This window comes from Pan paniscus, chromosome 20 (assembly GCF_029289425.2).
Source record: "Pan paniscus chromosome 20, NHGRI_mPanPan1-v2.0_pri, whole genome shotgun sequence".
Taxonomy (NCBI): Eukaryota; Metazoa; Chordata; class Mammalia; order Primates; family Hominidae; genus Pan; species Pan paniscus.
In genome coordinates this window covers 34,860,247-35,004,082 of record NC_073269.2, presented here as the reverse complement: position 1 = coordinate 35,004,082, position 143,836 = coordinate 34,860,247, and the positions used below count along the sequence as shown (strand labels likewise).

General features: G+C 46.4%; 3 long non-coding RNA genes and 1 other non-coding gene across 8 annotated transcripts; all 4 read right to left on the bottom strand.

The window, feature by feature from the left end:
* Positions 1-2,539: 2,539 nt before the first annotated feature.
* LOC100975433 (uncharacterized) lies at positions 2,540-16,707 on the bottom strand. 3 transcript variants are annotated; one of them, XR_004667898.3, is made up of 6 exons: positions 16,462-16,571; positions 15,375-15,513; positions 14,863-14,941; positions 7,427-7,642; positions 4,847-5,861; positions 2,540-4,063 (listed from the first exon to the last, which is right to left on the bottom strand). It is a non-coding gene; the product is annotated as an uncharacterized LOC100975433 (long non-coding RNA). The 3 variants fall into 3 exon arrangements; XR_004667899.2 differs by lacking the exons at positions 2,540-4,063; positions 16,462-16,571 and adding an exon at positions 16,660-16,707 and having other exon boundaries at positions 4,084-5,861; XR_008622091.1 differs by lacking the exon at positions 2,540-4,063 and having other exon boundaries at positions 4,084-5,861.
* A 32,348-nt stretch (positions 16,708-49,055) lies between these two features.
* On the bottom strand, positions 49,056-52,062 carry LOC130541020 (uncharacterized). The gene is made up of 4 exons (XR_008955066.2): positions 50,686-52,062; positions 49,889-50,056; positions 49,461-49,527; positions 49,056-49,324 (listed from the first exon to the last, which is right to left on the bottom strand). It is a non-coding gene; the product is annotated as an uncharacterized LOC130541020 (long non-coding RNA).
* A 16,046-nt stretch (positions 52,063-68,108) lies between these two features.
* On the bottom strand, positions 68,109-136,597 carry LOC117976974 (uncharacterized). 3 transcript variants are annotated; one of them, XR_004667834.3, is made up of 5 exons: positions 136,191-136,597; positions 103,133-103,326; positions 82,832-82,960; positions 73,439-73,603; positions 68,109-71,977 (listed from the first exon to the last, which is right to left on the bottom strand). It is a non-coding gene; the product is annotated as an uncharacterized LOC117976974 (long non-coding RNA). The 3 variants fall into 3 exon arrangements; XR_008955041.2 differs by having other exon boundaries at positions 68,109-68,760; XR_008622032.2 differs by having other exon boundaries at positions 103,133-103,268.
* On the bottom strand, positions 88,737-88,839 carry LOC112437918 (small nucleolar RNA U13). The gene has a single exon (XR_003026426.1). It is a non-coding gene; the product is annotated as a small nucleolar RNA U13 (small nucleolar RNA).
* Positions 136,598-143,836: the final 7,239 nt, after the last annotated feature.

Here is a 143,836-nt window from a genome sequence, read left to right as displayed (position 1 = left end):
GGGACAAGAGCTTCAAAATGCCCTTTGCAGCCAGGCACGATGGCTCACGCCTATAATCACAGCACTTTGGGAGGCGGAGACAGGTGGATCACCTGAGGTTAGGAGTTTGGGACCAGATTGGCCAAGATGATGAAACCTTGTCTCTACTAAAAATACAAAAATTAGCCAGACGTGATGGCGCATGCCTGTAATCCTAGCTACTCAGGAGACTGAGGCAGGAGAATCGCTTGAACCCAGGAGGCAGAGTTTGCAGTGTCACCCCAATGACAAGAGAATGTCTTCCCTTGGCAAACTTCAGCAGCCCCCAGTAGGCGGCAGGACTAAATGTGACCACAACAGGCCCCAGGGATGAGACCGGCATGGACATTGGTCTCTCCTGCCTTTGACTGGGCTTGACACCTCTTCCCTTTTCTTCCCCCAGATGGAGGCACTGCAAAGGGAGCTGAGCCGCCTGGGATGAGAGGATGGCCTGGCTCTGGCCAGGAGCTCCCTAAGGCAAACACGTATGTCCCTGGGCCCTGGGTGTCCTCCTCAGAAAAGAAGAAGCCACCTCTAGGGATGGCAGTCCAAAGTGGCTCTCACCAAAATTATTTGAGTAGTGTGGTCTCTGGGCTGGCGATATCAGCATGACTGGGAATTTGTTAGAAAAGCAACTTCTCTGGAAATAGAGCCCAGAAATCTGTGGTTGCCAAGTTCTGCAGCTTACGGCATTCTTGCAGCATGATAAAGTGTGAGATACACTAATCTCTAAAATGAGATAAAGATTAAAACTTGCATCAAGGTAGCAAGCAGCCTCCCTCAGGCCACAGCGGCTGGGGGCCATTCCTTGCCCCTCCTGTATTAACCTGCCCCTCAGCTTCAGCCAATGAGCATCCACCCCCTCCATGTCCCCCTACCTCAAACAATTTCATGTTTTCCCACCTCTTCCCTTAGCCTGGCTCTCCTAGGGCCCGGAGCCTAATCCCCTCCATGGAGAAGGAGGATGGTCAGTGAGTACAGAAAGAATCCATTGGATTCAGCACTGGGGGTGAATGTGTGTCCAGGGAGCCCTGCAGGAAGCATCACGTGTCAGTGGGGCTGGTTCGCTTCCGTGACCTGGGAATGCGCCTGACAGATCTCCAACGTCAGGGATCTGGACCAAGCTTCTGTGCTCTGAGCAGCGTTTACACCAAAGCTTCCCAGGAGCTGCTCCCAGCCCGTGTCTGAGCTGGGCAGGGCTCCCAAGACAGGCAAGCCCTGGCAGACTGGGAGAAGGCACCACTCTGCTGGCTGATTTTGGCTGGAGGTTTCCCTGACGGCCTTGGTGGACGTTCCCTAGACTGTACCATGGTCTAGGTGGCTCCCACCCAAGCTTCCCTCCCACTTCCCTTCATTTAGGGTCAGGTTTGCACCTCCTTTTGATGATTCTCCAGGCTTTTCCCACTTTCCCTCCATTTTCTTCCAACCCTGTTTCCCTTAGGAAAATCCTTACATGCAGAATCCTATGTTGCCATCGTCTTCTCCAGGCACATGGAGTAACGCAACCTCAGATTAGAAAATGTCAGAAGAAAATTGGTGGGGGTGGGGGGAGAGAGAGAGAGAGAAGGAGAAAGAGAGAGAGGGAAAGAAAGGGAGAGAGAGAAGGAGAGACAGAGAGGAAAAGAGAGGGAGAGAGAGAAAGAGGAGGAGAAAGGGAGAAAGAGGGACAGAAAGAGAGAAGGAGAGGCGAGAGAGAAAGAGGGAAAGAGATGGGGAGAGAGAGAAAGAGGAGGAGAGAGAGAAGGAGAGAGAAGAAGAGCAGGGGAGAGGGAGAGGGGGAGAGGAGAGACAGAGGGAGAGAAAGGGAAAGAGGGAGAGAGAGAGAGAAAGGGAGAGAGGGGAGAGAGAGAAAGGAGGAGAGAGAGGGAGAGAGAGAGAAAGGAAGAGAGAGGGAAAGAGAGAGAGAAGGAGAGAGAAAGAGGAAGAGAAAGAGAGAAAGTGGGAGAGAAAAAGAGGAGAGAGAGAGGAAGAGAGAGAGAGAAAGTGGGAGAGAAAAACAGGAGGAGAGAGAGAGGAAGAGGAGAGAGAGAGGAGAGAGAAGGACAGGGAGGAGGAGAGGAGAAAGAGAGGGTGAGAGAAGGAAAGAGAGGGAAGGAGAGAGAGGGAGAGAGGGGGAAGAGAGAGGGGGAGAGAGGGAGAGAGGGGGAAGAGAGAAAAGGAGAGAGAGGGAGAGAGGGAAAGAGAGGGAGAGAGGGGGAAGAGAGAGGGAAGGAGGGGGGGAGAGAGAGGGGAAGAGGGGGGGAAGAAAGAAAAGGAGACAGAGAGGGAGAGAGAGAGGGAAAGAGAAGGAGAGAGGGGGAAGAGAGAAAAGGAGAGAGAGAGGGAGAGAAAGAGGGAGAGACAGAAGAGAGGAGGAAAGAGAGGGAGGGAGAGAGAGAGGGAGATAGAAAGTGAAAGAGAGAGGGAGAAAGACAGTAAGAGAGAGGAAGAGAGAAGGGGAGGGAGAGAGGGAGAGAAAGAGGGAGAGACAGAGAGAGAGGAGGAGAGAGAGAGGGAGATAAAGAGGAGGAGGCAGAAAAAGAGAGGAGGAGAGAGAGGGAGAGAGGGAGAGGGGAGAGACAGAGAGGGAGAGAAAGGGAGAAGGAGGGGAGAGAAAGAAAGAGAGAGAAGAGAGAGGGAGAGGAGGAGAGAAAGAAGAAGAGAGAGAAGGAGAGAGAGAGGGAGAGAGGGGGAGAGAGAAGGAGAGAGAGTGGAAGAGAGGGAGAGAGAGGGAGGGGGGAAGAGAGAAAAGGAGAGAGGGAGAGAAAGAGGGAGAGACAGAGAGAGAGGAGGAGAGAGACAGAGATAAAGAGGAGGAGGCAGAAAAAGAGAGGAGGAGAGAGAGAGGGAGAGAGGGAGAGGGGAGAGACAGAGAGGGAGAGAGAGAGAGAAGAGAGAGAGAGGGAGAGGAGGAGAGAGAGAAGAAGAGAGAGAGGGAGAGAGAGAGAAGGAAAGAGAGGGAGAGGGTGAGAGAGAGGGAGAGAGAGAGAAAGCTAGAGAGCAAGCCCGCAGGAGAGAACCCAGTGGGCACAGCATTCAGACAAGCTGAGCTCAGTATGCAGATTCAGCCTGGAGATACAGACCTGGGGGCATCAGTATATTTTAAACCTCAGGGAGGATTTGATCACCAGGGAGAATACCATAAGGTGGAAGCAAAGAGGCTGGGGTAGAAGTGGAACACTGGCCATCACCAGGTTTTATGGAGCAGCCACAACAAAGAACCTCAGAGGCCCAGGAGGGAGTTGCAGAGAAAGGGAGGAGCAGCACACAGCAGGGCCGGGGCTCTGGGGAGAGCGGGACTCCAGCGCGGTGCAGGGCTCCGGCCCAGCTACACTGGCAGCATCTTGGTGAGCTGAGCAGGGCGGCTCCTGCTGCGAGAGCGATGCTAGCGGATGCTGAGACAGAGGCTAGGGTGCAAAGAGGCTGCCCTGAGCAAGGAGGGAGATCTTCCAGAAGTTTGACTGAGGTGCCCCTGGAGTTGAGGGAATAAGCTTTCGAGGTAGGGGGCACCGAAGCCCACATAGGAGGCCTGCAAAGGAGTCAGGATGGGACAGGATTGGAGACTGTGAGGAGCCAGCCTGAGTGAGGAGGAGAACAGGTACCTCCTTAGGACAAAACCCAAGCAGAAGAGCTTTACAGGTGACATTGTTTGCAGGCGTCGTTGAGGGCCAGAGGCAGAAGTTGAAGAAGTTCCTGTCTGGGGCTTCTCCTTTATCCCATGCCCTCTGTGGATTGGGATGGAGAGGATCTGGAGTAGGAGGTGGAGTCACTTTGGAGAGGGGAAAGCTCACCAGGTGAGCAAGTGGCCAAGGAGAGCGAGGGAGAGCACAGGAGGACAGTGAGGTTCCTGGGCAGCTCCAGGACTGAGTGTGAGATCGCCCTGACATCTACCAGTGGGTCTGGCTGATGCAGGGCTAGAGTCTGGCTGGGCAGGCATGGCAGGAAGATGAGGATCTTCACAAGGGAGGGTTGACAAAGTAGGCCATGGCCTCTGGATGGTACGGGAAGGCTGTCAGTCCAGCGGGGGAGGGTGGGTGGCCCAGGGGGTGAGGCTGGAGACTGCAGTCTGTGAACGAAAGACGTGCATGTTCATCCTCTGGGGTGTCTTAAGTGTCGGCCTGTTGGGGTGGTCATATACACGGTGGGCCTGGGTGACACGCGGGCAGAGCAATCACACTTGGAAAGCCTGTCATAAGGCTGCCTGGTGAGTCCCGCAGTGCTTGGGAGCCCTTTTCTCAGTACTGGCATCGGCTGTGAGTTTCTGATGGAAAGAGCCCGGCTTCCTGGAGAGTGGCACCAGAGCTTTTATGGACTGTTGCTTCAGGTGGAACGTGGAGTAATTATTTTCTTATGACTGTTTGTAGATATAATTGTGTCCTCGCTACTCAGGAATTTATGTTCAGAAAATAATTACTATTGGATTAACTGCAATGGCAATCCTTTAATTCCACTCTCAACACTGTTTGTATTTAAGCCGAGCTTCCTCCTTGCCAATCTGATGTGTCTGTTACAATAAGCGTTTTAACTCAATTATCGTCTCAGACACAAATTATCTGTAATATGATGTAATTACTTTTTTTTATTAGGCTAAACTGGGGATCCTGAGCTGTGAATGCCTAGCGTAGCTTTGAGAAGTGATTAAAACAAACTCACAGGCCCTTCTACAATAAGAGTGTGTTTTTCAAAAGTCCAGTTTGAAACCCAGATCGTCCACTCAGGGCCTAAAAACGTATCCCTTGTGCCAAATTCACCTCCTGCAGGAAGACTTCCTTGCCCTTAAGTCACCCGGCTGTGTGTGGTTTGCTCTACCGCCTCCGGGCCCTTGGATGTGGGATTTGTTTCTCTGTACCTGACGCCGCTTGACTTCGTAGCTCCCTCCAGCCAATCCCATGTGGACCTCACTGGTAGACTGGACTGTGAGGCTTCCACCCGTACAGGAATTCATGCTGGCAGAGCCCCTCCAGAGAAAGGCACTGTTAGGATTGAATTGTGATCGGGTAAAGTTGTAGGGGTGGAAATACTCCACCTCTGTCCTCTTAGGGTCCCGGCTGGGCCTGAGAATTAAATGGACATAACATAGACTAACAGGAGAAAAGTGTAATGCAGGATTTATGTAGCATGGGAGCCCTCCTGCAGAAATGAAGACCTGCAGAAGCAGTGAGTCAGTTACTCAGAGATTGGACGGGACAAAGAGCAGAGCTGTGAAGAAGCAACTGAAGTCTGCAGGGAAGCTCAGAGAATGGAGTGATGCTAATGAGGTACTCACAGTATGCTCTCAGTTTGGACTTTTCACTCCCAAAGATAAGGATGTTGCCTTCCCTTCTAGGGTGGAGAGGGCATCTTTCGCATTGGAATTTCATCTCAAGGTACAGCATGGAGGTCACTGTGATCTTTTTGCACCTGCTGTTTCTCAAGAGTCTTTAGCTGAAATTGTCAATATGCCAGAAGAGCCTGTTTTAATCCTTTCAAAGTCCTAATCCTCAGGACCTCAGAATGTGAACACATTTGGAAATAGGATCTTTACTGAGGTTAAGGGTTAAGTTGCAGAGATTAAGCTAAAACAAGGTCAGGAGGGAGGGCCCTAATCCAACATGACTGACGTCCTTATGAGAAAGGGGAATTTGGACACAACTGTGGACACAAGGAAGACAAGGAAAGACAGAGAGAGGAGGCGGTGACCTGTAAGCTGGGGAGAAAGGCCTCAGAGAGACCTAGCCCTGCCAAGACCTTGATCTCAGACTTCCGCCATCGAGAACTGTGAGAAAATCCATTCCTGGCTGGGCGCGGTGGCTTATGCCTGTAATCCCAGCACTTTGGGAGGCCGAGGTGGAAGGATTGCTTGCACCCAGGAGTTCGAGACCAGCCTGCACAAAAAAGCAAGATATCATTTTTACAAATAATTGGAAAAAAAAAAAAAGCCAGGTGTGCTGGCGCATCCCTGTAATCCTAATTACTTGGGAGGCTGAGGCAGAAGGACTGGTTGAGCCCAGGAGTTTGAGGCTGTCATGAGCTGGGATAACACCACTGCTCTCCCACCTGGGCAAAAGAGTGAGCCCCTTACTCAAATAAATAAATAAATAATTCCTGTTACACAGACATAGGAAACAAATGCAGGCACTTAACTCTAATGGTTAAAAACACAGCACTGGAATCAGAGTGCCTGAGTGTTAATCCCGGTGCAATTACTTATTAGCACCGGGCAATTTAATCATATGCCTTAGTTTTCTCATCCTGAGAGTAGGACTAATAATCACATCCACCTTGGAGGGTTGATGTTTGTATGAAGAGCTTAACATCGTGGCTGGAATATAGTAAACATTAGACATGCATTAATTTTTACTCTGCATCAGATGTTGTGCTGCGTACCTTACTGAGTAAATCATCACCATGGTCCTATGAAGTCAGGGCTTTTATTTTTCTATGAGGAAACTGAGTTAGAGAGAAGTTAAAGAAGAGGTGGAGTGCGGACCTTGACCCCAAGTCTATGCTTACAAACAGTGGATTGCCTCATGCCAGCCTAGGGGGGCACAAGGTATGATTATGGGGTGACTGTTGTCTTTTTAAATAAAAATATCCCCCTTTTTGTAGTTTGACATTTTAATTTCATTTCAGTTCACATACACATGAATTCAATCTCACACAAAATTTAAACATAGATAAAGAATTCCAATACAGATCAAGACAAATGTCCGCCTTCAGGAAGAGGCTGGCAAAAACACATACAATTTGCTCTCAATCAAGTGTACAGTGTTCAATGAGTAGAGAGTTTCAGTTTTCCAAGATGAAAAAGTTCCAGAGACCCGCCTGGCGTTCACCACTGATGTGTTTAAAAGCTTCCTACTGTCTCGATAAGAAAGCTCCTAAGACTGTTGTTCTGTGACAGTGGATTTCCTGGGCTGAGATCCAGGGCGGGGCAAATGCAGCAGTTCCCACCTTCTCTTAAAGGCTGCAATGCCCTGATGGAGAGTTCTGGTTGCCCCATGGCCTTTTGCCTGCCGCTGGCCCACAGCTCTGTCCGCCTCTGTGTAATAGGCAGGGCTGGGTGTGGACATCTGGGTCTGAAGCCGAGCCCTGGCACTGCACACATGTGGCCTGGGCAGAGCCCACTCTGTGCTGTGTTGCCCACTAATGGTTTTTTGATTTTAGCCTGAACACCAGTTTTTACACCATGCATCCTTTTGTCTTTTTTATTTGTTTCAAGAAAATAAAATATCTCACAAGCAGACCGCCACCCACTGTGGCAGGGATGCTGCTCTCTGTTCCCACACGCTCCGCTTGGAGGGGGGCACACAGTAGACCCCCCAGAAGGATGTGCCAGTGAGTTTATTCCTCCTGCACTATCCAATATGGCCAGGTGTGGTGGTTCAAAGTTAAATGCAAATTATTTAAAATTAATGGCCAGGAGCCAGACCCAGGCCGCCTCACTCACCTTGTGACCACTGAATCTCTGCTGGTTCTGCCATTGAAGGGAGACGCTTCAGGGCACCAGGAGTGTTCTGGGTTTGATGGAATGGTTTGAGACGTTGGTGGTGGCAGTGGTTCCAAGGATGCTGGCATCTGTCAAGACCATTGTGCTGTACGCTTCTAGGTGATTATATGGAGATCATACTTTAGAAAGCTGATTTAAAAAGTGAAATGTCCCTCCCTGCCAAAAAATAAAGAAAATCTTTTATTTGCAGTCCCAAACTGACCTGGAGCAAACTATTGTCAGAAGAATGAAACCAACCGATTCCTAAGTAGGTGGCACCACTCACAGCACTTAGGAAGCCCCAGAAAGGGAAAGGCAGGATTTCCTAGTCCCTGAGGAGTTAAAGAGAGGGAAGCAGAGCGCCAGCCTTGGGCATCCAGACCACGGGCCAGCGCCTCCCACTCCAGACACCTGCCAAGTCCTTCCCTACCACACACAGTGCTGAGCTCAGCGGGAGCCTCGCAGGGACTGAGATGGGGCTCGTGGATAGGTGTGTATCGAGGGATGTGTGAGCGTCTATGTGTGTGTGCTAGGTGTATATGTAAGTTAGATGGGTGTGTATGTGCAGGTATATGTGTATATATGTGTGCCAGTAGTGTGCATGAGAATTAGGCAGGTGTATGTGTGAATGTGCACATGTAGATGTGTGTTAGGTGTGTGTGTGTTAGGTGGGTGTATGTGTGTATGTGTATATATGTGTGTGAGGTGTGTGTGTGTGAGTCAGGTGGGTGTATGTGTATTAGGTGCGTGTGTGTGTGAGTTAGGTGGGTGTATGTGTATTAGGTGCGTGTGTGTGTGAGTTAGGTGGGTGTATGTGTATATATGTGTGTTAGGAGTGTGTGTGTAAGTTAGGTGGGTGTATGTGTGTATGTATATACATGTGTGTTAGGAGTGTGTGTGAGTCAGGTGGGTGTATGTGTGAATGTGTGTATATGTGTGTTAGGTACGTGTGTGTTAGGTGGGTGTATGCGTTTATGTGTATATAAGTGTGTTAGGTGTGTGTGAGAGTCAGGTGGGTGTACGTGTGTATGTGTATATATGTGTGTTGGGTGTGTGTGTGTTAGGTGGGTCTGTGTATATATGTGTGTATGTGTGTTAGGGGTGTGTGTGTTAGGTGGGTGTATGTGTGCATGTGTATATATGTGTGTTAGGTGTGTATGTGAGAGTCAGGTGTGTGTTAGGGGGGTGTGTGTGTGTTAGATGGGTGTGTATGTGTATATATGTGTGTATGTGTATATATGTGTGCTGGGGTGTGTGTGTTAGGTGGGTGTATGTGTGCATGTGTATATATGTGTGTTAGGAGTGTGTGTGTTAGGCAGGTATATGTATGTGTATATATTTGTGTTAGGTGTGTGTGTGTTAGGTGGGTATATGTCTGTATGTGTATATATGTGTGTCAGGAGTGTGTGTGTGAGTTAGGTGGGCGTGTGTATGTGTATATATTTGTGTTAGGTGTGTGTTAGGTGGGTATATGTGTGAATGTGCATGTGTCTATGTGTGCTAGGTGCATATGTGAGTTAGGCGGGTGTATGTGTGCAGGTACATGTGTACATATGTGTGTTAGAGGTGTGTGTGTAAGGAGAGGGTAACGGAGAATAATGTTACTTGGGAATCCGAGGCACATTCCACAGGGAAGCCCCACTGGCCTTCAAGTTATGTAAATCCATCAACCAGAAAATCACTGATATTTTCGGGAAGACACATCACTAATTACCATAATGCCCACATTTGTGAGGCATTTAGCACCTGTGCTAAGTGCTGGGTAAACTGCAAAGGTATTAATCCACACGGCAGCCCTGCCAGGCAGATGTCATTATCTCGTTTTGAGACTTGGAACGTGGGTTTCTCAAAGAGAGTCCTTCAGCTGGAGCCTGCACGTCGAGGCAGTGGTAGGGCCGGATGTTCAATGCTGGGCTCCTGACCCTCAGCTGCTTCTCAGCCCCAGCCCAGAAGCTTAGATTCTGACTTTGTTCAGTGACTGCAGGGACCGAGGGCTCCTTCCTTCCAAAGCCCTTCCTCCTCGCCTGTCAGAATCCTCCATGGCCCTCAACATTTGGCGTGCGGAAAAATCAGCTGGGACCTTCTTAAACAGCAATTCCCACCCCATCCTAAGCCACTCTGACTTGCAGGGATGGGCTCAGGGCCAGGAATCAGCATTTTAGCATGAGGCTTTCCCGACACTCCAGTGCTGGTCTTCGGAGAACATCACCCTGGGGATTCCACCGCACCTGGTGCCAGCCTGGCTTTTATCCAAAGGTGCCAGCATGCACGGGGATGCCCCTGGCTGCTGTTTACAGAATAGACTCAGCCACAATGGAAGAAGCAGAAAGACCTCTCCGGAGGCCACTGCAGCCATCCAGTTGAGACAGGACAGAGATACATTGAAGCAATGGAAGTGGTTGGATTGGACAGAAATTTTGCCAGTGATGCTGACATGTTGTGAATGACGTAGGAAGAGAAAGAGACTGAAGTCACTGCTGACTTCAGGTTTCTCCTGGCCATTAGGTGGAGACGGTGATACTGATGGGGTACCATGCACCTGGTTAGAGTGGTTTAGGGGAGGGGAGAACACAGTGGTTGGTTTGTGGTGTGTTTCAAGAGAGTGTGTGAGGAAGACAAGGGGAGCCTGACTTTAGGGGAGAAGGGGGCTTCACTGGGAAGGGGTGAAACATATTTGAGAAGTTGGGTGACAAATTTGTAGAGGAGACTGAGCCAAGAAGAAATAGCAAACAGCCCAAGGAGGGAAGGGATCAGAGGAGATGATGTAAAAGGTAGGTGCAGATTTAAAGTATTGCTGGGTGGTGAAAAGAGCAGAGGTCAGGAGTCTTGGGTGGAGTCCTGCCCCTCCTGCACCAGGCCCCTTGGCTGCTCCAAGCTCAGGGTTTCTCCAACTGTAAAAGCGAGGTAACACCTGTGCTGTGGCTCCAGCAGGGCTGTGGTGAGAATCAACATCATATAGCATTCAAAACACCCTGGAGGGTGTGTTGCTATGAGCAGAACTTTCCCAGCACCCTTTGGGGTTTCTGCTATTGACCCCAGGGGTTACCCTGGGTGCAGGGCCCCGAACTCTTTTGGCAGAATGAACTCTTTTAGCCCCTGGGAGGCAATGACAGCCCTGTGGGAAGTGAGTGTGCTTCAAGATGATGTGCTGCTTTCAAAATCCAGCTCAAAGCCAGGTGCCAGGGCTCACACCTGTAATCTCAGCACTCTGGGAGGCCAAGGTGGGAGAATCGCTTAAGCCTAGGAGTTGGAGATCAGCCTGGGCAACATAGAGAGACCTTGCCTATAGAAAAATTAAAACAAATTGGGCATGTTGGTGAGTGCCCGTATTCTCAGCTTTTCAGGAGGCTGAGGCAGGAGGATGGCTTGAGCTCAGGAGATTGAGGCTGTAGTGAGCCACGATCGAACCACTGCACTCCAGCCTGGGCAACAAAGTGAGACCCTGTTTCTATAATTTTTTTTTTTAATTAGCTGAGTACAGTGGTGCACACCTGTGATCCCAGCTGCAAGGGAGACTGAGGTGGGAGGATCGCTTGAACCCAGGAGGTAGAGGCTGCAGTGAGCCATGATCACACCACTGCACTCCAGCCTGGGCGACAGAGTGAGACCTTGTTCATAAGAAAACAAATAAAAATAAAAATAAAATGTCCAGCTCTGCGTCTGGGTGACCTTGGGCCACTTCTCGCCTCTTCGGAGCCTCCCAGTCATCTTCTGTAGACTGAGAAAATCCATACCATCCTGGTCCTCATGACACATCTCTTGGGTGCAGGAAATAGAAATCTACTTGGGCTCACTCCAGTAAACAAAGATTTATTTAAAAGAATGGACGTGCCTCACAGAGCCCATTAGAGTGGAAGCGCCCTGGACAGGGAGTACTGCACACCGGGCCCTGGAACAAGGCCACAAGGCCTGGCCCCCAGCAGCACCCAGTACAATAGAACATCCATGGAATCAGTGCAGCTACGGGAAGGTGGGTTCTCAGGAAGGCTGGGAGCTGAGGGCTGGAATCTGTCTGGAGCTTTGGTGATCAACAGCTCCATCCCGCACCCCGCTCTATTCCTTATCCTCTCTGTACATTTGCTGGTTCATTTTCCTCTCTCTGTAGGTAGGAAACCTGGAGCTCCCATCTGCAAGCACCAGCCCAGGCTTGCGTGGCCAGGGCCCGCCTCTCAATGGCCTCTATGTATTTCTGAGCCCAGTTCCCCATCCCCCAAAAAGAGAATGTAAGTGGCCCAGGCTGAATGAGCGCCCACTTGGTTACAACTAGAGGAGAGCTCCCTGGCATTGACAGCGGCTCCTCAGGCTGGAAGAGGGGCATCCTCTCTAGAAAATGAGCTGGGGGAAGGTGCTACATCCCTGTTATGTAAATTTGACCAACGGGCCATTTTACAAAGTCACCTAGAGCTGTGTGTGGCACATAGTAGGTGCTCAGGGAATAGAAGCTATTGTTCTGTGTGGCCAGGAGTCTCAGGACCTCAGCAGGTGGGATCTTCAGCTCATTTGTCATCTCTGCATACCTGACTGGTGACTGTGTGTGTGTGTGTGTCTGTGTGTGTGTGTGTGTGTGTGTGTGTGTGTGTGTGTCTGGTGTGTGGGGGGCGGGAAGGGAGGAAAGCTGTCACTCCCAGGGTCTTGAGACCACAAATTCAGCAAAGTCCCCTCAGCTGGCAGCCTAATAAAACATGTGTTAGTTCCCATATTTTGGAGTCCAGTTCCAGCCCAGATCTGATTTAAGAAGCTTTTGAGTAGGTACTGTGGCTCATGCCCATAATCTCAGCACTTTGAGTGGCCAGGGCGGGAGGAGGATTGCTTGAGGCCAGAAGTTCCAGACCAGCCTGGGCAACATGACAAGGCCCCATCTCAACAAAAAATAAAATAAAATAATTAGCTGGGTATGGTGGCACAAACCTATAGTTCTAGCTGCTGTGGAGGCTGAGGTGGAAGGATTACTTGAGCCTAAGAGTTAGAGGCTACTGTGAGCTATGATCATGCTCAAGTGAGCTTTCACTTTCTCTGTGGAGACAAGTTAAAAAAAAAAAAGCAGCAGCTTTCACAGTTACAAGCAGAACCAGGGACATGATATAGCACTTCACTGCAGCCACATCTCATGGACTTCCCTCCCTTCTTAATACTACAAATTCCAAATACTTTACTCATGGAAAGAACATCCTTGATTAAGTTGGCTGATCATCATATAACGTATTCTGGGTCTCTATGTAATTTATTCACATGATCATTCAACATTCTACAGTTAAATCCTTCCCCCAGCACCACTAATGAGAGTCTTTCATTGCAGATGAGTGAGGACCGGGCTGTCCTGAGCTGACATTCTTGCTACCGCCTGGAGCATATGTTATACATGAGAATTAATAAGTATGAAGTTCAGAACATATCTAGGTATTGCATCATATGGTGTTTTTCATTTTTTGTTTGTTTGTTTGTTTGTTTGTTTTTGATAGAGTTTCACTCTTGTTGCCCAGGCTGGAGTGTAATGGCCCAATCTCGGCTCGCCACAACCTCTGCCTCCTGGGTTCAAGCGATTCGCCTGCCTCAGCCTCCCAAGTAGCTGGGATTACAGGCATGCAGCACCATGCCCTGCTAATTTTTGTATTTTTAGTAAAGACAGGGTTTCTCCATGTTGGTCTGGCTAGTCTCGAACTCCCGACCTCAGGTGATCCACCCTCCTTGGCCTCCCAAAGTGCTGGGATTACAGGCGTGAGCCATCACGCCTGGCAGCATCATATGTATTTTATGAGAATTCTACCTTGAGTGTTGAGAAAGAGACTGAGAGAGAGAGAATTCTCGTTCAAGCCATCAGAGTCATGGAGGCGTTTCTATCAATAGCTCTCTGTAAACTGAAAATAAAATCCTAAGCCCCTACCAGCTGAGTACCTCTTCTTGGCCTAGGGGACCCCAGAAAAATCTTAGAAAATGAGTGTCTGACCATGACAGGAAGGGAGGCCAGACACGCCTCGTTACACTCCCTCCCTTTTGGAGTTTAGACAAAACCACTGCTTGGCATTCATGCTAAAATAGAGATCAGAAGACTGACAGAGCAGACCCTTTGCAACAATAAGATACCAATTATAAACAGGACCTAAGGCCGTGCCAGACAAGGGGTAAGTCATGCACCCCTACAGGTCACTCTGACCTAGTAGTTTGGTTAACAAACTTCCTTAACTTAAAACATTCTTCTCTGCTAACTCCAAATTTTTAGACAAAGCTCTACTCCTTTAATCAGTTGCAAATTAAAGAATCTCTAGGTCCACTGATGATCTATAAGTCCCTGCTTCAAGATATTCCACCTTTTGGGGCTGATCCAAAATACACCTTCCATGTATTAATTCATGTCTTCACTCGCAACTCCTGCCTGCCTGAAATGTACAAAACTAAGCCGTAATCCAACTGTCCCGGACGCACTCTCTCAGGGCCTCTTAAGACTGCATTTCCGGGGCCATGGTCACTCATACTGGCTCAGAAGAAACCTCTGAAAAATACCTTACGGAGTTTGATTTTTCCATCAACAGCTCCATCAGTTAGCCGGGAGATGAGGAAGTTGCCTTGCTGATCTCTCTTCCAGTCCTGAGTCCCATGCATCTTCCATGGCTTGGGAATCTCTAGATTTGGGGGTCCTGAGGCTGCGGGGACGGACCAGCGGGCCTGGCTGATGGGGTGGTGGCAGGTGGGGCTCCTCCGCACCATGCTCAAATCTGTGGCATCTGTGACCCTGCTAAACATTTCCCTTTTCTGCTTCTTGAATTTTTAAATTTTTTATTCATTTTATATTTTAGAGACAGAATTTCACTCTGTTGCCCAGGCTGTAGTGCAGTAGTGTCATCGTGACTCACTTCAATCTCTGAACTCCTGGGCTCAAGCGATCCTCCTGCCTCAGCCTCCCGAGTAGCTAGGCCCACAGTCACTAGAGATGGGGTCTTGCTATGTTGCTCAGGCTGGTCTTGAACTGCTGGGCTCAAGTGATTCTCCCATCTTGGCTTCCCAAAATGCTGGGATTACAGATGTAAGCACTGCACCCGGCCACATTTTCTGACTTTCGCAGGCAAGAGCGGGAGAGCTGGGTGCAAACCTCAGCATTACAGACATCTGCAAGAACTTTCCAGCAGGCTGCTGGCTTCCTACGGCTAAGTCCCTTTTCCCTGGGGTAGTGGTGGTCTCTGATCCGCAGAATGTCAGCTGTTCAAGTGGGAAAGCCTGGGCCCAGAACTGAGAAAAGGCCTTTTCCAAGTCCCAGGCTGAGCCGCTAAGTGAGATGGAACAAAACCTTCACCTCTGGCTTCTTCTCAGCCAAGCCCACATTCATTTTCCCTGTTTGACATTTTTGACTGGAGGTTCCAACTAAAAATAGTGACCCAGTTACACACAAGGACTAGGAAACTCACCCTCCGGCCCTGGTGGCTGCATCATCTCGGCTTCACTCTGCGGGGCATCCTCCACAGACCCATCCCTCTCCAGCTGCCTCTGCAGTGTCAGGGTGATTGAACACAAAAGGAGACAGTGCTGAGACATGCCAGGCTTTACCACAGCATTCAAAAGGATTCAGCATTCAACCTCCAGCCTGGCCATTCAATGCCAGATTATCAGCAGCTCTGAAGAAGGCGCTCAAGAGGCTTCATCAGGAGTGCACAGCATGGCCTGAGCTGGTCATGAGAGTGAAGGTCCCACCATGTGGGCTGGGTGATGGGGGAGCACAGAGAAAGGGGGTGGGGGTGGGGTCACGTCGAACCAGGCTGGGCAGCAGCCTGTTTAGTAAAAGTCAGTGGGCACACAGAGCTAATGCCTGAGCTTTTCATTCAAGACCACAAGGTCCCATCAGGGGTTCGGGCACCCAATATGTTAGGAATTCTCCTTAAAGGTGGCCCCAGCCCTCCCAGCCTGTCTTCCCCGAGCATACCTGAGCAACATCTTCATTGCATTTTAGTCCTGAGATGGGGAAGGGACCCCCTCTTAGGGGCCTAATGAGCCTTCCCAAGCATGAAAATAAAGAAAACTCCTGCGTTCCTCGAAGGGAAATTCCAGGCACCTAGGTAGGCCTGAGAAGTAAGTAAGCAAGAAAGCAATCGTCACCTAAAGCCAAGGAAATAAGTCCAGAGATTTTTGGTTTCTCTACAGAAATGAAAGATAACATCTCAACATATGTCCCTGAGTTCTTTCACACACCCAGACCCCACTGCAGACCCCGGTGGGATTCGCTGACAGGTAGACCTTGGATAAGGGGGAATTGCAGACAGAACTCTGACCACACTGTTCTTTGTTTTAAGTTTATTCCTGAGAGGCTTGGTGGGAGTCACCCTGTCCCCTAGCCAGTTAACATGTTTTTCTGCTGACCCCCAATTTTTAAACAAAGCTTCTCTTCCTTAACTAATTGCAAATCAGAAAATCTTTGAATCCTCCTATGACCTGTAAGCTCCTCCCCTTTAAAGATGCCCCCACCCTTTTAGGCCAAAATCAGTGTGTACCCTCCATATATTGATTTCTGATTTTGCCTGTGGCTTCTGCTCTTCTGAAGTTTACCCCTATATTTATTTATTTATTTATTTATTTATTTATTTTCAGTCTTGCTCTGTCTCTCAGGCTGCAGGGCAGTGGCGTGACCTCGGCTCACTGCAACCTTTGCCTCCCGGATTCAAGCAATTCTCCCACTTCAGCCTCCCAAGTAGCTGGGACTACAGGCGTGTGCCACCACACCTGGCTAATTTTTGTATTTTTAATAGAGACAAGGTTTCACCATGTTGGCCAGGCTGGCTTGAACTCCCAACCTCCAGTGATCTGCCTGCCTCAGCCTCCCAAATTGCTGGGATTACAGACGTGAGCCACTGCACCCAGCCTACCCCTACCTTTAAACACCTTCACCCTCAAGCCATGCGGGAGGTCAGGAGCTGAGCAGTAGCTTCCAGATCCTCCTTGCTTGGTGCCCTGCAAATAAACGCTTTCCTTTTTATTGCTGTGAAACCTCGGTGTGGCTGTCGGGTTTTACTCACCTAGCGCTTGGACCCCAGTTCGGTTCTGTAACAGTGCCTCTCAGCGTTCAGGGCTTCCTGAGGATAAGGGCTGCAGAGCTGCTCTCTCCCTCCCCAGGGCTAGCTCAGGGTCTCGTGTCTGAACCACATGCTTTGTTCTGTCTGTCACAGTTGTTTTCCTATATTAGAGGAGAGGCTGTTTCCCACCTTCCTACTTACATTTGTGGGTGTCCTCCCGAGACCATCCCACACTTTGCTTAAGGCATGGGGCTGGGCAGGAGAAAGGCAAACCGTGAACTTCTAAGAGATCCATCTGCCCCCACAATTTGGAGCTTGGGGGATTCTCTGACTCCATTCCTTTGGGTGAGGGGAACACGTGTTTAGTCAACACTGTCCTTGTTTAGCCAACATTTGCTTTCAGAAAAGTACATTTCCCATGGAGACTTTTATTCCTAAGCTTGGTTGTCCCGAAAAATCTTCTCTCCTTTTTCACCCGTTAAGCAGAAACAAAAATGCATTTCTGCAGGGAATAAATCATTTGCCTGGAGGCCGAAACTCTGGAGGAAATCTGTCCAAATGTTCATTTGCATATTCGAGCTTTTAGCATTCTCCTCGTGTCTCCGAACTGGAAACTTGGGAGAAGTACCGACTCAGTGTTCCAGCACAGCGTTTTATGAAACCCAAACCAAGCTGATCAATGAATCAGTCACCCAGAACTGTTTCCTCCCGGGAATGAGCTCTGGGAGCTAACCTTGAACCAGGAAGACAAGATGAGGAAGGAGGGAAGGAATCACTGGATTAGAGCCGCCTCTGTCACCCGGTGGCTGATAAATTTTTTATTTCTCTGAGGCTTGTCTTTCTTATCTGTAAAATGGGCACACTTTGTTTTCTTCCATCCGAGTATTAATCAAGCCAGAGCCTGTTTAGCTTCTGAGATCAGATGATACCAGGCACGTCCATGGTATTATGGCCATAGACACCTTGTTTTCTTAATTGAAAACAGTTTTTTTGTCAGGGGCGGGGGAGTCACATTTTAACCTTTCTGAAGCTGCTGCCGCTTTTTCAGTGGACCAGTCATCCTCTTAACAGGCTCCTTCTGCAAGCCGCTTGTGTGGAAATAGCAGGGCCTTCCTTTGGCAGAGGAGGGCAGGGAGGGGGAGCTGGTGGCTGCCTCCAGCTCTCTCTCACAGTGACGATGCCACACTTCCCCAAGACTGCTGCCCTAGAGTCCCAGGAGTTGGTCGCATTCTCTCCCTTGATCATGGGTCCTGGCGTGGATGCATCTCCAGACACCCGGACATTTCCAGGGCTGGGTGATGTCCTCCATGCTGGCGTTAGATTCCAAGATAAGATTCCAAGGTAGATTCCTCCCACATCTACTCCTAACTCCCTGCTCTCCAGGTGCATTATGGGATGTTTGTAAAGAGCAGTTCTGGAGGCCCTGGACTCTGGTTCCATTCCAGGACCCGTCACCCATGTCTTTGAAGTGGAATTCCCCCACCCCTCTACCCGCCTCCCTCACCCCTCTCCCCACCTCCCCCACCCCTCTCCCCGCCTCCCCGACCATGCACCAAAGATGGCTGGGGCACCACAAGGATGTATTTAGGAGTGAAATGACACGATGTTGGGAATTTGCCTTAAAAATGTATGTGTATGGGGCAGCTGAGAGAAGAATGACAGAAACGCGTAATTGTTAAAAATGAGGATTCATTATATTATTTTCTCTACTTTGGGGAGTGTTTGAAAATTTCCGTAATTGAAAGTAAAAAATAAAATGAAAACTTATGAACAGAGAATTGAATGGAGGATGTGTGTACCCCACTGGCATTGATAAACAGCTCTTGCTTAGAGCAGGGTGGTCCAGGATATCATTTCTCCAGGCTTCCGAATCCAATTTACTCATTAACCTAATTGTGGACTCATTGCAGGGTGCAGAAAACCAGGGGAAGAGCTGGGCCCGGGGAAGCATTTTGCAGGAGACAACTTAGCCTTCTGTGTGTCACCCTCTCAGCTCGGGGTTCCCCTGCCCCTTGGGGTGTCCCAGGACAGAGACATAGAAGGCAGCTTATGGGGGGAGGTCACCTCCTCCATGCCCACCTTCTGCTCTTTCAGAGCTCCAGCCCCTGAAGAGGGCGAGGATGTGATGATGAGGATGCTGATGGCTCCCCTAGTCTGAGCACCTACTGTGTGCAAGCCCCCAGGCATTTCAACTACACAGCAGCCCTGTGAGGTGGCCCCTGTCACCGAGGCTTACAGGGTAGAGTTTGAGGCCTAGAGGGACTGAGAAGTGGTACTTGGCAGTATTGAAACCCAGTTCTCTCCGGTGGCTGTAGGCTGAGCTAGAGTGAGAATGGTCTTGGCAGCCACAGCTCTGAGCCTGCCTCAGGAGGGAGGGAAAGATCACGAGGACTCTCCAGTCCCTGGGGTTCCCCTGGCACCATGGCTCTGCCCCCGAGAGAGCACAAAGTACCTTACAAGCCTCCCTGAGGCTATAGGTGAAGGCTGCTAGTGAAGGCCCCAGCTGTGGCTCCCTCAACCAACTAGTCCCAGGGATACCTGCATCTTCCATGTGTACCTCCCTGGGGGCTGGTGTTCAGAAAACCGTCTGAGAAGAGACTCAGGTGGTTTGAACGTGCGCCAAGAACACCCTGGCTGTGTGGGCCATGTCTGACTGCCTCGAGCGAGACTGATAAGCTCTGACATTACAGGGAATTACATCTGACCTGACACCCATTAGGAGATAGTCATAAAAATCTCAACACCGTCAACAGTCCTCGCTGTGTCCTGATCACCTGCCAAGGCTGACGGCTGTTATTATTCAGCAGTTACAGGGCGCTTTATATTTGCAAAACCCAGACAGGAAAGGTTATTGTGCCTTCTCCTCTGTCTTATTAGGCAGTCAGGACCTGCCCTGGGAGAGAGGTCAGCCAGGCCTTCAGTGGCAGGGTGGTGGCTTAGAAAGATGCCTAGGGATGGAGCCTGTCACACCCAAGTTTAAGTTCTGATTCTGACAGTTAGTGGCTGTGAGACCTTGGCGACTCACTTTACCTCTCCAGTTCATAAATGGGAAATGACTCTCCATACTCCAATAATTTTGTTGTGAAGACAAAATGACCTCATTTATGAGCAGTAATGTGCCGAAGCCTGCGTATTAACTTCATGTTAGATGTGGGAAAGCTCAGATATGATTTAGATGTTTGTCCCTCCAAATCTCATGTTGAAATGTGATCCTCAGTGTTGGTGATGGAGCTTGGTGGGAGGTGTCTGGGTCACGGGGGCAGGTCCCTCATGGATGACGGGGTGTGCTCCCAGTGGTAATGAGTTCATGGGAGTGCTGGTTGTTGAAAGGAGCCTGGCACCTCCTCCTCCTCGCTCTCTTGCTCCCTCCTCACCACGTGACACTCCTGATCCTCCTTTGCCTTCTGCTATGAGTAAAGCTTCCTGAGGCCTCCCCAGAAGCCAAGCAGATGCTGGCACCATGTTTATACAGCCTGCAGAACCATGGGCCAAACAAACCTCTTTTCTTTGCACGTTACCCAGTTTCAGGTGTTCCTTCATAGCAACACAACACAAAATGGACTAATACATGCTCTTTATCAAAATGAACTGATAAACACACGTGTCTTGCCCTTGGGAATACACAGTGCAGCAGGAGAAATAAGACATAAACATGTGACAGTTTTTATTAATTGCAAGGAATTTATATTTCAAGGTAGAATAAACCATCGACCCAATAGTAATGGGCCTCATGAGCTGAGGCTTAAATTATGTGGAAGCAAATGGTATAATTAGGTAGCCACATAATTTATCATTCAAACCAAGAAACGATTAAGAGTGAAAGGGGGTGTTATGAGTAATCAGGGCAACATATGCGAGTGGGGACTGACCCAGGCACGCTGGGATGTAGGGCATCCTAAGGACGGCACATGCTGCCTCATCTAAGGTGTAGATGTGTGAATGTTTAACCCGTCCCTTGGAGCATCCCCAGGCAGGCACGTGCCTTTTCTTGCAAGATCTAGGCCTCCGGGACCATCGCTGTCCATGGAGAAGCCTGCACATGTGTTAGAATTTTAGTCTGTTTCCTGGGAATTGCTCTTGCACTCACCAGCTCCCCATCTTCCTGAAGAGAAAGTCCAAATTTCTGAACATGCCCCGCAAGGCTTTCGATGGTCAGGCCACAACCCTCCCTGACTCAATGCTCCCTCCCTCCTCTCCTGCTAGGGTGCTCCCTCTCCACCCATTTAACTTGCTCTTCCTCCTGCCTGGATGCTTGTCCTTCGGCTTTCACACAGTGTCTTAGCTCTGTGATTTGCATCTTAGCTTCGTGTCCATCCTTGCAAAGGGCTCCCATGGCCATCAATTCCCAGCCATCCTCAACAGACTCCCCAGCCTCTGGCTTACTTGTGTCATTGTGAGGAGAGAGGCCATTTCTCTTACTGTCTCCTGTCTCCAAAGAAAAGGAGGAAGTAAAAACTGAAAAATAACAGACTGATCGGTGCCACTGGCCAGGCCTGTAGGTTAAACATTAACCCCCACCCTAGAGCTTGTGCTATCTATAGATCACAGACAATGGTGTGGAGAAATACTTGCCTTGCTCACCACCCCCACCTAGTCACGTACCACCTGCTTGCTCAATCTATCACGACCCTGTCACGTGGACGCCTTAGAGTTGTAAGCCCTTAAAAGGGCCAGGAACTCTTTCTTAAGGGAGCTCGGTTCTTGAGAGCAAGTCTACCGATGCTCCTGGCTGAATAAAGCCGCTTCCTTCTTTAACCCGGTGTCTGAGGGGTGTTGTCTGTGGCTCGTCCTGCTACAGTTGTCTCCAAAACATTCAGCACAAATGATATTCTTTTTTGTTTTACAGAGAGTCTTGGTCTCCCATTCTCCACTAGCCTGCACCCAGAACAGAAGCATGCCATCCAGGTCTTGCTTCCTGAATCATCCCCTTTCCTAAAACAGGCCTGGCTCCTCACACAAACCCGACGGGTGAGTGGTCCAGTGGCCTCCAGGGGAGCCTTTAGACAGAAGCACGGGGATTGCTTTCTGGAGAATGATCATCACTCACCTTGGTAAGCCAAGGATAGAGACCAAGAGATAAAGGAGAGGAACTGTGAGGCAGAGCTGAGAGTGGTGGAAGGGGCTTCAGGAAAAGGGGAGGATCAGGAACCAGGCACTCTTGTCCCAACTTTACCACTATCTCCTCAGTGACCTTGGGGAAAATGCCTTCCCTCTTTGGGTCACAGTCTCACTGTCTGTTAGTCTAGAACTATTCTGCCAAGGGCTAGATTGTAAATGTTCTGGGCTTTGTGGCCACACATTCTGTATGACAAGTGTTCAGCTCTGTTGTTGCAGCTGAAAGCAGCTATAGGTAGCATAGGAACAAATGGACATGGCTGCATTCCAACCACAGTTTACACACACAGAGAGACTGCAGGTCACATTCAGCCTACAGGACTCATCTGCCAAACCCCAATCTAGAACAACAATTTCCAAACTGCCTTCTCCCAAAAGAGGGTCAAATAAATGTGGGAAATATTGAGTTCAAGGTATCTCCTCATTTCAGAACTTCTGAGAACACTTACTATGTGAGTGAATACTGTGACTTTCCAGAAAGGGATATTACATATTATATTATATAGTGACTGTGGCTTTTGTGTGTTCTGATTAGAATGGGGGCTTCTTGGACTACAGAAGTTTTGTTTTAGGGTAGAGTATTAGAGTTCTGTAGAAAAACAGAACGAACAGCATGTATCTATCTCTCTATCTATCTATTATCTATCCATATCCATCTATATATATATATATATATATATATATATATATACCTAGTGAGAGAGAGAGAGAGAGAGAGGAAGTTTTTGTTTTGTTTTGTTTTGTTTGAGATGGAGTCTCGCTCTATCACCAGGCTAGAGTGCAGTGGTACAATCTTGACTCACTGCAACCTCTGCCTCCTGGGTTCAAGTGATTCTCCTGCATCAGCCTCCCAAGTAGCTGGAACTACAGACGTGCACCACCATGCTCAGCTAATTTTTTTTGTGTGTGTGTATTTTTAGTATAGACGGGGTTTCACCATGTTGGCCGAGCTGCTCTGGAACTCCTAACCTCAAGTGATCTGCCTGCCTCGGCCTCCCAAAGTGCTGGGATTACAAGCATGAACCACCATGCCTGGCCGTGAGAGAGATATTTAACATGGGGGACTGGTTCACATGACTGTGGAGACTAGGAAGCCCTCACAGTCTGCCACCTACAAGCTGGAGGCCCAGAAAAGCTAGGGTGTAGTTCTGATATGGTTTGGCTCTGTGTCCCACCCAAATCTCATGTTGAATTGTAATTCTCCATGTTGGAGGAGGGACCTGGCGAGAGGTGATTGGATCATGGGAACATATTCCCCCCTTGCCTTGCTGTTCTTGTGATGGGGAGTGAGTTCTCATGAGATCTGGTTGTCTGAAGGTGTGTAGCATCCTTTGTGCTCTCTCTTGCTCTGCCATGGTAAGATGAGCTTGCTTCCCCTTTGCCTTCCACCATGATGTAAGTTTCCTGTGGCCTCCAAGCCATGTTTCCTGTACAGTCCGTGGAACAGTGAGTCAGTTAAACCTCTTTTCTTTATAAATTACCCAGTCTCGGGTAGTTCTTTACAGCAGTGTGAGAACAAACTAATACAAGTTCTAATCAAAGGCCCGAGACTCAGGAGCTCCAGTGTCCAAGAGCAGGAGCAGGTGGATATCCCATCTTAAGAAGAGAAAGCAAATCCCCCCTCTTCAGTTTTTTTTAATCCCCTTCTGGTGCTGAATGGGTTGGGTAATACTTGCTTACGTGGGTGAAGACAGTCTTTACTCAGTTGCTTGATTTAAATGCCAACCTTTTCTGGGAACACCCTTATAGACACAGCCAGAAATAATGTTTTCCTAGCTAACTGGGAATCCTGTAGCCGAGTCAAGTTGACATAAGATTAACCATCACAGGCAGGGTGCTGTAACAGACACTGCCGGGCTTCCCACATGGCTCCATGCTGACTCTCCCCAGGCGAGCTCATGGTGCCTTACTGCAAGTGCCAGCTTCTCTGCGCAAGGACTTTCTCTCCCCCCATACAGATACAGGCCACCAGTGCTAGAGAGCCACTGCCCCTGAGGACTGCCCTCCACCAGCAATGAAAGTTACTTGGATGGTAGATACCCAAGCTTCAAACTAATCCAGGAACAGAAATCCAAATACCACATGTTCTAATTTATAAGTGATAGCTAAATGATGAGAACACATGGGCACATAGAGCAGAATGACACACACTGGGGCCTAATGAAGGATGGAGGGTGGGAAGAGGGAGAGGATCGGGGTACTAGGGTAATACCTGGGTGATGAAATACACCATACAACAAACCCCCATGACACAAGTTTACATATGTAACAAACCTATATGACAAACATGTACCTGAGGGGCACATGTACCCCTCAACCTTAAATAACAGTTAAAAAACTTCTTGTTCCTTGGGGATGGGTAGAGGCAACTGTCATGTACAGTGTGAGCCTGTGGTTCTCCAAGTGTGGTCTTGGGCCCAGCAGTAGCCATGTCACCTGGGACCACTGAATCGGGGACTCTGGGGTGGGGCACAGACTCTAACAACCCTTCAGGGGATTCCTTCATGTGCCAATGTATGAGGATCACTGCCCTACACTGCCCTTCAGAGGTCCCCAGGGGACTGAGCCCCAGTTGCTCACCAACATTCCTGGTGTGGGCTCTCTTCTCTTCTCTATTTCACTTTCCCTCTTCCTTTCTGTGCTTTCTGGAATTGCCTCCCAAATCAGCCACGTGGCATGCAAACCCTTGTTTCAGGTTTGCTTCTAGGGGAACCCAGCCTAAGATAGAACCTCATAATGTCTAATGGAAGAGGCACTGTATAAATCCTGATCTAGAAGCCATCAGAGGCCCCTCCAGCAATATATTATATAGTGACTGTGGCTTTTGCGTGACCTGATTAGTCTGCTTTATCAAATAACCAGCGTGCCTTGGTTAAGTGCCTATTGTTTGCTCAACGTTATACCAGTTACAAAAATACATTTAAGTAGCGTCGTTGTCTGGGATAAATACCCGGGGTTCATCGTCTCACGCCAAGGAGATTAAGGACACAGACACACATGAAGAGTGAGTTTAGGAGCAGAGGCTTAACAGGCAAAAGAAAGAGAAAGGGGAACAGCTCTCTTCCTGGTGCGAGAGAAGGGCTTCTGAAAGGAAAATCTGGTGGCTTTACAGGGTCTGTCTGAGCACCCTGTGGGGTGTGTGGCACCTAACAGATGAACGTTGTTTTAAAATGTGAGTTTTATTATTATTATTTAGATAAGGTGAGGTCAATGGATCAGAAGAGGATTGCCATTAAAATGGTAATTCGTTACTCCTGTAATTCCCTGACCAGTTCTTCCTGCCTGCCGCACAGATCAATCAACTCACTGAGACCACAGCATCGCAGTAAAGAAAACGTTTACCTGATACAAGGCCAGCCAAGCAGAAGATGGAGTTATCATTCAAATCAGTCTCCCCAAGGCTCGTGGGGGTTAGGGTTTTTCAAGGATAGTTTGGTGGGCAGGGGCCAGGAAGGGGGACTGTTGATTGGTTAAGAATGAAATCACAGGAGTATGGAAAATGGTCCTCATGTGCTGCATTTGCCTCTGGGTGGGGCCACAGGATCTGTTGAGTCGTGAGCCACAGGTCCAGGTCCGGGTGGAGTCATCTGATCTCAGAAATGCAAAAGCCTTGTTATATGTAAAAATGTTTATTTAAAAACAAATGATTGTTCTCCGGTGCCACAAAGAAATAGCACTTGAACACAAATTTCATTATCTCAGCAAGGCCAGTTTTACTTTCTGCAGAAAGGGTACACTCACCAGCAGTTTTGCCATGAGAATACACTGAACAAAGCAGACAGGGTCATTTATAACCTAACTTGTCCACCTTACTGCTGTGTCTGGTTTCCATTGGCTGGAATGGGACCTCACATTTTGTATTTGTCCCAATTGGCTAGCAACTTAGAACTTTTTAAAAGAGGCAAAGGCAGAGGAGAACAAAGGAAGGAGGAAGTAACTTGTGGAATGCTGAGAAAGGTAAAAATACCTCCAAATAAGGAAGAGGAACAGGCTATGACCTAATGCTTGCTTGGAGCAGTATAAGCATGCCAGGGCAAATATTTAGGCTAAATTGTGGGAGCTAAGAGCACAAAGTATATTGATTTCTTTATTATGGCTGGCAGATATTTAAGAATGTTAGCACAGGTCTTGTATAAATTTCGCTTCTACGAGAAGTTACTACTTGTTCTTCGTCAGATGGGGAGGAGAGTCTCTTTGAAGAGGAACCTCTACTTCACTTTTTACAGTCTGAAAAGACATCTCCAAAGGCCAGGCACAGGTTCTACAATAGTGATGTTACCTGCAGGAGTAATTGGGGAAGTTACAAATCTTGTGACTTCTGGAGCAATGGCTGGTTATCATTTAGCAATGCCTATATCTTAGCAGAATTCAGGTCCCTCTCATCATCCTAATCGTGTGGATTTTCATTAGTTTTACAAAGGTGTTTTAGTTTGGGGAAGAGCTATTATCATTCTTGCTTTAAACTAGAAAGTATAATTCCTCCCAAAATTAACTTGGCCTATGCCCAGGAATGACCAAGGATAGTTTGGAGGGTAGAAGCAAGATGGAGCCTCTTACTGTCAGATTTTGTAAAGGCGGTTTCACTCGCAGTTCCCAAAGTGGGAGGCATGCCATGCAGGGCCTCCTGGGGAGGCACCAAAGTCGGTCAGGAGGCAGGGAGAGCAAGGGAGAAACAGAGACCAGAGCCTTTACTGTGGTTCCCATGGAAAAGGCAAGGCAGGGTGGGATAAGCAGACTTGGGGCTCAGGATAGGCTCGTTCTAGTACTTTCAGAGGCCCCTGGGCTACAGGCGCCTGGCCCTGGGATGATCAGGGAAAGGGAATAGTGGCCCAAAGTATATGAGCCCATGCAAGCCTGATAAAGGGGGCCTGGGGGGATGTGGGTTCTGCATTTGGTGGTTTTCATATGAAAGGGATGCTTATTTACTATCTCCAGCCATTGGCTAGCCCTAGGAGGGGTAGGCTGTCTAGGATCTGACAAGTTCCAAGAAAAAAATTAAAAGGTGTAATTAATACACAAGTGTTAGTCGGTAAGGCTGTAAAGTTCCAGAGCAAGGTGCCCTGGCAGGCAAGTTCCATGTGGATCAGAGCTCCTAGGACATCCAGGTGGAGCCTTCCCCTGGGTTTGAAGGGCACCTGAGTACAGAAGACAAGTAATATTATATCAAGATAAAAATAACTTCATTATCTTCTCTAAAATGTAATCCAAGCTTATTAGAGAGAAATTCAAGAATTCAGGCCAGGGAAAGGAAGTTATAAGATAACATTATGATTTTGGCCACCCAGAAATGATTGCTGGGGAAAGTGCTTTATAGCCAACCTCTAGATGTTCAGTTATTTCAGTTGCAAGTGACAGGGAACCCAATCTAAACTGGCCTAAAAACTCAAATGGATGGAAACGAAAATTCTAAATATGGACTGGCTTCAGGTACAGTTCGATCCAGAGATTCAAAATGTCCTCAGGATTCCAGCTCTATTTCTCAGAGACTCTCTCCTTTGGGTGTTAATTGTCTCTTCAGACCAGTTCACCTTATGGCTGCAATAGTTATTTTAGCAATCTCAATAGCCCATGGCAGCCTGGCTCATGGGAAGATGAGCTACGTCCCACCATTCCCAGGAAGAAAGTCCCAGGTGTCCTCCTGTCAGATAAGCCTGGGTCACAGGCTCGACCATGAGCCAATCTCTGTGGCCTGGGAACTGTGATTCATGAAGGAATGGGCAACTGGGGACCTCTGTAGTTGAAGGTAGGTTAAGTGACAGGGAAAGCACAGTGCCCAGAACTCTCTTCGAATTCCAGAACCACATTCTCCACTCCCTGAGTCCTATTTCCTGAACAAAGAGGGACTGGATGCTGTAAGCAACAAGTGTGCTTTATCCATTATTTCACCAGTGCCTTTTCGTGATTTTTCCTATTGCAAATTTCCTTAGAGTTAAATCTCCACACCCAAGCTTGCCTAGGAAGTATTCTATTTACCCTCCCTTTCAGTCCAAGTGTGGGATCATAAGTGTAGGGTGACAGGTCCCCCACCAGGTTATCTAAGGTTGCATGTCCGCTGCTTGAACCCTGAAGACCGGGTTATGAATCAAGGCCATAGAGCCCAGCCGAGAAGCAGGTGTCCCTGAGAACCCAAACATCCCAGAGTGTATCTGGGAACAAACCAAGAGAAACAGTCTCTTTGCACACAGAGCCAGAAAACTAGCTCAAAAGCAGCTTAGAGATGGGAGGCAGGGCAAATCTCCAGAGCTGTCCTGCCACCACCCAGGGGGGCCATGCATGGAATCCTAATAAACTCATATATTGGATGTGTCCCAGTCATTCTTTGGTCTCAGCTCCTTCCCAGTTTGGGGGGATGTTCTTCTACACGGTCCAGGTTTTTCCTTTAACAATAAGCAAGTGTCTCAAGGATCACTTGGGAGAGGAAACTTTAAATGCCAGGTACAGATTCCACAGCCGGGAGAGTTCTTCCTACTTCCTGATGCTGGGGAGCTGCCGCTGGCTGCAGGGTTCCAGGAGGAGCGTGGCTCTCCAGGCTGAGAGATGCTCGCCTATTAACTGCCTCCCTCGGCAGGCTCCCAAGCTTGGCCCTTCCCTCTGGCCTCGCAGTCGGTGTGCACAGGGTCCTGCCTGGAAGATGCCAGCTGCTGCTGTCACCCCGCCCTGGGCCTGCAGTTAAGAGGAACTGGGCAGGAAGGAGAGATCATATTTCCTTCCCTAACCATCGGGCCAGTGAAGCAGCACAGGCGGAAGGCAGGCTGGCTTGTCACGATGACAGATTCTCCCGCTGGCTGGTGGGGGCCCTGGCTCAGGGTGAAGCTGGCCGGGTGTTAGAGTGCTCTGGTGCTATTGACACTGTCTGGCCCCACTGGCTCTCAGTCTCCCCGGCACTGGCTCCTCCTGTAGGTCATATCCTAAAACACCACCCAGGATGCCTGGTTCATCTGTGGAGTCTGGCCATAGTACAGAGGGTCAGTGGTCATAGGGGCTGGCTGAGTAGCCTTTTTTTTTTTTTTGATATGAAGTCTCGCCTTGTTACCCAGGCTGAAGTGCAATGGCGTGATCTGGGCTTACTGCAACCTCTGCCTCCTGGGTTCAAGCCATTCTCATGCCTCAGCCTCCTGAGTAGCTGGGATTACAGGCATGTGCCACCAGGCCTGGCTAATTTTTTTTTTTTTTTTTTTCTTAGTAGAGATGGGGTTTCACCATGTTGGCCAGGCTAGTCTCAAACTCCTGACCTCAGATGATCCTTCCGCCTCGGCCTCCCAAAGTGCTGGGATTACAGACGTGAGCCACTGCCCCTGGCCTGAGTAGGCTTTTGACTTTCGATCTTGAGGGCACAGAGGAGCAGGGCTCCAAGACAATCCCACCTGCTCTCAGCAGCCTCTGTCCTAAATATAGTGAAAATGCCTGTTTTTGAAAAACTCTCAAACTATGTTTTTCCTCTGCCCTCAAACCACTGCAGCAGCAATCATCAACACAGAAGTGAGCAAACTTGTGGGGCGTTTTCCCCACCAGCAAGTGAGTGATGAATTCTGCAGCAGGCACCAGCAGGGTGTCCAAAATCCATTCTGACACCGTCTACCTGGAGAGAGTGTCATATTCCACAGGGTGATGGCTCTGTCCCCAAGACTGCCCCACCCCCAGACACCAGTCACAAGTCCAGGCCTCCAGAACCTCTGACCAACCGAAGCTCACAGAACTCAGGGAAACACATGTGCCAGTTTGTTATATAGGATGTTACAAAGGATAAGAGATGCACAGGGGAGATAGACCTGAGGGAGAGGCATGGAGCTTTCGTGCCCTCCCTGGAGGCCACCCTCCAGGAGCCTGCCTATGTTCAGCCGTCCTAAAGCTCCCGAACCCAGTCCTCTCGGGTTTTTAGGAGAAGCCCCAAGACGTGTGCATTCCTTCCCCCAGGGAGTAGGGTGGGACCCTCTCTGGGGAGGGTCTTATGACCCCAAATCAGAGAGGCAGGAGAAGATTCGAGTCCTGCTTTGGGGCAGGTGAAGGGAGGGCAGGAAGAGCTTGGAGAAATACTGTTTCCTGAGGCCTGTTCCTGAGGCCTGACACACCCAACATGACCACAAAAGACTGTTGCAAGGACTACAGAGGTTGTCAGCCAGGAACCATTGTCAAACACCAATATAAATACGTCTGTCACAACCGTACACTACCTGATCTCATCGGAGTAGCAAGGACAGCACATGGCCCTCATAGTCCCCGCACGGTCCAGGCTGAAACACTCGGAGTGCTTCCTCACTGGACATCAGCAGGCATGGCAGTGCTGAGTGCGTCGGTCAGGGTGAGTGCCTGGAGGGAAGCGGTCGGGCCCCGGGGAAGCGTGGAACCAGAGGAGAGGGGCAAAGCTTGAGGGTGATTCCACAGTCCACCTCCAAGCCCAGGCTTATGCAGGAATCAAGGACAGTGAAAAGGGAACCCCGGGGGCCACCATGGAACCCTGCCTGACACACGGCTGGCGGTCTCCACTCAGAACACGAGGCCCTGGTCCAAAGTGCAGGACGAGGGGATCACCTGGGAGACCAGGAGCACTGGATCCCTCCAGACCACTGGATTCTCATCTCGTGACTGAACTGTGGGATGCTCCTTCTCTGGGACGACAGAGGAAATAACCAGCTTGAGTTTCGGGGCCACAGCTCTGAGGCACCTACACACTGAGGCCTGCGCACAGATTCACTCCTGACCTCACACTTGCCAAGGGAATGGCAGGCACAAGTGTCCATGTTTATGTGATTTTTCCCTCTTGCTCCTTTAAATATTTTGACAGTTAGGGTTTGTTTTGAATATTGTGATAAAGTTACCAAAGAGGTGCAAAAAGAGTGCAGAGAATTCCTTCATGCCCTTCACCTAGTTCCCCAATATGTTAACATTTTACATAACCACAGACCGTTTATCGAAACTAAGACATTAGCCTTGGGACAGTGCTAGTAACCACAGCACAGAACTCATTCGGATTTCACCGGGTTTTCCTCTAACAATCTTGTTTTGTTTGCCCTTCCTTCCCTCCCCCGCTCCCTGCCTTCCTCCCTCCTTCCCTCCTTCCCTCCCTCCCTCCCCGACTCCCTCCCTTCCTCTCTCCTTCCCTCCCTCCCCCACTCCCTCCCTCCCTCCCTCCCCCACTCCCTCCCTTCCTCTCTCCTTCCCTCCTTCCCTCCCTTCCTTCCTTCTTTCTCTCTTTCTTTCTTTCTTTTTCCTCTTTTGTTTCTTTCCCTCTGTCTTTTCCTTCCCTCCCTTCCTCCCTCCCCTTCCTTCCTTCCTTCTTTCCTTCTCTCTTTATCTCTCTTTCTTTCCTTCTTTCTTTCTCTCTTTTCCTTCCCTCTCTCCCTCTTTCCCCTTCCTTCCTTCCTTCCCTCCTCTCTCTCCTTTTCTTTCTTCTATCACCTACTTCTTACATAAAAATAAAAATATGTTTCTGTTTCAGCATCTGACCCAGGCTCCCACATGTTATTTAGCCACCTGCCCCCTCAGTCTCTCCGCCCCACAATCTGTGACAGTTTCTTATTCTTCTCTTGTCTTTCTTAATCTTCAAAATTTTAAAGAACAGCCTGGACGAGATAGCAAGACTCCACCTGTACAAAAAATAAAAATAAATAAAAGTTAGTCAGGCATGGTGGCATGTGCCTATAGTCCCAGCTACCAAGGAGGCTGAGGTGGGAAGATTGCTTGAGCCCAAGAGTTCGAGGCTATAGTGAGCTATGATTGCACCACTGCACTCCAGCCTGGACAACAAAGCAAGACCTTGTATTAAAAATATTTTTTTTGAAGAAGACTGTTAAGATGGCTGGGCATGTTGGCTCACATCTGTAATCCCAGCACTTTGTAAGGGAGGAGGATCACTTGGAGCCAGGAGTTTGAGACCAGCCTGGACAACAAAGCAAGACCCCATCTCTAAAAAAATAAAAACAGCTGGGTGTGGTGTTGCACGCCTGTGGTCCCAGGTAGTTGGCAGACTGAGGTGGCAGGGTTGCTTGAGCCTGGGAGGTCATTGAGGCTGCAGTGAGCCATGATCGCATCCCTGCACATCAGGCTACTGCACTCCAGCCTGCGCAACAGATCTAGATCTTGTCTTTAAAAAAAAGAGGAAGAAGAAGAAGAAGGAGGAGGAGGAGGAGGAAGAAAGAAGAACTGGTAAGTTATTTTGTAGAACGCCCCTTTATTTGGGTGTGTCTGCTGGTTTACTCCTGATTTGGTTGACATTATGCTTTATTGGGAAGGATCCCACAGCAGCGACTTGCCCTTCTTAGTGCCTCATCCTGGGGACACATGATGTCACTTCAATGTGTCTTACTATTAGTGAGTCCTTGATCACTTGGCTAAGGTGGTATCTACCAAAATGGTCTACTGCAAACTTACTATTTTTATCTTGAAATTACCAAGTATTGGAAAGCAGATATTTGAGATTATGTAAATATCCTGTTTTTGCTTAAACTTTCCCCCACTCATTTTCATATCCATCAGTAGATCTTGGCTGTAACAATTATTACTGTGGTGTGCTATTGATGAATTTCTACTTCCCTTATTTCTTCTACATTTATTATTCGGAATTCTTCTGTAAGGAAGAATTGCTGCTTCTCCCTCATTTATTTATTTATTCAGTTACGCATTTAATCAGGATGGACCTATGGATATTTACATTATGTCTTGGGCTATAATTCAATACCATAGTTATTTATTTTGCTCAAGTTGTCCTAACTTTGGCCATTCGGAGCTCCTTCAGTTTGCTTCCTGTAGCCTTTTGAGATACACATACACATACATATATGTTTTTGTTGTTGCTGTTGTTGTTTTTAGAGACAGTCTCACTTTGCTGCTCAGGCTGTAGTGCAGTGGCACAATCATAGCTTACCGCAGTCTCAAACTCTTGGGCTCCAGTTATCCTCCTGCCCCAGCTTCCCAAATAGCTGGCTATTTTTTATTTTATTTTTTGTACAGACAGAGTCTGGCTATGTTGCCCAGGCTGTCTGATCTCCTGGCTATTTAATACTTTCTTACTGTCTAGTGGCCACAAGATACTCCAGGCTCTTCCTCTATTTTCTCTGCCCCATCCCTGAACCAGCTGGCTCTCCATGGTTACTCCCTTCTGTTCATTTTCCCCATGATGCACGGTCTCTGTATTGCCACATCTCAGAGGCAGAGACCATTTCTGTTGGAGGAGATGCTGGGAGAGCATAGACCCTTCATCATGCTGGGGAGAGGTCTTGGGAAGGCCAGAGGCATGACTGTCGAGGCGCTGCTGAGACTGAAGCATTAAGGGACCACAAATTCCAAAGCCCCGAGAAGGGATTTCAGAGAGTCGACCCTGCGTCCACAGTTCCGGATCCGTTTCTCTTCCTGGAAGACCCACCCAGGAATCCATGATATAACTCCCAGGTGCGGCGAGGCCATGGAATAGCCCAGCTCTTGAGCTTGCACCTCTCCCCACCTATGCCCACCCACAGACAAGAAGGGGAAGTAAAACCCCAGCCTGCCATCAGCAGAGGTGGGTCGTGCCTGCCACGGCTGGAACTCCTGTGGGTCTGTAGTTCTTTCAGTCTTAGCCTGGATTCCTCCCAGAACCCAAGAACTTGGGACAAGGGCCTGTGTGTAGAAGGTTGATTTTTGGAAGTGACTTTAGAGAATTTGGGATAGAGAACTGGGAAGACAGGAAGACAGAAGGAAGGAAAGTGAACCTGGGGGCATATCTATCCAATGGCTCCGTCCCCATCGGTCCAGGGCTGTCACGGAAGTTGCGCGATCCCTGGCGTCTCTGGATTGGCACATGAAGCAGAGAAGCTCTTGGGCAGAGAGCACTGGCCAGTGTGAATGAGGCAGCGAGTTGGCAGGACACACGGCATGCAACCAGCTGCAGAGAAGGAGAATGAGGCCCAGAGAGCTGACAAAAACGTTGTCCAAAGTGGCAGAGCTTGAGATCACTCCTAGGTCTCTGGGGTGCCGTGGTACAAAACAGGTTTCCAGAAGTGCTCCTCATGTATCCACTCTGCTTCCTAAATGCCTGTGAACTCCAGATGGCCTCTCCTCGCCCTGGGCTTGCAGAGCGCCATTTGCACCAGCAAAGTGGGTTTGGATTCCCTCTTCACAGCAGGCTCTGCAAGTGAGTGGCCCTTGTGCTCAGTATGGCGTGGCCTTCCCGCCAGCCGTCTACCTCAGACTCCTTCAAAAGCAGATGAAACGGGGGTTGCTGCTTCCAGCAACCTCAGATCTGCGTAGCTACATCAAAGGGAACTGCTGTCCCCTGCCTCTTCAATGTGAGATGCACCCGACAGCGGGTTTGTCCTGCCCTGTACTCTCCTCGGACTTCAGAGCACTAGGCGCTGGATGCTGACAGTGGCCAGATCCCACTGTCCAAGCATGCCTGGCTTTCTTTGGAAAATGTCTGACTTCCAGCCTTGCTCCTGCTGCTGAGGTGTGGAGGCTGCATGGGGACTCAGACCAGGGGTGTGGCTCTTGCCACGGCCACCTCGGGCTTTGGTCCATGTTGCTGCCAGTGGACTAGGGGTGTGGCTAGGGTAATCTATGGAATACTTGAGCATCATCCACTATTGCTGTCTCTTCCCTTTGCCTTTCTAGGTTCCTCTTCCTCTTCTCCTTTTTCTTTTTAGAATTTCCACTTTTATTTTAGACTTGGAATCTGCGTGTGCAGGTTTGTGACCTGGGTATATTGAGTGACAATGAGGTTTGGGCTCAAATGACCCCATCACCCAGGCAATGAACATGGTACTCAATGGGCTGTTTTTCAACCCACACACCTCTCCCACCCTCCCGCTTCTAGTGGTTCCCCCGGCTACTGTTGCCATCTTTATGTGCATGTGGAACCAAGGTTTGGCTTCCACTTATAAGTGAAAACAGGTTTTCTGTTTCTGCATTAATTCACTTAGGTTAATGGTCTCCAGCTACATCCATGTTGCTGCAAGGAACCTGATTTGGTCATTTTTTACAGCTGCATAGTATTCCACAGTGTATATGTGCCACATTTTCTTTCTCCAGTCCACTGTTGACAGACACCTGGGTTGATTCCATGCCTTTGCTATTGTGAATAGTGTTGTGATCAACATATGGGTGCAGATGTCCCTTTGGTGGAACAATTGATTTTCCTTTGGGTAGATACACAGTCATGGGATAGGTGGGCTGAATGGTAGTTCTGTTTTAAGTTCTTTGTGGGCTCTTCTTCTTCTTCAAAAGTAGAGTTAACCTGAGAATCACTCATGCCTTGTTGTGACTGTGTTGGTCAGACCTTATCCTTTGCATGGAAAGAAATTGCAGACAGCTCGGGGTGGAGGCAGATACCCATCCACACTCTCCCCCTGGGAGTCCTGGGCCTAGCTCTGTGGGGGGTCTTCACTCAGCTCCTCACCGTGGTTCCCCTGCCTCAGTGTGGGCATGGGCAGTCTTTCCCCTGCAGGGTGGGCATGCCAGCTGAGCTGTCCTGAGAGCTGTCCTCTGCTCAGATTCTGGTCTGCGTCTGTGTCCTCCCAGGGGCCTGCAATGTGGGGGCCACTTGACCTGGTGGCAGAGGTCCTGACCGTCAGGAGCTGCTGTGTGACCTTGGGCAAACCCATTCTTCCCTTTCAGCTCTATTTTCTGCTCTGACCAATGTGTGGTGGGCTGGGGTGAGGTGGCCCTCATCAGGTGGCCCTCAGAGGGCCTCTGTGGGCCTAGGTAGTGCTGAGACCACACCATGGGGCCCCAGGAAATGATCTTAAGTTCCATATACTCCCAGCAGGGAGGCAGAGTGGCTTTGGGAATAAGCTGTCTTCCCACCCGGCCTGTTCTGCTCCAATAACCGCTGCGGCAATTGTCTCTAGAAAGAGGACTTCATGCATATTCATGAATCCTATCATTCTCTACATATTACCGGGGGCGGCCTGTTTTTCTGTCAAACAGCGTTTCATCAAAACAGCAAGCTCAGCTGTTCAGGTACTTTCTGAAGCTTTGGCTGGCTGGCTTGGTGTTTTGGGATAATGACGTTTAGGTGTCTGCACAGAACACCTTCCAAATGGCGGGGTTTCTGTGTTGATGTGTGGGCGGAGGCTGCAGTGCATCTGGAAACGGGAAACATTACCCGCCCAACCACGAAGACAAATACCCAAAGCCTATTATACACTACCTTTCAGCTGCAGCCCTCCCACTCTGGCCCTAGCTCTCTGACCAGTTTTGGAAACATCCCTAATCCATAGAGGCCCTTCCTGTCCCGGCAGGTGCTTTACCTCCATCTCCTTCCACACACCTGTGGGCTTGTGCAGGACCAGAGGCTGGCTCTACCCGCTGAAGCTCTTTGACTCCCCTGTCCTCTCCAAAGCCTCGGTTCTCACCTGACAAAGGGGCTGGGATGTTCCATACACCCTGTAGGACTGTTGGGGTCACATGGATCCATGCTTGTGAAAGGCCTGAGTGTGCAGAGTTGGGAGCTACACTTCGGAGAAGCCCCTCTTCCTGTCCATTTCTCTCTGATAACCAGGTGAGGACCCTGCATGGCTTGATCCATTCTCTTTACTTCCTTTTAAGCCATACTGAGGAGGTTTACTTTAAACAATTTGTTGTTGGTGGTTGTTGTTGGAGACAGGGTCTCACTCTGTTGCCTGGGCTGGAATGCAGTGGTGCGATCACAACCCACCACAGCCTCCACCTCCTGGGTTCAAGTGGTCTTCCTGCCTCACCACCCCCCACCCCCCGAATAGCTGTGACTACAGGTATGCACCACCATGCGCAGCTGTAGTTTGCCTTTGAAATCTTTCAGTCTTTCTGCCTCTCTCTTTCTCTACCTCCCCTTCTCTGTCCATTTTTCCTTTCTCTCCTCTTTCTTCTCTTTTTCTGCCTCCATCATCCTTCCTTTCCACATTGCTCTAGAATAAGCTGGTCCAACAGTAGATGACACAGGAGAAGCCAGGGCCTCTGGCTGTCCAGCTGGTCATCTCAGCGTGCAGCCCCGATTCTTGAGACACATCCAGGGCCTGACCCTCCCCTGTGTCCTCAGCCTTTAGTGAATGGGTCTGAAGTTTCTGTCTGTCCTCATCGCTCAAGAGCACAATTTCTTCTGCTCATTTTTCCTTAATGCCCCCCAAATAATATCATTCAGATAATAAACGGCTCCAGCTTTTAGGATACAGTGTCCAGAGGGCCAGGGTGCAGGGGTCTTGTCCCCATCTCCAAATCCATCCTCCTCCCATCTCCTCCGTCGTCCCTTTCTCTACCCCTCTCTCTCCCCCTTTCCCTTCTTCTTGCCCCTCCTTCTCTCCTCCTCACCTGCCTTCCTCCTTCTCCTCCCTCTCCTTTCCTTCCTTCACCTCCTCCTCCCCTTCCTCCCTTCCTCCTTCTCCTTTCCTTCCTTCACCTCCTCCTCACCTGCCTTCCTCCTTCTCCTCCCTCTCCTTTCCTTCCTTCTCTCCTCCTCACCTGCCTTCCTCCTTCTCCTCCCTCTCCTTTCCTTCCTTCACCTCCTCCTCACCTGCCTTCCTCCTTCTCCTCCCTCTCCTTTCCTTCCTTCTCTCCTCCTCACCTGCCTTCCTCCTTCTCCTCCCTCTCCTTTCCTTCCTTCACCTCCTCCTCACCTGCCTTCCTCCTTCTCCTCCCTCTCCTTTCCTTCCTTCACCTCCTCCTCACCTGCCTTCCTCCTTCTCCTCCCTCTCCTTTCCTTCCTTCACCTCCTCCTCACCTGCCTTCCTCCTTCTCCTCCCTCTCCTTTCCTTCCTTCACCTCCTCCTCACCTGCCTTCCTCCTTCTCCTCCCTCTCCTTTCCTTCCTTCACCTCCTCCTCACCTGCCTTCCTCCTTCTCCTCCCTCTCCTTTCCTTCCTTCACCTCCTCCTCACCTGCCTTCCTCCTTCTCCTCCCTCTCCTTTCCTTCCTTCACCTCCTCCTCCCCTTCCTCCCTTCCTCCCCATCTTCTTCCTCCTCCTCCTCTTCCTCTCCTTCCCCCTGAAGGTGCTTAACTGGCACAAAAGGCCTCTGTGTTTCCAGGCCTGGGCTCATGATGTTTTTAATTCCAAAGGAATCAGCAGAGGCCACAGTCGTCTGTGGCCTCTCTGTGCACAGTACATGAGGCAGCATTTGCTCACAGGCTGGCTGTGAGGAGCCTGTGGTCAAAAAAACCTGCACGGGGGCGGAGCGCAGAGGCTGTGTTTGCTGTTTCTGCCACACTCGCGTCCTGGAGTATCCTCTCTTATGGGCTACGTGGACTCACCATTGAGGCGTTCACTTGTTCATTTGTCAAGGACCAGCGAAGTGTGTGCCTCTCCTGTCCCCGTGATGGCTCCTGAGAATGGCGCGGGCTCCTCCAGTGAGGCCTGCTGCCTCACTCCCGTCTATCTTTTGGTCAAGAGTGGCCACCTTCTGGACCAGCCCTAGAACTGGCTCACCCGCCTCCTTCACCTTCCTCCCTCCTGGACGTTAGCCAGGCAGGAGTCATTTTTCTCTCTCACTTCAGAGTATGAAGTTTTTTTTCTATAAAAGTGGCTGGAAAGGGGGGACGTTATGCTATGAAATAAGCCAGGCACAGGAGGCAAATCCTGCATGGCTTCACTCATATGTGGAATCTGAGAAAGTTGACTGCATAGAAATAGAGGGCAAAACAGTGGTGACCAGAGGTGGGGCAGGTGAGGGGCGGGGTGAGGGGAGACACTGATGAGACAGTGCAAAGTTTACTGCAAGAGGAAGTTTTACTGATGTATTTTGATGTGTGGAGACCACAGTTAATAAGAATGTATTATATACTTCAAAATTACTAAAAATAGATCTTTTTACACTTTCAACACAAAAATATGATAACTTGGTGATGGATATGTTAATTAGCTTGATTGAATTTTTCTACAATGTATACATAGATCAAAACATCACATTATACCCACTAAATACACACAATGATTGTCAAAAATAAATGAATAAAAAAACAAATAGAAAAAATGTCCATCAATGTCAGTTTCTTTTAATAAAATTTGCAAAATTCAAAAGTATAAATAATAAAATAAAAAGTCTCCTGTTATTCTATTATACAAATCCAAACATTATTAATGTTTTAGTGTATTTCCTTATATTTAAATACCTAGCTAGATAAATAATTTTACAAAATTGGGATCACCAAAATATATGATTCTGCATCTTACTTTTTATCACATTACCTTGTTTAACAATGAAAATTTTCCTTTTAAAACTTTTTTTTGAAAACACGATTTTAATGGGTTTATGGAGATTCCACTATATTTCTAAAAAATATGGCACTATTTTTGAACATGCAGGCAGTTTTCAGTTTTCACCACTGTTAATCTCATTCAGCGAGTATTTGCTGTCTCTTCCGTGTCAGGCGCTGGAGACAGCAGTGAGGATGATGGGGTTTGATGAAATCCCATCCCCAGGGGAGTCCAGACAGAAAACGGAAAGGAAATGCATCAAACATCATTTCAGGCTGTGATCAGCGTTATGAGGAAAAGTGAGATGGATTTAGGGACTAGAGGGTGATGGAAATAGGAGCAAAAGGAAGAAGTCATTTTCACCCAGGGGCCAGGAACGTCCTTCCAGAGCAGGCGAAATCTGGTTAAATCTAGGTGTGGATTGTTGCAGGCAAGTGCAGATGCCTGAGGCAAGAATGAACTTGGCCACTGGAGGACAGTGGTGGGGCAGTGTGGTTGGTTTAGAGAGAGCCAGAGAGAGCAGAGACAGCAAGAGTCTAGGAAAGTGAGCAGTGACCACACAATCAAGGTCTTGAGGGCCAAAGTAAATAATTCAGAGTTTATTCTAAGTGTGAAGGAAGCTTGAGAGTCACAGGTTTTTAAGGAGCTTACTCTGACTGCAGATGGAGAATCTCATGACTGGGGAGGGCCGGCTGGATTGGAAGCAGGGAGGCCAGGTAGGAGCTTAGAGCACTGTTTCAGGTGCATGTCATGGATGTGAACAGTCACAGAAGAGTTGGTGAGGGGTGGCTGCATTCAGAATTGATGTTGAAGGGAGCATGATGTGGATTCACTGGTGGGTTGGAGGTAAAGTGGCAGAGCAAGAGATAACTCAGTTATAACCTGTAGGTCTTTGGTCTAAGCAATTGTGTAAACAGTGGTGCCATTTACTGAAATAGATAAGAAAGGAGAGGAAGGCTTGGGAGGGGACCAGCAGTTTAATTTGGAACCTGTTGCGTTGGGGTGCTTATTAAATATTCAAGTAGTGATGTCTACTAGACTGCTGGATAGACAAGTCTAGAACTCAGAGAAGTTGGGTCTACTAGACTGCTGGATAGACAAGTCTAGAACTCAGAGAAGTTGGGTCTACTAGACTGCTGGATAGACAAGTCTAAAACTCAGAGAAGTTGGGTCTACTAGACTGCTGGATAGACAAGTCTAGAACTCAGAGAAGTTGGGTCTACTAGACTGCTGGATAGACAAGTCTAAAACTCAGAGAAGTTGGGTCTACTAGACTGCTGGATAGACAAGTCTAGAACTCAGAGAAGTTGGGACTGGATATGGATATCTAGAAGTCATCAAGGTGCAGATGACTTTTTCAAACTATGGGACAGTAATAGATCCCTCAGGAAGAGTGTGGCCAAAAGTAGTCCCAGGTACTACGTCCTGGGTCCCAAGTGTTTAGAGATCGGATAGAGGAGGAGTCCATGGGAGGATAGGAAGGCCCCTGAGTTAGGGGAACTCACAGCTGTGCTAGGGAAGAACATGCATTTTCTGTTTATCTTTGACCATTTCTTTAGAATAGATTCCCAGCAGTGGAATTACCAGGTCAAAGGGCGTCTGAACCCATTTAAAGCTCTTGCAAAATGTTGTCACATCCTTTTCCAAAAATGTCTCATCAATTTATATTTCCATTATCAGTACACGGTGTTGCCCATGGCAGAGAACCCTTACATCATTGCCAATTTAATAGGCTAAAACATGACATCCTGATTTTAACTTGTAATTCTTTGCCTTTCTAGTGAGCTTGAGCCTTTGTTTTCCACGCTTATTGCTCATTTATGTTGCTTGTATAATTGTCTCCATGTACTTGTCTATTGTGGTTATATAGTGTTTTTGTAATTGTGAGAGGATTTTTTTAATTTGTTAATAACTAATCCTTTCTTGTATTTCTTACAAATGGTTTTTGGTTTGCCATTTCCCTTGGAATTTTACTACAGTGTTTTCTGATACGAGGTTTTCCATTTAAACTTAATTACATGTATCTGTCTTGTTCCTAATAATTTCTTCCTTTGCCATTATTGTTAAGAAAAGCCTCCCTGCCACTGTATTTTGGGAAGGGCTGGCGAGTCAATTTTTCATGCTACTTTTGCCAAATTTGGTTAATAGAATTTCTTCATAAAGTAAATCGATTTGCCTTTCATTTTCTTCTATATTCTGCTATAAATTTTATAGTATGCATTTTATATATTCCATGAAGTCCAGACAACATGCACTAATAAAGTCTCATCACCTCCAAATATTTTCCAAGGCAGTGTGCTAACAACACTTTCCCGTCTCTTCCATGGCTATGGCTCCGTTCTAGGGTGCTACTTCCTCTTGAGCTATTTTTCCTAATGTATTATTTTCACTAAGTGTTACATTTTTACATGTTGATGGAATTTATTAGCATATAACTGTGCATTATATTATCTCATAATTATAATTACTTTTATCAGCATATGTTACGTCTCTTTCCTTAGTTCCAATTTTCTTTATTTCTATTTTTTCTTAATTAGATTTGTTAAAGTTTTTTATTTTATTGGGTTCTTCAAAGGGTCAACTCTCCAACTTACTAAATCATGTTAATGTTTTTCTTTCCAAATGTGTGAGTTTCTGATTTAATCTCTGTCATTTCTCATGATTTCCACAGGCTGGTCTCACCGAACTTTCTCCACTTCTCCAACTGCCCTTTCTGTTCCTCTCAGACATGACAGGCAGCTTGCTACACTTCTTCCTCCCTGTTTTCCGGGGACAGGATTCCACTGCTTCCTGACACTTGACACTGCAGAGAAGTCTGAGGTCAGAAAGATTTCTATTTCTTTTAAAATTCTTATTTTTAAAAAATAAGAAAATCTCATTTTCTTCTTATTTCTTTTCCTGTGTAGATGTCTATGGGCATTTTCATTTTCTCTGAGATTCCAAAACATCGACTAGGTCTAGAATGACACCCGTAGCGGTGGTCACCGTCCCCTCTGCGGTCCTCCTGGTGGGCACTGAGCTGACTGCAGCCTCTTTTCTCACAGGGAAGATGAGTCCAAGGTTCCCAGCAGCTCTCTGGGAGAACTGGCCCTAGAAGGGGCGCGTATTTGCCCTCCCTGGTGGAAATAGTGGCCTTTCCTCATTCATTTTAGCTGGGGCTCCAGAGCTGGCAATCAGTGGATTTGAGTCTGTCTTTGGCACAGCAAAGTTTTCGATTTTGTGGATTTCAACACCGCCTCTACATCTGCCTTTTTATTTTAACCTTCTGAGTTACTTTTAAATGGGGGTTTGGACTCCTAGGTTAGTGATTTATGTCTATTATCCTTTCCCTCAGTTTCCCTGTTTTTGTTTTATTACCTCAAGGAAATCTAGCATTAAAATAGCATCATTTAGATGGGGCCAGAACAGATTCCTGGGCTCACTTAACCACTGTAGCCAGAAGCCCTGGCCACAGTCACTGTGACACCAGGCCCAATCTGTGCCCTGATGTCTGCTCACCAGTAACAGGTTTTCCTAGAAGCCAGGGAATACCTAAGAATGTCAGGTAAGGCTGCAATGTTTCTTTGAACAACATAGCACATACCAGGGCTCACTTCTCTGCAGAATGTGTTCCTGGTGCTATTCTTGTCTCTTTCTCTATTTAAAAAATACTGTTATATTTTAGATGCTTGCTTGCTCCATGGGAATATTGCATACGGTGGGGACTGGACTTCTAGTGTGCCCATTTCTCTCATTTTTAGCTCGAGTTTGGTGATCTGGGGGTGCCTGTCTCTTCCCCTCCCCTTGTGCTGCACTCAGAGTGGCCCTATGTGACCTTCAGAGAGAGGAGTAGATGAGGACGGTAGACAGGCCAGCGGGACGGTCTACCTATGGCCTGTCTTCTTTTCTAGAATGTTAGCTTCATGCAAGCAGGAAGCTTGCCTTTTTAAATCCACTTTCTCCCCAGGCCTCAGAACACAGTGGTATTCAGTAGCAAGTTGGCCAACTGAACGCACGCAGGAACAAGGGCAGTTCCCAAGCTCTTCTCAGAGCCGAGGCTCCAGCCCTGCTGCTCCTCTCCTCGCCCCTCTCTGCCATGCCCCCTGTTCTCTCCACACTGTCTTTGGACTGTAGCGTCTCCTCCCTCCCCTCCAGGAGGGCTTCCTGTTATGAGATCTTCCTGGCACCAAGCAGAGTGTGTACCTGGCAGTGGCATGAGTGGAGCCAGCCTTCAGCCTGTTCCTAAGTAGAGAACCTGTCCCCAGAGCCCCGGTGCCTTGTCAGGAGCCAGAACACTGGGCTTTCGAGGTCTGGGGCATGGGAGCCAGGGGTGCCTTCTGTCCTCAGGAGGGTTCCTGGAGCCCTCATGCAACCCTGACTGTGCCTCTGTCCTGAACCTCCCGAGGGCAGCATCACTATTTTACTTTCATGACATTTCACACCCCAGTGAGTTGCAAATGTGTGCTTTTCACATTGGATGGAATTCTTACAATTTTGGTGAATTGTGCATTCACAGGAAGTACAATTAAAATCAGCCTCCTGTGTATCCTCCATCACCCAGGCATATGAGAGTAGGTGGCAGAAGTTCAGAGTGTCTCCATCTCAGGTAAAGCACTCTGGAGCCTGGCTCTTCGTGCTTAGCTCTCACGCTGCCACTTGTTAGTTGTGTAATCTTGGATAAATACAAAATCTCTCTGCACCTTCATTTTTCCATAAGCCACAGCAGGATAAAAATAACACCTGCTTCACAGGGTTATTGGGAGAAGTACGTGAATTAGTTTATGTGAAGTGCTGAGAACAGCGCGAGGCATGGAGTACCTGCGACACAACAATTAATGTGGTTCTGACTGTCCTCTCTAGAGAGATGTGGGCCTGCACCTTAGAGACTTGCAGACCTGGACTGCCATTATCAACTAAAGCCACACACACACACATGCAGAAACACACCCATGCACACACACACATGCATGCACAGACACACACATGCACAGACACACAAACCCCTACATACCATGGGCGATTTTCTCCCTCATTTCCAAGGGGGGTAAGCCTGAATACTTGCTCTGACCTTAAGGGTGGGGTTGAGGGCCCAGGTGGAGCAGGCTTGTGGCTTGAAGCATGAGACCCCAGATGGCTATGCATAGTGGGCATTCCCCATGGTGGGCATTCCTGCTGCAGAGCCTGGAGTAAGTGCCCTGCTTGCCCCGTTATGGTATCCTAGCAGCTTGCGCTGCTCCTGGTGCAGAATGAACAGGCTGAGCAGCTGCAGAGAACACCTCCTGCTCCTGGCCTCGGGCCTTTTCCAACATGTGCAGGTTTGCTTGGGGTCTGCCTCCAATGCCTTGAGGGTCACTGTTTTGTTTTAGTGGTGATGCCTGCTCTTGGAAGCCCACCTGGGCCTAACTTTGGAAACAATCCTCTGGTTGTACTCAGCTCACAGAGCTGTTTCTCACATACGACTTCACCTAGGCTTGATCAAATACCAGCTTCACCACTTCCTAAACCTAATCCTCTGCAGGTTCTGGTAGCTTTGTTCATAGAGCAGTTCTTTGGATTGAACCAGAAAATGTATACAAATAATTTCACACCGTGTCTGGCATCTGGTGTATGCTGAATACAAGTTGGTTGCTTCTGGGGATCCTCGATCTAACCCCAGCAAGTCTAGAAATGATTCTCCCTGATTTAAAGGTGTCATAGAGACTCCTCAGAGTAGAGAGGGCTGGAGTCTGGGTCTCTAGTTCACTGTTCCGTCCTTTCACAGGATTCCCTTGCTGTTCAGGAACGTAATGTCTATATGAATATCGTTGCCAGAATTGTCTCAGGCCATAGATATATCTTCACTTTCCGTGTTGAGTCCTTTGGAGGCCATCGGGGAGCTGCTGTTCCCCTTCAGCGTGGCTACCTGCGCAGGGAGGTCTTGGCTTCCGCAGGGTGGACCAGCTTGCACTGCTCTGTGGGTGCGCAGTCCCTGGAACGCCCTTTCTGTGTGGATGTAAGTGATGCATAAAGATCTAAAATCCCAAATCTTAGGCTTTCTCCAGGATTTCTGCTGCAATCCCAGAACAGCAGCTCTGGAGTCGCTCTGAATTAAATACACAATTTATTTTCAGATCTCTTTTATCATGAGGGCTCACATGCAGCTAACGCATTCGTCTGTGTTTGAGGCTGCAGTACGGTACATAGACCCACCGCTGGCAGAACCCATTCCTTCCTGTGGAGGTCACCCACATGTTATTTAAGTGCAGTACTTTGGATCACACAAAATAAAAACCTGTACTGTTGTGCTCCTATTAAGCACCCATTATGTAATCTCTGAGTCACCTGGAGATGGTTTTTAAATATAGTTTGCATGTTTACTGTTTGTGAAGTACCCATGCTAAGAGCTTTGCATGTTTTCTTCCATGTAACACAGCAACCTAAGGAGGCAGGAACTACTGTTATTCCTGTTTAATGCATGGAAAGCTATTGTCCACAGAGTGGGGAAGCGATGCCAGCAAGATCACATAGCTGGCACCCATGGGATTAAGCCAGGGCTCAACTCCACCAGACATAATGACTTTGCTCTCAACTGCCACATTTTATTGCCTTTCTCGATGGTTACTTTGGGTCTTAATTTGCGTTTTTCTGATGACTAATTTTGAGTTTTTTAATATATTTATCCTCTTCTGTGACCTACAATTTAAAAATGTTTCTCCTTATTGATTTTTATTAGGATATATTAAATAATCATCCCTTATTGGAGTGTGGCAAATACCTTCTCTAGTTCATAGCTTGCTTTTCAGTTTCTTTATGGTATCATTTGATAAACAGAAGCTCTTAATTATGAGGTCTTAATCACGATCAATTTTTTAGTGGTTAGCAGTTTTTATGTCTTGTTTAAAACATCCTTCCCTACTCCAAGCTCATAAATATATGCCCCTAAACATTTTAGGCTTTGGGTTTTTACACTGAACTTTTTAATCTATCAAGAAATGGTTTGTATGTATGGCACGAGGTAGCAATCTGACATTATAGTTTTTTATCTCGGTGATCAACTGTCTCATTGCCATTTATTGGCTCTTTCACTTGACTTAGTTGAGTTCCTCAAAAAGGAGAGCCCCAGAAAATGCCTTGGGTGCAGGTTGCTTATTTGAGGGTGACTGCAGGAAATGAGAGTGAGGGTATAAGGACAGTGAGACAGGGAAGGCAGATGAATTAAGTTGCTGCCATGGACAGCAGGGGTTCAAGTCCACCAGGACCCACCAAGACATGGACAGGATGTCTTCCAGAATTCTCCACCTGAAAGATGGAAGGCAGGATGGTTTATCCACCATCCGCTACTGCCTATCCCCAGGGTTGATAAGCCCATAACTCTGGGCTGTCTTAGTGCAGACCTAGAGGTGTCTCATGAAATCAGGCAGGGCCCCATAGCAGAAAGTGGAATGACCCCGAGGTGGGACAGCACCAGAGCCAGGGGCAGGAGCTGGCATGGACCTCAGATGAGAGGAGAGCTGGAAGGCGATGTGGCCCAGGGTGCCAGGCGGTCAGCTATGCTCTCCCAGGACCATTGTCTTCATCTTACAGAGTAAATGCAAGTGGTCCTGCCAGAGCCTGGTCCAGAAGTTTTCTGCCTTGCTCTGTGCCTCGGGAGGTGACCTGGAGGGATGACCCAGATGGCTTTCTTGCCTCTGCTCCCCTCAGCTCCCGGGGGGCCCTTGGGAGGAGGGCAGAAGGGGAGACGAGGGAGACAGGGCCTTCATTCCTCCTGCGTCCTCCCTGCAGGGCCACCTCGGGCTGCCTGAGTCCCTCCTCTTGAGGCAGCTTCCTCCTTCTGAGCGCCTGGAATCATGTGCTCCCTCCTCCCTCTGGTGTCACTCTTCCACCGAAATCTTTGCAAATTGTCAGGTTATTGAATCCTCTGATGTCCATGCGCCACCTGTTCCTTCGGGGATTTTGAGTGATAGGAGCAACTCAGTCCATTCACATCCACCAAGACCACTGCGGTCTCCCTGAAATGTTGGTGAGCAAAGGAGCTCAATTTCTCCATGCCCTCCCCCGGCCCCAGCTCTGTGACTGCTCATTGCTCAGGGCTGTGGAAGGGACGGGGCACAGGTGTGCAGCTTCTGCCCTCAGGAGCCTTCCAGTGTGGTGAGTGAGATGAATGAGAAGGGGAACGAGGCCCTCTGGAAGGACAGCGAGAGTGCCCAGAGCACATTGGAGCTTTGTCCCACACCAGAGTCTTCCTAGGTTCCTCTAGAGACCCGCCTGGGCCTTCTGGGGCCGCCTCCCACATCTTGCCTTTCCTCTCTTCTCCATCCTGGCTAGAGTTGGGCTTTTCCCTCATTCTCTTTCATGTCGCAGTTCCAGAGGTTTCTGCTGACTGATGTCTCTTTTATAGATGTTCATAAGACTGAAAAGCAGGCTTCAGATGTATACATCTCATATTGACAAGAGAGTGAGTGAGGACAATGGGGAAATTCATGGTCTTTTAACCAAACATAGGGGTTTTGTGATTGTGTGTTTTTTTTTTTTTTTTTTTGCCTTTTTCTTCTGAATTCTGCAAAAGCTGTTATACTAATAGCTGTGATTTGCATAATTTCTGTAGTGCAGCAGAATAAAAAGCCAGGCTTGCAGGCAGACAGTCTGGCTCTGCTGACGGAGGGCAGGGCCTTGTATTAGGGGAGAGACAAATCAACATACAGCCCCTGGGTGCTTGCCAGGGCGAGGGGGCATGGCTGGGATGGGTGTGGTGAGTCAGAAGGTGGCCTCCAAGCCCTCTCCTGTGACAGTGTCTAACTCAGGGACTGACACTCAGGGAGAGGGCTGGGGGAAGGGCAGTCCTCAGCCTGTCCTGGACTCCAGGCCCAGGTCAACCCCTCCACAGTAGCTGGTGCTCCGTGTGGAGCTGCAGAGACATTGGCTGTCCTGGGTAAGGGCAAGGGCTCTCTGATTTGGGATCTCCCTGCTGAAGGGGTTCTTTGGAGAAATCAATCATTGTCAAGTCTAGGCTATACTTCATGCCAGACTCACACAATTGTGAGACTCACATAATTAGCCTTCAATGGGCTAAATGTTGCACCACAAAGGGCATCTGTGTGGTATCGAGGTAAACAAATGGGCTTTAGAGTTAAAAAGAGAAGGGTCCCCATGCACGAGGCTAAGTGAGTGACTTTAGCTTAAGAATAAAAATAATATGGCAGCGTGCAGTGGCTCACGCATGTAATCCCAGCACTTTGAGAGGCTGAGGCAGGAAGATCATTTGAGGCTAGGAGTTTGAGACCAGCCTGGGCAATGTAGTCAGACCCTATCTCTACAAAAAATTTAAAAAGAAAAAAATTAGCTGAGCTTAGTGGCATGTGCTTGTAGTCCCAGCCCCTCAGGACTCTGGGGTAGGAGGATCACTTGAGCCAGGAGTTAGAGGCTGCACTGAGCACTGCACACTGCCTTGTGCCACTGACTCCAACTGGGGCAACAGAGCGGGACCCTGTCTCATAAATAAATAAGTAAATAATAACAGAATGAAGGCCATGTGGCTTCATGAGGATCTTGTGAATGTGTGAGATCGTACGGTGTGTGTGCTAACTACATAGTTGCTATTGTTACATTTCATTCTCATGGGCTTCCTTTGCCAATCTTTTACTTCAGAATTTGTGTTAAGGGGTCTGGGTTGGGTTAAATTTATCAGTGTCTTCTGAAGGACAAGAGTCATGGTTACAGATGTTTTCTGACAATTCCAAATTTTATGAATTCCCCACTTAAAAGTCTTGTTTGTGCCCCCTGCTGCCTCCCTCTCTTCTGAGGGCTAAAGGCCTCTTGTTGGAGGCAGGCCAGCAATGACAAATTCGTCAAGGCTACAGCTGCAGAGGCTCATAGGAGGAGCCCAGGGCCTCTCAAGACGCGGTGGCCACAGAGTTCTGGAGTGTAATTAACAGGACAGCAGCCGTGGAGACTTGGGCTGACTGAATGCTGGTGTCGAAGGACACCCTCCCTTTACCCCACTCTGTGCCAGTGTGCCTCTTATTTCTCCCTGAGCTACAACTGTTATTAACGTTCAGATTTTGGAGATAATGGTTTTAATTAAACTACTTTGCCGTTTACTACTGTTTCGGGAATTTGCTAATTAATCTTTATGTAATTGTTTTTGCAATGGTTATACAGCAAAAGTTCTTAAATTATAAGTTAAGCCTCTTGCAGAGAATCTAATTTTTAATCAGAATCCCATGTTAGTAAGTGACAGTGGGGATGGGGAATTAACTAATTGAAGTCCCTGCTCCATGGAGGTTGTCTGTCTTCAACCCGGCAAGTTGGCCGTGCTGTGCAGAGCCCTCTCCCTGCATCTCCCCATGGTCTCTGCATTACGATGGTGCTGAAGGAACCATGGATGTTCATGTATTAGGATAATAATTCTGATGCTTTATTTGTAGGGGATATGTCTCTAAAAGTGCTGTTCCTCACAGATGTCTCAGGCCACCTTCAATGAAACCCAAGCCTCTTCCTCTTCTACTGGAGCCCCTGTGAGTAAAGTCCGTGGAAATCATATCTGTTGAATTTTGGAGAAGGGTAGTAAAGTGTTGAAAGGTGTTTCAGGCTATCTCACAATATTTGATATGGAAGAAGAAGCATTTCTAATGGAAACTGGAGGGAATTGCTCTTCAACTCCTAAAATAAGAACAAGAGACTTCAAGTACATCTGGAGCTTGTTTCCCTACTGTCTTACTATCTTAGCCTGTTTATGCTGTTATAACAGGATAGCAGAGACTAGGTAATTTACAAAGGAAAAATTTAATTGGCTCACAGTTCTAGAGGCTGGGCAGTCCGAGATCAAGGGGCTGCATCTGGTGGCAGCTTTCTTGCTGCATCACCTGTGGCAGAAGGCAAGAGGGCGAAAAACGGAGAAAAAGCAAGAGATGGAACTCACAGCCTCAGGTCCTTTTATAATGGACATTAATCCATTCAAGAGTGTGGAGCCCCCATAACCTAGACACCTCTCATTAAGCCCCACCTCCTGACACTGTTGAGTTGGGGATTACATTTCTAATACATGCTTTGTGGGAAACACATTCAGACCATCACATCTGCCTAGGCCAGTGTCCATCTCTCTCTGATTCAGGGTTCTGATCCCAAGACTCATGGAAGAGCCAAACTACAGATTAGACAGAACAGTCTAATCTCCCTCCTGGTATTAGCCCCCAGGAACAGGCATGTAATCTCAGCAATGCTCACCTCTGCCTGAAAGGTAGGACTAGCAGAGAACTCCACCAAGCAGTACAGTGCTCAGGTTAGAAGCATGAAATTCAAAACCAGACTTCCTGGGCTCCAAGCCTGACTCTGCCACTCTTAGCTCTGTGACCTTTGATGAGTTACCCAACTTCTCTGGGCCTGTTTCTTCCTCTGTAAAATAAGGGTTTGTAAGAGTGCATGTCTTATAGTACTGTTATAATAAGCAAATGGGATGAAACAAGAAAGTCTTAGTACACTGCCTGGCACACAGTCATGCATATTATTATAATCCATTAAGCAATTTTATCCATGTTTTTGTTTTCAACTTCTACCATACTGCATGCTGGGTCTCACAGATGGATTGCCTAATTTGCTTATAGCTATAATCTTCTCACCACCAAATATTTCTTTCCTATTGTGCTTTTCTATGTTGGGAGATAGTCTGATTTTGCTTCATCTGTGATCTCAAGTATGTTTAGGGGACTGCTGACTTTAAGCAAACATTTGCCATAAAAGGATAGTTCAGGGGTGGCAGGTACTAAGTATCTTTTCTTATACCTGTGGAAGTACTCACTCATGCACCACAGCACTCTTGTTCACCAGGTATGAGTCCAGCCTGAACTCCTTCTCAATACACTGCCTCAGCATTCAAGAGTCAGAGTCTTAACCCAGGAAACAGAGCCCCAAGCAGAGTGGACATGCTAATGCTTTATTGGGAGGTGCAATCCCAACAACCAAAGTAAGGGACATAGGGAAATAAAGCAGGAAGGAGAGAAAGCAAATACAAGGTCATATGTTACCAGGATGGCCACAGTTTCTCCAGAGCTCCAGCTGGTTGCTCAAGTCATGTGGGACATCTCCAGGAAGACATGTGAAACACTGTGGCTCAGAACAGTCTGTCATAGGGGAGGAGGGCCAGATGATTTATCTGCTGGCTTTTTTCCATTCTCTGTCTCCTACTGGTCAAAGTTCATGTTACGGACCATCAATGCCTTGCATGACCAGGTTGTGTTAATTGTGCTAACCAGCCTCCCTGTCCCAGGACAGCCATTGAGGAGGCCAAAGCCTCTATGAATCCAGTGGAGTTAAGCTAGGGGCACAAAAACTGTTTTCGGTCCCAGCACAGCAAGTGCAGTGGGAGCCATGCAAGCCTGGCAGACTCCCCAGGGGAGGCTGAGCGCACTTGGGTGGCAAAGAGTCAGGCCACAAGCAGTGGTGCATCTACAGGAATTTAGCCAAAGTTCCAGAAGCTGTAATTGCTGAGTAGAGCTGGTGGCTCATAGACTGGCTTCTGTGAAATTGGCATGTGGCACAAAACCAATCTTGGCATCCAATGTTTCATTGAGAAATATCCCAGGAGGCTGGACGTGGTGGCTCACATTGTAATCCCAGCACATTGGGAGGCCAAGGTGGGAGGATTGCTTTAGGCCAGAAGTTTGAGACCAACCTGGGCAACATAGTGAGACCCTATCTTGATAAAAATAAATGAAAATTTAAATAAAAAATTTAAAAAAGAGAATAGCCCAAGGGCTTTGGTCTTCAAAGTCTTTGTCCCATCTCTTTATTATTTCCATCTCTTTTCCCTAGTTCCTTAACTTTTTGCTAAAGTGCAGGGACCACCCCTGCTTAGGGTATGAGATATTCATTAACCTCTTATCCCAGACCCTAGAGGCCCATGATGGGACCACATGGGAGAGGAACAGGGTGGCCACTGGTTTCAAACTGAGACACCCTGACGTCAGCTTCTGTGTCCTCTCTGCTGTACTATATTCCTCTCTTCATCTCTCACGATCTTCTTCCACCTGTTGAGGTTGTATCTCATATCCAGCGTCTCACCTAATGGTCTCTGCCCACACTATCTTTTTTCAGCTCCCAGCAAAGACAACACTTTGTGCTGAGATGTGTTTGGAAAACAACTCCACTCCTCTTTGTCTGGCAAACTCCTGCTCACCTGCCAGTCTTAGCTTCAGAAAGACCAGCCCAGACCCCACCATATAAGTCTCTGTTGTCCATCACATCGTATCATCTTTCTTCATCTGTAGGAGAATATTTATTGGAGCGATTACTGAATTCACATCTGTGTCCTCCACCAAGCTGTATGACCCCAGGAAGGCAGGGAATATGATTATTCTCTGCACCACTGTGTCGCTGGCTCCTGCCCTCTGGTTCATAATAAATGTCACACCCACCCACACACATGCACACTCACAATAAAAGAATAAGTGAACAAATAGGTGAACACCTGGATCTCTCTAACTTTTTGATCCTTTGTCTCCATAAGCCTGGAGGCTGACAAGCTAATAATTCCTACAGCAAGTGCGGGGCTGCTATCATTTTCTCTAACAGTTGTCCTGATGGCCTTTCAGAAAGTAATTGACTTTAATTATGCCCTAAACTGACCCTTTGAGTAGAACTGAAGAATAACTGAAGAGAGAAAAATGATTCGGAATGGTCCTGTTGGGTCCAATTATCAGTAGAGAAAGGGAGTGAGGATGAGGCCTGGATAAACCTGGGCTCCCCGGCATGAACCACAGTCTGCTCATTACGTGTTCCCTGCAGCCTGTCTGGGCTTTTGGGAAACTCGTCTGTCTATTATTCATGCCAATTTATCTTCCCTGACAGAGGTGGCAGCAATAGGCTCCGAGTTGTGAAAACATAGTGGAAATTCCAGGCCCACAAGATCAAGTGTCAACAATAGCTGTTATTCCTCTACCAGTGCCAAAATCTACACTTCTCCAGGTTTGGGACAGCAGGTGTTGCTTGAGTAGCCCTGACCCCAGGGCCAGAGGGCAAGGAGATAGTTGTCAAAGTTCTCTGCCTCTGATCTTATTATAAACTGTGGTCTGGTCAGAGTTCTCTGCCTCTGATCTTATTATAAAGTGTGATCTGGTCAAAGTTCTCTGCCTCTGATCTTATTACAAAGTGTGATCTGCCTGTAGAGAATGAGGAAGAGGTTACCATGGAACTCAAGGGACCCAGCGGAAAAAACCATGTGCAGAAACTGAACCACCTCCTTGGCTGTTAGATGGCAGAGTCCCTATTGCATAGAGCTGTAATTAGGGCCTGAAGAAGAGGATATGTAGGCCTCCTGGTGAGCCAGTTGTCCCTGGCCAGTTGACCCTGGGCACAGAAGTTTATGGGGAGCGCAGATTGGTATCCATAAGGGATGGTGCACCTATCTAAAACTTCAGAACGTTGATGTTTTCTTCACTTTCTGTCTACTGGGGCTCCATGCACCCAGCTCGGTTTGTTTTGCAAAGAGCAATCTGTTCTTTTCTCTTAAAACTTCTGGGATCTGTTGGCAAGCTTGCCATATTCTCTCTTCATCCCTCTGTTCAAAGAAGCCTCAAGAGTTGACTCAGATACCTTGACCTCTTTGCTGTGAGCATCAGAAGATCCAGAGAGATCTACTCTCCTTGTTCTTCTTTCGAAACCCACCTTCCTTTTGAACTCAAATAAAGTGGGGCTGTGTACATCCCCTTGTATAATTCTCAGAGGTGTCCAGGGTGATTTTTTTTTGTTTTTTAACACTGGGAACACTGACACCCTTCTTTTTTGTCTCCAACTGGGTGGGCTATTGCTTTCTACTTGCACTCCTTAGTTAAGAAAAATCCCTCTAGAGCAAACCCTCAGGAGAATATCTTAAACCTCTGGTAAAATCTCTGGAAAGTTTGGAATAGGTGAGCAGATACAAGGACTGTACAGAAACATCCTGTCTTCACAGAGTCCTTTTCAATCATATCTTCCTTTCCATTCACTGGAAATGTTTATAATTTAGGATGAGCAATAAATGGAGCATAATGCATCTCTCTGCTTGTGAGAATGAATTTCGTGCCTACTGAGGGTTCTTCGGCCAATAAAATCTTCAACGAAATGAGGGTGAAAAGACTCATAAATGTGTTCTGTGTACTGCGGGGAGAGGGATGTACATTGTCATTTTTATGCCATGCATAAAAAGCTCTAAGCTCCCCAAGTTATAGGAGATATTATTTTTGCAGAGGCCAATATGGGGAATATTAAATTACTTTGTTTATGTTTCCTAAAATAAAAATTTTACTACAGATTTCAAATATGTGCAAAAGTAGAGAGAATAGTATAGTGACCTCCCCCATGTACTAATCACCCAGCTTCAACAATTATGGATGAATGGCCAATTCAGATTTTTATAATTTGATCTATAAATATTTCAGTATGTATCTATACAAATGTTTTTGTACAATTGTACAAAATGTACAATGTACAAACGTACAAATGTACAAATGAGGTACAAATACCTGATTTTAAAAAGTTATACCCACAATACAATTTTTTACACCTAAAATATTAATAATTCCTTAATAACATCAAACATGGAGTCAGTGTTCACATTTTCCCAATTGTCATATGGCTGCTCTTAAAATTTTTACACAGTTTGTTTGAACCTGGGGCCAAAACAGACCCACTCATTGTAATTGATGGGTATAACTCTTATGTTTCTTTTAATTTAACTTCTCCCTCTGTATTTTTTCTTTCTGGCAGTTTTTTTTTTTTTTTTCAATGTTGTTGTTTTTGAAGAATCTAGACCTTTTGTCCTGGAGAGTGTCCAACAATCTGAATTTTGTGAATTTTGCCCCACGGAGACATTTCCCGTGCTCATCTATCCCCTACATTTTCTCTATATCCATAAGCCAGTCCAGATGCTTGATCAGGTCCAGGTTTAATATTTTGTGACAAGACTGCTTTAGAGGTGGTGCTGTGTGAGTTTCATAAGGCCTTATTGTGTGATGTTAACAGCCATCAATGATTACATCATAATCTGTCACCTCACAGAAGGTTACAAATGGGGATAGTCTAGTCTCATCGCACCTTCTTCATTTGTCAGCTGGAATATGCTCATAAAACGAAACTTTCCCCTATCAGTTTTGTGGTTCCACTGAGAAAGTGTGCCTATAGGGAAGGCATTACACATGCTTTGGTTTTCCCCTTTATGTGCAAGGCTTTTTTAAATTAAATTTTTAATTTCAAGATAATTGTAGATTCACATGAAGTTTTAGAAAATAAATACAGAAAGGTCCTGTGCACCCTTTACCCTGCTTACGCCCCATGGTACCACATTACAAAGCCATAGTACAATACACAGCCAGGAAGCTGACATTAGCACAGCCAAGATTCCAAACACGTCCATCAACACAAGGCTCCCCCCTGCTGCCCTTTCATAGCCACACTTCCCTGACTCCTGCCCACCAGTCCCCAATCCCTGGCAACCACCAATCTGTTCTCCATTTCTATAATTTTGTCATTTTACGAATATGGAACAAAAGGAATTATATAGTCTATGACCTTTAGGGATTGGCTTTTCTCACTTAGCAGAATTACCTGGAGATTCATCCAAGTTACTGCATTTGTCAATAATTCATTTCTTGTTATTGGTGAGTAGGATTTCATGGTATGGATGTACCATCATGTGCTGATAATCTGTTCATCCATTGAAGATCATCTGATTGTAGGTTTTTTAATATGCTTACTTGCCATTTACTACATTACTTAGTAAAGTATCTATTCAAATCCATTGCTCATTAAAAAAATTAGAGTTTGGCTGGGCACAGTGGCTCACACCTGTAATCCCAGCACTATGAGAGGCCATGGCAGGTGGATCACCTGAGCACAGGAGTTTGAGACCAGCCCAGGCAACATGGCAAAATCCTGTCTCTACTAAAAGCACAAAAATTAGCCAGGCGTGGTGGCACGTGCCTGTAGTCACAGCTACTTAGGAGGCTGAAGGAGGAGAATTGCTTGAACCCAGGAGGCAGAGGTTTCAGTGAGCTGAGATCATGAGATCGCACCACTGCACTCCAGCCTAGGAGATGGAGCAAGACCTCATCTCAAAAAAAAAAAAAAAAAATCAAAGTTAAATCAAAGTTTTTTTTTTTAATTGAGTTTTAAGAGTTCTTCATATATTCTTAAGGCAAGTTCCTTATCAAATGAACTTTTAAAGAATATTTTCTCCTGAACTGGGTCTTTCCTTTTAATTTTCTTCATGGTGTTGAAGGTGGAAAAACTCAAGCTGTTTCTCCTCTGCTGTCATTCCACACAATAATCAACACAGAAGACTTCTGTGACCAAACGTGTGGGAATTTCTCCCCACCAGTGAGCAAGTAATCAAGCCTGCAGTGGACAGGAGCTGGGCCTCCTCCCATTCAACACTGTTTACCTAGAGACAGTTTAGATCTCACGGGTTAAGAGCTCAGTCACTGAGCCTGTGAGGGGGACCACTGCACCCTTCAGTCACCAGTTGCAAGTTTGGGCCTTCAGAACTTCTGAATGACTAGCTATATAAATCAGGGCTCCCACAACCCCCTTTTTGGGTTCAATTAATTTGCTAGAGTGGCTCACAGAACTCAGGGAAACACTTATGTTTATCAGTTTATTATAAAAGATATTGCAAAGAATAAAGAGAAAGAGATGCATAGGGCGAGGTAGTGGGGAAGAGGCGTGGAGCTTCCACTTTCTCCCTGGGCGCACCGCCCTCCAGGAACCTCCACATGTTCCGCTATTCAGAAGCTCTCCAAACCTTGTTCTTTTGGGTTTTAATGGAAGCCTCATTACATAGACATGATTAATTAAATCATCGGCTATTGGTGATGAACTTAACTCTCAGCATCTCTTCTCTTCCCAGTGGTTGTGGGGTGTGGCTAAAAGTCCTGACCCTGGAACCCTGCCTTGGTCTTTCTGATAACTGCCCCCATTCTGAAGCTACCTAGGGTCCCCCAGCTACCAGTCAACTCATTAGCATACAAAAGACATCATTTTGGAGATTCTAATCTTCAAAAAGAGTTGTATGTCAGAAAACCAGGTTGAAGACCAGTATCACAGGTGTCTTTCAAAAAGCAGATTTTTGAAACGTATACATTTTGTTTCCTATCAAAAAAAACTTTCCGACTCCAAGGTTGCAAAGATTTTTTCCCTAGGTTTTCTTTCAGAAGTTTATAGTTTTCGTTTTTAAATTAATGTCTATGATGCATTGAGTTATCTTTTATATGGTGTAAAGGAAAGATTAATATTTTTTTCTATATGGATATGTAGTTCTTCTGGCAGCGATTGCTGTTAAGACTGTCTTTTCTCCATTGAATAACCTTAGCATCCTTGTTGAATATCATTGGATCATTCATATGTGGATCTATTTCTGGATAGTTTATTCTGTTCCATAGATTTATTTATTTTATCTTTTACAAAAATATTATCTTTCTTGATTAATGCAGCTTTATATCAATACATATTATATATGTCTTCAAATCAGATGTCAATCCTCTAAATGTTTCTTTTTTTAAAAAATTATGAATTTTTCGGGTACTTGGCATTTTCATATCAGTTTTAGAATCTGCTTGTCAATTTCTGCAAATTCCTGATGCTAGAATTGGACTGATTGAATTTTGGATAAATTTGGGGAGAAACGGCATGTTAACCATAACTGAGTCTTCCAAACCAGGAACATGGGCTACCTTTCTATTGGTTTAGGATACTTGCTTTGTCATTGTTTTCAAGGATCCAGGAAAAAAAATGTTAAGATAAAATATGAAATGAGGTCACACTGCTACTCTTAACTCAAATTCAAGACTACATGGTTTTACTTTACCTTATTGATCTTATATCTGTATTTTCCCCAATGTTAAAAATGCAAATTTCCAAAAAAAACACATGGTTAATCATTTGCTTAATTCTATATTACATATATGATACTCTCATAACAATACCATTGCTAATACCAAAAATATGATGGAAAACAGTTTAATATTCTTTTTTAAAGTTCTTTTTATCAGAAAGTAGATTCCACTGGGAATATGCAATCAAATTATTGTGTTCAAAAGCATTTAGAATATTTCCTCTGTGCATGGTTATGCCAGGAGTCATCAAATAGTTTCTTGTAAAGAGTCAGACAGTTAATATTTTAGGCCTTGTGAACCACAGATAGTCTCTGTTTCTTCTCCTCTTCCTCCTTTTCCACAAAGCCTTTAAAAAATGTAAAACCTCTTCTTAGCTCATGTGCAGTACAAAGAGACCTGGGATGGAATTAGCCTGCAGGTTTACCACAGTTTACCACCCCTGGTAAATCCACAGTTTTACCACCCCTGGATTATGTCAATCATTGAATTTACAATTAAGAACATTGATTTTGCTTTCAATCTTCTACCTTCCTTATACCTATTTATATTACATTATATTATCATTATACAAATATTCACCCCTTTCCCCTACCCTACCTTCATGAAAGAACTGTACTCCCTACCCTGCTAATGTTGAGCCAGGCCCGATGACTTGATTTTGCCAGTGGAATGCAGGCAGAAGTGACTGTGTGTGTTCTAAACCCAACCCTTAGTGTGTCATGCTTCTATTAACCCTTCCAGGAGCTGCTTCTGCCATGAGGAAGACTGTGTTTCTGTAATTGCCCAATGAGTTCTTCCTGTCTACTGCACAGACAAAACTAGTCCAATGAGACTATGAAGTTGCAGTAAAGAGTGTAATTAACACGAGGTTGACCACATGGGAGAACTGAAGTTACTACTTAAATCAGTCTTTCTGAAGGCTCAGAGGTTAGGGTTTCTCAAAGATAGTTTATTGGGCAGGAGCTAGGGAATGGGTGCCCCTGACTGGTTGGTGATGAAATCATAGGTGTGTGGAAAACAGTCCTCATGTGCTGTGTCTGCCTCTGGGTAGGGGCCATAGGACCGGTTGAGTTATGAGTCACAAGTCCAGGTGGGGTCAGTCTGTTGCCAGAATGCAAAAGTCTAAAAAATATATCAAGAGACCAATCTTAGGTTCTATAATAGTGGTATTGTCGGAGCAACTGGGGAAATTACAAATCTAGTGACCTCTGGCCACATGACTCCTGAGCAATAAGGAATTATAGAAACTACAACTATATCCTAGCAGAATTCAGGCTTCTCCCATAATCTTGTGGCCTTTTGTTAGTCTTACAAAGGTGGTTTCAGCCCCTAAACAAGGGGTAATCAGTTTTAGGGAGAGACTGTTATTATCCTTCCTTCAAAGTTAAACTATAAACTAAATTCCTCCTGTGGTTAGCTTGGCCTCTGCAGGAATGAGCAAAGACAGCCAACCTGTGAGGCTGGAAGCAAGATGGAGTCAGCCATGCTAGACTTTTCTCACTGTCATCATCTTTGCAAAGGCAGTTTCATTTCTGGTAGCCCTGTCTTTCAGCTGGGTCCCCAAGTGAGACACCTAAGCAGAGCTCCATCTGCTGCCTTGAAGACCCACAGCCTAAAGCAAAGCTTCTCCTGCGGACCCTAGACTCACATCTCAAAGAAAGAAGACAAACCCAGTGTGACCCACAGCCTGGGAACTTGGGAGTAAATGGCTATTCTTTTAAGCTAGTGAGTTTAGGGTAGTTTGTCACGTAGCATTATTGTAGATATAGTTGGCAGATACAGTAACCATTTTTATCTTTCCTTTTTTAATATAAGGAAATCACACATGCATTATCTATGTGTGTGTATATATATATATACATACATTGATCTATATCTATATCTATATATTAAAAGGGGTGATGAATATATAGATATCACCCCTTTTTAGTTTTTGTATTTTTCTGTTTTAGTACATGACAGCATACTAGCACATGACTCTCCTTTTTAAGACTCTCTTGACAATATCCTGGAGGTCACTGCATATAGTGTATGAAGAGATCCCTCATTCCTTTTCACAGCTGCATGGTACTCAATTGTTTTGTGCACTGTACTCTGTACAACCGACTCCCTACTGGTGAGCATCTGGGTTTTTGCTATTTCTAATAGTGCTGCAGTGAATAGCCTTTTAACATGGCTTTTCATGTTTGTTTGTTTTTTCTTTCCCAGTACATCTTTGGGCAAGGTCTTTAGAAGTGGGATGGCTGGGTCAAAGGATAACTACATACATGGTTTTACTATATATTGCCAAATTTTCCTTTCCTTGGTTGTACCATGTTGCACTTACACTGCCAATTTATCAGAGGGCCCATTTCTCATAGAATCACCAACCAAATATGTCATCAAACTTTTAGATTTTTTTTTGTCTGATGACACAAAACTCAGTACACTTTTAATATGCATTTCCAAGTTACGAGTTAAGTTTAACCTTTCAAAATATTTTAAGGAGATATTTGTGTTTATGTTTCTGTGGAATGTGTGTTCATAATTCTAGTCTATTATAAAGTAATTAGTTCCCCCCCCCAAAATTTTAAAAAGTCCTTTATATAGTAGGCATATTCACTCATTGCCTGAAATATACATTGCAAATATTTTATCCTGTTTTGCCATTTGACTATTTGCTTATTTTTTCTATTGCTACCAGAAAGGGGTCCCAATCCAGACCCCAAAAGAGGGTTCTTGGATCTCAAGCAATAAAGAATTCAAGGTGAATCCACAGAGTAAAGTGAAAGCAAGTTTATTAAGGAAGTAAAGGAATAAAGAATGGCTACTCCATAGGCAGAGCAGCAGCTTGGGCTGCTGGACTAAGGATACTTATAGTTATTTTTTGATTATATGCTAAAAAGGGGTGGATTATTCATGAGTTTTCTAGAAAAGGGGTGGGCAATTCCTGGAACTGAGGGTTCCTTCCCATTTTAGACAATATAGGGTAGCTTCCTGACACTGCCATGGCATTTGTAAACTGTCATGGCACTGGTGGGAGTGTCCCTTAGACTGCTAATGCATTATAATTAGTGTATAATGAGCAGTGAGCATGACCAGAGCTCACTTTCATTGCCATCTTGGTTTTGGTAGAATTTGGCTGGCTTCTTTACTGCAACGTGTTTTATCAGCAAGGTCTTTGTGACCTATATCTTGTGCTGACCTCCTATCTCATCCTGTGACTAAGAATGCCTAGCCTCCTGGGAATGCAGCCCAGTAGGTCTCAGCCTTATTTTACCCAGCCCCTACTCAAGATGGAGTCACACTGGTTCAAATGCCTCTGACACGATCATACTAAGATCTTAAATATTTTATTTATTTAAATTTACCAAACATTTCTCTTACGTTTTAAAATTTTATGTTAGGAAAACATTTCTTTACTCCTAGATAATAGAAAAGTTCACCGAAGTTTTAAAAATTATTTTGTTGCTTTTTTTTACATTTAAATATCTGATATATTTAGAATTTTTTGGTATTGAATGTAATGAATAGATCTAATTTTATCTTGTTCCATATAGGTATATGGTTTTTCCAATACTGCTTTTTAATAATTCTGTTTTTCTCCACTAATTTGAGATGTTGCATTTATTGTATACTAAATTTCCACTTATATTTGGCTATATTTCTGAAGTTTTGATTCTGTGATTGGATTTTTTAATTTCCATAAAGATAAGACATATTGCAAAATATGTGAATCTTTATCACAATAAAGTTGATTACGGTAAGGGTTGAAACAGTCATTTTTCCTCCACTCTTCTATTTAGCTAGGATCCCCTGTAAAACAAACAAACAAAAAAAGGACAAAACAAACAGAAGTTTATTGACATGTATTCTTTAGGTGTGCATGGGAGATACTCAGGAAAAAAGGGGAAACATAAAAGAAATGGCTTAGAATTTAGGCTTAAATACCATCTTCATCTAAAACAAAGAAAGAAGACTGTGGGGGAGGCCAGTCCTGGGGAGTTGACCAGGGAAAGCACGATAGAAAAGGGTGAGGTTTGTTATGCAGATTTAAATTGGTGCTTTCTCCATAGATGAGTCTTTTGTGATTTAGCCATCCTTTCCTTCCTGGTACTGAAAGGAAGATATCCTTACAAAAGGAGATTTTCATTACAGAAGTAAGTCTTCCTTGCAAAAGAGTAACTTCTACTCTGTTTCTCCGGTGTCTGCTGTTTCTCAAAAATAGTTGGCTCAAAATAATGCTTATGCCAAAGAGGCATATTTTGAGGTGGTATATTTTGGTCTCTTAAGTTATCCAAAGGTGGAAAAGCACATTAGACATGCTTAACACATGAGAGAGGCTTAAAGATGTCATCCAGAGTGTGGAGCTAATAATGCTGCAATGATTGTTTAATTACCAAAGAATTGCTCAACAGTTAACATTGCTGGTACAAAGAGAGTCTAGAGAGTGGAGAGGAATAGCCCTTTGAATGGTGTCTATTGCTCTCATGGAACAGGAGGATGCTAGGCCATTGTGGTGTACCAACCTTAAACAATGAGATTCAGAAATTATGATTAAGTATAGAGTTTATCTGAGCTTGAAGATGGCCACCTGGGAACATAGATTCAAGTTGTCCTGAATATACACTCTCATTGTAGCAGTTACAAGTGAGTTTTTAAGGAAAAAAAGAGATAGTTTCTAGAGTTTACATTGAAATAATATGTTATTAATTGGCTATTCATTGTTCTTTGTTTCATATATTACAGGAACATGAAGGTAATGGGCTGGGCGGCTACTCAGGAACAAAAATGTCTTAAAATAATTGCCCCTGGGAATGGATGCAGGGGAAGGACTGAAGTCCAAAGCTCATGCCTCTCTGGGCCTGATAAATTTCGCAGACCTCACACAGCTCAATCTGCTATGAGCTGCTTTCCTTCCTCAGGTGGCTGTTATCTTTTGAGATCCTCTATACAATACTCAATAGGGGTGCCTTGGGATGCACTGAGGTGTGAAAGCCTTCTGAATTTTTGCTCCTGCTCATGAAACCAAAACATTACCTGCCCACAGCATCCTCTGAATACCTCTCACAGCCGTGCTCAGACAAGAGATTCAAATGCTACCATTTCACAAGTCTGCAATAATGACAGCTAACATATTCTGTATTCTGGAGAAATGGCCCAACCATTTTAGAATAATTAATCTTGGGACAAAGGAAGCTTATGGGAGGAGTGGAATAGCCAAATATTTAAAAAATAGAGGGTGGTTTTACACATCTTGTCATTTCCAGTGGTTAATAATTTATTACCAACTCAGCCACAGCTTTGCAGAAAGAAACTTTTTAGGATAACCATATAATTTTTTAGCATTGACACTGCTGCTCACTTATTCTAAATATAAATTCTAGGAATTCTCCTACTTTTTCTCTTTTGCCCACCTAAAAAGAAGAGAATGAAATGCAAAATGAGATTTAAACAGTTTACTTGAGGCTGAGAAATAAAAATCCTAAGTCCCTCAGTGGACTAAACGGATTACCCTGTTGGCCAGGAGAATCCCAGATAAACCTTAAAAACTGAGTTCCTGGCCATGATGGGATGGGAGGTCAGACACGCCTCAGTAAGTCCCTTCCTCATTAACCTTTAACCAGAATTCCTTCCTAAGGAGTAAACAGAAACCAGCTCTAGAAAGCAAGAAACAGACAACTCATTTTTTAATCACCTTTAGCCAGTCATCTGAGGCCACAACTGGATTCATTTGACATAGACACATTTGACCCAACAGCTCGGCAGTTTCACGATGCTTCCCCACCTAAAAACTGACCATCTCTGGACTAGTTTTGGCCAACTTGTGGAGGATGCTTAGTGAGAGTTTTTGTGTCCTTCTCTGTGTCACCTTTTGGATATCTGAGGGCCCAGATATCCACTCTTAGATCATGCCAACATCACCATTTTTTAAAACGTGACCCAGGAAGAAGCATGAAGCTCAGTTGCACATGTGCTTGTTTCTCCTTTCACAGATATTCATGATGTCTCCTATAACTTGTTAAATACTTATGTTTAGCCAGCCTGTTGAGCCTAAATTCCTGTTCCCTCCACACCTCCCTCAACGTGCTTGCTTTGGGCTTTGGCTGGAGGCTACAATTCCCAGTCCGTGGGATGGCCAGCCTGCAGGTTGCAGCCCTTCATGAGAAATAAAGATCTCCTTTCCAAAGGAGTCTTTAAAGCATGTGAGTCTTTAGCTCACATGCTAAGATAAGGACAGCTGCCCAGGAGGTTCAGGTCCAAGTAACCTTGGATATGAGCTTTATTTGGCCTTTGTTACAGGCAGGCTTTTAAAGGAAAAAAAAGAGAGAGAGAACGGGAGACAGAGAGAGTGTTGGTGCAAGGTTCTGTGAGGAATTCTTATTGGTTTACAGAAATAAAACTGATCACTGATCAGCTATACATTCTTTACACTGTGGGGTGTGGAATACAGTGTCTGGTGAAGCATTATTAGTTTAATTCATAGCTATCTGTGACAATAGCAAGCTGTTTCAATAGGTGAATACATAGCTTAAAGGCAGGAGTAGGATGTGATTGCTGTCTCATTTTCATGTCTCTCTAGGCCTGATCATTTGAAAGGGCTTGCATTCCTCCTATAAAACTTCTTTTCTTTCCTCACTTGAATTTGGGAGACAAATAACTTATCTCTTTACACTACTCTAGTTCCCTCTCATGTCTTCCTTATACATTTTCTTGACATTATAATTTCATATTTAGTTATCGTTTTAGTTATTTTCATGACCATAGGTAATATACATGTATCTCTATTTCTTACTCTATTAATAGTTTAGAGAGTATGAATTTCTAGATTTGAAATTCCACACTCTCTATCAGAGTTTATCTGTCTCAGATAGTTCCCCTAACTATGTAATCGGGCAAATTTGGATAAGGAAAGATATGGGTATTACAAGATGTGGGAAACATTTAGGAAAATCAAAGGAATCATGGCAGATCCACTGCAAGCCCAAAGAGAGAGAAGATGAACAGGGAGGGCTTCCTGGTTTGACCTGTGGTCTTGAGTAGAGAGATGCAGCCAATCTGCAACTCTCTGGCAGGAACATAAAGAGGGGATACATAATTTGACTTCATTCTCTTTCTCCTCTCAGTCTTCTACTTTTGTCTCTCATCCTCACAACCCAGCTGAAAGCCGGAGGGCAAGGTAACACATAGCTGCTGGTCTCCCGGGGCACAAAGCAGGATGGCAAGAAGAGGGAAGCCTGGAAATACCCAAGCTCAAAATAATTTTTCTTCACAACATCATGTCTCTGCCTTCTCATGCCTACTAGTGGCAGTGAAATATTTCTGTACCAGTCTGAAGTTTCTGGTTCACTTCTGGAAGTGAATAAGCTTCTCTTGACACTTGGTGCTTTGAAATTTCCTGGGAATAAGTTTATGTCTAGGTCATTTTCTATTCATGCTACCAAGAAATCAGTGGACATTTTAAATCTAAAACCTCAGATACTCTTAGAACCTCAGTTCTAAGAAACATTATTCTTTTTCTGCAGTAGCCTCCCTAATTTTTTTCCACTTCTCTTTTTCTAGAACATTTATTAGATGGCGACTGCCCTCTCAATAAATTTATTGCCAGTGCTCCTCAAATTTTATTTTTCTTTTGTATTCCTTTGTGTTTTGCTCTATACTTTGAAAGATTTGATGACTTCTACAACTTTTTAATTGCATTTTTATTTTGGCCATGGTATTTTTCATTTCCAATGATTTGTTCTCATTTACATATTGTTTCTTTTATATAGCAACTTGGCTTTGTTTTGTTTCTATGGATGTGATGTTTTCTTGAATTTCTCTGGAAAAATTATTTAAAGTCTATAAGAAATTATATCCTTTTAACTTTCTCTGTTCTCTTCAGAGCCACGCAGTGTATGTTCATGACAGACAGAGAACCTGGGTTCTCATCCCAGCTCTAGCATTCGCTTGTTGTTGACCTAGAGCGAGCCACCTAGGCTTTGTGCTTTGGTTTCCTCCTTTGTGAAAACCACTCCAGAGGCCAGGCGTGGTGGCTCACCTCTGTAATCCCAGCACTTCGGGAGGCCTAGGCGGGCGGATCACGAGGTCAGGAGATCGAGACCAACCTGGCTAAACACGGTGAAACCCCATCTGTACTAAAAAATACAAAAAATTAGCCGGGTGTGGTGGCGGGTGCCTGTAGTCCCAGCTACTCAGGAGGCTGAGGCAGCAGAATGGCGTGAACCCGGGAGGCGGAGCTTGCAGTGAGCCGAGATCACGCCACTGCACTCCAGCCTGGGCGACAGAGCGAGACTCCATCTCAAAAAAAAAAAAAAAAGAAAAAGAAAACCACCCCAGAGAATGGATGTGAGAATTACATCAGTTAACATTTGCAAAATCTTTAGAAAAGTGCCGGCACAAAGTGCTCAGCGAGTGCTAACTAGAACCTTTACTCACCTCTCTTCTGTGCTCTGTTTACCACAGCAGCTGGCAATTCTTCATTGTTTCAAAGTATTTATAAATTAGGGATTTGTGAATAAAGGAGTTTCTGTTTTATTTCTGGCCATTCTCTCACAAGGCTGACAGTGAGCTCTGGGTGGATGGGTGGATCTTGTTCACTGGTGGGATTTACCTCAAGGCTGGGGATGGACAGGCCTACAGGCTGCTCTGCTCTTATCCCACAAGCCCATGGAAGAGGGCATGTAACGATTCTACTCACAGGGCCCTGCCACCACTGAGAAGCAGATAATTCACTGTCTTGCTGCAAACTCCGTCTCTCCATACGTGTGTGTTAGGCAGGGCCACTTTCTTAGCCATCCACCAGGCAGTTCTTCAGGTAAACATTTCTGTGTGTGCCTCTTATCTTGCAAGTGTCTGTACCCGCTCATTCAGGAATGGAATTCTTCCCTTCTTCCCCCAAAAGAGAGCTCCTACCTTTCCAGAGCCTTGTCCTGGGTCAGCTCAGTCAGCATCCACACTTGAGATGCTGGAAGTCTTTAACAATTCTCCCTCCTCTGATATTTTTCCACTCTACGCTGGTCTTCTTGGAAATTCATTCCCTTTCTGTCTCTTTACTCCGGTTTTTTAGAGAAAGAGAAAATGTCTTAGCTTATTTGGGAACGCAAAATAAATAAATAAATAAATAAATAAATAATAATGGTAATCATAAATAATAAATTACTGTGGCTTACACAACAAATATGCATTTCTCTCAGCTCTGGAGGCGAGAAACCTGAGAGCAGGGAGCCAGCACACTCAGGTTCTGGTGAGGGCCTCTTCCAGGGCTCAGACTGCTGAGCTACCATTGGATCCTCACATAGTAGAAAGAAGGCAAGAGAGTGTTCTGGGGTCCCTTTGATAACAGCACTAATCCATTCATGAAGGCTCCATCCTCATGATCTCATTAACTTCCAAAGGCCCCTCCTCCTACTGCCATCATGTGGGGGTTTGGGATTTCGACATATGAATTTTGGAATGGCACATTCAGTCCACTGCAGGAAATAAATATGTGCTCACTCTGTCAGCTGAACCAGACACTAAACTCAACTGAAAATTTTTACTTCTTAGATAGATGATATTCCATGCTGAAGGGATACTTCGAGTTTTGCTATCTAGGAACACTTGGCTAGCTGCTGGTTTACACATCCTTCTCGCAGGTCTCCAGGCACCTTGTGCACACCTATGCTGTAGACGTGGTCTCACTGCACACCCATGTCTGCTTGTCCACCTCTGCCATTATGGCAGAATGGGCAGGAGCGTACTCCCAGCATTCACGGTCACTCACACAGCACCTGATACATGCTCAGCATCTTCCCATGCCTTCACCTGTTCCCCACCTCACTACACAACAAGAGGATTTGACAAGATCACAAATTTATACTGAACCAAGACAGTGGAGTTCTAAAACATTTGGGCCAAAGGAAATGTTCAGCAGAGTTGAGGTATAACACCAGTTAAAGGAGTGAGCAGTGGGGAAGAGATGACATTCAGGGCCTCAGGGCCTCTACAGTCAAGAAAACTGGGCTACAAATGTGGCCTTTGGCCTCTGGGAGGCCACAGGAAGAGTGAAGCACATTAGAAACACTTATTTTGTATATAATGTGTTGTTGAAAGCATGCATAAAAGACATTTCAAAACAAATAGTATTATACTTTTAGCTGTGGTGGCAGCTGGGTGGATGTGCTCTGTTGCCAGAGACTGAAAACTAGCTTAAAATATCTGAACACATTGTGCCTTTCAGGCACAATATTTAACACATTTCATTGAATCTAGTTCTTTTCCTTTATAATGCAACCATCTGAAAGTCTATTGAGATGGAGACTTACGCATGCAGCTCATTGATCAATTCCATCTTGGCCTTAATTATATTACAGAGATGGGACCAACATCTTTGTTACTAGTATCAGCGCTTCATTTTTCTGTTGTAATTTATTTTTTGAAGCATAAAATAACAGACACATAAATAGTGGCACAAACACTGGCTTACTGAGCTGGACCTTTGGGAGGCGGACATTGCTGCACCTGAGAAAGCTAACACTTGTCAACTGATGCGCAAAAGTCCAAATTCAGACTGTGAAACATTTAATTCTACCAATATATAATTAATGCAAGTCAAACACATGAACGTTAAAGAAGACTGTAATCACAACATTTACATTTTTTCCAAAAGAAGAAGTAACTCAATTTATGACAATAAACAATCCAGGCCTCAGAGTCTTGTACATTAGAAAGTGGGACCCCCCCCCCACAAACACACACACACAAACACACACACACAAACACACACACACAGGTGTAGTTTAGAAGACAGACGTAGGTGTAAATGTTTTTACTAAGGTTTTCATTTGCCTGGGTAAGCTAACATACAGAAGGAAATGTTTTCTGATAGGTAATATGTATTCTTACCCTAAATAAATTATGATTATTTATATATTTTTTAAAAGCAGGGCTTACCCACGGATGAAAGAAGGTTAAAGTTGAGATTCGTTCTCCAAAATGGCATTCCTTCTGTTTGAGTTTTGGTGGGTACCTCACCAATATAGATGCCAACTATTTCCATAATCCGCAGCAAGTTGCAAAATCACCCGTTTTAGTTCAGGTAGTACTTGCTGCTTTAAAAAAGAAATCCCCACATCTCGAAACTTAAAGCAGAACTTCATAGCCTGGCATGGTGGCTCTGGCCTGTAATCCCAGTGTTTCAGGAGGCTGAGGTGGAAGGACTTCTTGAGGTCAGAAGTTCGAGATCAGCCTGGTCAACATAGCAAGACCCTGTTTCTGCAACAAATGAAAAAAATAACTACGTGTGGTGGTGCATGCCTGTAGTCCTAGCTACTCAGGAGGCTTAGCAAGAGAATTGCTTGAGGCCAGGAGTTTGAGGCTGCAGTGAGCTATGATTGCACCACTGCACTCCTGCCTAGGCAACAGAGTAAGACTCTGTCTATAAAAAATAAAATAAAATAAATTGAACTTACAACATCTGAATTTTATTCCTGGACATAGACCATCTCTTAACCCCTCTGGCCTCAGCTTTGGTATCAGCACAATGGGAACAGTATTACCCACCACCCGGCAATGTGGTCAGTGTAAAAGAACATAACAAATATCAGTGAGCCTCCCACCCTCTTATATCTGGAGTGGAATGTGCTTTCTGCGTGGAGTGCCACGTGTCTCTGAAGTTCCCCACAAGCCATTGACCCTCACAGACTTTGTTCTTCACTGTCATTTCCAAGTCTGTCCTGGTTACTGTTGTGTGTGGTGTAGATAAAGCACTTCTCATTTTCTTAGTATCTCGACTACAGGGGAAAATTATAGTCATTAACGCATACTATTAAATTATGTCAAACACTAGACTCAAAATTTCTGCTGAATACCAAGTAGGTTTTGGTTAAAAGGAAAATCTGATGTAGATTTAGGACTCTGCTTGGGATTGTCCCTCTAGCCTCCCCTCCGCTCTGCCCCATCTTCTTCAAGGTGGTATAATATGTTGCTGAATTTCAAAGGAGATAGGAATAAATAGCCCGTGGGAGATCTGGGCCAGGGGTAAAGTCCAACCTTGAACCTGGCAGTGTCAGACTGTGGACCTGAGTCAGGGGCTGCGGTGCACCAGCGCAGCTGTGGGAAGAAGCAAGTGCCCTCTTCCCATGCAGCCTGGCTGTGGCATGTCTCCCATGGGCACCCTCGGGTCTAACCTTGCGGCAACCTTGCAGCCCCCAAATGCAAGCTCCTTTTAAAAAAGTGGCAGTCACGTGTTTACCAAAGTTTTCACTGGGAGACCCAGAAAAAGGTCTCTATCACTCACCACCTGTCAGACAACTTCAGAACCTGCCCTGTAACATTGCAGCCCCCGTCATTCCCTTTTCCTGCTACCCGTCTGCCAGCCACTCAATTTCCCCTGGCCCCACCCCAACCCTGTGTTAGCCACTGCCTTACTTTTCATTTATTTTTCTGTGTGTTGGAAAATTCAGCTCTGTACCAACTCCTCCTCTCCTGCATCTCCATACTCATCACCCCCTCAGCAGGGGGCCCTGATGAGGGATTCACCTCCCCGCCATCTCCATAGCCATCACCCACTCAGCAGAGGGCCCCTGATTAGGGATTCCCCTCCCCTACATCTCCATACCCATCACCTATTCAGCAGAGGCCCTGATGAGGGATTCCCTTCCCCGCCATCTCCGTACCCATCACCCACTCAGCAGAGGGCGCCTGATGAGGGATTCACCGTCCTGGGAGGCAGCGGGGGTGGTAATGTACACATTTATAAGTGCTTTCCTTTCTCTCTATGGTACCATGGGTGGCACAGTGTGAGGCTCTATGACTCCAGCAATGATTAAGAAGCAGGTCTTGGCCAGGCATGGCGGTCACACCTGCAATCCCAACACTTTTGGAGACCAAGGTGGGATCATTGCTTGAGGCCAGGAGATCAAGACCAGATTGGACAGCACAGCAAGACCCTGTCTCTACCAAACACTTTAAAAAATAAACTTTGTGTGGTGTTGTGCACCTGTACTCCCAGCTGCTCAGAAGGCTGAGGCAGGAGAACTGCTTGAGCCTAGGAGGTCGAGGTTGCAGTGAGCTGTGATCCCACCACTGCACTCTAGCCTGAGTGACAGTGAGATTTTGCTGAAAGAAAGAAAGAAGGAAAGAAAGAGAGAAAGAAAGAAAAAGAAGGAAGGAAGAAAGGAAGAAAGAGAAAGAAAGGGAGAAAGAAAGGAAGAAAGAAAGAGAAAGAAAGAAAAGAAAAAGAAAGAAAGAGAGAGAAAGAAAAAGAAAGAAAGGAAGGAAGGAAGGAAGAATCAGGTCTTGTTCACAAAGTGCTCTCCCTCTGTGGGGTGAGCAGCCGGCTTTCTGTGCCTCTGTGGGGTGAGCAGCCAGCTTTCTGTGCCTCTGTGGGGTGAGCAGCCAGCTTTCTGTGCCTCTGTGGGGTGAGCAGCCGGCTTTCTGTGGTGGCTTAGTTTTTCATCATGCATTTAACATCATTCATCACTGTTTGTGCTCATAAGAACCCCCTCCAGGAAGACAGACTTCCTCATCCGCACACAGCAGCAGGTGATGCAGGGCCTGTGAGTTGTGGCTCCTCTGGCATCACATGGGGGTCTCAGGCAGAATAGACCACAGCCTCTCATGTTTTAAGAAAATGTGGTTTTGATTCTATAACAGAAAACTCACAGGCCATCCAAGAGAATTCCAAATGACGAAATGAACAGAGCAGGCTTCATTACCACACGGAGCCTCCCTCTCTGTGGAGGCATTTGGAATTTGGTGAGGACTCACCATGTCCCTATAACAAGAACCAGGGCAGTGTCTGGAGCCTGCACCCCAAGGCCTCCCAGAGAGGAAAACAACAGGGAGTTCCCAGGGAATCACGCCTTCCCCTTGCTCTCATCTCCAACCTGCCCCATCTCCTGGAAAAACATGGAATAAACTTTCTGCTTTGAGTCTGGAATTTGGAGCCAGCTCTGGTGGAAGGAAGAGGGTGCCAGCCCTCCAGATACCCAGCCGCCAGCCCTGGGCCCCTTCCCAACTTCCGTGGTGCCCCTTCCTTTCTGGCAGAGTTGCTGATGGGAGCTGAGCAGGGCCATCCATCCGTGCAGCTGCGTATGTTTAATCAAGGGTCTGTCTGACGGTGCTGGGACTCAGCGAAGCAGCTCCCCCGCTGCGAAAAAGCGCTGATCGATGCTCCACTGTTCTTTCATTTATGGGTGGCTCTCCCCCTCCCGTGCCCTCCCCCTCCCCCACTGCTGCTGTGCACCCATGACAGCGTGAGAGGCTTGGGAGAGCAAGACTGCTCCAGCAGACACCTTCTTGCACATCCAGAAAACCAGGGGACAGTTTCCACGTGGACTTGGAGGGGCTGGAGACGCAGCTGCACCAGGCTGCCCTGCAAGTAGAGGGAGGAGGTCCCGCGGAATGGCTTCACTATAGTCTTCCCGACTGTCAACAACTCTGCCCTCTTCCTTTTAGGTGCAGATTCCTGTACAGTTCAAAGCAGTAGCTGAAAGAGGCATGTTAAGTAGTCAACAAGGCTCCTGGAAGCTTCGTCACTCACCTCCAGTGTTCAGATTTCCCGTCCTCGTAGACCAGGGCTTTTTGACCTGGGCCCCACAGACATTTTGGCTGGATCATTCTTTCTTGCGGGGGCTTTCCTATGCATTGCAGGGTGGTTAACAAGGTCCCTGGCCCCCACCCACTGTATTCCAATAGCACCTCCCTCAACAGTGTGAACAACTAAAAGTGTTTCCAGGCATTGCCAAACATCCCCTGTGGGTGAAATCACTCCTAGTTCGGAGCCACTGACCTAAATGGTCCTGACATGGCAGAGCCATGTTCTTTCTTCTGTGTCCTCACTGTTATCCCATCATCACAGCAGCAGCGTAACCACAACTTTATCATCACCATCACCACCGTCATCATCCCGTAGGCAGCATCTGTGTCAGTCATGATTACTAACATCTGTTCATGATGATGGAGGACCTTGTGAAGGAGCTGTACTGCTCCCTAGGTGCCTGGCATGTTCCTGGAAATGTGTGCAGACTAACCCAAGATCCCTGGGAACCCTAAGAGGTTAATCCTACTATGCCCATTTTAGAGATAAGAAAATTGATGATCACGGAGCCTAAGTAACTTTTCTCGAGATGCGGCAGAACACAACCGTGCCACCGTTTAACCTAAGCGGGAAATTTTGTTCACTGTACTCTGCTGCCATACACTTCTCTTTGTTCCATTATCTCTGCCCTTAAGCTCCTGGCAATGGTCAGGCACAGGCCTGGCATCCACATCAATGTAAGGAATAGGAATCAAGTCATTCAGCTTAGCTCAAGTAATTCAAATTAATGTTCACCTTGTCTGTTGAGGCAATAAAGAATTGTTTGCAACACAGGACTAATCCCAGAATTCTGGTTCCAACTTTGACTTGCTCTGTGAGCTTAGACAAGCCACTTGACCTTTCTAAGCCTCCCACACTTTATTTGTAAATGCACTAATACTTGTAAGAAGATAAGAACCACACCTGGATACAGTTAACCCTCAGTGAAAGCCGCGTGTTACTATTAGTGACAGATGCTCTCCGGGTAAATCAACATCTGTCTTTTTGTTCTCTCTGCAAAAGTGGTTGGGGAGGTGCTGTGTGAGCTTAGGGGAGATTAGAACCCCAGTGTTGGGGTCAGACAGGATGATGCCTGGCTGCTTCTCTCAATTTCTCCTCTGAGAAATGGCAGCTTGTCTTGGACAGAGCCCAGCCTGGGTGACAGAGGTCCTGAATTTCGGTTTTGGGAATGGACCACATACAGCAAGACCGAGCCCTGGGCCAGGGAGGAGGCTGGTAGACAACCCAGGGTCACACCAAAGTCATGCCTAGCGACCTGCCAGGGCCCTGATTTCCTTATCTATACACATTAGGCTAGATAATCACAAAGCTCCTACATCAGCATGTTGTACAACAGACAGTTTTACTCACCTGCTATTGTAATGCATACACTAGCACCGTCTATTTCAGCGTCGGATGAGGTCTTTCTCCAGTGCTGACTGGGCTGGCTAAGGCCAGAGAGTGGTCGGGCTCCCTCCCTGGAACAGCTCTCCAATGGCTGACACCCATCCTTGCCCATCTCTGACAGCAGACACCCTGCCCAGGATTAAGGACCAGAAGTGCATATATATATAATGGATAGATAGATAAATCAATAGAGGCTTTTTCCTTTTATACATATTTTATCTTTTTCTTCCCTTTTATCTTTCTATAGCAACAGATTCTTCAAACAAGCTGCACGCCCATGTGTACTTAGGCGTGCTTTTCTTAGGCAGAAAGCAGGACATGCAATCAGGTTCATACACAGCGGGTGCGACTTCATGAACGCATCTGAAGAACCGATTGGCTGGACACGTTTTTAAAGATGTCTCCTCTTGACCTGTAATCTGAAGATTGATTTTGCTGAAAGAAAGGGCTGAATTGCAGGTCAATACCTTTTTTTAAGAACCTTCTCACTTTAATTAATTGTCCTTACAAAGTCTTAGATTACAGCTGAAGGATAGGTGATAAGAAATTAATGAAAGTGCAGAGCGTACGGAGGAGGTAAGCTCTGACAAGATTATGGGGTGCGGGAGAGGAGGATTTGGGAAATAGACTGAGAGGAAGCAACGTCTTGGGTGGTATTAAAGGGATGATTTCCTGTCTGTCTGTCTACTTGTCTATCCATTTGACAGCACTGTCTCTAGGGCATTTTTTTCAGGGGTGCTGGACACAGCTCACACCATCGCCGTTATTTATAAGACACACGGTTATTGGAAGGAGCTCGGGGTTTGCAACCACACGATCATGCTGGCAGCTCCAGGTCTGTCCATTGCTCACCTTGGCTTGCTTCTCTGGTAAATGAGTATAAGAATTTCTACTGCATAAGGAAGCTACTTGGCTCTATAGCAAGCAGGGGCTGTGGATGGGCCAGGGAGGAGGCTGGGAGACAACCCAGGGTCACACCAAAGTCATGCCTAGCGTCTGCCTCCTCCCTGAGCTCCCCGAGGCACAGTGTGCTTCTCCTGCCAGGTAGGGAGAAAGCCCACAGGGGCTTTGGAAGTCATTACAGTGGCGCTCTTCCACAGAGTCTTCATGCATTCTTTCTGCTTTTCTGTTTCTTTCACTTCCCTTCCTTCAGGGAGGGTTGGGTAATGAAGTGCCAAGAGTAGAGATCTTTGAAATCAGACAGCCACCATCCAGCTCTGCCTGGCTTTGTGAGCTTATGGAAGGCATGCATTCAACAGAAGACACGCATGCCAAAGCATGCTAGGAGTTCTGTAAACCATGCAGGAAAACTAGATGGTGGTCACTAGCCACTGGAAGCTAGACTGGAAGGTCAGCAAAGCTTTCTCTGAGGAAGTGATATTCAAAGACTGAAAAGACAGCTGGGAATCAACCAGGACACAAAGAGGCAGGGAAAGGAATGGAGAAGAGTTCCAAGGGAGGGAAGAGCCTGCTCAAGGCCCCAAGCAGGGCAGAGGCCAGTGTGTGAAAAGCTGAAGGCCTTGCCAAGCAGGACTGGCAGAAAGGAAAGTGCAAGAGATGAGGTTGGAAACTAAAGGAGCAGAGGGAACATGAGGGTTTATAGATGCAGTAGAAGTTGGTGTCATATCTAAAGGGCAAGAAGAAGCTCTTCACAGATGGTGACTTCTTTTTTTTTTTTTTTTTTTTTTTGGTTTTTTGTTTTGTTTTTAAAGAGGCAGAGCCTTGCTCTGTTGCCCAGGCTGCAGAGCAGAGGCACAATCATGGCTCACTGCACCCTTGAACTCCTGGGTTCAAGCAGTCCTCCTACCTCAACCTCCTGAGTAGCTGGGGCTACAAGCACATGCTACCATGCCTGAATAATTCAAAAAAAAAATTGTAGAGATGGAGTCTCATTATGTTGCCCAGGCTGGTCTCCAACTCCTGGCCTCAAGCCATCCTCCCACCTCGGCCTCCCAAAATGCTGGGATGACAAGTGTGAGCCACTGTGCCTGGCCTCTAGAGACTTCGGTGCATCAAAGTTTATGGTTTCTACAAAGGCTCTCTATTAAATACCAGAGATATAAAATTAACAAGTCCCTACCCTTGAGGAGCTCCTAAAGTTGTGGAGTATCATCTTTATAGATCTAACATATAGTCACCCACAGTCTTTGCTTGTTAGATGTGCTATGTACTGGGCTCTACACCAGGAGAAAATCCAGCATAATCTATGCCCCACAGGGCTTGCTGCCGAGTGAAGACACAGACATTGAACAAATAACCCAACAAAGCTATGGAATATTTTAACTATAATCCAAGGCCATTGCAAAGAGGAGTAGAGGACTTTAGGGAAAGCACAGCGTGTGCGAAGGCCCCGTGGCAGGAGGGGTCCAGGTGCATCTGAGGGGCTGCAGTGGGAGTGATGAGAGGTCACTCTAGGAGGAAGGTTGGGGGCAGACCCTGCAGGTCTGCTGGGCCTTGTGAGTAGCCCTAGAGTGTGGTCAGAATCCACAGTGCGTACAATGCACAGAGGGAGCAGGGGGAAGAGCGACCCCAGCTGGAGGATCAGGGAAAGGCCCCTGGACAGGGATCTGGGTTTAAAGGATGCCTTGTCACTCTCTCAGCCTGGTATAGAGAAAAGTATATGAACAGCAGGATCAGAACATGTTCAGAAAAGTTCCTGTGGCCGGAGGGCCAGAAGGTGGGGGTGGAAGGTGAGGTTACAGAGGGAGGCAATTGGGGTCAGATCCTGAGAGCTTTCTAGACTAAGCCAGAGCAACTTGGAAAAAAGGATCCACCAGCTTCTCGAAAAAGCACTTAGCCTGTGAGTGCCAGGGCAGGCCTAGAATTCAGGTCCAAGGGAGTAGCTTGTCCAACATCTTCTCTTTAAGCGGAGACTGAGACCCCTTCTGCCTCTGACATCCTCTGACTCTCGAATGTGATTTGCAGACTCAACCATTGCACCCTTGGAGACTGCTGTTGGATAATTCTTACACAGTTCGTGGCTTCAGTGACAGAAGTGTGATCTGTCAAAGCTCTGGGCACCAGAAGCTGGATGTTGGCAGGGCCATGCTCCCTCCCAAGGCTCTAGAAAAGAACTCTTTCTTCCTCTTTCAGATTCTGGTGGCTCCAGGTGCCCCTTGGCTTGGGGCAGCTTCTCTCCAGTCTCTGCCTCCACTTTCAATGGCCCTCATTTCTTCTGTGTCTGTTATCCTGGGATTTATGGCCCATAAATTAAACCAAAATGATCTGCTTCTCTTGAGAACCTTAACTCAGTTACATCTGTGAAGACTTTTTGCAAATAAGATCACACCCACAGGCTCTAGAGATTAGGACGTGGGCATATTGTTTTAGGGGCCACCATTAACCCACTACTGACCAGCCTCAGAGTCTACCACTAGATTGTTTTTCTGCAAAGGTGCTCACGATAGTCTCATAGGACTTTCTAGTATTTTAAACCTTTTTGTTGTTGTTGTTGTTTTTGAGATGGAGTCTTGCTCTGTCATCCAGGCTGGAGTGCAGTGGCATGATCTCAGCTCACTGCAGCCCCCATCTCCAGGGTTCAAGCGATTCTCCTGCTTCAGCCTCCTGAGTAGCTGGGATTATAGGTACATGCCACCACCCCAAGCTAACTTTGGTATTTTTGGTAGAGAGAGGGTTTCATCATGTTGACCAGGCTGGTCTCGAACTCCCGACTTCAAGAGATCTGCCCGCCTCGGCCTCCCAACGTGCTGTTAAACTGTTTTTTAAGATCTTTGTTTATGCCAAAGCAAAATGAGAAAAGGGGAATTCTCCACAGTGGCAAAATTTTTACTACAAAATTTTCACTTGGATTCCCTCTACACCCAAGTCCTGTGCCCATACGTGGGTTGTGAAGGTCTGGCCACAGTTGATTTTCATCCAGCCTCAATAACAAATACTGTGCCACCTCTGTAACCAAATGCAAGGAGACAAGAGGCAGGAAGCCTCATGAACCCACTGGGATTTCGAGGCGCCTTGGTGCCCACTCCCGAATGAGAGTCTCAGCGAAAGCTTGTTGGCTGCGGGGCTTGAATGCATGAACCCTGCTTAGTGAGGCTTCCCTCCCTTAACCAGCACTCCGTGGTTATCTGATGCCTTTCTCCACAATACCTGGTTCTGAGAAATCAAATTAAATATAAAGTCCCTCTGCCCCTGAGCAGTTCATTGGAACCCTCCTAATAAAAATTCTTTTGAATGTGCCACTCAGCGGAATTCTGTGTAATTCTAGACAAGAAAAATTATTTCAGAAATATGTTTCTGTATTCAACAGTGTAATGAATACAATCCTTCTTATCACCCAGCACCGAGATTGCGGGTGTGACTGCATGTTAAAGACTGTTTGTAAAAGGGGCGCCTTAGCTATCCTGGCAGCACACCCAGCCACCGGTCCACGCGGGATCTGCCTTATCTCCTTTCTACGGCAACGATTGTGGGAGAGGAAGATAATGAGGTTTTTTTGTTGTTTTTTAAAAACCATGTCACAAAAGGTAAATAGAAACTTAAGCCCCAAAAGAAATTTCTCCATTAACACAACTTCTGAAAACATTCTGTACAAAGAAGTCTGTCATGCTACCTCTCCAAAACCCTTGCAGAAGAAAAACGTGGAAATTCATCTAAAAACAAAGTTGGAGTGTTCCTTGTGGCTTGTTCAAGACATCGTTGTCCTCGAAAACTCTTCAATCTTCTCAGAGGCCAGTCTGGATGACTGAGGTTCACATTAGACACTATTTGAAAATGAGGACTGTTTCATTCTGCAGACCTTACACTACACATAACAATTAAATATGATGTCAGAGAAGAGTGGGAGAAACAGAGCCTGCTGAGCCAACTTCAATGAATTGATAAAAAAGACTACAATTAATGCCACCAAAATTTATATTTCATGTTAAAATCATGTATTTTCTTACATAGGTTAAACATATTCCTTACAATGTTATTTTCCCCTTCTACAGAGAGCACACTTATGGCTAATCAAGGCTGAGTTCTTAGTGCCTGATTTTTCATGTGCATAGATTCATATGTTTCTCAGGTTCCTAAACGCCAGAAGTCAGAAGCCAGAGCACTTGGAATGTGAACTGAGCTCACAGATTTACCACTGCCAGTCGAGACATTCCAACATGTTTTCCTGACATATCTGTGTCAATTGTCATCTCTACAATTAAAACTATTTTAAAACTAAGTTCCCTTCCTTAGACTGTTTCCATCACTGCCAATCTCAAAAGAGTCACTTGAAGCATGATTCAAATTTTAAAACATGTTAGGGCCAGGGAAGTGCCTCAAAATTGGTGTGACCTGCTCAGGCGTGGGAGCTGGGTTCAGAGCATGTGTGAGCCCTGCCTGTGAGCAGTGTACCCTCATGAGCTCTGTGGTTCCAGCCTTTCCTGCAGAGCTGAGTCAGACAGACAGCACTATGCAGGAACTCCTTCTCACACTGGAACTTTGCCAAAAGATACTCACGGGCTGGAACTGCCAGAGTCACTTTTTGGCTTAGAATATCACACAATGTCCGTATGATCATTTGCACAATGGAATCTATGTTGTGGAACAGCCAAGGTAAAAGAGGCAGATTCAGCAAGGGGGACTCTCACTCTGATTCATAAGCACTTGGCGTTTAATGTAGAAACTCTCTTGGTCCAAACTCTGCTCTCCTTTGACTCCCTGATCAAGTGACAGGCAATGCATCCTCCTCTCTGTCCCACCAAACCACAAAGAACCTGTTCATCCCTGAATTTCTCCGCATTCCCCAAACCTGGCCAAAGCCTTTGGGTCAGAACTTTCTCCTACTATACCTGCTTTCTAGCTCCCCTGCTTCCCATTCCTTCCCTTGGTGCTATGATCTTAGTTAGATGCTGGCATGGGCTTCTTTTTGATTAAAAACCAAAGGCCACCCTTATACCTCAGTGTCTTTCATCATCTCCCAACTCCCTGCCAGAGCAAGTCCGGCCTCTTGAGGGTGATTCCTGTCTTTGCAGCATCTGGTCTCAACCTGCTCCCCCAGCCTCCCTCTTTGCTCCCCTCTACCAACACGCCATGCCCTTTCTCACATGAGCATGGCCGTCTCTGAGCTCTAAGGAATACAAAGCCTATGAACACGTGAGCACAACCCCAGGTATTCCCAGCTACCAATAATTAAGCAGGTACTTTGTTAACCCTGACAACAGCTATGAACAAAGCTCCAGTACACAGAAGTTGCAATTTCCTGTCTGTGTGGCAGATATGAGCTGCTGTTAACATCTGTGCTAATTATTGAAATGTGCCCTCTCCATTCTGAAAAGCATTCTTTTTCTCTTTTTTAATTTATTTTTTATTTCAATAGGTTCTTAGAGAGCAAGTGGTGTGTGGTTACATGAATAAGTTATTTAGTGGTGATTTGTGAGATTTAGGTTCACCCATCACCCAAGCAGTGTACACTGTACCCAGTGTGTAGTCCTTTATCCCTCACCCCCTCCCACCCTTTCTCCTGGGTCCCCAAAGTCCGATGTATCATTCTTATGCCTTTGTGTCCTCATAGCTTAGCTTCCACTTGTAAGTGAGAACATACAATGTTTGCTTTTCCATTCCTGAGTTACTTCACTTAGAATAATAGTCTCCAATTCCATCTAGATTGCTGCCAATGCTATTATTTCATTCCTTTTTATTGCTGAGTAGTACTCCATGGTGTGTGTGTGTGTATGTGTGTGTGTGTAAGTATTATGTAACATATGTGTATATATATATATACACACACACACACACACACACACATACCACATTTCCTTTATCCACTTGTTGATTGATGGACATTTGGGCTGGTTCCATATATTTGCAATTGCAAACTGTGCTCTGGGCAGCATTTTCATGCAGACTCATGGGGTCCTGCTGGCTGCCCAAGCATGACATGCTTCACTTCTCATTGAAACTCAACTTCCCTTCCAGCTGACTTTCTGCACATTGAAGGAACCACTGAGTATGCATGTCAGAAAGTGTGCTCCATGGAATGCCAGTTCAGCTGCAGGCTAAAGACTGTTTATTGAGGCCATGGACTATTCACTTTTCTCTCTTTGTAATAAGATACTACTGGTTTGTTTTTCTCTAGGATTCCTAAAATCTTTAAATCAGTTTTTAAAGGCTGGGTAGCAGGGCATTAGAGTGTGTAAACTTTCCCAAACTTTGCTGTTCTTCAGCCTCTGCTGGTGATACCCAGGCAAATAAGGTCTGCAGCAGACCTCCAGCAAACTCCAGCAGACCTGCAGCAGAGGGGCCTGTTAGAAGGAAACTAACAAGCACAAAGGAATAGCATCGACATCAACAAAAAGGACGTCCACTCATAGGCCTCATCCAAAGGTCACCAACATCAGAGACCAAAGGTAGATAAATCCACAAAGATGGGGAGAAACCAGCACAAAAAGGCTAAAAATTCCAAAAACCAGTAGGCCTCTTCTCCTCCAAAGGATCACAACTCCTCGCTGGCAAGGGAACAAAACTGGATGGAGAATGAGTTTGATGAATTGACAGAAGTCGGCTTCAGAAGATGGGTAATAACAAACTCGTCCAAGCTGAAGGAGCACGTTCTAACCCAATGCAAGGAAGCTAAGAACCTTGAAAAAAGGTTAGACTAATTGCTAACTAGAATAACCAGCTTAGAGAAGAACATAAATGACCTGAAGGAGCTGAAAAACACAGCACAACAACTTCATGAAGCATACACAAGTATCAATAGCCAAATCAATCAAACGGAAGAAAGGACATCAGAGATTGAATATCAACTCAATGAAATAAAGTGATAAGACAAGAATAGAGAAAAAAGAATGAAAAGAAACGAACAAGGTCCCCAAGGAATATGGGACTATGTGAAAAGACCAAATCTACATTTGATTGGTGTACCTGAAAGTGACGGGGAGAATGGAACCAAGTTGGAAAACACTATTCAGGATATTATCCAGGAGAACTTCCCCAACCTAGCAAGACAAGCCAACATTCAAATTCAGGAAATACAGAGAACATCACAAAGATACTCCTTGAGAAGAGCAGCCCCAAGACACATAATCGTCAGATTCACCAAGGTTGAAATGAAGGAAAAAATGTTAAGGGCAGCCAGAGAGAAAGGTCGAGTTACCTACAAAGGGAAGCTTATCGGACTAACAGTGAATCTCTTGGCAGAAACCCTACAAGCCAGAAGAGAGTGGGGGCCAATATTCAACATTCTTAAAGAAAAGAATTTTCAACCCAGAATTTCATATCCAGCCAAACTAAGCTTCATAAGCAAAGGAGAAATAAAATCCTTCACAGACAAGCAAATGTTGAGAGATTTGTCACCACCAGGCCTGTCTTACAAGAGCTCCTGAAGGAAGCACTAAACATGGAAAGGAACAACTGGCACCAGCCACTGCAAAAACATACCAAATTGTAAAGAACATTGACACTATGAAGAAACTGCATCAACTAACAGGCAAAATAACCAGCTAGCATCATAATGATAGGATCAAATTCACACATAATAATATTAACCTTAAATGTAAATAGGCTAAATGCCCCAATTGAAAGACACAGACAGGCAAATTGGATAAAGAGTCAAGACCCATCTGTGTGCTGTATTCAGGAGACCCATCTCATGTGCAAAGACACACATAGGCTCAAAATAAAGGGATGGAGGAATATTTACCAAGCAAATGGAAAGCAAAAAAAAGCAGGAGTTGCATTCCTAGTCTCCGATAAAAGAGACTTTAAACCAACAAGGATCAAAAGAGACAAGGAAGACCATTGCATAATGGTAAAGGGATCAATGCAACAAGAAGAGCTAACTATGCTAAATATATATGCACCCAATATAGGAACACCCAGATTCATAAAGCAAGTTCTTAGAGATCTACAAAGAGACTTAGACTCCCACATAATAATAGTGGGAGATTTTAACACCTCACTGTCAATATTAGACAGATCAATGAGACACAAAATTAACAAGGATATTCAGGACTTGAACTCAGCTCTGGATCAAGTGGACCTAATAGACATCTACAGAACTTTCCACCCTAAATCAACAGAATATACATTCTTCTCAGCACCACATTGCACTTATTCTAAAATTGACCACATAATTGGAAGTAAAACACTCCTCAATTTTTCTTTAAAGTAGCAGTCACACTGGTTTTCTACAGAGCTTATTTTGGAACACACCATCTTAAGTTTTCTGTTGTCATTCCTGTAGGCATCCTGTAAAACCCTGCCATCAAACGTCATTCCCACAACATTTACTTTTCTGTTCCTGGATCCATTTTTCAAGTGGGACATCTGGCCGTTTGCTGTCTGTATTAATTTTCTGGGGCTGCCATAACAAAGTCCTGCAGTCTGGTTGGCTTAAAAAGCAGAAATTAATTTTCTCACCATTTTGGAGGCAGGGAGTTGCAGATAAAGATGTTGGCAGATTGGTTTCTTCTGAGGCTGCTTTTCTGGAATTGTAGATGGCCATCTCCTCCCTGTGGTTTTCTCCCTGTGTGTCCAAATTTTCTCTTTCTATAAAGACCAGTTATAATGGATTAGGGTCCACCCTAGTAACCTCATTTCAGCTTACCTCTTTAAAGACCCTGTCTCCCAATGCAGTCACATGCTGTTATGAATTTTTGGGGGATAGCCCATAACACTGCCAGAGCATTGCAGTGCTAAATAGGGGGCATTGCAGGCAACATGAATAAATCACTAAGTTCAAAGTTTCAGGATGCTGTAAGAAAATACATAATCAAAAATACATATGTAATCTGGCTAGGTGCAGGGGCTCAAGCCTGAAATCCCAGCACTTTGGGAGCCCAAGGCTGGTGGATCACCTGAGGTCAAGAGTTTGAGACAAGCCTGGCCAACATGGTGGAACCCTGTCTCTATTAAAAATCCAAAAAGTATCCAGGCATGGTAGTGGGTGCCTGTAATCCCTGCTACTCTGGAGACTTAGTGGGGAGAATCGCTTGAACCCAGGAGGTAGAGGTTGCAGTGAGCTGAGATCACACCACTGCACTCCAGCCTGGGCAACAGCGCAAGACTCCATAAAAAAAAAATACATATATAATCAAAGTGTTCAATCATATAGGAAATTCCATTGGAAAAGTGGATTCCACAAAGAAAAGAATTTCCTGGCTTTGGTGGATGTGGCAGGAATAACATACACAGCAGCATGTTTTTATGGATCAGGGTTTCCAAAACCTAAATCAAAAACAGAAGGTAGTGGATTATCTACCTCATCTGAAATACACATCACCTAGTCCTCTTCCTTAGAATACACACAAATCACACTCATACATACACACACTCATATATCCTGCTGGAATTTAATTTTTGAAATTTCATGTACATTTTTCTAAGAACTCTGACGTCTTTTATCCTGGCTGGTTTCTAATGCAATCCTATTAAACAAATACAGATAAGTTCATTATTTTCCATTGACAGATAAGACCACTCAAATTCAAAAGAAATTAAGTGATCTTCCTACAAGATATTCCCCTCTCGGCTCTTTTAATAAATCTATTAGGATTCTTTGGGTAGCAAATAGTGCAAACCCAATTCATATTAGTTTAAGTAAACAGAGAAAAAATAAGCTTATGTAACTAAAGACCAAGGGTAGATCTTTTTGACCAAGAGGATAGCTAGGTCCAGGTTTGGAAAGGACATCATTAGAAATTAGTCTCTCTCTGTCTCTTGGCTCTGATTTCCTTGATTTGTCTTCACTTTCAGCTAGCTTCTTGCCTCTTGGTGACAAGATGGCTACCAGCAGCTTCAGAATTCTCTCTTCATCTGAGCAACCTCAATAGAAACCATGTGCCACTCTCCAACATAAAACATACTTTGTTTTAGAGAAGAATTTAGTGAAGGCTGTTTTTTTTTTCTCATAGGCTTTTTTGATGGATTAATACTCTTTGTTGTTTAATGATGTAGTTGAATTTCTTTTTGTCTTCATTTGTCTATTCCACAACCATGGCAGACATCACTAGTCAGTCATGGAATATTTGTTTGCTGCTTTCTTTTGCTTTTTTTGTTGTTGTTGTTGTTTTGTTTTGTTTCTTTGAGACAGAATCCAGCTCTGTAGCCCAGGCTGGAGTGCAGTGGTGCGATCTCTGCTCACTGGAACCTCTGCCTCCCAGGTTCAGGCGATTTTCCTGCCACAGCCTCCCAAGTAGCTGGGATTACAGGCAGGTGCCAACATGCTTGGCTAATTTTTTTATTATTAGTAGAGACAGGGTTTCACCATGTTGGCCAGGCTGGTCTCAAACTCCTGACCTCAAGTGATCCACCTGCCTCAGCCTCCCAAAGTGCTGAGATTACAGGCGTGAGACACCGTGCCTGGCATATTTGCCATTTTCAATCAGTAAGATCTGGTGTGTGAGTTGAAACCCTAGACCTCCTGCCAGCAAGGATGCACATCCTGGTGTCATTTTCTTCATCATACTCTTTTTTTTTTTTCTTTTTGAAAATTCATCAATCACTTGAATGTTTTTTCCAAAAGTCTCTCTGGCTGTTGATGATAAGTATTTCCCCAATAAAACCTAAATGAACCAAATAACAGTGAAGTGACTCATTGGAGCATAGCTGGACTCTTTTTCACCCTCTCCTTGGCCCCATCCTCTCCCCAGCAGACCAGGAGCTTAACCCTAAAATCCAGAAAACTCTGCAGAGCCATTTGCCCCAGTCCATACTGACTAAGAACAGGCATTCATGATAATGATGTCTTTTCAAATTAGAGCCTGAGTATTTGCTGCTACCAAATATTCAGCATAATAGCATTTGAAAGACTGCATCAACTGACACAATTTGGGCTTTTTTATTGAGACGGAGTCTTACACTCTCGCCTAGGTGGAGTGCAGTGGCGCCATCTCGGCTCACTGCAAGCTCCACCTCCCGGGTTCACGCCTTTCTCCTGCCTCAGCCTTCCGAGTAGCTGGGACTACAGGCGCCCGCCACCATGCCCGGCTAATTTTTTGTGTTTTTAGTAGAGACGGGGTTTCACCATGTTAGACAGGATGGTCTCAATCTCCTGACCTCGTGATCCGCCCTCCTTGGCCTGCCAAAGTGCTGGGATTACAGGCGTGAGCCACCACGCCCGGCCCAATTTGGGCATTTTAAAGGAAACACTGTTTCTAAGAGTAAAATAAAGCAATCAAGCCCAGTGGGAACCTGGTGAGAGCATCGTCTGTGTGTTCGGTGGGAGGGTCTTGGCCAGGGCTGCAGGAGGCCAGCCTCTGCTCTCAAGTGCTTGAGATCCTGAGTGAGAGGCAGGTGAGCACTGGGTCCTCCGTAATGCAGGTGGCAGGGAGAGTGACAGGGGGTGTCAGCAGGAACACAAGGCAGGAGGCCCAGGCAGGAGCGCACGTAGTGGATGTGCACAGGCAGGAGGCAACACAGTGGAACTTGGTGCAGGGAACGAGGCTTCCTGCAGCTGAGTCTTAAAAAGTGAGTAGGATTTGGACAAACCAGGGAGCTACACCGGGCAGGGGGCCTCATAGCAGTGATGCCAAGGGACCTCCGTCTGGAGTGTGTTCCCAAGTGAAGAAACCAGGCTTCATTTCTGTAGGCAGAAGGAGCCTACAGTGACTGATTGGAGGCATGACTGTGAGAAGAGCGTTTGTGAGGGCTCTGAGAGCGGTGCTTTCTATCCATCACTTAACTTCACTGCCTCTTTCAGACCGACGTGTGTGCTAAGCTGTCATTTATTTACTCACAACTTCCACTGAGCGCCCGTCTGTGCCTGTGCTGTGCTCTGTCCATGAGGCAGGCACGGGCTCTTTCTGAGGTCACGTGGGTGTGAAGGACCTTTGGGTCTCACACACTTTGCACAGCTCCAGGTCCAGGGTATACACCTATAATTATGTGTTGAATAAATATCTTCATACCATGTCTTCAGATGATCAGTCAGACAATCAGACCTATTGTTTATTTCTCATTTTGTTACCCACATGACAGGTGGGTTCAATGGCTTGGCAGGTGACGTCCAATGACGACAGCCAAGGCAGGTGTAACAAGGGGATTTGATGCCTTGCAGCAAGTAAGGAGGACATCGGGGATAGTTCCCAAGCAGTGCCTCCCAGAACAAAGGTGAAAGCCTGGCTTTTATTGAGCTGAGTCATTGAATGTGGAGATGGATTAAAGCCCATCACTGATCATGTTCCACATACCTCACATGTACAGAAAACGGTGCATGAGCTCCTCCCTGGGTGGAGATTTCAGTATGCTAACAAGGGGAGTTCTTCAAAGTTCATCTCCAACTCAGGCATCTCTGGGTCAAACCCATTTTTGTTTTCCAGGGCTGAGATTCTTCCTGGAACTTTTTGAAACAGCAACACTGGGTGCGGTCTTTACCAGTGGGAGCTTGTTCACAGTGCATGCACAGAAACCTGTAGACCATGGGTTAGGCTCTTGCAAGACTTCCCTGAAAGATCGGACCTGGTCACTGACAAGATTTGTCTGCATTTCCCCATGACAAGAAAGTCCACTGTATGATGAAGCTGGTTCTCCAAGGCAGACTAGATATAGAATGGTTCCTGGAAGAGAGAGCTTGGGAGCCACAGCTTGAAAGATACTTCAGAGATCTCATTGTGATTGCCTTCCGGCCATCTATTCTCCCTTCTGCTGCTGCCAGCATCTCAATTTGCCTTGAAGAATCGTCCTCCTGTTGGTCTCAGACAACGTGGGTCTGGTGCCCAGCTCCTTCCTGTACACACCAGCTTGAGCAGTTGACAGCTGACTCAAGACAACAGCTGTGCCATTCCCCTGACCCTTGTGGCTGGTTCTGGAGTGTGCATGTTAAATAGGTCAGTCTACTATGGACCAATCCCACACATTTTTCTAGAACTGGGAAAAGGGAAATTATCTTGTCTTAGGCAGTAAGGCCTCTGGGGTGGACTCCCCCAGAGTGTGGTCAAGTAGTGAAAATAGAACCAGGAGATGGAGGAGGGCAGGGTCTGATTAGAGCTGGGAAAGATCCAGGTGGTTGGCCTGATGTGACAGTTTCTAAGTACTGAGGACAATTTGTAGGTAATGAGGAAGTGTCCTCCAGCTATGCTGTAGCCCCAAGCAAGCTATCTGGTTCCCAAAAGCATGGCAGACCAATACCTCCTTCCAGAGTGGACCCAGGGAATACTAGACGGGATTCACTGAAGGAAGCACCACACTGAGTGACTTCCATCCCAAAGGTGCAGTAATGGCAGATTTGGCAAAAAAATAATTGGAAAAACAGTGTCATGGCATCTCAAATTATTCCACATCTCTCCATCTCTATCACCACCACAGGCATTCAGGCCACTGTTGCCTCGCCCTGAAAGTCTAAAACAGTCCTCAGTTTTCATCCATATCCTCCTGTCTTCCATTCTCCACAGTGCATCCAGAATCATCTTTTTAAAATACACATTCTGTTAAGTCACTTTCCTGCTTAAAACCCTCTCATTCAAATGAGATGACTTCTCATTCAAATGAGAATAAAATCCAAATTTCTTACCAAGATCTGTTTGGTCCTAAAAGACCTGTCCCAAATCTCCTCCTCTACCTCATCTCATGTGACTAAAATTCAGCCACAGTGGCCTTTATTTTGTTTCTCAAACACATCAAGCTCCTTCTGATTCCAGGGCTTTGTTCTTGTGGTCCCCATCACCTGGAATATACTCTCTCATACTTTCCTCATAGCTGAATCCTCAACCTTCTGTCCCAGATAAAATGCCACCTCCTCGAAGAGTTCTTCTCTTGCCACCATATCTTCTCTACCTCAATCAGTTTTTAACCTAGGCAACCCTGATAAATTACTTCATGACATTCAAACATGTATCTATAGAGGCTCTAAATAACTGAAAGTCAGCTACACAAGGGCAAGGATCTTGTCCATCCTTGTCTACTGCAGTTTTTTGAGCTCCTAGAATGAGCGCCATGTTCTGTATTCTGTTAGTATTTGTTAGATAAGTGGCTGGATGGATGGCTGGATGGATAAATGGTGATTGTCCATGGCAATGTAGTTCCTAGATGCTATGGAAAGCAGCCAACCTCAACCAGAAGCACTGGACTTAGGAAATTTTGAAATCAAAGAATCTCCAGCTCTTAGAGCCACAGAGCACTTGGCAAGAAACAGGTTTCTCAGCACACAGAGTACCATCAAGTATAGAAGCAGACAATTCAGATGAGAGCCATCTTCTTCCATTGCAATGAGATTAAATCTCCTAGTAGGGTCAAGTGCAAGGCACCTTAGTCTCTCCCATCTGCTTGCATTGAGATGATGACTAACTTTCAAATTGCCATGTTGTGCAACCTGTCTTATTCTACTTCACATGCGATGGGTTATGTGCTGGTGGCATGAGAGGGTTTGAGGGAGGCACATCTCACACATGAGTATGAAACCCAATCATCACACTTATAAACTATAGAGGGATCAAACTATTGTATTTTGGAAGGAAGGGAATAACTTTGGGAATCAGTAAAAACCCAGCGTGTGCTTCAACTGTGTGTGGGCACTTGTTTTCCCCACTCCAATAATGACCCATTCTGGAATAATCTGAACACATTTAGCTGTGCACTTCACCTGGCAGACACCAGACAGCCATGGAGTTCAGACTCCTGACACAAGATGAAAGTGGTTCTGATCCTGAATTCCTTCCAGCAGTGACACTCCCGACATCGTCAATCACTCAGACCCAGAGAGTGGGCAGAGAGCTTTGGGCTAAGGTCCTCGGCAGTCCTTTAGCTGATGAATGTGTCTGTGGGCTCAGAGACATTTTCTGTGTGTTCTTCTTTTTTTTTTATCAAAGTAATACATTGAATGGTAAAAAAAATTCAAAAGGTTATTATGAAAGCCAAATTTAATGCACTTCCCTCATCTTATGTCTCAGAGATAATTTCTTTAGATAGTTTCTGTCTTATTTCCTTTGTTCTTTACCTCCATTGTGTGAAATAATATGAATGTATATCTGTATTGATTTATTAAATTGAGGCCAGTCACAGTGGCTTACACTTGTAATCCCAGCACTTTGGGAGGCTGGGGCTGGTGGATCGCTTGAAGCCAGAAGTTCAAGGCCAGACTAGGCAATATAGCAAGTCCTTTTCTCTACAAAGAAAAAAGACTTTTGAAACATTAGCTAGGCAAGATGATGTGCACCTGTAGTTCTAATGACTCGAGAGGCTGAGGCAGGAGAATTGCTTGAGCCTGGGAAGTTGAGGCTACAGTGAACTGTGATGACAGTACTGCACTCCAGCCTGGGTGACAGTGAGACCGTGACTCTAAGAAAAAAGAAAAAAATAAAAATAATTTAAAAGATTTATTAAATTTAGAGAATATCTATTGACTCTCAACAATAAGAAATAAGGACTTAGCTCACCAGTACCTCTTCCTCTGTTTCTCTTCTTTATGTTTAATAGTTGTATTATTTTTAGCTCTTCCATTGATTACATTGTTCCCCACATTTTATTGACTCTTTTCAAACATACACAAAGTTCAAAGAATTTCACAGAGAACACCCATACTCACACCACATAGATTATTTCATCAACATCTTACTCTAGTTGCTTTATCGCACATCTTTTCATTTGTCTGTGCCTCTGTCATCAATCCATATTAATTTTTGATGAGTTTCAAAGTAAGTTGGAGACATCAGTGCACTCCACCTGTCAACACTTCAGCTTGCAATACTGATCCAGAGTTCAGAGTCAGCCATGCAGTCATCACCACAATCCAGTCTTAGAACATCCCACCACCCCACGCTGAGGCAGGGGAATTGCTTGAACCCAGGAAGTGGAGACTGCAGTGAGCTGAGATCATGCCACTGCACTCCAGCCTGGTGACAGAGAGAGACTCTTTCTCAAAACAAACAAACAAACAAACAAACAAAACTTTCCAATACCCATTTATAGTCAATACCACTCTCACTCTCAGCCCAATCCTTTTCCTTCTTTATCTTTTTGAAATGAAATGTGTATAAAATTCAATACACGGATCTTAAGTGTACTCTCAAATGAGTTTTGACAAACGCATATTCCTGTGTAGCCGAAGCCTCTATCGAGGTACTGAACATTACCACTGCCCCAGGGTTTTCTCCACGTCCCTACACTGTCCCCAGCACAGAGACAATGACTGTTCAGATTTGTTCCATGGTAGATTAGTTTTCCTTGTTCTATAACTCATACAGAAAGAATCTGTAAAATAAATAATGTTTTATAAACAGCATTTCTTTTTCACTCAGCATAATGTTTTTTGAGATGGTTCATGCCACTGCCTATGTCAGTTGTCTATCTGGTTGTTTACTGATGGACTCATGGCCTGTTTCCATGAGTTTTTGCTCATCATAAATAAAACTGCTATAAACATACTTGTACAAGTATGTTATTGGCAGACATATGTTTTTATTTCTTGCAGATATGCACCTAGAAGCAGAAATGTTGTGTGTATTTAGCTTTATAAGAAACCACCAGAACATTTTTCCAAAGTGAATGTACCACTTTATGTTCCCATTAATAATGCTTCAGAATTCTAGTTCCTCAATATCTTTGCTGATATTTTACTGTTCTGGTAGTTGTGTCTCATAGTTTTAATTTGCAGTTCCCTGTTGACTAATGATGTTAAGTGTTTTTTTGTGTGTTTATTGGCACTTGTGTTTGTGTGTGTGTCTGTGTGTGCATGTGTATGTGTGAAGTGTCTGCCTATGCCCAAGTCATAAGGTTATTCTCCCATAATTTTCTTTTAGAAGTTTTACTTATTATATTTTTAAAATATAATATTGAGATATAATTTCTATGCCATAAAATTGTAAGTGCTCAATTCAATGGTGTTGGTAATTTATAGAGCTGTGCAACCATCACCACAATCTAGTTTCAGAACATCCCTGACATCCTAGAAATGTTCTCCTACCCATTAAAAGCCAACATCACTCCCATCCCAGCAGTAGCCAAGCACCACTCTGCTTTCTGTCTCCATACATTTGCCTTTTCTAGACATTTCCATTTACAGGAATTTACCCAAGAAAATTAAAACACATGTCTACGAAAAGACATGTAAGTAAATGTCCATAGCAGCATTATTCATAACGGCCAACAGCTTGAATTAACTTAACTTTAAATATAATTCAGCGCTATTGCTTGCTCCAGGAGTTCTCTGCCCTCCACTTTCTGGATGAGAATCTCAGCACTTCTAACATTTTCTCTGCCTTTTCCATCAACTCCAGCCTCTCCCTCCAGGATCCATCCTTCATCAGCCATGTTTCTACTTTTACATCTGAAGGCCATTCACACTTTAATGCATCTTGGGTTTTTTTATTTGTTTGTTTGTTTTTGTTTTGGAGACAGAGTGTCACTCTGTCACCCAGGCTGGAGTGCAGTGGTACCATCTCGGCTCCCTGCGACCTCCGCCTCTGGGGTTCTAGCAATTCTCCTGCCTCAGCCTCCTGAGTAGCTGGGACTACAGGTGCATGCCACCATGCCTGGCAAATTTTTTATATTTTAGTAGAGGTGGGTTTTCAGTGTGTTGCCCAGGCTGGCCTCGAACTCCTGAGCTCAGGCAATCTGCCCTCCTCAGCCTCTCAAATGCTAGGATTACAGGCTTGAGCCACCAGGCCGGGCCTTAGTACATCTTTCCACCTCTATTAAGTCTCCCATTCTTTGCCCAACTGTGTTTCTAAAATTGAAATCTAATAAACAATGTTTGTAATATTAAGGCGGTATAAGCACTCATTTATGCATTGAAAAGTGCCAGGTGGTGCTCCAGCTGCTGAAGTTACTGTGATGAACAGACAGGAGGAGTCCCCTGGGAGTGAGGGGTGAGATGCAGACAGTAAGTGAAAAGACAGGGGGATCACGCAATGGTTTAAAGAAGTGTTGTGCTGTGGAGAGTAGGGCTGCATGTCACTCTCCCTGGGTCCAGCTACCTCACTCCTGTACCACAACTGGCTGTTCCCAACACTAAGGTCAAATGGTCTTTCTTCTTCCTCTTTATTAATTGCTTAAAAGTATGCTTCATTTGGTTTGTTTCATATTTGGACTTAAAGTCACAGATATATTTTAATAGGCAATTAAAAACTTAAAGAAAAATGAACAATAACAATAAAAAATCTCTATCCCATTCTATTTTTATTTTGTTTTTTTCTAGCAGCCTTGAACTCCTGGGCTCAGGAGATCGTCCCGCCTCAGTTTCCTGAGTAGCTGGGACCACAGGCATGCACCACCACACACTGCTAATTTTTTAATTTTTGTAGAGATTTTTTAAATTTTGTGGAGATTGAGTCTTCCTATGTTGCCCAGGCTTGTCTTAAACTCCTTGGCTTCACAAGGTGTTGGGATTACAGGCATAACCCACCATGCCCGGCCTCTTTTTATCTTTTCTAACATCTAAGGTTACTCATGAGAAATACTGCTTTTTCATTCCCGCTCTTCATAGGTGAATTTATTTTTGTCTTTCTGAAAGCTTTTAAGATAGTCTCCTTATCTTTCATGAGAATGTGTCCAGACATGGGACCTTGGTAGACACTTTTTAACTTTTTTCAGAGACAGAGTCTTGCTCTGCTGCCCAGCCTGGAGTGCAGTGGCACAATCATAGCTCACTGCAGCTTCCAACTCCCAGGCTCAAGTAATCGTCCTGCCTTCAATCTGAAAATCAAGTGTTTCAGCTCTAGAAAAGCCTTTTCTGATATTTATTTGATCATTTTCTCCCATCCATTGTCTCTTTTCTTTTGGGGGCTTTGATTAGATATGGGATATTCTGCACAGTTTTCTCTCCCTATTTATTTTTTACTTTTTGATCTTTATTCCGGAAGATTCTTCCAACTTTACTTGCCATATTTTTCATTCCTTCTCATTACCTGTATTTGATTTACCAATTTCAGTTATTCTTTTTATTTTATAGCTAATACATGTTTTGAATCTTGTTGAGTAAATTCGGAATCACGTTCTCTTTTCTTTTCTTTTCTATTCCCTTAATTGACTACTTTCTCTGGGGTCATGTTTTCTATTTGTGCATTTTGGTCCTTCCCTTCCTGCTTGCCAATTCTCCTCCTACAGTTGGTGATGCCTGGGTGGCCCCGCACTTATACAGTGTCTGACTAGGAGCTCTGTGTAGGGTGGGGGAGAATATTAGAGTCGAGTGTCAGGCCTCTGTCCATCCCTTTCCTTGCCAGAATGAGGAGGGTGTCACGCTGGGCTGCCATTGTCCACCCCAAATGCCTTTGCATCCACCATGTATCTTTTCAATGTTTTTAGAGAAAAGCCATCTTGGGCTTTGCTAGAAGCAAGCTGTCCTTACTGAGTGTCCTCCTGTGGGGACCAGTGGGTGGGGAAGGTAACCTGCTGGTGTACTATTGCAGACTTCTAAGAATTCTCTTGATCCCAGCCACTCCTGAAGGACCCTGAGCCCAGTCTTGTCTGGGGTGCTGGAGGACAGACTGGCTTTCATCTTCTCTACAGTCCAGTTGCTTTTCTAAAATGCAGCTTTCTCTGTCCATTTCATTCATGAACTTGTTACATAAAACTGTTTGTCTTCTAAAATTTGATGATAATTTTATTTGTGATTGCCTTTTTCTCTTTGCTGTTTACTCCCTTTTCAACAGATAATTTTTATTTTAGCAGTGTCCCAAGGAAGTCATAAATAAATGAATACTCACATTCTCCCTCCGGGAACCTGAAGCTACTGAAATGCGACAAGAACAATTTCATCGACACAACTGGAAGATTGTCGTTGGGGTTCCAGGCATAAGCAACATATACAAATTTACACATTTTATATACATAAAAATGCCTTATCTTTAACATGCATTACCTTTAAAAATTGCTTTATTTTCTCTGGTGATATTAATGTTTTCATACTTATTATCAAGTCTTTCTTTTAAACAACAGGTATGCTTCCTTTGATAAGATGAAAAAAGAGCCAGGCAACTGAACTTGTTTCTGATTTTGCCTTGGCTACCGGGAAGTGCTGTGTTATATTTAGTGTACAATTACAGAAATGATCTCAATCTCTCAACTGTAATTCTGCTTTTAAATATATTTAATCTCTCAAACCAATGACATATATATATATAGCATATATAGCTTATGTCATTATTTGAGAGATTAAAAACATATTTAATACATTTATGTAATTTTGAGTTAATCTCATCTTTTAAAAAATAAGTAGAATACAGGCCAGGCATGGTGACTCACACCTGTAATCTGAGCACTTTGGGAGGCCAAGGGGGACGGATTACGAGGTCAGGAGTTTGAGACCAGCCTGGCCAGCATGGTGAAACTCTGTCTCTACTAAAAATACAGAAATTAGCCAGGCATGGTGGTGAACACCTGTAATCCCAGCTATTCAAAAGGCTGAGGCAGGAGAATTGCTTGAACCCAGGAGGCAGAGGTTGCAGTGAGCCGAGATCGTGCCACTGCACTCCAGCCTGGGTGACAGAGCGAGACTCCATCTCAAAGTAAATAAATAAACAGAATACAAATTGTAAATGAATAAAGTAAACTTAAATGTGCTCTTGATCTCCTATATGATGGAATAAAGGAATTCTTAGTATGAATGGGGCCTGAGCCTAAGCACTGTGCACAGCTGCAATCCAAGTACAACTGGTAAACTGGTAGCCGGGCTTCCTACGTGGCCATTTTTCAAGGTTCCAAGAATCTTTCTGCTAGAGTCCCCACTATAGGGGAGAGGGAGCCAGGCATGGCAAGATCACCCAGTAAGAACACTCTTGTGTTCTTGGTTGTTTTATAGGAGAAATTCTGATGGAGTGTGCTGTCTGTTATGTAGATTATCTCCCAGCCAAACTCCTCAGGGATTCATAATTTAGAACTACAAAGACTAGAAAGACTGTGAGCATAGCAGAACTATTTCATTATAAACTCAGATTCTCATGCAAAAGTAACACTATTGGGTCCCTTAGTAGAGGTTAACCAAAAAAGGAGGAAGGTATAAACATAGAATTTGTCTGGGCTTGGCTTGCTTCTTTAAAAATTATATTCACATTGCCATGGTTTGGGATGAAAGTGTTGGAGTGAAAGGCTGTTTGTTCAGCTGGACACCTTGAAGGAGAGGTGAGCCTGAACTCTGACACTGGATATGCGGACATTGACATTTGAGGTAGCTTGCTCCATAGCTTTGGAGAATGGAAAGGTCTCATGTGATTCAGGGATAATAATTCTGTGTTCCCAGGGGAGATCTGACGGAGAGGGGAGGAACAGAGAAGGAAGCCATACATAATTCATGGTGTCGCGGCTAGGGGCCAGTGGCCGTTTTCCTTAACCATATGGTGGATACCATTTTAAAATGTTACCATGTCCTGGAGCCTAAGTCAAGGAGGACAGGCTTCTCTATTCTCTCTCTGTGTAGTGGCCTCAGTGTTTCTAGCCATTCTTTCATGGGGATGGCACCCCTCCAGAGCTCCTGGCTTTCTGTGGGGTGGGCAGGAGAAAATCTTAGCTCCAACTGCCCAGCTCTCTCAGGCCCATGGCTTCATCTCCCTGAAGCCATGAAAACCTGAGCTCACTGGCTGGGGAGACTGGCAGGTCATGGTTATAACTTTAGTTTTAGTTTCTGCCCTGGTTTTATTTTCTGGATATTTGTCTTATTGTTGTGTGCTAATTTATGCATTTGAAAACTTGGTTTGTTTTATGCATTTTATCCAGCATTATTGGGAGTTTGTTTTGGAATAAGCCTTAGCAATAATTTTTATTTGTTTAGTTGGCCGCTGTGCTGATAAAGGGCTCTCCGTGTCCACAATGTGAACCTTGCCCTATAGCTCCATGAAAACTGCTTCATCAATGTCACCAATCACCTTTACTTTGGCCAAATGTATGGACAAAAAGCAAAATGTCCTTATATTTTTTTCCCTCTGCAAATTTTTGACACTAGTGACTACTTTCTTATTCTTGAGGAGTTTTACCATCTTGCCTTCAACATATGCAAATGCTTTTCACATTTATGCCTCTAGCCAAGACCTTAGCCGTGAGCTCCAGGCTTGCATATCCGACCGTCTCTTTGACAGCTGTACTCAGATGTTTTAGAGACACCTCAGAATACCATGTCTGAAACACAGCTTCTGTAGTCCCTCCCTCAGTGCCAGGACACCCCAACCCCCAAACCTTTACCTCCCTTTTTATCACATCTCAGAGAATGGCACACCATCTACTACTCACTTAAACTAATGGTGAAATGTACTCCTTGGTTATTTTTTTCTGCTCCTCCCTCCCAATTTCCACCAGCCTAGACAACCCTGTCTTTTTTGTTTTAATGTGCAAACTGTATTCAGATTTCAAACTTAGCCTTGACACCACACTTCTCTATCTAGACTGCAGCCCCTCTTGTGTAAGGCGCTCCCAGCCCCTGCATTCTTCCCCCGGTCATCTTCTGCCACACTCATGCCTTCTCTCCTTCTGTGTGTCCTCCTCAGAGGAACCAGGGAACCTGCTCATGGCACTCAGCACTGCAAATATTTCTTTCTTTCAATAAAGAAAAGAGATGTATTTCTTATATTTCTGGAAGCTGGGAAGTTCAAGGCGGAGGAGCGGCCTCTGGGGAGGGTCTTCGTGCTGGTGGGGCCTCTCTGCAGAGTCCTGAGGTGGCACAGGCCTTCACACAGCAAGGGGGCTGAGTGTGCCAGCTTAGACATCTCTTCCTCTTCTTATAAAGTCCCAGACTCATCATGGGGGCTCTACCCTGATAACCTCATCTAGTCCTAATTGCCGCTCAGAGGTCCTGCCTCTCAGCATGGTTACAGTGAGGATTATGTGTGCACATGAGACTTAGAGGGGGCATTCAAACCACAGCCTTCTGCCCCGGCCGCCCACAACTCACGTCCTTCTCACATACAAAATAGATTCATTCTATCTCAGTACTTCCAAAGCCAAACAAACAAACAAACAAACAAACAAAAAAAGCAAACAAACAACAAAAAAAGTGGTCTCACTCTGTTGCCCAGGCTGGAGTGCAGTGTCACAATCATAGCTCACTGTAACCTCAAATACCTGGGCTCAAGCAATCCTCCTCCCTTGGCCTCCTAAGCAGCTGGGACTACAGAAACATGTCACCATGCCCTGCTATTTTTTTTTATTTTTTGTAGAGACAGGGTCTCACTAGGTTGCCCAAGGCTGAAGTGATCCTCCCACCTTGGCCTCCCAAAGTGCTGGGGTTACATGTATGAGCCATGGCAGCCTGCCCAAAAGTCCTAATTTATTCCAGCATTAAGTTGAAAGTGCTAAGTCCAGAGTCCCATCTGAATCTGACGTGCGTGAGACTCAAGGTTCAATTCATCCAGAGGCAAATCCTCCTACTGTGAGCCTGTGAAATCATACAAGGCATCTGCTTCCAAGATACAATGCTGGGATGGGAATAGAACAGGGTATTCCCACCCCAAAAGGCAGAGATAGTCAAGAAGAAGGGAGTGACGAGCCCAAGCAAGTCCAAAACCCAGCAGGGCAGACACTAAATCTCGAAGCTGGAGAATCACCTGTTTTCACTCCCAGTCCAGCATCCAATGCACTTTGGGAGGTTTGGGCCCCCAAGGCCTCGGGCAGCACCCTGCACCCCCGCACCCCATCATGGCTTTGATGGACTCCATGTTCCTGCGCCCATGGGCTGGAATCTTTCCCATGAGATGCTGCAAGCTGGCTGCTCTGCAGTCTGGGGGTCCCTGAAGTGGCCCCCCTCCCATGGCTCCACTAGGCATTACCCTAGTGGGGACTCTGTGGCAGCTCTGACCCCACCTTTCTGTTTGGAATTGCCCTAGAAGGGTCTCTCTGTGGGGGGGCTCCACCCTTGCGGCAAGTTTCTGCCTGGCGACCCAGGAGGAAAGCCCCCACCACTCTTGAGATCTGCACGCCTGCAGAATTAACACTGCGTGGATGACGCCAAGGCTTATCACTTAGCAGCTGAAATATTTCTTAACTGCAGTCAGAGCTGAGTCCCAAATCCTCGCAATTCCCCTTGTGCGCTGCCTGGCCTGACCCTCCAGCCTCTCACTCCACAGGCCAGCCACCCAGCTTCCTTTCCATCCTCCTCAAATGCGCAGAAGCCTGTCCCACCCCAGGGCCTTTGCCCTTGACATTCCTGGGAGAGTGGGGCTCTCTTCCAGCCCAAATCCTTCCAGGCCCACCTTTTCCTCCTGTTTGGAGTTCACCATAGAATTCCCTCCCCGGAGTCCTTCCCTGACTGCACCATTTGAAGCCGACCTACCACCATTCTGTGTTATCATAACATCTGTCTATTTTTGTATGTATTCATGTGCATTTCTTGTGCGTTGCCTGAATCCCCACTAGAATATTAGTACCGTAAGCACAGCGGCATTTTCTTTCTTGTTCTTTAATCTGTGCCCAAGACTGGCACTTAGCTGCTCCTCAACAATGTGTTGAATGTGTGACTGCTGAAAGGACAAACGGAAAATCAGGGCCCATTGAGGATCTTTCAGTGCACAGCAGGCACTTTGCTGGGCGCTGCTGAGCCTCCCTGCAGAGCAGCTGTCTGTGGCTGGGAGGAGTTGCCCTCAGTCGCATTTCATCTGAGCTCCTGGGAGTGCTGCTCTTTGCAGCGTCTCTGATTCACAGAGCCCCAGCTGATGGGAGCAGAGCTGTTCAGAATGAGAAACAAAGCGCAAAGCTGGAGACTGCACCCACCAGGCGTGGGGCGGGAGCTTGCGGGCCTCCACTCCTGGCCCCAGGAGGGTGGCTTTGTGAAATTCCGACAGAAATGTGAAGAGGTTAATATGCCTTGAAAAGGAGGCCAGGCATTTTATTTTCCACATTGGACTATTTCTGAGAGTAAAAAGGGTACTACTAAGTATGCCAGAAAAATAGGCAAAAATTAGGGCTGTGCTAGGCAAACTCAACCCGTTATCACTCAGGGGAGATTCTAGCTGATTTTTAGAGAAGGAGCGACTGCCCTTGAAGTCTAAAAAGGCAACTCAGATCACAGAGAGCACGGGCTAGATGCCAGGAGGCCTGAGGTCGGCCCACGAGGTCTCACCTGTGAGCTGTTGTCACAGAGGGTGCCACACGGCCTCTGGGTTTCTTCCTTTGTAAATTGGAGATGATAATGCCTGCTCCATCTCCTCTCACCGTCACATGAGCTATAGCACTCCAGAAACTGTAATTGTTTTAGGAATTTTTGGTGGTATTGATATTTGTTATTGTTCTCAGTTTTCTTTAGCTCGAAATTAGAATTTTTTAACTTTAAAGAGAATTTTTTTCCACTGGAATTTCAATATTGCTTACATTATAAAACAGAAAAAGGGGCCAGGGGCAGTGGCTCACGCCTGTAATCCTAGCACTTTGGGAGGCCGAGGCAGGTGGATCACCTGAGGTCAGGAATTTGAGACCAGCCTGGCCAACATGGTGAAACCCCGTCTCTACTAAAAATGCAAAAATTAGCCGGGTGTGGTGGTGGGCGCCTGTAATGCCAGCTACTCAGGAGGCTGAGGCAGGAGAATCGCTTGAACCTGGGAGGCAGAGGTTGCAGTGAACCGAGATCCCACCACTGCACTCCAGCCCAGGTGACAGAGTGAAACTCCATCTCAAAAAAAAAAAAAAAAGATGTGATGTCTCTTAAAATGTCAAAGTCATCTCTTTTTTGTATATTTTGTTCTAGTCTTTTTTCTGACATATAAACATGTTTATGTGCATATTTTTAATATTTGTTTACAAATTTAGGATTATACCATATGTACAGTTGATTCAGTGACAGGAAAAAGAAAAGATACAGGCATACAAAACAAGGTAATTCTTTGCTGGAAAATACTGCCCAGGAATGAAAGACTTAGATCTATTTCTTTATTTTTGAGACAAGGTCTTGCTCTGTCACCCAAGCTGGAGTGCAGTGGTGAGATCATGACTCATTGCAGCCTCAAACTCCTAGGCTCAAGCGACCCTCCCACCTCAGCCTGCCAAGTAAGTGGGACTACAGGTGCACACCACACCCAGCTATTTAAAACATTTTTTTTTTGAAAAGACAGCATCTTGCTATGTTGCCCAGACTGGTCTCAAACTCCTGGCCTCAAGTGATCCTCCTACCTCTGCCTTCCAAAGTGCTGGGACTCCAGTTATCAGTCACTGTGCATGGTCAAAGGACAATGATTTTAATCATTGTGTATTTTGATCGGTGATCTGTTTCCCTTGGTTTTTTTGTTTGTTTGTTTTTGTTTTTATTTTTTTATAATATGTGAGGAAGAGGAGAACATTGTAATACTAAGATTTGTGCCACAGTTTCTGATAACTTCTTAAGAAGCCACAGGAGAAAGCTTCTGGGTGAAATGATCAGACATTTCTAAGCTGCCTGTTGCTGCCAGTCATGCTCCTGGTGCAGTGTGTGAGGATCCACCTCATGTACCCCACAGGCATGGAGGATGGCTGGGGTTTGTTGTGTTTCAAGATTTAAAATTAAAATCTGCTGGGCATGGTGGCTCATGCCTGTAATCCCAGCACTTCAGGAGGCCGAGGTGGGCAGATCACGAGGTCAGGAGTTCGAGACCAGCCTGGCCAATACGGTGAAACCCCATCTCTACTAAAAATACAAAAATTAGTCGGGCGTGGAGGCTTGGGCCTGTAATCCCAGCTACTCAGGAGGCTGAGACTGGCGAACCGCTTAAACCTGGGAGGCAGGGGTTGCAGTGAGCCGAGATTGTGCCACTGCACTCCAGCCTGGGCAACAGAGAAAGACTCTGTCTTGAAATAAATGAATGAATGAATAAATTAATTAATTAAAGTTAAAATCTTTCTTGAAGAACAGCTTTTTTCTGGACATCTCATTCATGAGCCCCCACTGGCTCTGGGCTCCCCATCCTGCTTTGTCCGAGTCAGAGAAGTCTCCTAAAATGTGGAACTTTGAGGGATACAACTTGGAGTAGTCCTGGGAGCCCAGTTGGCTTGTCACCCAGCAACAGGCTGCTCACTGGGAGCACAAAAAAGCCACACTTCTTTGGAGGGCCTCTTGGTCGAGTTGCAGATTTAGCCCTTCCTGGGCTGCCCACAACGTTTTGGGTGGAAAAAGCACCATTTCTGCTAAATGATTTCTCTCAGAGCTGGCCAGGAGCAGCCACAGGGACCACTCAGCACCACCCAGGATTGCTGCCAGGGCTTTTCTTCTCTGGTGAACACCTGGTCTTCTACGCCCAGCTCATGAGGAAGGATGTCCCCAGAGATCCCTCCAGGCCCAACCATTGCTTCCCAGACAGATGCCCTATGGGAAGAAAAAGGAAGACAGCTCCTTTTCTAGGCTTTAACACAGAACGTCAATGCCGCCCAGCGCTGTTCCTCCTGCCCACGGGCTGACGGCACGAGGGGCCTTGCCCTGGAGGAAAGGAGGCCCTGAGTGCATCTGGAAGCACTGAGAGAGCCTAGCCTGGAGGGACAAGCGCTTCCCCCACACCCTTCTCTCACTCGCCCCATGCTGCGGGGCTGCCGAGCCTGAGCTATCTTTGGCAGCTCCCCCAGGGCCAGAGAGGAGCCGGTGCCTCAAAGTTTATGGCTTGAATTATTCGTGTGTTATTAACAGCAGCAGTGATGAGGACAGGAAAGTGGCAATCCTGACACCATGGCAGTGGCCCGTCCCAAGAGAGCCAGAGAGGCAAGGCTGCCTGTGAGTCCGGCCATATTGGCAGGGGATGAGTCACACCTCTCCCGTTCTCCTCTTCTCTGCAGACAGGGTCAGGGTCATCACAGTCCCCACCCCGAGAGAGCCCCTTCCCCAGCTGAGGTTCTGTGGGCTCCTGGAAACCTGTCATGACTAGTGCAGCACAGTGGCTGAGAGTCCAGTCAGGGGCAGCTGAGGTCCCATCCCACAGCCTCCACTTAGGAGCCCGTGACCTTGGGCAAGGGCCTCATCTTCCCTAACCCTTCCTGAGGCTCCAACAGGGATGAGAGCAGAACATCCCTGTAGGGCCACCCTGAGGATTAGATGAGAGAAAGGACAGAGCGTGACGCCCGGCATACAGTCAGTGCCAGGAAATGGAGCTACCTGAGCCTCCTTCATGCTGTTGGTGCTCACTCTGTGCTGGCTCGCACTTATTCCTCACCCCACTCAGGTGGCCCTCTTCGCTCAAATTGGAATTGCTCTACTGGTTTCGAGTAAGCAAATCCAGCCTTCTCCAAGGTGGATGTACCTTACCAAATCGTTTCTGTCCTTACCGAGGTGGAAGGTCAGGTCCCAGGAGGGGCTTCTGAGCACACGGGGTTTTGCACTGGTTGGTGAATGGCAGTCCTTAACTCCTCTTCAACCAGTGTTTCTGCCTCTTGCTTCAGCCTGGCCTGAAAGGCAGGGCATCTGAACCAGCCACTCCTGGGGGAACTTGCTAACTTCTTCCAGGTCTTGCTAATGGCCATTGCCCACTCCAGGAAGAGAGACCATGCCAGCCGCCAGCCTCTCTCTTTCACTGGACTCTAGGTGTGCTAAGATGGATTTCTTAAGGCTTTGACTCCAGTCTCCTCTTCATTTGTGAGAGGGAAGAGAAATATGATCATTCATTCTTCACAGGGTTGTGGCAGGAATAAATGGTAGCTCACAAATAGAACTTCACAGTGTCTGGCATTCTGGATGGGCTAAATCAATGCTGAATATGTTATAATTCTTCTACTCATAAAAGTTCTATTTTGATGTCTACTTTATCCGAAATCTCCCTGATTGGAATTTTCCAAGACAGGTAATAAGGTGCTTTGGTTGGGGCATTTTGGCAACTCCCTAAAAAGATTTTGAGCAAAATCCTTAAAAAATTCAAGACTTACCTCTGGTACTCACATCCCAAAGGGTGAATCCGGCTGAGCGGGAATATTTAAGATCTTGCTCAGGATTTGAACTTGAGCCTCAGATTCTACCATAGCTCTGACATGTCCACAAAGAGGCTACTGGAAGGCTTCAGGCCTGGAAGGGAAGTTTCTGATGAGATTCTCATCTTAGGATGGATTTCCTAGAAAAAGAACTGAAAATATGGATCTGTGTGAACACAATTATTCAGAAATGACTAATAGAAGAGTGAGAAAGTGGGGCAGAGAGGAAAATGGCACCCAAGGATGCAGCATCAAGAACAGGCCCCAGGGGGTGCTGGCTTGGCCCCAAGAGGGAGCTCTGGAGGGTTTAGAGAGCTGGCCTGATCAGAGGCAAGGGGGCCGGGCGCCGTGGCTCACACCCGTAATCCCAGCACTTGAGGAGGCTGAGGTGGGAGGATCACTTGAGGACAGGAGTTTGAGACCAGCCTGAGCAACATGGCAAGACCCTGTCTCTACAAAAAAAATAAAAAACAATTAGCCAGGCTTTGGGACATGCACCTGTAGTTGGAGAGGTTGAAGTGGGGGGATTACTTCAGCCCAGGAGGTCAAGGCCGCAGTGAGCTGTGATAACGCCACTGCACTCCAGCCTGGGTGACAGTGTGAGACCTTGTCTCAAGAACAAGCAAACAAAAACAAACAACAATGAAAAAAGAAAAAGCAATTAAAAAGAAGCAAGGGGACATTTACACCTCCCCACCCATTGTTAGTGGTGGCTGATCCTGGGGTGATGTAACTCCTGAGGCATTTTTAGCCCTCAGTGCAGGCAAACAAGGTCAGTCAGGGCAGCTGGCACAGAGACCCAAGGAGGCTGAGGGGAGTGGGCATGCACCGAGTGGGTGTGTTCCAGAGGGTGACAGGGGCCAGGGAATGTGGGGGGAGCCCCGATGGCGGGCCTCTCTACAGGGCAAGGTAAAGCTCCCTGGGAACCCACTCTTGCCATGATAAGAGACCCCAGGTACTGGGCTGTCTGCTCTTCCTTCCCTCTGGCTTTTCCCTACCCAAAGCGCTTGCCTCTTCTTCCTTCTTCCTTTCCTTGGACATTTACGGGGCATCTTCTAGACACGAGGCTTGGTTTCAGGGGCTGTGGGAGCCACAGAAGGCAGAATGAGCTGTGCAGATCAGGGAGAGCATTGAACCACAGCAGCTGGGCTCCTTCTGATCTGAAGCCATCCACTGAATTTGCATCCCAGATCAGCCACGGAGCATGAATAAATGATGTGGCTCACTAAGCCTCATTTCTTGAAGTAAAGGAATAGCACTTATATACACCCACTTCGCAAGCCTATTTTCAGAATACTGTGAGGGGATGGGTGTAGAGAGCCCAGCCCAGTGTGCAGTTTATGCACTGGCCCCTCCTTTTCTCTCCATTCATCTCATTTCTTTCCTTTGCCAGGTGCCAGGTTGCCACCCTCCTGCCCTGAGTAAAAGTCCTGGATCCTTGAGCAATGACCCCTATTAATTGGTTCCTGGGCTCATCATCCCAGTTACTGGGAGATTCCTATGGTAACAGTGAGTGAGACTCTTTAAGAAGAAAGTGGCGGGGTGCAGTGGCTCACGCCTGTAATCCCAGCACTTTGGGAGGCCGAGGCAGGCAGATGACGAGGTCAGGAGATCAAGACCATCCTGGCCAACGTGGTGAAACCCCATCTCTACTAAAATACAAGAAATTAGCTGGGCATGGTGGTGCATGCCTGTAGTCCCAGCTACTCAGGAGGCTGAGGCAGGGGAATCACTTGAACCCCAGAGGCGGAGGTTGCAGTGAGCCATGATCACACCACTGCATGCCAGCCTGGCGACAGAGCAAGACTCTGTCAAAAAAAAAAAAAAAAAAAAAGAAGAAGAAGAAAAAAGAAGAAGAAAGCAAGAAGGTAATTAGGAGGACACAGGCCCACTGGAGGCATGCCAGAAGACCTTCTGGAGGGGACTTGTTTTGGGTGCAGCTGCTCACTCTCCCTCTCTCATGGCTGGTATATGCCTCTCATACTCCAGCTGGCCAGTCCTTTTTGTAAGCTCAGGTGCAGGCCCCAGAGCTATGGATGGGTCAACTCCTCCCCAAGTTGGTCAGAGCCCCTGGTGGGGGCCCCTTCCTAGGCTGCTGGCCTCTGGATGGCTGCCCTTGTGCAGGTGTTGACCCTTGATCCAGAGATCACATCACCCCATGTATGAATAGACCTGTGCTGCTCCCCAGAAGAGTGAGGGTGGGCTGGGGAGACAGGGGTGGCCAGCCTGCTCACTCCTCCCAACAAGGGCCAGTTTGTCCCTTTCCTCCTTGAAGATCTTGGAGCTTGCCTGGGAAGTGGCTGGGAAACAAGATGTCATAAAGAACATATGATTTGGCTCAATCCATCTCTGTTGGCTTTCTCCTTTCTCCTCCCTGTACTCATGCCCTCTCTCTCTGGGCTTCTGCTTGCTCAGAGGGTGGCTGTGACATGCCTGGTGTGCCCTGGGCCTGTAGACAGAGCACTTTACCTCCAGTCATGAGGCTGGGCTATGCAGGCTTCTCCCAGGGAGCAGCTCTCGTCTTGTGTTTGCTCCCTTTGAATCCTCATCATCTGAGCACAATCCCCGGCACACAGTAAATGTTTAATAAACTGCATTTATCCAATGAACCAGTGAGTGAATTCTCATGAATACACATGTGTGGCATATGTGAGAAAGAGGCTGTGCAGGTCAGGGGTGCTGTCCAGGTCCCGTGGCACTCACTACAGGTGCCAGTTTCAATGAGAAACACACCAGGGACCCAGCTGAGCTTGTGTGCGTAACCTGACTTACAGTCATGGCTGCCCAGAAGGGTGAGCTGGAAAGGCCGTTTCCAGGCTCAGGATTGATTGGTGATGTCTGCCCCAGGGAAGAGCAGGGTGGTAACTGCACCTGTGTCATGTGTCTCCAACCTTCGGCCTAAGCCATCTGATCATCATTTCTGAAACCTCTTTAGCCTGAGGGTAGGGCCCAGTACAACTCTGAGAAAAACACATTAGTCTATTCTACAGGTAATGTCTGGCATAACCTGGTCAACATTGTCCTCCTGGCTGCCTATAGTTAAGAAGGGGCAGGGACATCATTTCAGTCCCAACACGGTGATTGTCACGTGAAATGCCAGGCAACCCTGAAGCTGTGCACACAAGAACTGCTTTCCTGAAACATCCTACACAAACCCCAGACTCTCAAGCCCGTTTCCCTGACAGCTCAGATCAGCCCCAGTTTCGGATCTCTGGGGGCCCTTCTTCTTTTCCTGGTGCTCTTTCCTGACAGGAGGAAACTGAAGTGTTCCAAGGCTCAGTGCAGGGCTTTGACACCCTAAGCTAAATGCAATTCTGACTTTGGAGCTCTTTCAGGGGGGCGGGGTGTTCAGTGAGTGAGCTGAGGGCTTGGCCTGGAGACAGAATGAATTTCTGTTTCAGAACAGCAAGGAGGAAATTCGCCCAGCTGCCACTGTCACTGCACAGCCCAGCAGGGGATGGCAGCTCTGCAGAGAGACAGGGGGCCTTCATCTTGCCGGGTCTTGGTGCTATTAGGGCTCCAAGGGAAGCAGGGTGGTTTTTCTTCTTTAGAAATTAGCAAAACCACATATGCCTTTGGTAAGCTGAGGCTGAGAAGTTAGGCCTTGGTGCCCAGAGCGTTCTCCATGGAGCTGAAGAAAAGGCAGCAGGCATGTGTAGTGGAAGAACCTGTGAGCCTGTCTCAGCAAAGGAGGGGATTTCATGCTGGGCTGCTCCTAAGGCAAGCTAGTTCAGCATCAAGCAGAGAAGTGTTTGCACCCTGGATGCCTACAGTGGTTCGCTTGGGTATGCAGCAAGGCTTCTGAGAGCTGGGATTCTCCTTTGCCGAACTCTGTGTGCACCATGAGATGGCAATGACGGAGGTGGAGCCCTAATGAGGCGGAGATTGTTGGTTTCCCACTGCACCTCCATGAAGTCAGAGTCGCCGACAGTCAACATCTGCAACTCCACCTCCCAGGGGTTTTTGTTTCTGGCCATTCCTGCACACGTCAGAAGCAGCCCTCACCAATGCTGGAGGAAAGCCGACAGGTGGATACCCCGAGAATCCTCACTCCTTGGCTGTGACCACCTTGTGCTGTGTTCCACACTGACTCTCAACATTCTCTAGTGGGATTCAGGCCAGAGACCCATGCCCTAACCCAAACATGCCGACAACTCAATTCCAATTAGCTCCTCGTCCCCGCTTTTCCTGCTTCCCAGAACCCTAATGGTACTTCCGGGAATCGCCTTCCAGGTAAACCAACTACACTCCTCCCTTGTTTGTGGTCTGCTCCCAGGGCAGCCTGGCCTGAGACAGCTGCTCTCAAGATTGGCTTAGGCTCACCTGGGCAGATCAACATCCATCACATTCTAATCCAGTTGAGAGAACCCATCTTCCTGGATAGGTTGGTGCAGTTTTAGATCACATGGCCCCTTGTTATACACACATGAACACTTTTCTCCTCTTGGTAACTCATTTCTTCCTCTACCAATGTCTGTGGAGCAGAAAGCAATGAGGCTCAAAGAGTCCCTGCCATAGAGAGGACCACATCTATCAGAGGAGGACGGCATGGACTGTGACTATCTACATACAAGAAAGAAAGGGTTGAGGCCCCTAGGGAAGTGCAGAGTTGGGACCACAGGGACCCTGAGGTGGGTCCCTTCCAGGCTAGAGGGAAGGAGGCTTGGGAGCCACCTCAGAAATGGTGGAAGAGAGGAGCTGCAGGTCCGGGAACGGTGGCCCCCAGGGTAGCAGCCTTGATGGGATAATACCATGAAGCAATGGGAAAGGCCATGGGTGTACCTGGCGAAGGGTGGTGTGTACCCTGGTGGGCTGGGAGATGATTTTAGGCTGCGCATTTGTTGCAGTCTGGGTTCCCTAGAAAGCAGAACTTGAGGCAGAAGCTGACTTTACTGACACTTTGCTGTCGAGTGCAGTCCCAGGAAAGCAAAGTGAGGCAGGCAGAGGGGAGCTGTGTCTGCCTTGCTCGTGTTTGGCGAGAATATCATGAGTTAGGGTGAGGCTTTGTCACAAGTGGACTGCTCAGTATCTTAGCAAGTCTTTAGGGAGGCCAGGGGAACTGCTGGGTCCCAACACAGCATAGAGGCTGGGGAGTGGGATAGGAAGGGGAAGGATTCAGCCATAGGCCCCTGTTTCCCACTCATCCAAATTTCACTCTATGGGGTGTAACGCCCCAACACTCCATCCCTGGGGGCTGGTGTGGGCACTGTGGGTGGACTTCTCAGTATCTCACACTTCCACAGCAACGGGGAAACTCCAGGGCAGGAACCAGAGATACGCACAGCAGGAGGGGGCGAGATGCTCTTAGGGTGGGCTCGTGAGCCACTGAGGGCCCAGAATGGCTGTCTTAGAAGGCCCCAACCTGTGGAGGAAGTGGAGACAGCTCCGTGGCCAAGGAGCAGCACCAGCTGGGCCAGAGCCATGTCAGCCAAAGTGGGCAGCCCAGAGATGACATCTGATATGACACAGACACATGTCAGAGGCTATGCGCTTATTTTCCTGTATCTTAGAAAAATAGGAATCCAACATATCACACCCATGACAACGCAGACTTTATTTAGACAATGTAGATAAATAAGCACACAGCTGGAAGGTAATCATGACACCAGTTGTGAAGGGGCACAAGTGTGAAGCGCTGGGGCAGGGGAGGCAGGGAGAGAGCTGCCTGGCTTGTGTCTGTCCTAGGCCAGGGTGTCTGGAAGGAAGATGCAAGGCAGGAGGCTGATGAGGAGCCTGGGGCCGGGGACTGGGGGGCCTGGCATTCACAACAGGGGACGCTTGCAGGCAGGTGTGTTTTGCTGACATTCAAAGGTTGGAAGGAGAATACTGCTGTGACTTGTTACTTTGTCAATAGGAGCAAATAGATCTGCACTGGGGGCCACACCTGGGTGTGGGATAGCTCATCCCAAAACAGTGCATACCCTGGAGAACTTTCTCTAAATCCAACTTTCTTTTCTTTGAAAAATTAGATAGATAAAAGTAGTATGAAAGGTATTATTATGAGAAAGACCTTGAATCTTTCTAAAATAATAATTTTAAAGGACTGAAATTGCCAAGTGTTGGTGAGAATGTGGAACACACTGCACTCCCATGCTCTGCTGGTGGGAGTGTATATTGGTGCAACCACTTTAAAAAACCATTCATCAATATCTCCTAAAGCCAAACTTATGCCTATACTATGACCCAGCCATTATATTCTTAGACATATGCCTGACAGAAATGTGTACTTATGTGTGCCAAAAATGTGTACTTATGTGTGCCAAAAGTCTGTGAAAATCCCTCAAGCCATAGGCTTGCAATGTGTGGATTTTTCTGTATCCATGTTGTACTTCAGCAAAAGTTCAAAAGAAAAAAGAAAGGAAAGTAAACAATTTGTAAATGTCTACACTTCTATACTGTGGTGCTCTATTTAGTAACAAATCATGTCATAACTGATTAGAGTGTTCAGCTGATTAAAGCTGAACCAGAGATAACGGAGAAAGAAGCCCATTTGGGGGATTTTCCTGTGTCCGGCAAGAGGAGCAGGTGATGGAGGAGTTGAGCTTCGTGCCTACGGTCTCAGAGATGCTGGGACTCCCTGCAGCCCACATCAGGATGTGAGGTGTGAGATCTTGCTGCAGGGCAAGGACTCGCTTCTGCCTGCAATCATCGCCCTTCTTCAGATTAGCCTGGGGAAGTTCCCACAAACGAGCCATTTAGGGAGATAACTCAAAATCAACGCCATCATCTCGGGGAGGAAAAAAAGTGGGGGCCAAAAATTTAATCGCTTCTTTCTTCTTGGTCATTCTTGAAGTAATTGTGTGGCCTCTCATTTCTTGTGCTGAATGTGATAGAATGTATTGCTGTTCCCATGTCAGACGGTTTTAGCAAGCCAGCTGTAGGGAAGGTCAACTGTGCTCTTGGAGAGAGCAAGACAAGACACAGTGGCTGAGCCAGCCGAGCCGAGGGAACAGGCAGAGCAGAGTGCAGCAGCTCCAGAGTCCCTCCCTCTCCCTGGAACACAGCGGGGCCATCCCCCCGACTCCCTGAGGGACACTGGGCTGCTGTGTCACCCTATCATTCAGCAAGAGAAGCAACCACTTGCAGGTGTAAGTCACGGTTTTGCCATGGTCTGGGTGCTCTCAAACTAACCCTTCGAATTCCCTGAACTTCAGTTTTCCCATCTCCAAAATTATACCCACCTTGCAAAGTTGTTATAAGGACTGCATAAATCAGGGGTCATTTTATTGTAAAGAACGAAACAGTAAATGTTTTAGGTTTTGCTGTCTATGAGGTCTCTATCCCATACTGCAGTGTGAAAGCAGCCATAGACAACCATAACTGAGCAGCTGTGGCTGGATTCCAATGAAACTTTACTCACATGACAGGTGACAGGACAGACTTGGCCTGTAGGTCATGGTTCACCAACCCTAGCATAGGCTAAGAAGTTAGTTCGCTTATATAAGATGGAATGCGTGGCATGGTCTATATGCATTACTTTCGTTCTTTCCCCTTCCCGCTGTGTTTTTAGCAGGGCTACATGAGCCATGTTGAGAGAAGCATCTAGCTCAATATCTGCATAGAGCTGGTATTCAGCATGTATTTGGTGTTTCTACCCATTTCTCAGTTGAGCATTCATTTGTCCGAATGACTCCCAAGCTGTGCCCTGAGGGTGTCTGTTGGTAAATCGGAGCCCTGGAGAGATGAGCGGTGAGGGAGGGTGCAGTTGAGCAAGAGGAACCTCGGGAAACTCCTTACTTCCCTTCCAAGTCAGAGCAAGACACTGACGACCCCACCATGCCCAGACAATGTGACCCGAGCACACTACTTAACCTCCCCATGGCTGTCTCCTCATTGATAAATCAGGATGTGGACATCAATGAGGATTAAATGAGTTAATATCTGCAAGTAGTTGTAACGATGCCTGGAGCATAATCTAGTAATGCAAATTGTATTCACAATAAAGCAGCAGAGGCTTGGGGTCTCTGTCCAACCCTCATGAGTTCACAGCTCAAGACCCCCTGGGCTCCATAGGATGAATGCACCAAGGAGACAGGTGTGTACTAGGCCAAGCCATGTCCAAGGCTCTGCTTTCCTTTTTTCTTTATTAAATATAGACAAGGTCTCACTCTGTCAGTCAGGCTGCAGTGCAATGGTGTAATCTTGGCTCACTGCAGCCTCAACCTCCCCAGCTCAAGGGATCTTCCCACCTCAGCCTCTCAAGTAACTGAGACTACAGATGCACACCACTATGTCCAGATAATTTTTAAATATCTTGTAGAGATGGGGTCTTGCTATATTGTCGAACTCCGGGCCTCAAGGCATCCTCCTTCCTCAGCCTCTCAAAGTGTTGAGATTACAAGCGTGAGCCACTGTGTCCAGCCACCACTTTCCCTCTTATCTTGCTTTGTGGGTGTAGGCAGAGCCAGCGTCAGAGAAACACAGCCTTGGGAAATACATTACAGGTGGAAAACCTGTGTAAGTAACGGCTGTGGCAGGAGCTGGCACATTTTCTCCTTCATTGCCTGGACCTGGAATATGTTCCCTGATTTCACTCTCGTCGGCTGCAGTGTTGAGATGGGTGGCTGCTTTCAATGCAATTGCTCTGGACTGTGGCCTCCTAGATTACAGCAACCTCAGGGGCTCATGTCATCTGTGTGTGCATGTGTGTGTATGTGTGTGTGCATGTGTGTGTGTGTTGCAGCCCAGGTAAACAGGCACTGGGACAGTTTCTTTCAGTCCAAGAATGAAAACTGGCTTCTAAAATGTCAATTTCCCCCTGCCTGCCCCAATTAATTTCATCAAGGAGGCCCAGGAGGAGAGATGTAGAGTCTGAGCTGAGCCCCAAAGGATAATTTTCTCCTACATAGATAATGTGTCATTAATTAGACAACTGGGTGCACCCAGAATTCATCTTACATAATTGTCTATCTCAACTCAGAAAACGGGATTTGCCCTCTGGGCAGGGAGCAGTCAGCCAGTGGCTCTTTGCTTAAAGTAGCCCAAGGTTTCTAAAACTTCCACATGGAAGGGGCGGTGAGAAAGTAGATCCTTGAGGAAAGGCATCAACTACCCACAGACTCACAGAGGGTAGTGATGGGGCACCCAGACCAGGGCAGTCGAGAAGCGCTGGCGAGAAGACAGGACTCAGCCAAGGCAGAGCTGAGAGCAAATCCCGCTCACTCCACACGTGGCTGTGGGAAAGGCAGTGACCCCTCTGAGCTCAGCTTCCTCACCTGCCACATGGGGAAAGTGGTACCTGCCTCCCTGGGTTGTTGTGAAGGTTAAATGAGACAGAGCATTTGTAAAGAGCAAGAGAAAATTACTCACCAGCAGTCTTTCCAAGGAAAGACCATGTTTGTTTGGGAAAAAAAATACATTCTCTGATAAGCCACTGGATTGCCCAGGATTTGAGGGCAGGTGATTTTCTTGGGAGGTGACCTCAGGAAGCTTAGGATCATGTCAGAGCATCGTGGAGGAACAGAAAAGAGTTTGGGTATCAAGCGTAATAGAAAAAGTGAGAAATTGTGGCCAGGTGCGGTGGCTCAAGCCTGTAATCCCAGCACTTTGGGAGGCCAAGGGGGGTGGATCGTCTGAGGTCAGGAGTTTGAGACCAGCCTAGCCAACATGGTGAAACCCTGTCTCTACAAATAAAAATACAAACATTAGCCGGGCATCGTGGCCAGTGCCTGTAATCTCAGCTACTCGGGAGGCTGAGGTGGGGGAATCACTTGAACCTGGGAGGCAGAGGTTGCAGAGAGCCCAGGTGACAGAGCAAAACTCGGTCTCAAAAAAAAAAAAAAAAAGAGTGAGAAATTGTGAACTTCAAAAGCCCCAACAATAGAAGAATGGTTCCAGTCAGAGAATTTACTAAATCTTCAAAGATGACTTTAAAAATAACATCTGATGATAGGTAAAAACAAATAATATATTAAGCTAAGTAATAAAAACTGTATACATATATGCAGAGGAAATGAGAAGAAAAATATCAAACTATTTGAAGTGTTAGCCTCTGAATAGGGGGTTATAGATTTATAGATAAATTTAATGTTATTTTTATATAACAATCTATACTGTCCAATGCTCTATTCAAGGTATATACAACTTACTATTGTATTACATTATCAGTTTTGAAGAAAAATAAACATAAATTATAACAGCAAACACAGAAGACAATTAAATGCAATTGGTGGTACCAACATCCTTCTAACTTACGAAACATTAATACCCACAGCTATTAAATTCAAAATTCCACTTCTTGAATTTAACGTTTTTAAGTAGTCCATGTGGTCAGAACGAAGATGCATTAGACGCACTGTTCAAGTCTAGTATCTATCCCCAAACACTTCATGATGGATTTTCCTATAGACTGGCGTATGGCATTCTTCACACAGCGTCCTCATACATGCAATGTTTATCATCAGACAGACTATTCGTCCCGGTCATCAGAAGGATGACTCAGGCTGGAGCTTCACCCCCAAGATTACCACAGTCACTAACCAGTCACAACCAACAGCTGTCTTTGCTGGAGATCCAGAAGTCCCTAGTGACTCAATGGATGGGCTCTGAGGGTCTACCCACTATATCTGTATGCAAAATGTTGACTGTGGACCTAATGATATTGGTCTGGGGGAAGCCGACCAGCCTTTTATCAAATCTCAAAGTTATCTCCAAAGTTTAAGAACTCCTGTTAAGTGAAGCCATTTGAGGCTTTGTGGCTGTAAAATAACCTAAACATATCCAAGACCATCTCCAAATAGAGTCTCCATTTGCAAACTGATCTAATATCAACTTGAGAAAGAGGTTAATAGCAGCAATGCCCAGTTCGGCACATGAGTTTTAATACCAACAGACTAAATGTAAAATTAGGAAACATAAGCCACTTGTTTCCCTACTAACTGGATTCTGGATGGCTTGTTCATCATGAAACTTAGGTATTTGGAAAAAGGCCATGAGGAAAATGTTATCTTCTAAACCCAGACCTGGGCCACTGGTCCTGTGCCTACAGTGTTTCCCGGACTTGTCAATAGGATGGATTTTAATAATGGTGAAGCTCTGTCCTGCAGGAGCTTCCATGGGGCCACACTTACAGATACTCCATCCTCCGGCTGCCGGGCTGCCATGTTCCTGGGATGACGTCATGATTCATCCGGTTTCCTGCACCTCCAGAATAGGCCATTTATCTGAGCCTGGCCAGATGGCACCGGAATGATGACTAGAGAAGGGGCTTCATTGTTCGATAATAATTTACACCAGCCTGGGGAAATACTGTCTGTCTTGTAAAAGAATGTTCTGCATGAAGGGAAGCATGCACGTACTGGAGGATGAAAAACAAACAAAATCAACAACAAAAAAGGAGAGGCTTCTATCAGAAATTGGTCCACATAGGAAATGAATTTAACCTAAAGTAAATGGATACTGACACTAAGTCTCCCTTAATCGTTTCCTGGGCTCTGAAGGAACTTTCCGCACCTGCAGAAACCAGTTTCCCTTTATCTCAGATTAAACCAGAAGCAGACCTCGTGATGAAGATGTGGGGGCCAGGAGCGACTCCAGGGAGCACTGAGTGAGGAGAAGGGAGCTGGGAGATGGAGAGGAAAGAAAACAAATGCAGGGTGTGTTAGAGCAGCTTGCCTTGCGGGAAAATGGAGTTTAATCCTGTTGGATTTGGTGCATGCTGTGAAACACGTTTCAGAATTGTTCTAGCCGCGGGGCAAAGAAGCTGGAGTGCTCACCCGCCATATCCCAGTGGTGGCTGGTGGAGAGCTGTTCCAAGGTACATTTACTCCCTGGCTCTTGTTGTCTGCCCTGTGTGCAAGATTGAGTGTGGAGCCACTGGTATTTGCTGTAAGAAGTCTTTGGTTTGCACACAGTGAGTGCTAAAGGGAAAAGGGAACGTCTCTGAGGGTGCCTGCAACAGCCCACTCAAAACTCCACGACCATCACCATACTCCAAGAGCAGAGCCCTCCACCCCCGGCCTAGAAAATGAAATGGTTATGCCTGTTCCTCTTTCGGTTCTTTAATTAAGCAACACATCTCTTCCGAGCATCTTCAGTGTATCCGCCCCTCTGTTTTGTACAGTGGGAGAAACAAACAGAAGGGAAGATGTGATCCCTGGCTTCAAGCAGCTCATTATGCAGTTGGAAAGGCAACATCCACAGACCCAAAACAATCCACGAAGCTGACGCTAAGCTGAAAACTGGCTGTGAGCAGCGCAGTCAGCCTTCCAAACGAGAAAAATTGTGACCCTCTCCCTGGCCAGGCATGGCGCACGGGCATTTCTTCACCACCAGACCCTTCCCTAGTCATGCCGAAGCTGGAAAACCAGGGGACGGCCAGACCCCCCCTGCAGTGAGGCTACTGTTAAGTCCATTAAAAGAGAGCAGCCATCAGTTATAAGCACATTGGTGTTTGCCTCTAGAGAGAATGTGTCTTAGGCTGGACTGTCTCAGGAGCAGATGCTGAAACAAGGATTAGGGGGCAGGTGGTTTTCTTGGGACGTGATCCCAGATGGCACAGGTAGGGGATGGGGAAGTGGAAGAAGAAAGGAAGGACACTAAGGAGCAGGTTACTGCTGGGGACCACTAGGGAACTGGGGGCTTCACTGCCCTGGGGAATTATGGGACTTGATGTAGAAGCCACTTGGGGTCTTTGCATCTGAGAGATGAGAAATCTAAATGTTGATCTCCAAGGAAAGAAGCAAGCAGGGACTCATGGGCGTGCCTGGAATAGGGAGTGCAGAAGGGTGATGGGCGGGAGGGGTTGATGAGACACTGACAGTGTCTGTCAAAGAAGGAAAACAACTTGGTTTTTGGTGACATTTCCATCCTGACTCAATGAATGCATGTTGGGGATTGCTGCCTAACTCACAATCAACTCCTCTCCTTGGAATGGCCCCAGCAATTACACAGTTGCATGGCCCTGCCTCTCTGGTCTTAGCTCATCAATTCATTGGCAAGTACCTGCCTCCAGCTGGGCCACTCCAACTTTCTCTCTTATGAATTTGAAATTTAAAACAATAAGACACAAGGACTTAAAGTCACTGTACGTGAATCTCGCAGAAAGTCCGTAAACTTTTGACGGCTGAGAGTCTCGCTGCTGTCCTGTCCCTGTTCCTTCACCTTCCTGGTTGTTCAAGCTCTTCTTCCCACTCCATTCTCTTTGAATAAATTCTTTATTTGCTAGTTGTGAAGAGAACCGTGGTTTGTTTCTGTTGCTTTCCATGAATACAATGTTAATATGCATTTATGTAGTCTCAATGTTAAAAACTCTTATAACCTGAATGCAATTCTAGCAGTCTAGGATTTTGTCTAAATCAGTAGCACTTACCAACTGACTCTCCATCCAGCAGGCATGTACCAATGGGAAATCCTGACAAAATGGTAAGGCTATTCAATATTGACAAAAGTATATCCATATATCCCCCAAGAGCTCATAAGCAAAAACACACAATTCATGTATTTAGTCAGATTTTAATGGGAACAAAACAGTTAATCCCCAACTCTCCAGTATAAAGGAAATCTGTTTGCTTTTCAAAAAAAAAATGAGAGTTTAAACTGTGAGTTAAGTAATCCTTTAGACAGCAGTACCCACACCTCAGTATATCAAATGTTTTTCAATCATCCACTCTCTGTTCATTATAGAAAAGTAAATTTGCTTAGCCGCTAAATACCAAATGTTCACTTAGAAAACATTAAGTAATGTGATCAAGAGATTTTCTTTCTTGTGAAATAATTGCCTCAAAGCTGCATAAACACAAAGTGCACATTTTCCAAGGGAACGCGGGAATGACCTTCGGCAACGGGCAGATTTATTTGCTGCTGGAAATTACTCCCTCGCCTGCTGCAGCCCTGGTGCTTTTCTTGGTCTGTCTCTTGTGCATGTCACCCTCCTAGGGAAGAGCCCGCTATGGGATTTAGGTCCAGATTTCCACTGGGAGGTGTGGCTTTTGCATCTATACATGTTTGGTCAATAGTCAGACCCAAGAGCTAAGAATAGAAGCAGGGGATGGGCGCGGTGGCTCAGGCCTTTAATCCCAGCACTTTGGGAGGCAGATCACCTGAGGTCAGGCATTCGAGACCAGCCTGGCCAACATGGTGAAACCTTGTCTCTACTAAAAATACAAAAAACTTAGTTTGGTGTGATGGCACGCACCTACAGTCCCAACTACTCGGGAGGCTGAGGCAGGAGAATCACCTGAACCTGGGAGGCAGAGGTTGCAATGAGCCGAGATCATGCCACTGCACTCCAGCCTGGGTGACAGATTGAGACTCTGTCTCAAAAAAAGAAAAAAAAAAAGAAGAAGAACAGAAGCAGAAAGAATTCTAGACTGGAAATAAGGAGCTCTGGCATTTTCTGAGGGTCAGCTGCTATTTTGCTATGTGACTTTGGGTAAGACACTTTCCCTCTCTGTGCCTCAGTTTTCTCACTGTAAAAGGTTGATCAGAGAGACTTCCTAGTTTCATTCTATGAATTAATGCTTCCCTAGGTCTATGAGAGCTGTTATTTACAACATGGAATCTTGGTGCTCCTGGGTTCCATCTTTAATAACACACTCTCTCTCTCCCTTTCAATAGCAATAATGACAGCAACAACTGACACATGCGTGATGGTTATCATGGGCCAGGTGCTGCTCTCAGCACTTTGCGCATTGCCTCATGATCCACACTGCAATTTCACCCGACAGGGCCTATTGACTGTCCCCATCTTAGCAAGGGGGAAATGTAGGCTGAGAGAGATATAGTAACTTGCCTAAGGTCACATATCAAGTAAATGAAGAAGTGAGAATTTAAACCCAGAACATCTGGCACCAGGCTGAACCAATATGCTATACTATCTCTCTTCTAACAATCCACATCTGGAAATACACTGAAAGTATATTTTCTTTTTCATTTCATATCTCTGGTTTACTATATTTCTCTGGTTTATAATATTTTGAGAAATATCACAAAGAGGTTTTTAGAAAATGAGTCAGCAAATCTTTATTAAATATTTTTAGTGCATGCACATGTGTATGTCCTAATGTTAGGTACGCAGGAGAGAAAGGAGAAGGAATTGGTCCTGTCCTCAGAAAGCTTACTGTCTAATTCAAAGTCTGCCCCATGCAATCTTGACTACCTTCCTGTTGGAGCAGAAGTGGGAGGCAAACATCCAGAACTACCATCAAAGTTTAACTTGCTATTCTAACACTGAACCTTCACACATGAGCCACCATACCCGGCTAATTTTTGTAGAGATGGAGTCTTGCCGAGTTGCCCAGGCTGGTCTCAAACTCCTGGGCTCAAGCAATCTGCCGGTCTTGCCCACTCCAAAGTGCTGGGATTATAGGCATGAGCCACCGTGCCCAGCCTGAATCTCCTTTTTGACGCTGCCTGTTTCTGGAACTGAGTGATTCCTTGCCCAGCTGATTGCCATCAGATTCCTGGAAATTACTGGGTGTTGGGTTTCTGGATCCCAGGGCTGGGAGAAGGAGGATGTGGTAACATCTCAGTTGAGCAGTGCACAGGCACTGAATTGGCCCAGCTGGGGGCTCTGGAAGGAGCCTCTGCTCCACTGTGACCTCCTGCACAGGCCCTCATTCACTCCGCAGTCTGAAAGACTCTCACCCATTCACCTGTTTGGCCTCCCAGATTCATTATTTTCTACATTAGCCCCGGGACACTTACTCATGGTGCTTTCTGCTATGCTGATTGGGGCCTGACCATGCCTTATCCACAAGAAGACAAGTTCCCCAAAGGCAGGGCAGTGTCTTCATCCCCCCGACTTTGACATACATCCAGGATAGACTCTTAGAGAGGGTAAAACTTACTAATTAAGCAACAAAGGAATGAGTGAAAAAGATGTATTAGGACACTTTGGGTTAAAAGTTAAATGTCAGCCTGAAACTAGCTAATCAAACAAGGCAACCTAGGTGCTCATGTAGCTGTGAAATTGAGAGGTGGGTCTAACGCCAGGACCCCAAATGCCGTCTCTCCATCTCTCCCTCTGCTTCCTTCTGTGGCTTCTTTCTCAGGCTGGCTCTGGTCACACGGTGGCATCCAGGAGTGCCAGGTTTCCAATTCACCAGCTAAGAAGCCTCCAGTAGAAGAGACAGAATACTTTCCGGTTATTTCTGCCAATTTGAAGGACCTGACTCTGTCACTTGCCCAAAGATCAGTTAAAAGGCTGTTATAATGATGCAGAGAAGTGGAGATCTGCTTTGAGTGGCCCAGTCTAGGGGAGCAGGGAGGCCCACCGTGGGCCCAGCAGTCTTCCCCATGTATTACCCGTCATATGAAAGAACTTAGAAAAGCATCCACAATGTATCCTTCACCATGGATGCCGTGTTTGTGCACATGAATTGGAGATGTAAAAAATGTAATGTTTCTTTAGTTCCACTAGTTAAAAAAAGAAAGTATTGCTGAGGGAGGATGGATGCTCGCCAGTGAAAATGCCAGGTGTCTTCCACAAGAGAAAGGAATTGGAGTTGGGACCCAGCAAGTTGCTCAAAAGGGCTTATGCAAGGGTGAAAAGAAGAATCTGGCCTCACAGGTATCTGAACTGTCCTAGAAGAAGACTGTCTTAAAGTAAGATTTGCCTCGTGTCTACCAAGCGTATCTTCAATGCTCAGCCCCATGGGTGAAACTTAGTAAGAGAATGAGTGAACCGTGTGTTAAACTGTTTCCCAAATTCAGGCTCAGTTAACTTGCTGTCTAGTTCATAAACTGCTATAACAAAATACCACAGACTGGGTTATTTATTTAACAAATACACATTTACTTCTCATGGTTCTAGAGGCTGGGAAGTCCAAGACCACAGCCTGGCAGGTTGGCTGCCTAGTGTCTGCCTCAAAGGGGACCTCCTGACTGCTGCATCATTCTGAAGGGAGGAATGCTTTGTCCTCATATGGCAGAGGGCAGAAGTACAAAACGGACAGACTCCCTCTATCAGTCCCTTTTATAAGGGCACTGATAATCCCATCCATAAGGGCTCCACTCTCATGATTTAATCATCTTCTTCTGGGCACCCCAACTTTTAATTTGTTAGACTGGCTATTAAATTTTAGCATGAATTTTGAAAGGAACACAAACATTCAAACCACCACACTTACCTGTAAATGCAATGGGGAAAAGTGTTATTTCCCATAATTTGTCTGTGAGGACATAGAGATTCGCCCTAAGCTCACAGAGCTAGGAAGAGGTGGAACTGGGATTTGAACCCAGGGCCTCTGGAAGGCCTCCTCTGAAATGTCTAAATAGGGAGATTGCTGCCTGCTCCTGGCAGCCTAATAACTTACCTACCACGCCCATCACAGAGCTTCTGCCAGCTGCATTAGCACCTCCTCGGCAGGGAAGCTTCTTTCAGTGTTAGCAAACAGAAATGGCTTATTTGTCCCCTGACAGCCCATATTGTAGCAAAACAGCCTCACTCTCTATTAGAAGGCCAGGAGAGCAAAATCAGGGATTGCTTTAAAAACAAACAGTGTAGCAATAAAGAATCTCAGAAGGAACCCAGTTTTCCCTTTTTTTCTGTGCCTCCTCACTGCTCTGCTCACATCTGTGTGATCCTCAGAGAGAAGACTCAGCAGTTCGGTGTGCACAGGGAGGCCCTCTGAGCAGAGCTGATGCCTCTCATGCCCACTGTGTGGGGTTAGCATCTCTCTTCCCATACCCCCAGACACCCTCTGAGGCAGGAGTCCTGTCTTCTGTTCCCCACTGCCATCGTGCACAGAACCCTGCCAAGGGAGCCACTCAAAAGTGCAGACAAGGCTGGGGGTGGTAGCTCATGGCTCAGCCTGTAATCCCAACACTTTGAGAGGCTGAGGAAGGCAGATTGCTTAAGGCCAGGAGTTCGAGACCAGCCGAGGCAACATGGGAAAACCCTGTCTCTACAAAAAAAAAACAAAAACTAGCTGACATGGTTGAGGCCCTTGGAGCAGACCCTGGGTCTCAGGTACTTGGGAGGCTGAGGTGGGAGAATCACTTGAGCCTGGGAGATCTAGGCTGCAGTGAGCCATAATTGCACCACTGCATTCCAGCCTGGGTAACAGAGTGAGACTCTGTCTCAAGAAAAAGAAAAAAAAAAGAAGTTCAGACAAGACATCTGGAAGTAGCACTCCCTCAGCCTGTCCCCAGCTAGCAGGACAGCTGAGATGCTCACCCAGTGGAAGAAAAAATGCTCAGCCTAGTCAGTGACCGCAGGGCAGAGACTCTGCCAAGCAATGGGACACGCATAGAGGGGAGAACAGACAAGCCTCTGCCCACAAGAACTTAACCATTCAGCAGGCAAGAAGCACTGGAAACGGTCATTGTCATGATGATTAGGACATTGCAAACTGTGCATTATGAAGCAAAAGGAGCTGGGCCTATTAGAGCGTGTAGTCTTGGCCTAGGTGGAGGGGAGAGGTATGAAGATGGGTGAAGGTTATCCAAGAACACTTCCCTGCAGAAGGCGTGAGAGACAGCACAGCAAAGTGGGGGCCCCAGTTCAAATGCTGGCTTGGCCACTTACGCTTTGCATAATTCTGGACAATTTCCCTTCTCTATCAAAAAAGGGGTTGTGACAACTACAGTTCCTACACCCCAGCCTGTTATGAGCGTTCACGACTGAACAGTGGTAAATTCTTTATTTTCTTCTGAAATTCTTTATTGCCACACTGTTTGTTTTTAAAGCAATCCCTGATTTTGCTCTCCTGGCCTTCTAATGGAGAGTGAGGCTTTCTCTTCTAATGGAGAGTGAGGCTATTTGGCCATCAGGGGCCAACGAGGGTCCTGGCACTTCCATGCTGCAGAAGTATTCACTGACTTCAGAACTCACTTAAGTGGAGGCCTGAAGGTTGATCTAGAACGACAAAGACAAGAATGAGGACCTGGTTCCAGGCTGAGAGGACAACACATGTTTCTATGTTTTAAATGTTTCTCTCCTCCAAAACTTACGTTGAAATGTAATTGCCAATGTAATGGTCTTGGGAGGTGAAGCCTTTAAGAGGTGGTAAGGCCATACAGGCTCTTCCCTCATGGTGGGTTTAATACCTTAAATAAAAGGGCTTTCGAGAGTGGGCTCTCTCTTTCCTCTTTTGTTCTTCTGACATGTGAGGAACTGTGTTTCCTCCACGCTGGAGGATTCAGTGTTCAAGGCATCGTCTTGGAAGTGGAGAGTGGGCCCTCGCCAGACACCAAACCTGTTGGCATTTTGATCTTAGATTTTCCAGCCTCCAGAACTGTAAGAAATATATTTCCATTATTTATAAACCACCTGGTCTCAGGTATTCTGTTATTGCAGCACAGAACTGGAGGCTAAGACACACGTGGAAACTCTGAGGCTGAGCAGAGGGTGGCACATGGAGGCCCTGGGAGCAGGCTCAGCCCATGGGTTTGGAAAGAGCCATGCGATGGGGAGGCTGAGGAAGGGCGGGTGCAGTGCACGTGGGGCCTCAGAGGCCGAGAAGCGGATGCTCCAGTTCATTCCAGAGACAAAGTGAAGCTTCTGAAGGGTCTGAAACGGGGGCAGGGGGCATGATCAGAGTTACGGCTTAGGAAGGTATAGCTGACTGTGACATGGGGAAACAAAGTAAGAGGCAATGGAAAGAAAGCTTTCACTTCTGGCTTACTATTGACCCTACTGGTAGCTGAGAGTGGGTGAGGTTATCCTCCAGTTTCTGGGTAGTCTTCATCCAACTGGGCAATTTTGTGATCACCCTGGCACTGTGACTGCCCCTCAGCTGGGAAGCATTTGTTGGTCCCATCCATGGTGGGTAGAAGCTGGGGCAGCATCACCCAGGTACAATATGCACGTCACTTGGCCCATGTGTGGTCCTCTTTGACATATGCAGAGCCCTAAGGGAAAAGCCAAACTCTGTTTTGCCTCCTTGGGTCCTAAGTCCATCACAGACTTTTTTTTCCACACTTTCTGCAGAGCTGGGTCCAGTGAAACATGATGCTGCCATTTTATGTGGGCTTGGGAACTTGGTGAGAAGAACAACCTACTCCAACCCTGTATGAACCCCCAATGTGGTGAAGGCAGGATCTAAGAAGTAGAAATATTGAAAAGGAACACTGACATTCTATAGCGGGCCAAGGAGCAAGACACTTTGACTCGTTTAAAATTATTTATTTAATATAAATATAGCAGAGGAGAGAGTTACAAGGACCCTAGGAACAGGGAATACAACTATTTTAAATTAAATGTGTAACCCCAGAATGCAAGTGACTTTTACTGTCTTCAAGGTACAATCCTTCTTGTCATCTTGATATTCGAATCTTGGTTCCATCATATGCATTTTCACAATGTCAGATACAGAATGCCTAACACTAAGATATTTAAATCAGATCAGCCTGACCTGAGATACACATTTTACGTCAAGTTGCCATAAACCGGCAGATCCAATTTCTAAGATGTAGCATGTTTGATCATTGCAAGTGTGGGGAGGGTTCTCTTCAGGGTCCCTGGCCTTGCTTGGTTACTGTCAACTCCAAAGTGCGTTTATTTCAGTGAAGCACCACCTCAGCCCATGACCTTTCCCGGAAATGGATATAGATGAACTCACAAGGCTAAATTAAAAGTTCAAATTGTGTTTGAATGTTTACCACTTTTCTTCTCATGAGTTAAGGTTGGTTTTTAAAGATGTGGATGCTTCCTCCAGCTCCCACCAAACTCCTTAAAAAAGCGGCTCTGGGAACATGGCACACCCCAAGTCAGATGTCACCTGCTATGGTGCAGTCAGGCTGGAGAGGCCCTACTGAGGACCGGGCTCCTATTGCTGCCAGGGAAAGCCCTGTCCGCTCCTGCACTCTGGCATGGGGAGATGTGTGCATTTCAGGATTTGCACAAGTATTTCCTCATTTGCCATTCAGGTCACATAGCATCCAACACCAAGATAAATGGAAAAAATATGTCTATGAAATACTTCATTAAGAAAAGCTCATCATCTCATTCCATGACACCAAAAGGGTAATCATAATAAATGATTTATAACGGGGGATCTGAAATATTTAGATAAAACGTTGCTTTGGTGGTGTTTCTACATGAGCTCACTTTTATAACTACTCAGACTTGAGATACCCGCTGACCTCAAGGTGTAATAACTGGAGGCCAAACTTCTTCTTGCTCAAAAAGCTGGAAGCAGCATCTCTTCATTAATTTCAAGCTCCACCTAGGCCCATTCTGCTGAGCCAAGGACTCATCTGTAATGAGAGAGGATGGAGAAGGGGGTAAAGGATATGTCTATAAGGCCTGGGCCACCGTCTCCCCTCACTCTGCTAAAAAATAGGGACGTTTCCACTCAGAATAATAAAGAGCATCTGAGCATCACGGCTGCCCATCAATGGAATTAATTGCATTAGAAGCCAGTTAAATACATCACGGAAGACAGGCAATAGCTGCCTACAAAGTCCCTCTTCACTCAGAGATTATGTGATTATTTAATTCTTTCTAAGTATTTTTGAGCACAACACACTTATCAGTCCTGGAAAAAGATAAAAGTAAACAATGATTGAGGACTCGTTGTACAGTAAGCACTATAATAGGTACAGGCAGGGGAAATGGTTACAGAGAGCAGACACCTCCAGGTTTCAAGAGGATGGCAACTGACTGGGAGATTTTCCTTTCCTCTGGATAAGAAGGTAATTGGGTCGGGTGCGGTGGCTCACGCCTGTAATCCCAACACTTTGGGAGGCCAAGGTGGGTGGATCACCTGAGGTCAGGAGTTTGAGACCAGCCTGGCCAGCATGGCAAAACCCCATCTCTACTAAAAATACAAAAAATTAGCCAAGTGTGATGGTGTGCACCTGTACTCCCAGCTACTTGGGAGACTGAGGCAGGAGAATCACTTGAACCTAGGAGGTGGAGGTTTCAGTGAGCCAAGATTGTACCACTGCACTCCAGCCTGGGCAACAGAGCGAGACTCTATCAAAAACAAAAACAAAACAAACAAACAAACAAACTATATATATATATATATATATATATATATATATATAATCAAAGTGTTTAATCATATGGGAAACTCCATTGGAAAAGCAGATTCCACAAAGAAAGGAATTTCCTGGCTTTGGTGGATGTGGCAGGAAAAAAAAAAGAAGGTAATTGGCACGAAGTTTCCACTTGATGTCTAGGACTCTTCACCTTCTGCACCTCCACCCCACTTCTCCTGTTTCATGTATCACCAGGAGCACATGCAGGTTTGGTCCAAGGAGAGGCCCAGGCCTCAGTCTCAGCCTCCAGCAGATAATGGAGTTTGCAGGGAGCAGGAGAAAGGAACCAGGCTGAGCTCAGTCAGCAGGAAGCGGCATCATCCATTCAAAGTAACAAAACTAACTTGCGGTGGGGCCAAGCATCTGACCAATCAGCAGAGCTAGCCAATTTTTCCACCTCTGTTCCCTAGTTGTCTTGCTGGCCTTTGGCTGGATCCCAGACTCCAGAAGACTCCCTGTGAGCTAACCTTCTGCTGACAACTGTGCTAAATCCTAGATGACTCTGGCAATCTGGCCACAGCCATAAATTCATATCACCTACAATCTCCAGGCCTAGATCCATATCTTTCTTTCCTGTTCATTTATTTGCCTACTGGTTTTTAAGGAGCTGACACTCAATATTTGAAACATGCAAATGGCATGTGTTCATGTGTGGAGTCCAAACAGAAAGAGGCTTTAGAGATTTCAGGGCCAATGGGATTCCTAATGCACATCGGTCTCGTGCTCTGTGCAACTGGATTATAATCAGAGGATTTTGATAAAGGCAAAATTGGAGATGAGATTGAGATATGATTTTAAACATCTTGCTTGTTGGCAAAGTCCCCAGCCGCACCACTTGCCAATATGCACGTCCAACCTTACTAATGATCAAAGGAACACAACTCCAAATAATCAGGGCTGATTTTATGTTCAGAAACTCTCATACCTGAACCATGGGACAGTTAATTGGTTCAATTAGCAGAAAAAGTAAGCTAAGGTGGCCAGTGCTTTAGATCAAGTCCATTGGGCTATGAAGGGCAGATATTAAAACTAGTAATTAGTTAATATTTATTGAGTGCCTACTATATGCCAGGCACTCTTCCATGTATTTATAAGTATTATTTAATCGTCACATCATTTGTATGAGGAAAGCACTCCTGTCATCTCATGTTATAGAAGAAGAAGCTGAAACACACAGATGTCCCAATAACTTATAAGTCAGAAAGCTGGGGAGCGAGGAAACTAGAATTTAACACTGAGCAGTGTGACTCCCTAGCTCAGGTTCACACATATGAATCCACATGTGTGTGAAGCACCACATTCTGACATTCGTTTTCTCAAATTCTAAATGAATTACTCGTTGTAATAAGTGACTTAAAGGGCCAGTCATTTCACACCGGCTATTTTGCTGCCATCTTCCCCAGGCCCTGCTCTAGCCCTGTCCGTCACCTCGTCTACGATAGCTGCTATCTTCCTAAGTGGGGCAGGATATCAGGCCTACAGCTGCCATAGGCATCAGTGGAAACCCCTAAAACTCCAGCCAGCATACAGGATATTATAAAACTGTGCTTGTGTGCACCAACCACGTTACAATACTGCCTGGAGAACTAGGGCAGACTTGAGTTTCAACAGGACTCTTCGATTGATTTCTGGGTAACTTTGGTCAAATTGCTTCATCTTTCTAAGCTTCATATTCCTCCTCTGAAAAACAAAGCTCTTCAAATCAGGTTTTGTTGTGATAATACGTGTAACAAACATCTCCCAAATTTCTGTGGCTGAAATCACATTCATTTAGATCTCATTCACGGATAAGCTACTGCTCATCAGCTGCTGCTCGGCTGGCTGGGATCCAGAGTGACACTTGGGCTTAAGTGTGTCCCATATGTCTCTTCATTCTGGGCCCAGTGACTAGCGGGGCATGCTCTCGTCATGGCTGAGGGCAGGAGGGAAAGAGGATGGGCAGAAACTCCACACACACGTTTAAAGCTTCTGGCACGTGTCTGTTCATGTCACAGTGGCCAAGCAAGTCATATGGTCATGGTCAAAGGCAGGAGGGTGGGACTGTGAACTGCTCTCAATGAACCAAAACTAGGAAAGGAAGGGAAGGAGGAATTATGAAGAAATATTACCAACCAACACAGAAAAGTGGACTAATATTATTTTGGTATTTTTACCTCCACAACATAAAAAAAAAAAAAAAAAAGCAAAAAGAGGCATGGCCATAGTAACCTATCCAAGAATTTCAGCTTTGTTTTGGGAACCCTCTGCCTTCAGGAAAGCAGAAGCATTTTATGCTGTATGTGGTGGGGCCGGTGTCTTACTTTGTATCAGAACAATTTGTAATACGTTCATTCTTTGATGCAGTCATTTTTAGGAGCCTCCAGGAGTGCATTTTAAAGAAATAATCAGAAGCATAAAAGTATTTATGTGTAAAGGTGCCCATCAAGGCATTTTTTGTAATAGCAAAAAATAAGAACAACAATACGTCCATAAATAGAATATTTAAAATCCATACAAGGGAAGATTATGGAGTTAATTTTTAAATGGTATTTTTCTAAGAATATCTATGGAGGCAGAAAAATGCACCTAATACAGTGCTAAGTACATAAATCAGAATGTAAAAAACATGCAATAGAATCTCACTTTTGTAAAGCATATGGCTCTGTATCACTGAGAAGTGATTGGATGGAGTTTAAAAATGTTATCACTGGCTAGCTACAGATTATGGACAGATGATGCAGCCTGGGTATTTAATTCTTCATAACTATTTTTTTTCTATACCCTCCAAATTTCCCACAGGAAAAAAAATAGAATACTTTTAGGCCGGGTGCAGTGGCTCACACCTATAATCCCAGCACTTTGGGAGCCCAAGGCAGGCAGATCACTTAAAGTCAGTAGTTCGAGACTAGCCTGGCCAACATGGTAAAGCCCATCCCTACTTACTAAAAAATACAAAAATAATAAAATAAAATAAAATAGAAGAATGTTTTTAAACTGCTAAGCTGGTTCATGAGATGCTTCAACTGTGCAGGTTCCCAACCAAACCCAGCTAAGAGTTTGGACCACGTGCCCTGGAACTGAGAATTCCCAGAAAGCATGAGCGCTGCTGCAGCTCACTTATCTCCACCCTCTAATGACAAACAATCGATGCAAACGGCATGCGTGCCCACTGCTGAATCCACAGTTCTATCAGGAAGACACCACGGCCTATTAGCAATACTGATGGTCTAAAGGCTGTTCGGTGCTGAACAGGATATTTCATTTCATTTGATTATTTTCTAGACCTTGAACATTGCATTTGGACAGGAATCCAGTTACCTTGTTTGTCAAGGGCTTTGGGAAATGGAGCGGAGGCATCTGATGATGGAGAACCAGGGTTTCCCATTTGGGTCCTCATTTATTAGGCAAAGTAATTCTTTTGGGACCTGGATGACCTAGAAGCAGGAATTTGACTTATGACATCGGGAGGACAGTCAGAACTGAACAGCCTTTAGATGCCAGGTTTGATGGATTCCCTCAGAAAGGTCAGGAAACCAGGCACAGTTCCTAGAGCCTCAGATCCTATCTGAGCTCTTTCTAGGGGCAAAGGTGCCCCCTCCTCTACTCTCCAGCAGCCACTGGGCCAATGCTCTTTGCCCAGAATTTGACCCACCTATAGGCACTTCCAGTTAAACATCAGGCAGGTACTTTCTGGGCAAGATTTCCATGAACATTCCCCTACCGTTAACTTGCTTGCAACCAAAATTGGGTGATTCGTCCCAGTGCCAGACCCATGTGCACACTCAGGACAGATTTTCTTTACAATCTCAAATTGATCTGAACTAATCTGTTCAGGTCCCTCTTTCTGGACAAAGACCTCGTGTGCCAGGTTTCTTCTGCTTGGAGCACATTTTTACTTTCAAGTTATAAACCCTGAAAAATGGGTTTCATAATGGGAAGGCTGACAGAGTCTCAGCCATCGAGACTCAAGCAGCCATCAGCCTTATCTGCCAAAGATATGTATTATTATTTCCTCAAATAGCCACTATTTAATACCTGTCACTTTTTTTCCTTACAAGGATGAGGACTGTGTAGTCTTGGTTGCAAGCTCTCTTGGTTGCCGTGATGACTTGTTCCGTGGAGGCAGGTGCTTAGAGACAGATCCTGGTAGTGGGGAGTTCTGCGCTGAACTCCCCGGTGGAGGGAACAGTCACAGCCACTGCATTAAGCCCCCGTTGCAATGCAGGGTGTGGAACCGCTCTGCTCTCTGACAACGCCTACAAAAGCTCGGTGGAGCAGAACTTTCCAATGTGGTCATCTCCTGGAGGGCAAGGCTGAAGGCCTGAATCCCCATGGCATCTCCACACACTTCTTTGCACATTTGCTGCCTGGCGCTGTTTTCAGCTGTTGGCATGGATAAAGCTGCAGGGCTGGCTCCTGAAATGTGGTTGGAGATGTCTTCCTCCCGTGAGAGGCATCTACAGAGACTGCCTGGAACAACCTTTGAAAACTCATTGTTTAAAATGTATTAACTCAAATCCTTTCCAAGTCTTCTCTGCCAAAACCCAGCACAGAGAACCACTTCTTCTCTTCCTTCACATGCCCTGACATCATTACTCCAGGGCCTCTCCATCCTGCCTCACCCCAAATGCCCCTCAAGAGATGGGTCTTTGTAAAGCCAAGGGTTTCACCCAGGAAGCCTAGAGGGCCGGGGCAGCTGCTGCTGCCTTTCCTTCTGCACAGCCTGAGACTGCCCTCTTCCGTGCTCCCTGCCCCTGCTCACAGGACACCTGCATTCCACATCTTGTGTCCTCCATCCCTGGGGGACTCAGCCTCTGAATCCCGCCTTCTGTAGCTCCCTTCCTTTGTGCAAGGCCAGCATTCCATCCAGAGCCAGACTGGGCCCCGGCCTGCAAGCAGACATGGAAATCCCTTCTGCCGAGACAGATGCCAGACACACGGGAGCTCAGCCGGCCTTCTCAACAGGACTCTATCTTAGAAAACACTAATAAGACCTATTACAGATATTAAGCAGTTATTGAAGAGGGGCCTCTGTGTGCTCTGCTGGAAAAACTCATTTGGAACATCATTGATTTGCGAGGAGAGCTGCTTGCCATGTGGGTGGGTTTGGGTGAGTCCTCTTAGATTCCAGTGGCAGTGATTGGAGATCCCAGAAACAGATCACCTGTCCCTGCCTAACTGATCCAGGGAGTCCCCTTGGAAGACAAGACAGACGTGGAGCACACCAGCCACACACTGCAGCACCCCTGAGCCACTACCAGGAAAGAGAGGCCTCATGAGTCCGTCAGAGTTTCCTGAAAGCCTGCGAAGGCACCCACAGTCTCCTGATCGAATCTTCCCCTGGCTCCTGGCTTGCACCAGACAGAGCACCCTTGCCATGGAGGAGTCTCTGAGTGATGCCCCGGGGCGCAGGGACAGCATGAGGCAGGAGGTGTCTGTGATGCCCTGGCTCCCCGATCCCAGGGCAAAGGCTTGGCCCTCTAGACTCCATGGGTAGCAGGGACCCAGGGCTTCTGCTGCTTCTCCTGGGCATCCCTCAGACACTGACCAGGGCTGATGGGAAAACCAGGAGCACCTCCGACCTGCTCACCTCAGAGTCCCCCTCGCCGGGCCTGGAGGCCTGGCCACTCAGGTGAGCACCGTGCAGCCTCTTTCCACCAGATTCCCGTTTCACCAGCCGTTCACGGCTGGGGAGCAGCTGCTGCACCTCTGACTTTTCCACCCATCTGCAGCCGGAGCTGGAGCCCAGCCTGATTTTCAGTTAGCCACACTTGTCTCTGATCTCTGAGCCCCACTTCCAACCCATGTCTCTAATTCCCGCTGTGCATCCCAGACAGAATCTGATGCCCAGTAGAGCTGAGTGTGAGCTCCAATAGGGCCCTAGATGCTGATCCCAAGGTGATGGCAGTATCTACATACCCGGCATGGAGACAGCGGCTGCCAGCCCGCATGCCCCTGAGGTCGCAGGTCCCACACCCACAGCAGGGCGTCGCACGATCCTTGTGCCCACCGCCTCCCATTTCTCTATGCAGCTTTTACCTGACTTGGGTCACAGATACAAAACACACAGGAATTCATCAGTCAGCAGGTGTGAGGGAGACGGGGGTCTTGTGTGAGCTGGGACTCTGTGCCCAGGGTCCTGAGGGAGCCAGGGGTCCTGTGTGAGCTGGGACTCTGCCCAGGGTCCTGAGGGAGCCAGGGGTCCTGTGTGAGCCGGGACTCTGCCCAGGGTCCTGAGGGAGCAGGGGGGTCCTGTGTGAGCCGGGACTCTGCCCAGGGTCCTGAGGGAGCCAGGAGTCCTGTGTGAGCCGGGACTCTGCCCAGGGTCCTGAGGGAGCCAGGAGTCCTGTGTGAGCCGGGACTCTGCCCAGGGTCCTGAGGGAGCCAGGAGTCCTGTGTGAGCCGGGACTCTGCCCAGGGTCCTGAGGGAGCAGGGGCGTCGTGTGTGAGCCGGAACTCTGCCCAGGGTCCTGAGGGAGAAGGGGCGTCGTGTGTGAGCCGGAACTCTGCCCAGGGTCCTGAGGCAGCAGGGGGGTCCTGTGTGAGCCAGGACTCTGCCCAGGGTCCTGAGGGAGCCAGGGGTCCTGTGTGAGCCAGGACTCTGTGTCCAGGGTCCTAAGGGAGCCAGGGGTTCCTCTGCGAGCCGGACTTTGCCCAGGGTCCTGAGGGAGCCGTGGGGTTCTGTGTGAGCTGGAACTCAGTTCCTATCAGGCAAAAGCTCACAGCTGGCCAAAGAGAAAATTGAATTTTCAAATTTTAATTCATAGGTAAAATCCATTAGAGGAACACAATTTGTTTTCAGAAGTTGTGTAATTTCTGTGTGCAGTACAGTCATTGACTTGCTATTTCCCCACCTTGACAAGTATGAGCCTTCGAGTCAATTAAAATACAAAATTCACTGCATTTCACATTGTATTCTAGCGGCCTTTTCTCCAAGGCACTTTATGTAGCACATTTCAAAGCCCTTTTGAAGCAATTTTCCACCCTCTTCACAGAAAAGGTGCCTATCATGTTTTTAAATGTGCAAGGAGCACTGTTATAGGAGTCAGATCACCACTGGTAGCCTGATAGCTTCAGCATCTCAGGGCCTCGGTTTTCCCATCAGTAAAATGGGGTTGTTCTCATGAATTAGTATTATAGAAACTACTATTTAAATTACATTGAGTGGCTCACACCTGTAATCCCAGCACTTTGGGAGGCCGAGGCGGGTGGATCACTTGAGACCAGGAGTTCGAGACCAGCCTGGCCAACATGGCAAAAGCTCATCTCTATTTAAATACAAAAAATTGGCTCGGCATAGTGGTGTGCACCTGTAATCCCAGCTACTTGGGAGGCTGAGCACAAGAATCAATTGAACCCAGGAAGCAGACGTTGCAGTGAGCCGAGATCGTGCCATTACACTCCAGCCTAGGTGACAGAGTGAGACTTTGTCTCAAAAATAAATAAATAAATAAACAAATAAATAAGTAAATTACTTGGAATGAACTTTGAAGGTGACCAGGGATATGAGAATACAGTAGAATTCCCCTTAACCCTACACCCTACATCCACCTCTAGATATTCAGATATTAATTTATGTTCAAGTGAATATTTGACATTTGTATTTAAATTTTTGATACTTTAATATTCAAGTACTTGCACGAGCCAAAATAGCTACTAGACCAAGACAGCAGAGGGAGGTGTAGTGTGGGTGGAATTAGTCCAGCTTGCCTTGTCTAAATACATTGAAATCCAACTTCTTTTTCTAATGCTGTAAAAGAAAAACCGAATCGCAGGACCTGAAACTCACCATGCCAAAGGGAAGGTAAAGCTTGGGAACCCAGTCATGCAAAAACTGCCATCCTTTTGTTCCCAGATAGCTGTCATTTCACATGCTTGCTTATGTAAAATGTAGATTTACTGGGCATCAGACAAAAGCATCATTAACTGCCCACCCCCTACCCTTCGCCTTCCTTTTCGCATGTGAAATGAATGTTCACTGAGCACAGATCCGGGCTTTTCAAGAAGGTAACACTGCCCTCATTGCCTACCTTCCTTCCTTTTTTTCATTTCCTCTTCCCCTCCCACTTGATCTTTCCCCTTTAAATATTGAAGCTCCTGGAACCCTCTTTAGAAAAAACACAGGCCACAGATCCTGCTGGGACTTCTGTTTCTTCTTCCTGGGTGCACCCTCAGACTGGCCAGGGAAACCTTGAATCAATCGAGACTTGCCACTTTGGGGTCACTTTGCAATGCCGTGGGACTGGACCCAACAGGGGCCTCTGCTTTGTGACTGTGCCTGCACAATGATTGTAGGGTGTCCCTGCTACTGCCTTTATCTTGCTTACTTTTAGGGTTTGTTTGTTTGTTTTTATTTTAGACCCTGAAAACGCCCTATTACCATTGGCAGGTGAAAGTTAGATATTTGGGATCTTTAAAGGCGAGAAGCTTGATTTCGATCCAGGAAGTCTGAGAAAGTAGAAAAACATCCAGACGTGCCATGTAGCCCAAATGTCAGAAATATTTTTGAATCCAGAACTAAGGTGCATCAAAGACTTTTCTTCCTGTTGACCTTTACAAAAAGGGGGCTTTTGGGGATCCAGGCAAATCTGAATGAATGTGTCTTCTTTGGAGATGAGCTGGAGAAGCCCACACGGTGTCTTGCCTCTTTGAAGATAATCACATTTTCCAGTTAACATGACCTTGCTTTGCTGTTTTCTTTTCCACTAACCCTTGAACTCACAGGGAACACACCCACAGTGGGGAGAGCCCCAGGTCAATATTGCAGACGCCTCGCAGGCACTACCCATGGATAAGGTGGCCTCTCACTCGGCCCCGCTCTCCTGTTCTTCCATTTCTACAAGAGCAGTGGCAAAGGTCTTGTTCTTATATGTTTTTTTAAAATCCACCTTCCCTTGGGATCAATGTTGAAGTGTGTTACCAAATCGTGTTGTTTTTTCAACTGTGCCCCCACTTCACCTCCCTCTCAGGGTCTTTGCCTGGCCTCCTCCTGGTTGCTGTGGTTCAAGAGGGACGTGGATGTGCCGACAGAAGCAAATGGCAGTGGAGAAGGGCTCAAGGTTCAGGTATCACCAGGAGCCCACTATCTGCCTCCCCGCATGACAGCCCCATTCTCCCAGGATGACTCCGGCCAGAACAGGAGGATATTTATTGACAGCACAGAGACTGTGTTTTTCACCATCAACTCCATTCAAAAAATCCCCGGGTGATTCCATGATTCTCCCAAATGGCTCCAGTGCTCGCGTGTGGATCAGCCATTGTGTCCAGGAGTAGGTATTAAGAAAGCCTAAAGGGTGGGACCCTATGAATTAGGGGACGTTCTCCTGGAGGCGCTGCTGAAAGGAGCATTTCCCAAGGGTTGGACAGACCAAGAATTAATGTCTACTTGGCTGGCCTCCAGCCATGCTCCCCTGCACCAGTCCAAGAGAGGTAAAAACTGTGGGGTTGGAGAAGGTCAAAATGGACCAGTTATTCTCCAGCAGAAACCAGGAGCACTGCCTACACAATGCCACCTATTCCTGAGGGCACAAATGGCAGGTGCGTAACAGGAGCACAGCCCACACAACACCATCTATCACTCAGGGCATGAGCGGCGGGTGTGTAAGAGGAGGGTTGTGATGTCCCTGGAGAGATTGGATAGCAAGAGCGGCTAAGCCTCTGATGGGGCTCTGGGCAGGCAGCATGTCCCCTATGAGAGGTCACATTGTCACAAAGGAGAAAGGACCCCTCGACTGACGAAGCGCACGTGCAAAAACCACAGGGCCAGCTCGCAGGAGAGCTGAGATTGAGCTACTAGGTTAGAGGGTGCTTGATGTGTTTGGATATTTGTCCTTTCCAAATCTCATGTTGAAATTTGATCCCAGTGTTGGAGGTGGGGCCTGGTGGGAGGTGTTTGTGTCATGGGGGTGGATCCTTCATGAATGGCTTGGTGCCCTCCCTGCAGCAATGAGTTCATGTAAGAGCTGGTGGTTTAAAAGAGCCTGGCGCAAGGTTGCGTGGAAAAGGGAATTCCTGTACACTGTTGGTGGGAGGGTGACCTAACTCAGCCATTGTGGAAAGCAGTGTGACAATTCCTCAAAGAACTTAAACAGAATTACCATTTGACCCAGAAATCCCATTACTGGGTATATTCCAAAGGAAAATAAATCATTCTACCATAAAGACAAATGCACACATATGTTCACTGCAGCACTATTCACAACAGCAAAGACATGGAATCAATCCAGGTGCCCATCAACAGTAGACTGAATAAAGAAAATGTGGTACATATGCACCATAGAATATTATGCAGCCATAAAAAATGAGATCATGTCTTTTGCAGGAACATGGATGGAGCTGGAGGCCTTTATCCAATGTGAATTAATGCAGAAACAGAAAACCAAATCCCGCATGTTCTTCTTTATAAATGGGAGCTAAATGATAAGAACCAATGGGCACAAAGAGGGGAACAACAGACACTGAGGCCTGCTTGAGGGTGGAAGGTGGAGGAGAGAGAGGATCAGGAAAAATGTCTACAGAGTACTACGCCCATTATCTGAAATAATCTGTACATCGAACCTCCATGACACACAGTTTACCTATATAACTAACTTGCACATGTGCCCTTGATCCTAAAATAAAAGTTAAAAATAATCACACAAAAATACAATAAATAATAAAATAAAAGAGCCAGGCACCTCTCTCGCTCCCTGTCTCACTCTGTGAGATGCCAGCTTCGCTTCCCTTCTGCCACGAGTGAAAGCTTCCTGAGGCCTCCCCAGAAGCAGATGAGGGCACCACGCTTACTGTACACCCTGCAGAACCATGGCCAATTATACATTTTTTTTGGTAAATTGCCCAGTCTCAGATATTTCTTTATGGCAACACAAAACAGACTCATGTGGCATCCCACGAGGTTTTGCAGAAAAGAGAAGGAAAGAGAGGAGGGCTGGAAATTGACAGGTTGTCCCAGGCAAAGGGGTGGGCAAAGAGATACATTCATAGGGGAAGGTGAGCGAATGAGCTGATTAGTGGGGTTGGAGAAAGGGGTGCTTCAGGCAGTGATAGGCAGACAGGATGCTGTCATCTTAGAATATGCGTGCACACACACGCGAACACACACACTTACCCCTCCGGTAGCATGCAAGCAGGCGTCACCCTGGCTTAACAGTAGATCCCAGGAGCACAGAAGCTGCCTTCACCCCAAGGAGCACAGCTTCTCACCTCCATGCTCTTTCATTGCAATTCCCTGCCTTCCAGCAAGTGTCCGATGCCTGCTTAACATTATGCGAGGCAGGCTGTCAGTGAGAGAGGCTCAAGCCTGCTGCAGGGACTGCCTCTCGGGAAAGAGAAAACAAAGCCAGAGCCTTAAAAATAGAGCTGTCCACTGATGGAATTCTCTCCTGCTGCCATGACCAAATATTTAGTCACAAGGGAAGCGGCTGATCAGACACACTCCCAGCAAGGTCACGAGGTGCTCAGAGAACACACACTGAGGCAGGCTGCTGGCACCGGCTCCCCTCGCCCCTGGACCCTCGAGGTCCCCAAAAGAGAGGGAGGGAGGGCCGCTCCAGTGCCAATCTGTAACCACAAAGCATGCCTTTGCTCTTATGATGCTGGATACCAGCCTAGCCCTGAAGTCAGCTGCTTGCACAGACAACATTCATTCATTCAGACACAAATGAGATCAGTTCTTATCCGAATCACAGGTCAATAGGATTTGGGAAGCCGCAGAGTCCTAGAGATTACATTGTTTTAAAGACTGCAGAGTTCAATACAGCGAGATTCAAAACAGAGGGAGGATTTTGTTTTCATACAGATGTCCACCCCTCCCCACACCGCACCGTGGCGCCTGCTTGCGCCAGTTCTCCTGGTGTGTGGCCTCCCACCATCCACTTCCCAGGCAGCTTGTCTGGATCTCTTGCAAGAGCAGGGCCTGGAGCCTGGTGACCTTAGCTGCTGCAGGGCCCAGCACACAGTCGGGGCTCCATGAAACCCCAGGAGGAAGGGATGGAGAGGGAAGGAGGCCATGTGTCCCAAAGGGGAACCCTGGGGGAGTGGTCCTTTCCTATCTGCCACTGGTGCCTGGAAAAGAGAGAGCAGAAAACCCCAGCCCCAGCTGGCACATTGCTCTGAGCCCAGGGCCTGTCCCTCCGGGAAGACAGTGCGGCCACCATTGGCCCGCGGGCACTGCCTCAGCTGAGGCCCCTTCTAGCTCTCTGTCTTCTTCTTTGGAAGCCCCCGTGGACCCTGCCTCACACTGTTCTGGGCGCGTCTGTTCCCTGTGGGTATTTGCCTTCTGAGGTTGCAGCCACAGGGGCAGGGCAGCAGAACAGCAGGATCCCACCCACATGTGTTGAACTGAGCTGATTTGTCACTTTGTAAAAAGCTTGTTTCAGGTAGGCATGGTGTTGGGCCTGTGGTCCCAGCTACTTGGGAGGCTGAGGCAGGAGGATCACTTGAGTCCAAGAAATGGAGGCTGTGGTGAGTCATGATTGCACCACTGCACTCCAGTCTGGGCCACAGAGTGGGACTCTTGTCTTTAAAAGAAAAAAAAGATGTAAAAGCCTAGTGCATTGATAGGTTGGGTAGCCCCCAAATTCGTTTCTTGAGACAGAGTCTCGCTCTGTCACCCAGGCTGGAGTGCAGTGGTGTGATCTTGGTTCATTGCAACCTCCATCTGCTGGGTTCAACCGATTCTTCTGCCTCAGTCTCCTGAGTAGCTGGGATTACAGGCACTCACTACCATGTCCAGCTAATTTTTGTATTTTTAGTAGAGATGAGGTTTTACCATGTTGGCCAGGCTGGTCTCAAACTCCTGACCTCAGGTGACCCGCCCACCTTGGCCTTCCAAAGTGCTGGGATTACAGGCGTGACCCACTAAGCCCAGCCCCAAATTCTGTTTTAAACACAAGCTAGAGTCAACGTCCACACTGGAAGTCATTTTCAAGGGGGAGATTAGAAAGCAGCCGGGTAAGTGGCTACTTTGAAGCAAAGCGACTGACATTTTAGAGCAATTAATAACTGTGTTTCCCCAGAGACAAGCCGCGGGTGCGGGGAGCGGAAGTCGCTCCTCTCATTGTTCCTCCTGTGCTTGGGCAGCGGGCTGGAACCCTCTGGGCAGCTTCTCAACTCAGCATGTCTTGCTGATCTATTAAGTTGAACATTAATCATTAGTAGAGCTCATCTTCTTTCCCTGAATTTAATTTCATTAGTTATACTTTCTTTCCCTGTTAGAACAGTCTCTGACGCATTTGCTTAGAAGGCAAATGGGCACCGGCCCTGTCCCCCACCTCTCCTGGATGGAGACTTTCCTGTAATGGCACAGACAATTGTCAACATGTCCAGGTCAGGCTGGTTGATCTGGATACAATCAGAACTCAAATCTTTTCTTATGAACTCTCAGGAACTCTCTCTAAGAAAATCAGGGCCACTGTGGTTTTGTTACTGGAAAGGGGTTTCAATCCAGACCCCAAGAGAGGGCTCTTGTATCTTGCACAAGAAAAAATTGGGGGCAAGTCCACAGAGTAAAGCAAAAGCCAGTTTATTAAGAAAGTATAGGAATAAAGCAAGGGCTACTTCATAGACAGAGCAGGGCGCTCCCAAAGGCAAGAGGAGGAACGCATCCATCTTAGCTGAAATGCTTGATTATATATAGAATAACAAAGCAAAAGCTGTGGGGGATGTGCTCCACTACCAGGGCTGTGTCAAAGGAGTGCTAATCTTTGTGTAACTACCATCTTCACAAGAATCTGTATCTTTAAAGCGAAACTTATTCTTAAACTAAGAATGCTTTTGTTCTTAAGATATCGGGACATTAGGACATTTCCTGGGTCTGTTAAGTCTTGGGTCTGTTTGGTCAACATGAATTCAACTATTCCTTTAACCATAAACCTCATGTGGCTAAGAATGCCTAACCTCCCGGGGAACAGGCCAGCAGATCTCAGTTTCCATTTATCCAGCCCCTATTCAAGATGGAGTCACTCTGGTTCAAACATCTCTGACAGTTTTAAACCAAAAAATAGGATACCTAATCTCTGGGTTCCGTTGTCTTTAAAAATATATGCAAAAAACACACCAGGAAACTGCAGGCAATGGGGTCCCAGGATTGCCACTTTAGACCTGGACAGGTGCTACGGCAGGACAGGGGCCTGTGCCACTGGAGATTAGAAGTGGGAGTTTGACCGGAGGGAGCCCCAGGAGAAAGTCATTTCTTCATCCATCTGCTTGTCCATCCATGATTTAATGCTATTCTTCCAGGCTGTACATCAGGTGTGGTGAGGGTTCAAGGATGTCCAAGGCGAGTGTTCTGGCCTCCTTGCCTTCCTTGCTCCCTCCCTTGAAGAAATATTTGAGTGCCTTATCTACCCGCTAGCACTGTGCCCAGTGCTAAGTATCCAGTGATAAGGTTAAAACAACAAACTTACAACCAGTATGGAGAACAGTTTGGAGGTTCCTCGAAAAACTAAAAATAGAGCTACCATGTGATCCAGCAATCCCACTGCTGGGCATAGACCCCAAAGAAAGAAAATCAGGCTATTGATGAGATCTCTGCACTCCTATTTTTATTGCAGCACTGTTCACAATAGCCCAGATTTGGAAACAACCTGTCCACCAGCAGATGAATGGATAAAAAACATGTGGTCCATGTACACAATGGAGTGCTTACTACTCAGCCACTAAAAAGAATGAGATCCTGTCATTTGCAACCACATGGATGGAACTGGAGGTCATTATGTTGAGTGAAATAAGCCAGGCACAGAAAGACAAACTTTGCCTGCTCTCACTTATTTGTTGGGGCTAAAAATGTAAAACAATTGAATTCACAGAGATAGAGAGCAGAAGGATGGTTACAGGGGCTGGGAAGGGTTGGGGGAGGGGAGAGTGTGCATGGTTAATGGGTATAAAAACATGGAATAAAATCTAGTATTTGATAGCACAACAGGGTGACTACAGTTAACAATCATTTATTGTACATTTAAAAATAACTAAGATTTTTTTGCTTATAACACAATGAAAGGTAAATGCTTGAGGTGATGGACACCCCACTTACCCTGATGGGATTATTATACACCGCATGCCTGTATATATGTGTGTGTATGTATGTATATGTATATGTGTATATATATATATGTATGTATGTATTTTTTTTAAACAGCCAAGTTCTTGTTTCCCAGAAGGCAGCCCAGCTAGGGTGGAAACCAACAGAAGCACAGTGCACCTAGATCCACACTCTGCTGAGAGCTTCAGTGAAAGAGAACTGAGTGCCTGAGAAAGGCAACTAGAGTTGGGATAATAATCAAATCCAGTTTGAGAAAGGAGAAGGGCGCTCCACACAGGTGGGAGAGAGGGAGTGCGCGGATGGAGCCGACCGTCTTACAGTCTTGGAGGAATTAAGGTATCACAGAGGTAGGGTCCAGCCACTTCAGTCCTTCTTAGAAATTTAATATATTTAATATGACTATAGCTCAAAAGCCCACCAGGGGGCGATGCAGGACAACTTATTGCTTAGCACTAGCAGGGCTACATCCATGATTTGTGTGATTCACAATGAGTGCCTTAAAACTCTGGGTGGGGTGAAAAACTCCTGAAAACTGGAGGCCCAGGGCAGTCCAATGATAATTCTAAATAATAGCTTGAAAGGGACTGAGCTAGGAGTCCAGAGACAGAGATTCTAGTTCCACTTCTGCTCTTGCATTTATTTTTCCTATGGCATATTTCTTTTTTTTTTAATTGTAAACAAAATGTTTTTTATTTTTTCATATTTCAGACATGTGATAGGATTCTACTCCTGGCCCCATTGTGGTAGGTGTGGCAAGTTCTGGCCAATGAATTGTGAGTATGTCACTTCCAGGCTGAACATTTAATTGCTGACTTGAAATCTTCCTCCAAGTCTCTCTTTTCTATCTCACCCAAAGATTAAATGCATTTAAGATGATGGCTGCAGCGTCAGCCTGGGCCCCTGAGGGAGGACAATGAGTAACATTCTGTGCTCACCCACGGTGGACATGTAGCATGAATAAGGAGTAAAACTACATTTTGACTTAATGAGAATTTTGATTTTTTTTTCTGAATTGTTCTTAGCCTATCCTGACAGAAATACTACTTCACTGCAGTGTACTATGACCTCCATTTATTTTACAGATAAAGAAACTGAGATTTGGCCGGGTGCGGTGGCTCACGCCTGTAATCCCAACACTTTGGGAGGCTGAGGCGGGCGGATCACGAGGTCAGGAGTTTGAGATCCGCCTGATCAACATGATGAAGCCTCGTCTCTACTAAAAATACAAAAATTAGCTGGGTGTAGTGACACGTGCCTGTAATCCCAGCTACTCAGGAGGCTGAGGCAGGAGAATAGCTTGAACCAGGGAGGTGGAGGTTGCAGTGAGCCGGGATCGCGCTACTGCACTCCAGCCTGGGCGACAGTGAGACTCCATCTCAAAAAAAAAAAAAAAAAAAAGAAACTGAGATTTAAAATCTTATTTCCCCATGATTACCTAGCTAGTAAGTGACAGAGTTTGGTTTCTGCCTTTTCTTTTTTTTTTTTTATTATACTTTAAGTTTTAGGGTACATGTGCACAATGTGCAGGTTAGTTACATATGTATACATGTGCCATGCTGGTGTGCTGCACCCACTAACTCGTCATGTAGCATTAGGTATATCTCCTAATGCTATCCCTCCCCCCTCCCCCCACCCCACAACAGTCCCCAGAGTGTGATATTCCCCTTCCTGTGTCCATGTGATCTCATTGTTCAATTCCCACCTATGAGTGAGAATATGCGGTGTTTGGTTTTTTGTTCTTGCGATAGTTTACTGAGAATGATGATTTCCAATTTCATCCATGTCCTTAATCCCCCCTAGACCTGGGTCCTCAAGGGTCAAAGGAGAGGAGTGGTCCAGCACATCCCTGAGCTTTCCTGGTGCAAGCTCCTGCCTGTGCTGCTGGGAGTGCAGTGGTGTCTGTGGAGCTGTAGAGGGAAGAGGCGCTCCCGCGCTGAGTCTACAGGTGCTGTTTGCTCCAGTGAGTTTGAGAGGTTTTCTAAGGAGAGAGACACATGGCTTTGGAAATTAACACTTCAGTTTTTTTTTTTTTTTTTTTTTTAATAGAGATTGGGTTTCACCATGTTGCCTAGGTTGGTCTCAAACTCTTGATTTCAAGTGATCCTCCCCCCTTGGCCTATCAAAATGCTAGAATTATAGACTTGAGCCACCACACCTGACCAGAAATCAACAATTCAACCTGTGGTTTTAGAAAAGGTCTGAAGCACATCACTGGCATCCTTTCCTCCGACCCTCTCCCCGTTGTGCCAGCCTCACCCTGTCTTCTCCCTCATCCCATATTCCCCACCAGGTGACAGGGGAGCGGGAGGCACGGCTTAGAGCCCCAGAGCCTGGAGTTCAGATCCAAGATTTCCAGAGACTCGGAGAGGGCTTCTAAGTCCCCTGACCAGCAGCAGGAAAAAGGGCCCAGTCAGTGGCCGTGGTTCCTTCCTCAGGCAGGAACATCCAGGTCATGCTCTCCACCCTTCAGAGAGCTGCCAGAAGCCCATCCCAGGTGGGCCTCCTACCCCTAACTAACTGCAGTCCTGCAGCTGCCCAAAAGCTTGAGCCAACATTTGCTGTGTGGAAGAGGAATCCTAATTCAAAAAGAAGTTAATGGGCAGAGAAGGCCATTTTCTGTGGAGAGCTCCCCCCTCTCCAAAACATCCCCCAGTAAGTTGGCCACCAGTCACCTCACCATCTGATGGACAAATGAGTTTTGGAAGACAGGCTGGTTAATCTCATTTACAATAGCAAATTAATTCCTGCTGGGGCCATACAGAGCCAGTTTCAGAGGGACATTTTTACAAGTGTCTGTTCCACTCTATGGGGCATGGCTAGCAGACAGCTGCATGGCACAGCCATCTGAACTCAACAACTTTCAGCCCAGAAGGTTGTGGAGGGGCCTTGCTTGGCCTTTGGGTGCAGACATTTCTGCTCATCCCCTGAGATCTCACAGATACTGTGCAGGTTGAGGTGGTCAGGGGAATTTGTCAGCCAGGCAAATTGCACAGCGGAGAGAAGCCTGGAGCATGGGCAGTGCCGCATGAATGCATGCTGAAGAGGTGAAGAAAAGGCTGAAGGAAAAGATCTCAGTCCTTCTCTTTTGGTAGACATTCATTCCATCATTCAGCACTTCCTGGGGGTCTACCATAGACCGAGGACTTTGCAGGAACCAGGCATTTGTAAGGCCAGGTCCCTTAACAGGGTCACGAAACCCAACTCGTTCTTTTTCAAGGGGAAAAAACCACAATCACAGTGACTTGAGAAAACAACACAAGAACAAAATCCCCTAAAATTTACAAAAAAAGATCTTGGTTAATTCACACAACTACACACTCACAGGGTCTAACAGGTGGTCACTGACAGATTCAGGCATTCAGAGCCGGGAGTTGGTCTCCATTGCCTCCTTCTGCTTTACTCGAAGTTGGCTTTGTGCTTGGGCAGGATTTCTCCCATCTCAACCAAAAATGGGCCAATATTTCAAGCCCAGATCTAGAGACCTACCCGCCTTGGACCCACGTATGTCCCGTGCTCACTTGTGAATCAATCACTGTGGCCTTGAAGTAGAATAAGATTGGTCAGCCCAGACAATACGCTGTAGGATCAATCCCACCACACCACATGGATTAGGATTGGGTGGCACAAAATTTCCCAAAATAAAACCAGGATGCCATGAGCAGGAGAAGGGTGAATGGGTCCCAGACTAGCCACAGGGATTACTCTACTCATAC